The following is a 144,179-nucleotide window of genomic DNA, read 5'->3' on the forward strand; positions in this document are numbered from 1 at the left end:
ACCAAGTTTTTGTCACTTCTTAATTGTGGCACCATGGCTCAGGTGTTAGTGCTGCTTTAAGATATGTTGAGGTATGTGCTGCTGACAGATAATGCTCTACTCAATCTTCTGATGTGCACTGCCAGCAGCTGGGAATCATAGAAACCCTACAGTACCGAAAGAGGCCATTCGGCCCATCTCACCCAGGCCCTACCCCCATATCCCTACATATTTTACCCACTAATCCCTTTTATCCCACTAATCCATTTTAGCATGGCCAATCAACCTAACCTGCACATCTTTGAAGGGGACCCTTCTTCAGGGTAGGTTCATAAAATGCTGCCATCTTTTCCAGGAACTCATCCAGCTCCTTTTGAAAGACAGTAAGGAATAAAATTTGCCAAAATCTCATGAAAATAAACATTTCCTTACATCGACCTCACTCTGCTTAAGAATTGATTTTTGAATGTTTCCTGTGCTTACTATCCTTTCCATCTTAAATGGATATCCAACTGGACAGGTCCAGTCTTTTTCAAAGAAAAATTACCCAATGCTGTCAGTCCATGACTTGTCATTGTAGATGTAATGGTTCAAATTACATTGCCAAATCCAGTTCTGATAACTCCAGCTCTCCTGCTGGATTAAGAAAATTGCATTTAGTTGTTTGATCACCAGAAGTCAATTTGCAGATATCAGTCCCCTGAATTGAAACTGAAATATAGCATTTTGTTTTATCCTGCAATTTTTGACACACCTAAGGCATGGGAGGACAGAACAAAAGCATAATTCTGTTTATTCTTTGTAAGATGGATAGTGAATGGCACCAGGACATTCTATTGTTGAAATCACAACTGAACCTAAAGTGTTCACTTTATCCTGGCCCAATTTTTACCTTCCTGTTCTCACATCCAGCAAGGATGATTGTAGCACCCATGATGGCTGTCACATGGAGTTGGAAATAGTAAAAGCATTTGTGCCATTTCATTAATTCAGGTGTGGAGAACATAACATTACAACCTAAAATTAAAAGTTTTGACTTTACCAATCATGACATTCAATGACTTTTAAGGGGGTCTTGACAAATACATGAATAGGAATGGAATAGAGGGATATTGTCCTTGGAAGGGTAGGGGGTTTTGGTTCAGTTGGCCAGTATGGTCGATGCAGGCTTGGAGGGCTGAAGGCTTGTTCTTGTGCTGTAATTTTTTTTTGTTCTTTGATAGGCTGGTTGATAATTAGCTGGGTTGGATTTGTCCTGCTTTTTATGGACATGACATTACCTGGACAATTTTTCATACTGCTGGTTTGATGTCAGTGTTGTAGCTGTCTGGAACTGCCTGGCTAGAAGGCACAGCTAGTTCTGGAGCACAAGCCTTTGGTATTATTGCTGGAATGTTTGTGAGGGCCCATATCCTTTGTAGTATCCAGTGACTTTAGCCATTCTTTGATATCATGTGGGCAAATTGAATTGGCTGAAGGCTGGCATCTGTGTTGCTGGGGCTTCAGTGGAGGGAAGTTACCGAAAAATCCACAGGACTCTGCTGATGAACTTTTAATACCAATAATACAACATTTGTTAAACAAGAAAAATGAACTATATCACACCAAACAAAAGAATTGGGAAAAAATCATTACAAATACCAGAATATGATTCAAATATTCACTACTCCCTTGCACAGCAATATCTCTACAGACACAAATTCAATAAAGTACAACAAGTTACAAAATCTATCTTGTATGCTCATATTCAGGGTAAGTATGAAAACGTGGGAATTAACCAGTGAAATGTGGTCAGACACACCACACTCTAAAGTAAATGACAAATGTGACCAAAGCAGATTCCATGGATTTCTGAACAAACCACCCAGATGCTTGTCACATCTTGAGCCAATTGGTCTCCCTGAAAATGCCTTTCTCATGAGAGTTTCCAATCTCTACATTTGAAGAACTCACCTTGGAATTCTCTCCAAACATTTCTTCCATTCTGACTACTTCGACATGGATCCACCTCCAGAGTTTCACTCTCTAAGACTCCTTTTCCCTGGAAATCCAGTACACTTAGGCTTGTCCTTCCAAGCACGCTTTCAATCTTCAGTTGTGCTGCTGCAAAATACCCACAGTAAGTAGTCACCAACCTTTGGCTACTTCCTCAGATCATCTGGGCTTCTCTTGAGCCCATTTTGCTTCAAGTTTGCTCCCCACAGCTGTTTCTTTAATTTAGAACCTTTCTCTATGCTCCTTTCATTTACCTTGACTCAGTGGCATCTACCTTTGATCCCTGTCTTTGTCCATGCCTGGGACTTACTTCTAGGACCTCCTTTCTGTCCCACGGCCTGATTTGGGACCACCTCCTTCCATACAATCCCTATAGTGCAGAAAGAGGCCATTGAGCCTGCATGAAAAGCAATTCAACTCAGGCCTTATCACCGAAACCCCACGTATTTATTCTGCTAATCTCCCTGACATTAAGGGGCAATTTACCATGGCCAATCAACCTAACCCGCACATCTTTGGGTTGTGGGAGGAAACCGGAGCCCCCGGAGGAAACCCATGGAGACATGAGGAGAACATGCAAACTCCACACAGACAGTCATCCAAGTTTGGAATTGACCCTGGATTCCTGGTGCTGTGGGGTAACAGTGCTAACCACTGTGCCGCCCCTTGCTTTGGTCTACCTGTCCCCCTCCCTTTGTCCTGCTCCCTGGGCACCTTCTCTTGAATGATGCTCTGGTTTCAGGTCACTTGACCTGCAATTATGCACTTTTTCACTTCTCTTCTTTCTGCCCAATGCTCAGGGCCAATTTCTGAAGAACAACAAAAACTCTAGCTGCACATGAGCAGCTATTTCTTGGCTGGCACATGCGCAGAAGGCTGGAGAGGAGCTGGGAACTGAAGTTTCTTATCTCTGAGGTAGCTATTTGTTTCTTTAAAGTACTCCTTTGGATATGGTCCCGGGATATCTTTAGGAGAGGTAAGGCATCCTTTGGGATTGTTAAAATCAAAAACGATTGTGTCAGGGAACTGTCAAAGAACTAAAGGCTGCTAGGTGAATTGGCATGGAGGTAAGAGTGGTGGGTGGAAGGGCCTGGGTTGGCTTAAATTGGCACTAAGTATGCATTGAGGTTATAAGGAGCAATGGGGCTGTGAATAGGCTGGCATGGGCTGCGTGTGTGTGCACACACGTGCGCACAGAGACAGGCCTCCATCCAGACTTTGCATTTGTCCGGGCCAATTGACCCGACTTCCTCTAACCCAGCCTATTCCCCCGGAATGAAAATCCCTACTGAAGGCAGGCATTTTTAAAGGTTGGGGACAGAGAGTGGGGAATTCCACTGTCTGTGTGCACCTGACCCAGGAGTGAAAATCTGTGCCTGTGTTCATCCACATGTCAACAGTGACTGCACTTCTGCGAAGGATGATCTCAGTTATTTTTAAAGTGCAAGAAGGTTAGTTTAAACTTAATCTAGCAAACGATCTGGCAAGCTGTCTAGATTGATACATCACTTACTGGAATCTGTCTTTTGAGTGCTCATGCAACAAAAAAATAAATGGGAGAGTGAAGGAATATGGCTGCAAGAATGAGATGTCCTTGTAGGATCTAAAACTATTTTGTGTCTTCATAAAAACTCTATGTTAACACAAAGAGGAAATAAATAAGCAGATGAATTCCCTCCCCTTTACAATGTATATCCAGGTGGGAGAAGGAATGTGGCAGAACAGAGTATGGCTGCTGTACTGCTATATCTCCGGTATGGTTCTCTCCCCATCTCACCCATCCACAGTAGAAGAAGACAATGAGAAAGCATCAAAGTCACCAATTGTGAAACAGACATTCACCGCCACTAGCATTGGGACTGCCATTAGATTGCCACTATCACTGTTACCATGACTACTAACAGCATCACACCCCACAGCAGCTGCATTTCCTCCAAGTTAATAAGTGGTTCTGACTTTCAAATATATACATTTTGATAAGGTCGATACTTATTGCAGCTGAACATTGATACAATCCATTAAGTTGAAAGCCTTCATTTATTTTAGCAGTTCGCTTGTACAGTTATGAAGTACCACTCAGCTGAATCTTCTTTCATGTAGAGCCACCAGTGCAATTCTCGCATAGTCAGCAATCTACTTCCTAGTGTTCTTGGAAATTATGCCACAAACTGTATCACACGAGCAAAAAGCTTTCATCTCCACTGACAGTCCCCACCACTGGTAAAGGTGGATATTTGGATTACTTTGATTGTGGATTCGGAAGAGGCCATAACTGAGAATGAAATCTGTGCTTGAGGTGAAAGAGAGAGCAATTTTAGTAGGAAAAGGTCTTTGAGTTTCTCTTAGTGATTGATCAACTCTGCTGCTCCCTTCTCACCATGTCCTTCAAAATAATTTTCCCACCCATCTTCTCACTATCTTTCCTTCTCTATCCATTTCATGATGTTCACTCTCATTTCCCATTTTCTTCCCGTACCTTCAATGAGTTATTCTCCCAAAAACAATTGTATCTAGATATTACTGCTGGGACATTATTGAAATCTTGATTGAATGTCAGTCTGGGTTACTGAAGGTTACAAAGAAAGCTGCTTAAAACCTGATTTTACTGATTTCAGTTATTATGCTAAATACATTTTGAACTCTGAAACAGAGAGTAAGAATAACAATAATCCTGACAATTAGCTTTGAACTTCTATAAGGAGCACTTAACTGGGAGATTAAAGTCTCTGTTAAAGTACCAATTTTGCTGAAGAAAAGAGAGCAGCCGAGTAAGGAATGCCAAATTTACAAAGTAGCACTGGAGGCCCTACCATAGGAATCAGGCTGAATAGAGAGACACTGCACATGATACTAATCACCACTCGTCAAAGTACATGTTGGAAAAAGATTTGAAGGAGGTGGGAAGACATTGAGAAAAATATTTTAAACTGCAGAGAATCTGTTGGAAGTGGAGCACCAATTGTGCTCTACATGGGAGGCATCTAATGTACGTATGCAAAACTGTCCCTTCTACTGATAGAATAGAACCATAGAAAAGTTACAGTGCAGAAAGAGGTCATTCAGCCTACCATGTCTGCGTTGGCTAAAAATGAGAAAAAAAGAAACCAGCCATTCATTGTAATCCCACACACCACCCTCTGGGTGAAAATGTTTTCTTCATGTCCCCTTTAATCCTTCTACCAATCACCTTAAATCTATGCCCCTGGTAACTGAGCTAGGAGAATCAAATCTTTCCTGTCTATCTTGTCTAGGTCCCTCATTTTTATACACCTCAATTAGGTCACCGCTTAGTCTCCTCTGTTATAAGGAAAACAACCTGAGTCTATCCCATCTCTCCGCGTAACTGAAATTTGCATACCCTGGCAAGTGTTTGTAAATTTCTTCTGCATTCTGTCCAGACCAATGACATCCTTTGTATAATGTGGTGACCAGAACTGCGTACAAAACTCCAGCTGTGGCCTAACCAGCATTTTATACAGTTCCATCATTACGTCCTTGTTTTTGTATTCAATACCCCACCCAATAAAGAAATGTATCCCATACACTTTCTTTTTTAAAATATACGTTTATTAGAGTTGTTTTCCCAATTTTACAAAATGCAACAAACCCTCAAAATGTAAGTACAGCATGATCATTTTTCCACATACAAGTACAGAAAAAGACAGGAGGCCACCAACGTGGTTGGTTCTGATTGCTCATTATAATCGGTGCTTCCAATCACATGGAATGAAGGAACATTTCAGAGGATGGAGAAAAGAGGATAAAGCCATGAAAATGTAGCAAAATGGCGCATACCCTCACTTGCAGGATAATAAAGTGCTACATAGCTTATGGAAAACCTTGCAGGAACAAGTCAGAAATTGCAGAACCTATATATTTGAGATAGGGGCCCCATATTTTTTGAAATGTATCTGATTTAGCACAGAGTATACAGGTTAGGAATTAAATTCAGATACATTCCGTGATTTTACACCAATTCTGAACTGAGGGAGACTTGTCGCTAATTCAAGAGTAAAGAGTATTTTTCCGTGCTGCAAATGTTGGGATATTATACAGCCTTTTTTTCATTGGTGTCAATTATCTTTCTATCTGGGAACCCCAGAATTAAAAATAAAGGATCAAATTCGAAGGCTGTATCAAATATCTTCTCGGGCTTTTTAGAGATGCCAAACCAGTAGGACTTAATTTTGACACAGGACCAGAAACAGTGTGGGTAGTTTCCCATGACCACTTTGCATTTCTGGCACAGTGGGGATATGGTAGGGTCAAATCTGTGTCTTAAGCTTGGAGTAATATGCAGACGATGAACTATTTTAAGCTGAGTCTTTGTTCTATTGGAGACTGAGATATTATTGGCGTTTTCCTATATTTGTCTCAAGTCTCTTCATCAATCTTCATTGCAGTTTTGGGGAAAAGACTGCAGTGTTTGTAGCATGTTCTCGCAGGATCTAGGGCATGATGTGTCATAACATTTACTAATTAATTGCTTGGGTTCCGCAGATATCCGCAGGATTTGTTCCCACTAGGGAGATACTAGCATCAAGAAGCATAGATATGTTGTTAAGGATAAAGTCTCTAAGTTACAGATATCTATCGAAGGAGTATCTTGGGATATCAAATTGTTGACATAGTTGCTCGAAAGATAATAGGGAGGCAGGATAAAGTCTCAAGTTACAGGTATCTATAGAAGGAGTACCTCGGAATATCTATCAACTGCTGACTTAAAAATATTCAATGACCCTGTCTCCACTGCTCTCTGGGGGATAGGGTTCCAAAGACCCAGGCGACCCTGTCAGTAAAAAAAAAATGTCTCCTTCTCTTCCATCTTATATGGACATCTCTTAATTTTAAACTGTGTTCCCTCGATATAAGGGGCGATCTTACAAAACAATTCTAAGGGCTGAACAAGCATGAAAACGGGAGAGTTTCAGACGTGTTTTTTCGGTGAGAGAAAAATCAAATCTTATGACAGTTGGGGGGGGTGGGGGGGGGGGAAATGAGGTGAAGTGTGATTCTTGCCAGTAGGGGGAGTGGACAGTATATTGATGCTGAGAAGCTGGCTGCTGATTTCTAGAGAGTGCTAATGTGCATGCGCCCTGATTCCCTTCCCGGCGCAAGTTTGATTACGCCAGCTTAACAGGGCCGGTAATATTGTGAGAGGCAAGAAACCGGGCATGAACCCAATTTTCGCCTCTCTTGCGATCTTACAGGCTTGCCATGCCAATCGACCAGGATACCCCAGATTGCATCTGTCCCTTTGTAACTCTCTTCATTTGAATAATATGCTGTTGCGTTTTTCTTCTCCCTGCCAAAGTGGACATGTTCACATTTTCCCATATTATACACCAGCTGCCAAATTTTGCCCACTCACTTAACCTTTGCAGACTCCTGTCCACTTCACAAATTATTTTCCTATCTAGCTTTGTGTCATGAGCAAATTTAGCAACCGTGCATTTGGTCCCTTCATTCAAGTCATTGATTGATATAGATTGGAATTAGTTGGGACTGCAGCAGTAGTTCCTGTGGCACCCCAATCATCACATCTTACCAATTTGAAAATGACCTATTTATTACTACTTTCTTTATCCTGTTAGCCAACCAATCCTCTACCCATTCTAATATGTCACCCCTAAAGCATGAGCTCTTATTTTGGGTCATAACCCTTGATGTGGCACCTTGCCGGTTGCCTAAGTACAGCACATCCAAGGTTCTCTTTTATCCAAGTTGTTTGTTGACTCTTAGAATGAGATATTAAACTGAATATCTGTTCATTCTAATTGACGTGAAAGGTTCCATAGCACTCTTTCAAAGAAAAACAGGCCAATATTTGGCCCTCAGTTTATATAAAACAGTTTATCTGGTAATTATTGCATTGCTGTTTGTGGGAGCTGGCAGTGCACTTATAAGGGGCGATTCTCCTGAAAGTGCTGAACTGGCGAGAAAACTGGTGTAAATCACGACTGTTTTTTCAGTTCAACCTCAGACCAAAATCTCCACACTCTGTGCAATACAGAGGTCACAATCGTGAATCTCGTTAAAAGCTGGGGTGGGGGGGCCTATTGGCAGTGGAGTCTGACAATTCTGGAACTCTGTGCATGTGCAGTGGCCCCGATCTGTCAGATTGCAGTTTGTTGGCCAGCTCAATCGCTGGCCAGCCTGGGACCTCCTCAGTGCTGTCCCTCCAGTCCCCCCCCCACGGCCCGATCAAGCATTCCCACGCCAGCCCCGCCCCGCCCCCCTGCCAATAGACCATCCTCGAGAGGCAGACTCCTCCCCCAGCCTGCCCCAATCGCTGGCCTCCCTCCAGCCCCGACCGATCCGAATGCAGAGTAGCAGCGGGACCCCCCACTCCCACCGATCGCCCTCTTAGCCCTGCTCAAAGGCTCACCCCTTGGCACTGCCCGATGGTCAGTGCTAAGGTACCCCTGGGCATGGGCACTTTGCCCCTTGGGCAGTATCGGGGGCACAGGCTGGCACTGCCAGGGTGCACATGCCCAGGGGGCACCATCCCCCTCAGCCCGACCTGCTGGGGGGCCCCGATTGCCCTATCTTCACTCCGGCGGGGTCTCCCACTAGTTCCCCGCAAGTGGGGAGCTACTCTAAACCCCGCCGGAGTTAAATACTCCCGGTGGAGTGGGAGATTTTATCGGGCCCAGAGAATTCCGTGCCGGGCCCGATAATGAGATTTAAAATACATTTTTTTAAAAATTTAAATTAATTATCTCTCTTCCTGCCGGTCTCCAGCATGGTCCTGACTGCGCCTGTTCTCTGGCTCTGGGAGGCGCGTATGTGTCGGGAACGCATATGCGAATCCTGCGCAATGGCTGACACATGATTCTCCCATCCCGATGTGCCAAAAAATGTGCGTGTCGGGATGGGAGAATCGCCCCCCGTAGTCTGCCATGTTTCTACATTAAACGTGATTAGAATTCAAAAGTACCTTTGGGATGTCTTGAGGTTGTGAAGGACACTATAGAAATTCAAGTCTTTTTGTGTTCTTTATCTAATCAAAATCTGTGAACGAATTGTACAGTCACAATTAAATAAAGCTATTACTACAGCTGTAAGTCTTTAATTTGTAGCATGGGGTGTACTCCTGAAGCTGTGCAGCTTTATCCCATTGCCACTTTATACACATTTTTAATATCACATCTCTTCTTACACGACTTCTTAACCTCATCACCAGCAGCACAATTAAGGACTGTAACAATCTCTCACAAACCTTAATCTCTATGCACTAAGGACTCATTTAAGGAAAATCTGTTGAACTTTTATAATTCATGTCAACTGAACTCAGTGTGCACCTTCTGTGAAAATCCTCTAGTGGAAGACTATGGAAGGAAACCTTACCAAGTAAAGCCTGACTGTCACTGGCAAAGACTGCTGGAAGTTGATTTCTGCTGGTCCATAAGCTCACTTTGTTGTACTGCAAGAAGGGCTACATGTCATCCAGAGTGGAGAGTTGGACTTGCACAATGAGAGAAGAAGAGACATCTTCCACCCACATTGGAAGGGGGATGAGGGGGAAGATAACCTGCATCTTTACACAATAGAGTCATGAACCAGACATTTGGCAGTTAAACTCCAGGTGCATTATCACTTGGTCAGCTGTGCTTCTTCAAGAGAAGTGATGAACTACTGGGGATTCTTCAAGTGTTTTGCCACAAGTGCGGCAACAATCTGTATTTATATAACATCTTTAATGTAATAAAATGCCCCAAGGCACTTTTCCTGTCATGGAATAAAATTAGACACCTAGACAGTGGGCTGATGAATGGCAGATGGAGTTTAATTTAGACAAATGCGAGGTGATGCATTTTGGTAGATTGAACCAGGGCAGGACTTAATCAGTTAATGGTAGGGCGTTGGGGAGAGTTACAGAACAAAGAGATCTAGGGGTACATGTTCATAGCTCCCTGAAAGTGGAGTCACACGTGGACAGAGTGGTGAGGAAGGCATTCGGCATGCTTGGTTTCATCATTCATAACATTGAATACAGGAGTTGGAATGTCTTGTTGGAGTTGTACAAGACATTGGTAAGGCCACACTTGGAATACTGTGTGCAATTCTGGTCACCCTATTATAGAAAGGATATTATTAAAATAGAAAGAGTGCAGAAAAGATTTACTAGGATGCTACCAGGACTTGATGGATTGAGTTATAAGGAGAGGCTGGATAGACCTGGGACTTTTTTCTCTGGAGCGTAGGAGGCTGAGGGGTGATCTTATAGAGGCCTGTAAAATAATGAGGGGCACAGATCAGCGAGATAGTCAATATATTTTCCCAAAGCTAGGGGAGTCTAAAACTAGAGGCCATAGGTTTAAGGTGAGAGAGACAAAAGTGTCCAGAGGGATAATTATTTCACACACAGGGAGGTGAGTGTCTGGAACAAGCTGCCAGAGGTAGTAGTAAAGCCGGGTAGAATTTTGTCTTTAAAAAAGCATTTAGATAGTTACATGGGTATGATTGGTATAGAGGGATATGGGCCAAATGCGGGCAATTGGGATTAGCTTAGGGGTTTAAAAATAAAATAGGTGGCATGGACAAGTTGGGCTGAAGGGCCTGTTTCCATGCTGTAAACCTCTATGACATGGATTTTCTGGACACCCTTGGCCCAAAACTGGAAAATCATAGAAAGATCATAGATCATAGAAACCCTACAGTACAGAAAGAGGCAATTCGGCCCATCGAGTCTGCACCAACAACAATCCCACCCAGGCCCTACCCCCATATCCCTACATATTTCCCCACTAATCCCTCTAACCTACACATCTCAGGACACTAAGGGCAATTTTTAGCATGGCCAATCAACCTAACCTGCACATCTTTGGACTGTGGGAGGAAACCGGAACACCCGGAGGAAACCCACGCAGACACGAGGAGAATGTGCAAACTCCACACAGACAGTGACCCAAGCCGGGAATTGAACCCAGGTCCCTGGAGCTGTGAAGCAGCAGTGCTAACCACTGTGCTACCGTGCCGCCCCGCCCGAGGTCAACGGACCTCTGCATGGTCTGCCCCCCCCCCCGCAACCACCCCCCACCCCCAAAGTCTCATAAGGAGATGGCCAAAAGCTTAGCCAGTGAGTCAAGTTTCGAGGAGCATCTTAAAGAAGAAAACAATGACATACAGAGGTGGAAAAATTTGGAGAGGGAATTTCAAAGCTTAGAGGCAGCTGAAGGCATGACCGCCAATGGTGGAATGATCAAAAAATTGGGCCTGCTGAAGCAGCCAGAGCTGGTTGAACACAGAGATATCGGGGAGTTTTGTGTGATATATCATATGTGCAGTATGCAGTTATGGCCAGCAACTGCTAATGCTGATGTTTGCTGCAAACATGGATGATTGCCAGCCATGTTCTATTGATGAAAAAATATTAGCAAATGTAGACCTCAATTGGCTTTACACAAAATAAAATGGGTTAAATACCCTAGTTCATTAGTGAAAAAACAAAGAATTGTGAGCAGAAGATAAAAGTCCTGAAATACAATATCTGAGTTAGGCCTTGTGGCATCCATAACTAAACTAGCACTTGTGAAGAATTAGATGCAAAGGATTTGGATGTTGCTCGTTACACTGTTGCTACCCATGAGGGTTATTTGATTGAGAGCTAACAGGTTTGAAAGCGTACAATGGGGCAAATGACTTTGCAGCTCCATGGAGTGCCTGAAAATAGCAAGAGTGTCACAACTCAGATTGGCTGGATGCATTGCCTGGTGAATAGCATAAGCCAAGAGTTTGCATGTCATTTGTAGAATAGAAGACTTTTCCTTCTGTCTCTTCAGTCCAAACAATGGATGGTACAAATGGACACCTGGGCCAGTTGGCAGCTTGGTGTACAATATTTACTGCCTCCATATCCATTTCACAGTTTTCTAAAAACTAGATTAACCATCTTTTTCAGAGAATTGAAAAATAGATGTAAGTGAAGAACCAGGGTCTGAAGTGAAGGACACTACTAAAAAGAAAAATGATGGAGAGAAGATGAAGTAAATCAAGCAATACTGGTGTATTGATGCCAGGGCCTGTAAGAAAAATGAGGGAGCGCCACAATTTTGGGGTGCTTGGAGTTGGTGACGAGTGAAGATGAAGGCAGAGGAGCAAAGTGTTATAGGGAGGTACGTTTGGAGCTTAAATGGAGGAAGGAAAGACCGAAAAATAAGGAGCAAATCAATAACAGGAAAAAGAACGGTCATGAGACAAAGAGAATGTTGGACAATGAAGACGAAAAGAGTCAAATCAATTTTTTTTTCTGCTAATTGCTTGATTTACCTGCGATTTTGGCATTTCCTCTCGACCAAATATTATGATACATGTTATTAGATACATGTTGAGGTATGTTGATGCTAATAATTTGCGCAGTTTTCATTAAAAGCTTGTGCAGTGTGATATGTACTTTCAGTTGTTTGCACAGTGTGATATGGCCTATCAATATTTTTGCACATTGAGGTAAGTTGGGACAATTGGACATGCACTAACCTTTGCCCATGGTTTAACAGGACCTTCCATTCTCTGGCTCTAATCAATGTTTGTTGCTAAAACACCTTACTAGGTCAAGTCATGCAGGATCGCTTTGAATTTTGATCAAGCTGTAGCCACTCAGAGCTGCAGCCTGTTCCTATATTCATGAGTAAAAGTATCCCACAAATGCTCATTAAAATAAAATCTTAAAAATAATTTGGATTCATTTTGAAGATGTTAGATTTGATAATTGCAAGATGATTTGACATGTCTCCAAAATATAAGATCCTATACTGGGACTCGTATCAGAAGCTGATTGAGAATACAAAGTATTTATCTCTGCAAAGGCGACTCTTCAGTATATAATCACCTTCAGTTCTCAGTCAGCCCTCCTATCTGTGAATCCTAAAGTTGGACAATCATGCAATTGACCAGAACATGGACTCAATCAGTTGGAGATTGCAAAATTGTTTTTTTCTTAAAAACATCAAAGTCTCTCCACTTTAACCTTCCTTCAGCTGAGGAAATGGATAATGCAGATAGTGGGTTCAGAAATGAATTAACTGCTAACTACTTTTTGATGCACGTTTAGACTACTTGTGCTGTATAACCATTAAATGTTTCTTTTTTCATCCATGTGCATACCAGAATAATTTTGTTGTTCAGAACAGTAAGCATAAAGTATTTTTGTGTGAAGAATTGGTCTGATCTTGATGCTTGCACGTTGTGTAGCAAAATTTATTCAGATCTAACCACATGTCATAGAACAGAGGCTGAATTTTTGACTTAAAAAAACCTAAAACTAAACGAGTTTATGTAAGAATTTGGAAACATAGGTAACTGAACCTCCCAGTATCTCTCATATCTTCCTCCCATCTCAGTCCTCCTCTAAAATGCCCACGTTCTTTCACCTCATTTTCACAAAAATATAGGGATCAATACCGACAAGGCAACAAGGGTTAGAGAATCAGAGCTAGTATTGTAACTGTCTCCAGCTTGTAGTTCCTTTCAATGTGGCACCTTTCCTGGGATCATAGAATTAACCTAAAATGTTTACTTTCCCCATTTTTTCTCCCTTTGACTTTTGGGGGTGAATTTAGTGCTAGGGGGCCAAAAGCAGGGTGCCACACCCACTGTGGCAGGCAGGGCGACCCAAAGCCTCATGTTGTCAGTGATAGCAAATGAATTGGCTGATGAATGCTGCTTGCCCCAAGAGATGCTGGCCAATCGGAGGGCTGCAGCTCAGCAACTTTAGCTACACCACTCAGAGTGGCAGCTATTGCTGGACCTGGAGAAGGAGGGTGCGCCAATAGATGGACACACGCAACCTGGCGAGTGGGGCATGGTGCACTGGAGCCAATCAAGCAGGTCTGGCAATCTGGGTTGGGGAAGGGGAGGGGGTGGTTGTTGAGGCTGAGTGGAGCCTTTGCCACTGGGGGCCCCCTCTATTTACCAAAGAATTCCCATAAAAGAAAGTCCTTCTCAACCCCTCTGAAGGCTGCCAGTCATAGAATCCCTACAGTGCAGGAGGAGGCCATTCGACCCATCGAGTCTGCACTGACAACAATCACACCCAGGCCCTATCCTTGTAACCCATGTAATCCCTCTGACAGTAAGAGGCAATCCCACCCAGACCTGTTTCCCATAACCCCATCCGTCCTCCCACATAGGGGAGAGGTACCCTGCCACTGGTTAAATGCCAGTGGAAACAATTAGAGTTCTTAATTATCAACTTAAGTGGTTTAATTGAGGCTGAAGGGGCTGCAGGCCGCATTCCCTGTTGCTGGAAAATGACGTAGCAGCAGAAAGGTGATAGGCACTCCACCTAATATGTCCCCAAAAGGTTCATAACATCCAGCCCATACAGCTGGATTTACTCTGCAGGCTTCTGAACCCTGTTGTTTGGCCCAACTGAGAGTCAGAGGCCCACACGGGGTGGAATTCTAACCATGACTCACCATTCCCAATGGGTGTCACTTCTGCTCTGTTGCTTTTTGTTGGTTCTCATGTGATTACAATTGAAATTTAAAATGCCAGTGGTCTGTAGGGGAGACATACAATCATGTGGTGGGAGAAGCTTCTCATTGATGAAACCTGCCATCAGCTAAATATGGAAGCCACCATTCTCCTGCACCTTGTTCCACAGATTTTGACAAGGAACATTGCCAACCTCAAACACAACTGCACAAATTGGACTGTTGCATGCCTCATTTAAACAAATGTACACTGGGTGCCATGAGATTCTTGCATGTTATTTTACACTAATGAGTATTCATCGCTTACAAATGTGGGAACCCAGCTGGTGCGAGACTGACATGCTACAAACACACCGCTGACGTAATCTCTGCAACTCAACTTGCTGCTGGGAAATTGAGATTTCAGAGCTCCCATCTAATTCAGCCACCCTGCAAACCACATTTCCTGCTCTTGGCGGCATCATTAAATTCCACTCCCCTACTGTATGGAAAACAGTTACTCATTGTGATTTTCCCTAATGACCAGAGGGCAGGCCTGCCATCCAACTAAGGATGGCAAGTGGTCTCAAAGCTGGAGTGCTAATCCAAGGTCATCCAGCTTGTAAACAGCAGTAGGCTGCAGTGGAAGATAGTTTAGGGGGAGGGTACTTCAACATGGAGGCACCCTCCAATCTTTCTAAAGTTTAGATTGAAAAAAAGGTTTTTGTAGCCAGGGCACCACTGTGGTGGATGGAAGCTATCTGCAGCACCCAGGCAGGTAGGGAAGGCCTCTAAGGCTAACTGAAGAACAGTATCTCCAGCCACTCCCAAGGCCTCACCAGTCTGCTGCCTTGAGGCCCCCTCCAAGGAGTTAAACAGTTAAACTGGCTGCAGGAACTTGGGGACCACTTGGGATATTCCCTAATTACCTTCATTATCTACCTGCTGCATGCACTTTCACTGGTTTATCAATCTGGAGATGAACTGGACATCTATGAAGCACAGAACATTCATAAACTGTGGTGCTGGGCAACTAATGACTGAATTGCCACACATATGGCTGCTGCTTGAAAGGAACCTTTGGAATATAAAATTGAGTGCCCTGTGATTTCCCCTTGCCCTCCAAAATCAAGAAGCTATCAATGCATTGCTCTCCTTTCAAGTTTGTATTGGAGTGCCTGGATTGACAGATATGGTGAACTGGCTATCTGTAGATGTATATTGGCTGGTGCTAGAATGATAATCAGCATGACACCTCTTGGTTTCTTCCCTTTTCCCTTTCCCAGATTGCAGAAATGAAGATTTCAATCCTTGGTCAATTTTCCAGCTCTCCTTTAATTTCAGATGGACCAAATGCAGGTGAAATAATTTGAAGGTAAGTGTTAGGGGAAATTAGCCACCTTGTTTTTACTTCCCTCTGGGCCTTTATTCAACCTATAGCAAGGAAAATCTGTTTCCACATGTGGCATACAGACTCCCAGAACAAAGGAATACAACAATTATACCTTAGATTCAGTTACAAGTGATTTATATACACCAATCAAAATTGTACACTTATTCAAAGGAAATCAATATCCAATCCCAACTACTAGTTCTAATTACTTTATTTATTTCCCACAGTAGTGTTCAACCAATTACAGCAACTCTACGCTTGCCTAATTACAAGCTCCAATCATCAACAAGGCACACATAGCTATACTATCAGTAAACACATGTCTATGGTCCTTGACCGTTTGGCACCTTGATTAGTGACTTATTGCTTCTATCAAAACCCATTGCAGTCCTAAGCTGTTTTCTGTAGTTACAGCCTCTTGTGGTCCATTAAAGCTCTCTTTGTCCATTGTCTTTGCAGTTGTATCTTGTATCTCTAGCAGTTTCTCAGGAACTTTACTGCAGTAAATTATTTTCAACCCCTTCAGTAAGTGAATTTTTGAATTCAGGCTTTTCCAAAATTGTCAGTGGCAGAACTCAGGTTTTCTGATGCTACTAGCAATCTGCAAAACTACCAGACTATCAAAAGGATATAAAGACACTGGAGAGAGTGCAGAGAAGATTTACAAGGATGATAGCAGAAATGCACTGAATATCCATATCAGGAAAGGATGAACAAGCTGGGACTCCATTCTCCATTCTCTTGAAAAAGGCTGAGTGGTGACCTTTAAAGATCTTTAAAATTATGAAAGGTTTGAATAGAGTGGATACAGAAGAATGTTTCCCCTCGTGAGGCAGCCGGGTGGCTTCACATCGCCAGGGATCCATGTTCAATTCTAGCCTTGGGTCACTGTCTATGTGGAGTTTGCACATTCTCCCCATGACTGCATGGGTTTCCTCTGGGTGCTCCTGTTTCCTCCCACAGTCCAAAAATGTGCGGTTTAGATTGATTGGCCATATTAAAATTGCTCTTTAGTGTCATGGGGATTAGCAGGGTCAATATGTGGGATTATGGGGATAGGGCCTGGGTGGGATTGTTGTCGGTGCAGGCTTGATGTGCCTTTTGGCCTCCTTCTGCACTGTAGGGATTCTATGATCCTCTGATAACTAGTGGCCAACTATATAAGATCTCACCAAGAAATTCAATAAGGAATTCAAAAGAAACTTCTTTATCCAATGAATACTGAGAATATGTAACCATGCACCACATGGAATGGTTGAAATGAATAGTATAGATGTATTTAGGCAGCAGCTAGACAAACATATAAAGAAAAAGGGAATAGAGGGTTATGATTGATTTAGATTAGGAAAGTGGGAGGACACTCAAAAAAGCTAGCATGCACTGAATGGCCTATTCTGTGCAGTATATTCTGTCATCCTTCGCATTGCATTGCATTTTAGAGGCAAATTCCAGTGCATTGGAAGAGGGAAATTAAAATGTTGCACAATGCACACTCATTGGACCAGAATTTTGACTTGGACTCAATGGGTTTACAGCAGTCACTATGGGATCCAGTATTTGGAAAGTGTGTAGGTGGGTAGGAAGTGCTGGATAAAAAGAACTATAGATTTCGTGACTGGCCAGGGAATACCTGAAAATGGGTACTAAAACCTAGGCTCATCACAATCATTTGGATGAGGTAATAAAGGTCATGCATAGAACTGCATCCCATTATTGGTTAGTGTTCTAGTGGAGGGTTGGTAGTTGAGGAAGGAAAGCACAAAGAAAAGCAAGACTCAGGGATTGTATATGGCCAAACCTCATAAATCACAATGGCCTATCTGTATTTTCTTTCCAGATTTTTATAATGAATATTTATTAAGTAAGAAATGGAGCATGTGCTCAAAGAAATTAAGATAAACCAAATCACTTCACTGCAATTTATTCCTCTATTATTTTTCAATCATTATCTGTAAAATATATTTACTGGCTGTGAAATTCCTCTGAGCTAGTCCAGAACTGCCATTATAATTTCATTGGCAGTGTATTAGATCTGTGGGACTTGGTTACATTTATGCCCTGGACATATTCGAACAATGAGGAGTCTGTGATACATGAAACACCACTTGATCAGGACCAGCTCCAAGAAATTTCCAGGCCATTGTTTCTCACATCTTTGTGACTCGTGACAGATTTCCATTTGAGATGTAATTGAATATGGTGTTATTGCTCATGAGAAGTTTTAATTCAATCAAATTTAATTAATAGTTTTCAAGCGGCTGTAATGTTTTGACAGCTGTACATTGTAATAATTAAAGTCCTGGCTGTTGGTTAGATAGTGTTACTGGTCAGAAAAAAGAAAGGGCTTAATTAAACAAAGAAGGTACATATTGTAATTCATAAAGCAGCTGGTCACGAAGGCTCAAATTATAATCCAGCTATGGGTCTGATTTGTATTTTACTGCTAAGAGGCACTTTTGGGAGAAATCTGTTATATTGCAGGCTGACCTGAGTCCAACCATCCATTAGAGCACAGAAATGGACCATTTAGCTCAACTGGTCTGTGCAAGTGTTTGTAGTTCACATGACCCTCCTCCATTCTTTTTCAACTAATCCTATCTCTTCATTTCCTGCTCATCTGCCGATTTAGTTTCTCTGAAACACATGTATGCTATTTAACTATTTCATGTTGCAGAGAGTTTCACATTCTTAGCAATCCTTTTTAATGAATTCCTGATTGGATTTTAGTGACTATCATATTTATGGTCCTTTATTCCAAATCTTTCACTGTAACAGTTGCTGTCCTTGATCCTGACTGAAGATCCATGATCCAAAGATAATTAACTATTCAATTCGATGACAGCAGTGTGAATTTGTACTTCAACCTTTGCAGAGACTCTGTAACCAATCATTTTGAATTCAGAAGAGTAGTGGAATGGGGAGGGTAGCACCCATTTTATTGTGTATTTAAAAAGATACAGTTCCTAGAATTCAAGCAATTTCCCTGGAAGGACACATTTCCCATGGCTCGAGCCAAGATTTGGAGATTTCCAAGTGTGCCCAGCAGCACTGTTAACTTTTCTAGATACAGAAGTTCAACATAACAGCAACTCTAGACTTCTCATTCTTGCTTATTTTGGTATTTCATTTCTATGGTTTTCTCCCAGCTTCACGTTATTGACATTTATTTCTGGTGCAGTAGTAGTTCCAATTTTTCCAGTAAGACTTCAAATCATGACCTTCTGACACAAGAATGCCACCGCTGAGGCCAGTTGACAATTGAGACAGAACTCTAGACCATCAGTGAGCCCCAGACAACCAGTTTGCAGCAACTTTCATCCCTTGATCTTGCTGTGGAAAACAGCATGGTTATATCTACTCTGCAGGCGTAAGTTAATGCTTTCAGGAAGACATTGGTGAAGAATTATGCATGGCCTGAGGGGCAGTTGTAGGTGCATTTGAATGAGATGTTGTGTGGGAACAAATGGGAAAGCTTAAGAGCTCCTTCAGTGAGCTCCTACACTAGAGCACACGTGGCCAGAAGCAACTGGGTGGGAAGGATTGCTGATTTACCAGCCTTCAGCTGGAGTAAGAACATACGGTTTAGTAGCAGGGATAGACCATTCAGCCCTTAGAACTTGCTCTGCAATTTACTAAGATCATGGCTGATATGGTTGTGGTCTCAACTGCACTTTGCTGTCAGCCTCTCATAACTCTTGATTCCATTGTCTCGCAAAATCTGTCTAACTTTCCCTTAAATGAATTCAATGATCCAGCCTCCACTGCTTTCTGGGGAAGAGAACTAGTGACCCCTTGAGAGAAAATATTCTCCTTATGTTGTATTAAACGATAGACATTTCATTTTTAAACTGTGTCCCCTGGTTCTAGCCGCTCTCACAAGTGGAAGCATCTTCATGATATCTACCCTGTCAAATCCCCTTGGGATCTTATATTTCATTAAGATCACTTTTCATTCTTCTAAACTCCAATGGGTTGAGGAAAAACCTATTCAACCTTTCTTTATAAGATAAGCCCCACATCCCAGGAATGAGTCAAGTTAACCTTCTCTGAACTGCTAATACAATTATAACTTTTCTCGAAATAAGGAGACCAAAATTATAGAGTATTCCAGGTGTGGTCTCACCAAGATTGGGTACAAATGCAGTAAAATGTCCCCATTTTTACATTCTATTCCGCTTGCAATAAATGCTAACATTCCATTTGCCTTCTTAGTCACTTGCTGTACCTGCATACTAACATTTTTTGATCATGTATTGGGACACTCAAATTCCTCTGTACCAGAGTTTTGCAATTTCTGTCCATTTGAATAGTATACTGCTTTTATATTCTTTCTGCCAAAGTGGACATTTTCCCACATGATACTCCATCTGCTAAATTTTGGTCTACTCTCTTAGCCTGTCTATCCCTTTGCAGACTCACTACCACTTCCTGACAACTTAATTTGGTCCCTGAATTCATATCATTGATATAGATTGTAAATAGTTGAGGCCCCCACACCCTGTGACACTTGTTGCATCTTGCCAACTTGAAAAAGACCCATTTATTCCTACTCTCTGCTGCCTGATAGCTAACCATGTTATAATGTAACCAATGAGAACATTGGAATCTGTTATAACTTAACCATGCTGTGAGGGTCAGCTGACCAGCTTACCCGGTAGACAATGTAACCAATGGCAAAATGATGTGGTGGTCAGCTGATCCGGTATAAATAGAAAGCAGATGGAGATTGTGGGAAGCTTGTATGGCCTGGGGTGTGGCCAGAGTACTGGTGTAATGAAGTTTCTTTATTAACCCCTTTTCTTTGATTTATTATTTCAAGTTAGTTCTTTTATTTCTTGCAACAGCAGTATCCTTACTGCCGGATGAACAAACCAACCCTTTATTCATGCTAATACATTATCCCTTGCACCATGCAATCATTACTTGTGTAATAACCTTTGATGTAGCACCTTATTAAATGCCTTCCTGAAATGCAGGTATACCCCCACATCTGCAGGTTCCCCTTTGTCCAACCTGCTTGATACTTCCTCAAAAAACTCAATTAGTTAAACACAATTTCCATTTCACAAACCCATATTGACTCTGCCTGATCAAGTTAGTTTAATTCAATTTTCTTTTCACAAATACACGTCTGCCTGATCAAATTAAGGATTTTTATGTTTCCTGCTTTAACATCCTTAATAATAACTCCTAGCAATTTCCCTCTGACAAAAGTTGGGCAAACTGGCCTGTAGTTTCCTACTTTCTGTCTCCTTCCTTTCTTGAATAAAGGTGTTACATTAGCTATTTTCCAATCCTTTGTCACCTTTCAGAATCTTAGGAAGTTTGGAAGACTATAAACACCGCAACTACCATCTCTGCTTATTTTAAGACCCTTGAATGCAGATCAACTAGTCCTGGGAACTTCTCAGCCTTTAGGTCTAATAGTTTCCCAAACACCATTTCCCTGGTGATGATGATTATTTTAAGTTCTTCCCTCCAATTGACCTCTGGATTTTCAAGTATCATTGGGAAGTTTTCTAAGTCTTCTACAGTGAAGCCAGACACAAAAATACCTGGACCAACATTAGAATTACTTAATCAGCTCCTATCTAAATATTTATAAAAACTCTTAGTATTGCTTTTATATTTATTAACTAGCTTTCTCTCATGAATGAACATAAATGATGGTGCTGTCTGTTTTTTTCTGACTTGCCACCTTAGCTGCTTGTACAGATTACAGAAAGAAGACGAGGGAATTCAGACCAAACAAAATCCCGAATTAGTAGATTCCCCTTCTTTCCTCTGCTCCATGAAGTTCTCTGAGGAGTCTGTCCGTAAACAAGGAGCATTACAGAAATGTTAATGGTTATTTTAGCTAGATAAGCAATGGAAAGCTTATTCCTGCCTTGTACGGGTCAGCTACAAGATATTAACTAGTTAAATCTAGTAGAGCCTCTGTGCAGTCTCTGGAATCTCTTATCCCTAGACTGCCTTAGTGACGTGGTGACACCCAAGGTGCAGGCAGATAGATGGGTGACCGCTAGAAGGGGCAGGCGGTCAATGTAAGAATCCCCTGTGAGTCGTCCCCCTCCCTAACAAGTATACCGTTTTGGATTCTGTTGGGGGGAATGGCCTATCAGGGGATAACAGCAGCAGCAGCCAGAGCGGTGGAACCATGGTTGGCTCTGTTGTTAAGAGGGACAGAGAGCACTAGAGCAATAGTTATAGGGGACTATATAGTTAGGGGTGCAGACAGGCGCTTCTGTGGATGTGAAAAAGACTCCAGGATGGTATGTTGCCTCCTTGGTGCCAGGGTCCAGGATGTCTCTGAACAGGTAAAAGGCATTCTGAAGGGAGAGGGTGAACAGCCAGAGGTCGTGGTACATACTGGTACTAATGACATAGGTAGGAAGAGTGACAAGGTCCTGCAGCAGCAGTTTAGAGAGTTAGATAGAAAGTTTAAAAAGCAGGACCTTTGGGGTTGTAATCTCAGGATTACTCCCTGTGCCACATGCCAGTGAGGCTAGAAATAGGAAAATACTACAGCTCAACGAGTGGCTAAACATCTGGTGTAGGAGGGAGGGTTTCAGATATCTGGAACATTGGGATCTCTTCCAGGACCTGTACAAGAAGGATGGGTTGCATCTAAACTGGAGGGACATAAATATTCTGGCTGGGAGGTTTGCTAGTGTCACAGGGGAGGAATTAAACTAATTTGGCAGGGGGGGGTGGGAACCAAAGCAGAGGTGAATTAACAGAAGGGGAACTAGAGAGTAGGGCCGGTAAGACTCGGAGGAAGAGCAGGCAGGGTGTGGTTGCTGATCAAAGAGGGTCTGGTGGACTGAAGCGCATTTGTTTCAATGTGAGAAGTATAAAGGTAAGGCAGATGAACTTAGAGCTTGGATTAGTACTTGGAACTATGATGTTGCCATTGCAGAGATTTTTGATTAAGGGAAGAACAGGATTGGTAGCTTAACGTTCCAGGATACAGATGTTTCAGGTGGGATGGAGGGGGATGTAAAAGAGGTGGGGATGTTGCACTACTGGTTAAGGAGAATATGATGTGGAGAATATCACAGCTGTACTGCAGGAGGATACCTCAGAAGGCTCATACAGTGAGGCAATATGAGTAGAGCTCAGGAATAGGAAGGGTGTAGTCACAATGTTGGGTGTTTACTATAGGCCTCCCAACAGCCAGCGGGAGATAGAGGAACACACATGTAGGCAGATTTTGGCAAGGTATAAAAGTAAAAGGGTTGTTGTGTGGGGCAATTTTAACTTTCTCTATATTGACTGGGACTCACTTAGTGCTAGGGGCATGGACGGGGCAGAGTTTGTAAGGAGCATCCAGGAGGGCTTCTTAAAACAGTATGTAGATAGTCCAACTAGGGAAGGGGCCGGACTGGACCAGGTATTGGGGAATGAGACCGGCCAGGTGGTCGACGTTTTAGTAGGGGAGCAGTTCGGGAACAGTGACCACAATTCAGTAAGCTTTAAGGTACTGATGGATAAAGATAAGTGTGGTCCTCGGGTGAAGGTGCTAAATTGGGAGAAGGCTAACTACAACCATATTAGGCAGGAACTGAAGAATGTAGATTGGCCAGGTGTTTGAGGGCAAATCAACATTTGGCATGTGGGAGGCTTTCAAGTGTAATTTGATAGGAATTCAGGACCGGCATGTTCCTGTAAGGATGAAGGATAAGTATGGCATGTTTCAGGAAGCTTGGATAATGAGAGATATTGTGAGCCTAGTCAAAAAGAAAAAGGAAGCATTTGTCAAGGCTAGGAGGCTGGGAACACATGAAGCAAGTGTGGAATACAAGGAAAGTAGAAAGAAACTTAAGCAAGGAGTCAGGGGTGCTGAAAGGAATCACGAAAAGTCATTGGCCGGCAGGATTAAGGAAAATCCCAAGGCTTTTTATACATATAGAAAGAGCAAGAGGGTAGCCAGGGAGAGGGTTGGCCCACTCAAGGACAAGCCAGGGAGCGGGTTGGCCCACTCAAGGACAAGGGAGGGAATCTATGCGTGGAGCTGAAGGAAATAGGCGAGGTATTAAATGAGTACTTTGCATCAGTATTCACCAAAGAGAAGGACTTGGTGGATGATGAGATGGGGAAGGGTGTGTAGATAGTTTGGGTCATGTTGAGATCAAAAAGGAGGTATTGGGGGTCTTGAAAAACATTAAGGAAGACGAGTCCCCAGGGCCTGATGGGATATGCCCCTGAATACTGAGAGAGGCAAGGGAGGAAATTGTTGGGGCCTTGAGAGAAATCTTTGTATCCTCACTGGCTATAGGGGAGGTCCCAGAAGATTGGAAAATGTTGTTCCTTTGTTTAAGAAGGGTAGCAAGGATAATCCAGGTTTATTACAGGCCGGTGAGCCTTATGTTAGTGGTAGGGAAATTATTGGAGAGGATTCTTTGAGACAGGATTTACTCCCATGTGGAAATAAGTGGACGTATTAGCGAGAGGCAACATGGTTTTGTGAAGGGAAGGCCGTGTCTCACTAACTTGATTGAGTTTTTCGGGGAAGTGATAATGATGATAAGGGTAGAACAGTGGATGTTGTCTACATGGACTTCAGTAAGGCCTTTGACAAGGTTCCTCATGGCAGACTGATACAGAAAGTGAAGTCGCATGGGATAAGAGGTGAGCTGGCAAGGTGGGTACAGAACTGGCTCGCTCATAGAAAGAGTTTTAACAACACCAGGTTAAAGTCCAACAGGTTTATTTGGTAGCAAATACCATTAGCTTTCGGAGCGCTGCTCCTTCGTCAGAAGGCATCTGACGAAGGAGCAGCGCTCCGAAAGCTAATGGTATTTGCTACTAAATAAACCTGTTGGACTTTAACCTGGTGTTGTTAAAACTCTTACTGTGTTCACCCCAATCCAACGTCGGCATCTCCACATCATCGCTCATAGAAGACAGGGTAGCAGTGGAAGGGTGTGTTTCTGAATGGAGGGTTGTAACTAGTGGCATTCCTCAGGGAAAATTGCTGGGACCTTTGCTGTTTGTAATATGTATAAATGATTTGGAGGAAAATGTAACTGGTTTGGTTAGTAAGTTTGTGGATGACAAAGGTTGGTGGAATTGCAGATAGCAGTGAGGACTATCAGAGGATACAGCAGGATATAGATCGGTTGGAGACTTGGGTGGAGAGATGGCAGATGGAGTTTAATCCAGACATATGTGAGATGCATTTTGGAAGGTGTAATACAGATCGGAAATATACAGTAAATGGCAGAACCTTTTAAGAGTATTGATAGGCAGAGGGATCTGGGTGTACAGGTACACAGGTCACTGAAAGTGGCAACGCAGGTAGAGAAGGTAGTCAAGAAGGCACATGGCATGCTTGCCTTCATTGGCTGGGGCATTGAGTTTAAAAATTGGTAAGTTATGTTGCAACTTTAGAGAACCTTGGTTAGCCAGCACTTGGAATATAGCACTTGTCGCCGCACTACCAGAAGGATGTGGAGGCTTTGGAGAGGGTACAGAAAAGATTTACCAGGATGTTGCCTGGTATGGAGGGCATTAGCTATGAGGAAAGGTTGGAGAAACTTGGTTTGTTCTCACTGGAACGACAGAGGTTGAGGGACGACCTGATAGAAGTCTACAAGATTATTAGGGGCATGGACAGAGTGGATAGTCAGAAGCTTTTTCCCAGGATGGAAGAGTCAATTACGAGGGGCATAGGTTTAAGATGCGAGGGGCAAGGTTTAAAGGAGATGTACGAGGCAAGCTTTTTACACAGAGGGTGGTGGGTGCCTGGAACTCGCTGCCGGGGGAGGTAGTGGAAGCAGATATGATAGTGACTTTTAAGGGGCGTCTTGACAAATATATGAATAGGATGGGAATGGAGAGATGTGGTCCCCGGAAGGGTAAAGAGTTTTAGTTCTGACGGGCAGCATAGTCGGGGCAGGCTTGGATGGCCAAAGGACCTGTTCCTGTGCTGTAATTTTCTTTGTTCACTTTGCCTTTTGTTCTTTTGTCATCCTGCACCTAGGCAATTGAGATGTGTCCATACTAGGAGTTAGTGTGCACCCTGATTTGTGGTGTTAGGCCCTCTATCTGTGTGGATCTCTCACAAGTTTGATTTGGATATTGTTGAATATGGTGGTGGTGTTTTGTCAATTAACCAAAAGAAGATTGCTTCTAGCTACAGCATCTTCAGAACAAAATGGGCAACTGTATCTCCCTTTGAATTTTTCCCTTTTTCTTCTCATGAAGGCACTGACTGCGATACAATTGTATGGTTACCATGTCCAATAGTCATCCTTCATATGTGAGTCTTAATAATGGGTATGGAAAGCCTAATCAACCAAGCATCCCCACTGAACTCAATCCTGCCTTCACCAATATTCACATAAGTTTACTTTTATGATTAATAGTAACAATTAATAGTGCGACTTCTCTCCCTTTGCTGTTTAGCACATGTGGCTCTGAAGCCAGATAAACCACCATTGGTGACTTAACTGAGATAAACTCAGTTTATCTGTGAACTGTGAAATAGGTGTAGGGCTAAGAAGGATCTCTGCCAACAGTATTTCAATGACAGCTATTTTGCTAATGTGTATTTTCATACCCAAAATAGACCTTTGAAAAGGATAAATTCCAGTGATGAGAGAATTAGTTTAAGCATGATTCTGTCTTCCAATTTTGTTCTCATTCCACAAACCTTTGTCCATTCCTACTTTGCAGAGAGAGTGTAAGAAAGAAATAATAATGGATACTGTCTCATGTACTACAGGAGAGAGTATGTCGGTGCTGTTCTCTTATTACCTGTAATACAACTAATTTAATGATTAGTCTTACATGATAACTAAATTAGATGCTGCTAGACTGCCTGACATCAGAAGATGTAATTTTCTCAAATAATTGCTGGCAATTTTTAAAGGATATTTCCCCTAGAACATTTTCAGCCTTTAAGAGTTTAATTATGCGCAGGTTATTTAATTATTGAGGAACTAAGAAAAATATCAATGCTTTTACAGTTTGTAATTATGCAGGACACAAATGCAGATGATGGTGTGCAATTTTAATACAACTTTTCTGAGATTTCCAAACCAGAGTCTCAAGAGACAAAAATTTGCACTTGTTACAGTGCTTTTCATGAGTTCAGGAAAGCTCAAATGCTTTATAGCCAGTCAAGTATTTTTGAAGTCTCTTGTCACTTTTGTAGTGTAGAAAAGATGGCAACCAATTGTACACAAACCCACAAAGAGAAAGAGCCAGATGATCTGTTTTAGTGATGCTGGTTGAGGGATAAATGCTGACCAGGACACTGGGGAGAAATTCCCTTCTTATCTTTGAAATAGTGCCAGATGACATCTGTTTAATTTCTCATCCAAAATACAGCAGCTCTGACTTGTGGTCCTCCCTTAGCTCTGTACTGGAGTATCTGTGTAGATTTTGTACATAAGTACTTTTAAGGAGAGTCGTCAAAAAAAGAGAGAGAAGTTTAGAGAGGGAATTCCCCAAGCAGCTGAACCTAATGGTGCAGCAATGTAAAGCAGTGCTTTAAATACATCAGAATTGGAATAATATAGACATCTTGGAAGCTTGTAGTACTAGAGAAGATTACAGAGGTAGCGAGGAATGGCTCAAGACCACGGAAGAAAGATTTGCAAACAAGGATGAGAACTTTAAAATCAAGGTATTGTTGGAGGAGGAGTCAATGTAGATCAACAAGCAGGGTTGTGATGCAAGTTAGCACATGGACACCAGATTTTAGGATGAGCACAGGTTTACAAAGTCTCTGAGGAGAAGACCAACCAGGAGAGCAACAGGATAAATTCTATGATATGGAATAGAGGGGTGGTTCTGTTCAGATACGTCTTTGAGTTTTAAATCAAACGTTATGCAGATACAGCCCTCACTGTTATCAGATCACGATATGTAATCTCCTGACCTGACCTGAATCTTCAATTGATTCTGTTACTGTAGTTACTTTGCTTTGGGCCTAGGCTGACAGCATTTTCCCTTGCGTGACCTGCTTCATGCTGAGGTTCCGTACCTTTCTGTTATATTTTACTCAGCAGAGTTCCATATACTTAACTTTCCTCTGCTTGCAAGTAAAACTTTAAAGCAACATATTATGGATCAATTTATTGAAGTTGAGTGCAACACTCCAAAGGTACTTTTTTTTTACCTAGCAACGTGTGACTGGCTGAGAGATTGCAGTGGTTGTCATGGCAACAAAAGCAGCGCCACTGGCACCATCACCTTTCAGAATCCCTCCATTGGCTTTTTATAATTAGGCTGCTTGTCCAGACATCAACTCCTGGATGAGCTCAGATTTCTTCCAATTAAGCATTGCCACTGATTCCATCCACTCCCTAAATGCTCTCTTCGGCTGAATTAGACTGATCGCAACCCTTGTGCCCTATTTGACCTACTTGACCCTAAATTGCCTCTGTCACTTCCATTTCTATAACTTCATCCATCTTCATCAAGGCGCTGGCCCATCTGTTGTTGAAATCCTCAACCGTGTTTTTGATGCCCCCTATTCATAAGTTCTCATCTTGCATTGCCTATAAAAGACCAGATGAATGTTTAACAAGCTCACATCAGCCTTTGCCAGATCAATTTAAAGTCAATATATGCTGTTTTGTTTTGTGGAGTTCTTGTAATTTTTTCTGAGTTCAACATGTGCACAGATCCTTGAGGTGGCAGGATATATGGGAGAGTAGTTAGTAAAGCATATGGATCGTAGGCTTCATAGATAGAGGTATTGAGCATAAAAGCAGGGCAGGGAAGTTATACTGAACCTTTATGAAGCTCTGGTTAGACCACAATTAGAGAATTGCATCCAGTTTTGGTCACCACAATTTAGCAAAGATATGAGGGTCCTTAAGAGGATGCAGAGAATATTCACTAGAATGGTTTCAGGGATCAGAGATTTTGATTACCAGGTTAGGTTGGAGAAGCTGGTGTTGCGATTGAAGGAGATTTGATAGTGTAGTGTACAAAATTACAACAGGTTTAGATAATGTAGACAAAGAAAAGCTGCTCCATTAGTTGATGATACAAGGGCTAGGAGACACAGATTGAAAGTTTTGAGCAAGGGATGTATGTAGGGGGGATATGAGTAAATGAGTTTTTGCACAGCGAGTGGTAATGAGCTGGAACTTGCTGTCTACCAGGGTGGTGGAAGTAGAAACAATTAATGATTTCAAAAGGAAATTGGATAGGTACTTGAAGGAAATAAATCTGAGGGCAATGGGAATAAAATAGGAATAAATTGGATTGCTCCAGAGAGCCGCATGGACTTGATGTGCCACATGGCATCCTTCTGTGGTGTAATGATTTCATGAACTATTACAAAATTATTTCACCTCAATTTCTGCCAGGGAGATAGAACACATATTCATGACATTGAATGATGAGATATATTATGAGATATGTACATTTAAACCGAGGCATAGAATATAAGAGCAGGAAGATTATGATGGAGCTGTATAAAATGCTGGTTCAGCCACAGTTAGAGTACTGTGTACAGTTCTGGTCACCACACTATATGAAGGATGTGATTGCACTAGAGAGGGTGCAGAGGAGATTCACCAGGATATTGCCTGGCTGGAGCTTTTCAGCTATGAAGAGAGGCTAGTTAAGCTGGGGTTGTATTCCTCAGAGCAGAAAAGGCTACGGAGAAACTTGATCGAGGTGTACAAAATTGTGAGGGGCATAGACAGGGTAGATAGGAAGGAACTTTTCCTCTTAGTTGGGAGGACCAGGGGGCATTGAGCGGATGTAGATTTAGGGACAGGAGATTTAATGGGGATTTGAGGAGAAACGTTTTTACCCAGAGGATGTTGGGAATCTGGAACTCAGTGCTTGAAAGGGTGGTAGAGACCGGAACTCTCACAACAATTAAGAAGCATTTAAATAAGCACTTGAAACTCCACAGCATACAAGGCTACAGACGACGTGCTGGAAAATGGGATTAGAATAGATAGGGGCTTAATGGGCTGGTGCAGACATGATGAGCCAAATGCCTCTTTCTGTGCTGTAAAATGAATGACTCTAAAATTAAAAAGGGGATGTATTGAATAAACAAATCAAAGTCAAAAGAATATTAAGCCACCGGTCCAAATGGATTGCATCCACAAATTTTGCAAGAATCTAGGGAAGAGATAGTGGAGGCATTACTACACATATTAATAATTCATAGAGAAAGGTGTAGTTCTACAGAACTGGTGAGTAGCTACTGTGATTCCTATATTTAGGATTTCAAAACATGTCTGGGAAATGATGAGCTGGTCAGCTTTACATGGGTGGTCAGAAAAATAATGGAATCTCTACTAAAGAAGAAAATAGAAAAAGTTTGAGAAAAGAAAAGCAATAATGAGTTGCCAGCAGAGATTTGAAAACCTGATTGAATGTTTTGAAGAGATAGCAAAGAGAGTAGACAATGGTAGTGTAATAGATATAATTTATCTGGAATTTCAAAGGGCCTTTGCTAAGGCGGCCCTAATGAATAAGGTCAGAGGATGTAGAGTCAAGGAACAAGTCGCAGAATGGACTACTTGCTGATTTCAAGACAGAATACAGAAAGTGGGAGTAAAAAGCAGTTGTTCAGAATGGCAAGACTTGAGAAGTGATGTTCTCGAAGGATCAATACTGTGACCACTGCTGTTCACAATTTACATCAATGATTAAGACTTTGGATTAAAAACTCAAGTTTTAAATTTGAAGATGACACCAAACTCGGTTGTGAGGGGTGGAATGGGTGGCAGGTGGATGGAGAGGGGGGGGGGGGGGCGCGTGTGAGGTGAGGTCTGCCAGTCCTGAAGTATTGAGGAGATTTCAATAAATTATAGGAGAACACTGATAAACTTGAAAAGTGGAGAAACAATTGCCGAATGAAGCTCAACACAGACAAATGTGAGGGAGTACACTTTGGTAGGAAGAATAGGAGGGTCACATATTACTTGAAAGTTGCTTCAGGTGCCTGGATCAATATGGGAGCACTCTGCAGTATAACCCTGTTAGAGTTTCAATACAGTTTAAAATGAGAAGGAAGAGAAATAGAATGTCACCATGTACCTGCAGGGCGATATTCTATTTGAAGTTTCCTCCACATAAGGGGCTAGATTTTCCTGGGACCAAAGAGGTGTCCTGAATATGCATTTGCTGGAAATGAGACTAGCACAGGGATATTCCTGAAATCAGAACCTAAAGCTTTGACAAAGGATCATCTGAACTCAAAATGTCAGCTCTTTTCTCTCCATACTGATGCTGTCAAACCTGCTGAGATTTTCCAGCATTTTCTCTTTTGGTTTCAGATTCCAGCATCTGCAATAATTTGCTTTTATACTTAGCACATGTCTGCTTGAAGGGAATGACTGATTCCTTTTACCATGGTGCTGTTGGTGATTTTACACCAGTGATTTCAATTGGAAAGTAATCACAAGTAGTTCCAATAAGTTGCCTCTGGGGTAGAATTTTGCCTACAGTCTTCAGGAAAAGAAAAGCATTCTATGTGGAACCTTCAAGAGGAGAATTGTGATAAGTATCCTGATTCCTAGCAAAAGTTGTATTGCATGAAAAAGGGAAAGAACAAAGTATGGGGTCCTGAACTATACCTTTGCTTAGTTCTTCGAGTTTCCGACAATAAATTTTGTGTATGATACGGCACGGTAGCACAGTGGTTAGCACTGCTGCTTTACAGCTCCAGGGACCTGGGTTCGATTCATGGCTTAGGTCACTGTCTGTATGGAGTTTGCACATTCTCCTCGTGTCTGCGTGGGTTTGCTCCGGGTGCTCCGGTTTCCTCCCACAGTCCAGAGATGTGCGGGTTAGGTTGATTGGCCATGCGAAAATTGCCCCTCGTGTCCTGAGATGCGTAGGTTAGAGGGATTAGTGGGTAAATGTGTAGGAATATGGGGATAGGGCCTGGGTGGGATTGTGGTCGGTGCAGACTCGATGGGCCGAACGGCCTCTTTCTGTACTGTAGGGTTTCTATGATAATCCGAGCACTATTTTCAGTGCAGGTGTTCATTATTTCATGGCTCAATGGATAATTCTAAATCCCTATGTGGCTTTGTTGGAAAGATTATGCATTAAAGAGAATCTTGGTTTGTATAAGGGGAGAAGCATGGAGTTAAAAGAAAACGCATTGAGAAAAATGCAAATAATGAAAACCGAATTCTCCCATGGTATTTCTGAAAGTGGTAATATTCAGAACAAATGGGTTTAATAGGCATTGAGCTGGCTATGTACAACTGAGAAAGAACTGGTTCCTTCATAAAATGAACAAAAGATTTGCGAGGCTTTCAAAGGCTCCCTGTATAAAAGAGAGACCTTGAAGGACCTGAAGCCTTACGACTTAGAACTAAATAGCATTTTACTTTATTCAGAGAATGCTAAGCTGTTCCTTTCTCCTACAGTCTCGAATCTTTTAAAACACAAGCTTGACTTTGTCCACCCACCACTTATTGACTGATTTTGTTTCTTCTCCTGCTGTTTCTAAGCTTGATGGTGTTCTACGAAATGTGCTTGGACCCTTCACTCTCCTTAAGGTAAACTAATAGCATATGGAAGTGATTGAAAATTAACTCCACTCCATCGGGTTCTTGCATCTTGCTCATTACTTTAACATGCAGCTGAAGGCAATGAATAAGCCTAATCCTGGATTATCTATCTAGATGTGGAGATGCCGGCGTTGGACTGGGGTAAACACAGTAAGAAGTTTAACAACACCAGGTTAAAGTCCAACAGGTTTATTTGGTAGCAAAAGCCACACAAGCTTTCGAAGCTCTAAGCCCCTTCTTCAGGTGAGTGGGAATTCTGTTCACAAACAGAACTTATAAAGACACAGACTCAATTTACATGAATAATGGTTGGAATGCGAATACTTACAACTAATCCAGTCTTTAAGAAACAAAACAATGGGAGTGGAGAGAGCATCAAGACAGGCTAAAAAGATGTGTATTGTCTCCAGACAAGACAGGCCTTAATGCGCACAAGGAATTTGGATGTGGTTGCGGTGACAGAGACTTGGTTGAAAGAGGGACAGGACTGGCAGCTGAATATTCCAGGGTACAAGTGTTTTAGGCGAGACAGAGGAGGGGCCAAAAGAGGTGGGGGAGTAGCGGTATTGGTTGGAGAGCATATTACAGCGGTACAGAGGGAGGACAACTCGGAGGAGTCGTGTAGCGAGTCACTCTGGGTGGAGCTTAGAAACAGGAAAGGCGCAGTCACTATGTTGGGGGTGTACTACAGGCCCCCCAACAGCCCAAGGGAAGTGGAAGAATGGATATGTCAGGAGATACTGGATAGGTGCAGGAAATATAGGGTTGTTGTAGTGGGAGACTTCAATTTCCCTGGTATAGACTGGAAATCGCTGAGGGCACGGACTCTGGATGGGGAGGAATTTGTAAAATGTGTACAGGAGGGTTCGTTGGAACAATATGTGGACAGCCCAACTAGAGAGGGGGCTATACTGGACCTGATACTGGGGAATGAGCCCGGTCAGGTCTTCAAAGTTTTGGTTGGGGAACATGTGGCAAATAGTGACCACAATTCTGTTAGCTTTAGGATAGTGATGGAAAAGGATGAGTGGTGTCCCAAGGGTAAGGTGTTGGATTGGGGGAAGGCTAACTTTATTGGGATCAGGCAGAAATTGGCAGCTCTTGATTGGGAGAGGCTGTTTGAGGGTAAATCCACATCTGGTATGTGGCAGTCTTTTAAGGAACGGTTGTTAGGGCAAAGGACAAGCATGTGCCTGTAAAAAAGAAGGATAGGAAGGGTAGGATTAGAGAACCGTGGATAACCAGGGAAATTGAGGGACTGGTCAAAAGGAAAAGAGAGGCGTATGTTAGGTCCAATCAGCTAAAAACGGAGGGAGCTCTGGAGGAGTACAATGAAAGTAAGAAAATACTCAAACGGGGAATTAGAAGAGCAAAAAGGGGTCACGAAATGTTCTTGGCAGACAGGATTAAGGAGAATCCCAAGGCATTTTATTCATACGTTAGGAACAAAAGGGTTGTTAGGGAAAAAATCGGACCTCTCAGGGACAAAAGTGGGGAATTATGCTTGGAGCCCAAAGAGGTAGGGGAGATCCTAAATGAATACTTTGCGTCGGTATTCACAAAGGAGAGGGATGTGTTGACTGGGAGTGTCTCGGAGGGGAGTGTTGAACCGTTGGAGAAAATCTCCATTACAAAGGAGGAAGTGTTAGGTTTGTTAGAGAATATAAAGACTGACAAATCCCCAGAGCCTGATGGAATCTATCCAAGGCTGCTCAGGGAGACGAGAGGTGAAATCGTTGGGCCTCTGACGCAAATCTTTGTCTCGTCACTGGACACAGGTGAGGTCCCAGAGGATTGGAGGATAGCCAATGTGGTCCCGTTATTTAAGAAGGGTAGGAAGGATAACCCGGGTAATTATAGGCCGGTGAGCTTGACGTCCGTGGTGGGGAAGTTGTTGGAGAAGATTCTTAAAGATAGGATGTATGCGCATTTAGAAAGGAATAAACTCATTAACGATAGTCAACATGGTTTTGTGAGAGGGAGGTCATGCCTCACTAACCTGGTGGTGTTTTTTGAAGAAGTGACCAAAATGGTTGACGAAGGAAGGGCCGTGGATGTTGTCTATATGGACTTTAGTAAAGCGTTTGACAAAGTCCCTCATGGTAGGCTAGTGAAAAAGGTTGGATCCCATGGGATAAAGGGGGAGGTGGCTAGATGGGTGGAGAACAGGCTTGGTCATAGAAGACAGAGGGTGGTAGTGGAAGGGTCTTTTTCCGGCTGGAGGCCTGTGACTAGTGGTGTACCGCAGGGCTCTGTATTGGGACCTCTGCTGTTTGTGATTTATATAAATGATCTGGAAGAAGGAGTAACTGGGGTGATCAGTAAGTTTGCGGACGACACAAAACTGGCAGGACTTGCAGATAGTGAGGAACATTGTCAGAGGCTACAGAAGGATATAGATAGGCTGGAAATTTGGGCAAGGAAATGGCAGATGGAGTTCAATCCTGATAAATGCGAAGTGATGCATTTTGGTGGGAATAATGTAGGAAGGAGCTACACGATAAATGGAAGAACCATAAAGGGTGTAGAGACGCAGAGGGACCTGGGTGTGCAAGTCCACAGATCTTTGAAGGTGACGTCACAGGTGGAGAAGGTGGTGAAGAAGGCATATGGCATGCTTGCCTTTATAGGACGGGGCATAGAGTATAAAAGTTGGGGTCTGATGTTGCAGATGTATAGAACGTTGGTTCGGCCGCATTTGGAATACTGCGTCCAGTTCTGGTCGCCACACTACCAGAAGGACGTGGAGGCTTTGGAGAGAGTACAGAGGAGGTTTACCAGGATGTTGCCTGGTATGGAGGGGCTTGGTTATGAGGAGAGATTGGGGAAACTGGGGTTGTTCTCCTTGGAAAGACGGAGGATGAGGGGAGACTTAATAGAGGTGTATAAAATTATGAAAGGCATAGATAGGGTGAACGGTGGGAAGCTTTTCCCCGGGTCGGTGGTGACGTTCACGAGGGGTCATAGGTTCAAGGTGAAGGGGGGGAGGTTTAACACAGATATCAGAAGGACATATTTCACACAGAGGGTCGTGGGGGCCTGGAATGTGTTGCCGGGCAGGGTGGTGGAGGCGGACACACTGGGAACATTTAAGACTTATCTAGACAGCTATATGAACGGAGTGGGAATGGAGGGATACAAAAGAGTAGTCTAGTTTGGACCAGGGAGCGGCGCGGGCTAATTGTTCCTTGTTTCTCGTTTCATGGCTTCATTCTATGATCATCTTGCTGGTGCCAGTACAGAGCGAGACTGAGGATAGTTGGGAACCTGTCTCGGGGGCAGGGAATTCATATGGTGTTCGTGGAAGTGGAAATGACTAGGGTTGGGAAGCATTTTCCGATCAGGGCCATTGTGATCTCCTGGACTCGTTTCGATCGCCTCAGGGGGTAGGAGAGGAATTTCCCAGATTTTTTTCCCCATATTGGCCCTGGGGTTTTTCACTCTGGGTTTTCGCCTCTCCCTGGAGATCACATGGTCGGGAATGGGGGGGTGGGGGTGAGTTAATAGATTGTAATGAACAAAGCATCGTAGCTGTGAGGGACAGCTCGGTGGATAGGATATTGGTATGTAGATAGGCTGGAAAATTGGGCGGGGATCCTGGATTCAGGATTCAATCCTGGACCGGGGAGCGGCGCGGGCTTGGAGGGCCGAAGGGCCTGTTCCTGTGCTGTATTGTTCTTTGTTCTTTGTTCTTACTGTGTTTATCTATCTAGAGCAGTGAAGTAGAACAGGGTACAAGATATCTGGAATTTTTTCTCCCCAAAATGTTATTGGGTGGGAAAATCAGAGCTTTCAAGCCTGGAATCAATATAGGTAGAGTAAGGGTATTCAGAGATATGGACTTAGGTGGGCAAATTAAGTTGAGTTACCAATATTGATTTAATTTTTGGCCCTGGTTGCTGGATGGAAAACTCTTATGAGCAGTCAACTTAGGATCAGGTGAGTATTTTTTTTAATTTGTTGAAGGGATGTGGGCATTGCTGGCTTGGTCAACATTTATTGCCCACCCCTATTTGCCCTTGAACTGAGTGACTTGCTAGCCAATTCAGAGGGAAGTTAAGAGTCAACCACATTGCTGTGGTTCTGGATTCACATGTAGGCCAGACCAGGTAAGGACGGCAGATTTCCTTCCCTGAAGGACATTAATGAAACAGATGGGTTTTTACAACAATCGGCAATGGTTTCATTAGTTATCATTAGACTTTCAATTCCAGATTTTTATGGAATTCAAACTTCACCATTTTCCTTGGTGGGATTTGGGCGGCACAGTGACACAGTGGTTAGCACTGCTGCCTCACAGCGCCAGGACCTGGGTTCAATTCTGGCTTAGGTCACTGTCTGTGTGGAGTTTGCATGTTCTCCCTGTGTCTGCGTGGGTTTCCTCCGGGTGCTCTGGTTTCCTCCCATAGTCTGAAAGACGTGCTGGTTGGGTGCATTGACCCGAACAGGCACCGGAATGTGATGACTAGGGGAATTTCACAGTAACTCTATTGCAATGTTAACATAAGCCATACTTGTGACTAATAAATCAATTTTTAAACTTTATTTGAACCCAGGTCCTCAGAGCATTACCCTGGGTCTCTGGGTTACTAGTCCAGTGACAATACCACTACGACACCATCTCTATACATCATTTGGAAGATGTGAATCAATATAATAGATTGCCAAGAATGTCAATGAACAGCTGCAGAGCACTCTGAAGGGGATGGTGTACTGCCAGAACTCTTAGTACATATCAGTATGAATTACAAAGTTATTAGGTTTCAGAACATTCAAGGTTTCTCAAGGCGGATTTTAGGGAACTAAGAAGGAAGGAGACAAGAAAAACATCAAAGTTTGTAACATCCAATTAATCCAAGCGCCACAAAATCATGCAGGGGGAGGGCTTTAGATTCCTGGGGCAATAGAAACAGTTCTGTGGGAGGTGGGGCCAATACAGGCTATATATGTAGTACTTATATATGTATAAGCATAAGTATATATATATATATATATATACTTATATCTGTAGTACGGCAGAAGAAATAGCAAATGCATTAGTTGTAATTTATCAAAATTCACTGGATTCTGGGGAGGTGCCAGCTGATTGGAAAACAGCTAATGTAACGCCACTGTTTAAAAAAGGAGGTAGACAAAAGGCAGGTAACTACAGGCCGGTTAGCTTAACATCCGTAGTTGGGAAAATGCTGGAATCTATCATTAAGGAAGAAATAGCAGGACACCTGGAAAAGAATGGTTTAATCAAGCAGACGCAGCATGGATTCATGAAGGGAAAGTCATGTTTGACTAATTTACTGGAATTTTTTGAGGATACAACGAGTGCGGTTGACAGAGGGGAACCGGTGGATGTGGTGTATTTAGATTTCCAGAAGGCATTCGATAAGGTGCCTCACAAAAGGTTGCTGCATAAGATAAAGGTACATGGAGTTGGGGGTAAAGTGTTAGCGTGGATTGAGGATTGGCTATCTAACAGAAAGCGGAGAGTCGGAATAAATGGGTGCTTTTCCGGTTGGCAATCAGTGACTAGTGGCATGCCGCAGGGATCGGTGCTGGGCCTCAACTATTTACCATATACATAGACGATCTGGAGGAGGGGAAATGTAGGGTAACAAAGTTTGCGGATGACACAAAGATGAGTGGGAAAGCAAATTGCGTGGAGGACACAGAGTCTGCAGAGAGATTTGGATAGGCAAAGTGAGTGGGCAAGGATCTGGCAGATGGAGTATAACGTTGGTAAGTGTGAGGTTATCCACTTTGGAAGGAATAATAGTAAAATGGACTATTATTTAAACGGTGAAAAATTACAACATGCTACTGTGCAGAGGGACCTGGGGGTCCTTGTGCATGAATCACAAAAACTCAGTTTGCAGGTGCAGCAGGTAACCAAGAAGGCAAATGGAATGTTGGCCTTTATCGCGAGAGGGATGGAGTATAAAAGCAGGGAGGTCATGCTGCAACTGTACAGGGTACTGGTGAGGCTGCATCTAGTGTACTGTGTACAATTTTGGTCCCCTTATTGAAGAAAGGATATATTAGCTTTGGAGGGGGTACAGAGAGGGTTCACCAGGTTGATTCCAGAGATGAGGGGGTTAGCTTATGAGGAGAGATTGAGTAGACTCGGCCTTTACTCATTGGAGTTTAGAAGGTTGAGGGGAGATCTTATAGAGACATATAAGATAATGAAGGGGCTAGACAGGGTAGAAGCAGCGAGGTTATTTCCATTACAATGGAAACAAGAACTAGGGGGCATAGCCTCAAAATACGGGGGAGTCAATTTAGAACAGAGTTGAGGAGGAACTTCTTCTCCCAGAGGGTAGTGAATCTTTGGAATTCTCTGCCCAATGAAGCAGTAGAGGCTACCTCGTTAAATATGTTTAAGTCACAGATAGATTTTTTAACCATTAAGGGAATTAAGGGTTATGGGGAGCAGGCGGGTAAGTGGAACTGAACCCACTATCAGATCAGCCATGATCTTATTGAATGGCGGAGCAGGCTTGAGGGGCTAGATGGCCTACTCCTGCTCCTATTTCTTATGTTCTTATGTTCTTATATACTTCAACATAGCCAAGTCCAATATGTTGTCCCGCTTGAGACTGAAAGAAAAATAGAAATGCATACCTACGTTAACTGGGCTACCCTGTAAAAGTATTATTTTTATTTTTTTAAATGGGCAAGACTTTACCCTGACTAGCCGTGACTCATATCAGAGCAATTTCTAGCCGTCAAACAAATGAACAGATTCTTTCTATTTTAAGAAAAGGTGCTAAAGCCTCTTCCTGGAGTTGCACAAAGCTTCCTAGCATCTCTAGAAAAGAATTCTGGCCACCAGAAATGCTGGGTGGGATTTTCCGGCCGCACGCATCCCAAAATAGGAAAATCCCACCCGAGGTCAACAGACTTTTGCATTGTCTGCACACCCCCCCCCCCCCCCCCCCGATTCTCATGGCGGGTGGGACAGAAAAATTCCCCCCCCCCCACTGTGTCTCCAAGGATAAAGGTAGCTATTTATGACTCCTCATAACCAATGTGGTTTTAATGGCCTCAATATTACCTGTCCCAAAGCACAATAGGTTTCAATCAGGGACCTCATTAGTCAACCTGAAACCACACTGTCACATGACCGAAGCTTGAGTTGTCTGAATTCCTTTCATTAATAAGTTGTTGGACCCTATCTTCAGTCACTGTTTGACCTCTGAAGAGAACAGGATGCCAGACAGCAGCCTGTGTCTGTCTACCACCTTACCATTGAACAGGTAGCAGCAGTAGGAGCTTTGTCCGGGTGCAATTGTCTGACCCCCACTGTAAACTACTGGAACATTGGAGCTGGTGCCTTCAAGACTAATTTAACACTACGTGCCTTCACCCCTCCTGGAAGTCCTGACTTCTGGAATAATAGATCAGTCAACCAACTTATCCTCTGAAGAAACATCAGTGTCTGTGTATAAGTTTGTGTGAAATAAACCATGCTCTGCGAGTTATTCATCGAGGATTGAAACACTCCAAATTTAAAGGTTGGGGAAAATATGCCACCACTTATAAAGGCAGAAATCAAGCCTTATTGTTTACGGATGGGTAGTGAGAGAAGAATGAATGAATCCCCTCCTGTCTGTAACAATATCTTCATGAGATGGTTTAAGGGTGCTGTTGAGGAATGTTCAAACCAATTTGGCAAGGGAATAGGAACCAGGATGTAGCATTAGGAACCAGAAACAAGATGCAAGAGGATTAGGAGAGACAGAAGGCACCAGAGTACGAAATAATAATATATTAGTTGTGCTCAGAATAAAAGAGAATGCAATAAGGTGAAAGAGTTTATCTTAGTTCATAAAAGGGCAGGATTGGGTATTAAATATTCTAGAATAAGAGGAATTGCAATTGAGTCTAAATTAGGTTTACAGTGCATGTATGTAAATAACAAGGTGTGATGAGTAGGGTTGGTGAGCTACAGGTACAGATACTGGGAGTATGATGCTGAGTTGATTCTGGCTCCAGAAAGGGCAGGACTGGGTATTAAGTATTCCTCCTTACAAGGGCTGTGATTCTCCTGAATTGGGACTAAGTGCCCTCGGTGTTGCAGCATCTGATAGATGCTAATTTATGCTTGCCGAACAACCTGCCAGGCAGCCCTGCTGTTCCAAGACTAGGCTGCCATTTATAAATGGTGACCCGATCTCCACACTTGAAAACAGGTCCCCCCCCCCACAAAAAGATAAATGTGGCCCCCTTACTGACCAGGGGAGCACCTCCAACCCATCACCAAAGAGGGGCATACACCCCCCCCACACCACATAGGCATGAGGGTAACATACCCCCTTCCAATCAGTCCCCCTCTCCCATTCAGCCCCCCCTCCCCTCTCAGACCCCTCACTAAGCTTCAGCCTTCTTCCCCCTCAGACCCTCACTCAGTCCCCCCTTGATATTGTGACCGAAAGGGTTCGGGTGCCAGAATTGCGTGCATTGAAAGGCCAAATAGTCTTTTCTCCTTGTCTTTTCATTCATTCTGACCTGTTGCATTCTGGTCCTTTGAACTCCAGTACAAATTGAACTGGAACTGGAATTGCAAATGAAAAGCTCATTTTAAATTAACCACTCGGTGAACTCAATTTGAACAGATGGGGATTAAGTTTAAGAATATCTGTTTCAGTTTTATTTTAATCCACTCCAAGTGATAATGGGACTTTCTTCCACTCTCCCCACACCACTAGTAACACGCTTCTGTGTGCACAACAACACTGCAACCATGGAAACTGCATCCACCATCTATACACAAGCCAATTACACTTATTATTCCTAATGTGTTCTCCAGCAATACTTGAGCAACCTTTTGGTTTTTTTTAAAGAGTGCCTGCCTGTTGTGGTGTAATTAAGAGACAATCTTGAATTCAGGAAGCAAATGAATTTTACCTCATTTTTTATTTGTTCCCATCTCTCGTCTTGCTTTTAAACATTCTACTCGTAATTTGCTACTATGTGCAAAGAGGTTTTTTTTGAGAGCGTTCATAAGCTTGAGGCAAAACTAGTCCATTTATTTAATCATCTCCCAAATAATAAAATGTTCTGTTTGATTTTATAAGCAGAAACATGGTGCATGACATGCTTATCTTTACCTTCCTTTCTAAGATTGTTTTTTTTAAGGAAGTTACCTTGAAAGCATCCAGCTATACTCAAACAATATGTTTAACCAGTCACTTTTTGCATTTTACTATTCATGATTGGAGAGTGGTGGAGTTTCACAATTCCGGTGCCTTCAAGGGGTTTGATCCATTTATTGTGTATATCAGATGGCAGCAATTCTGTCAGTATTTGGTCTAGTTCAGTACAACGCCCTGGAGAAACTCGCAAGGCCACAGTGAGAAGAGAACTTATTTTCCCATCATACCACAGTCACCTAGAAAAATAATGCCTAGACTTCCCCTTATGTTACACTCAGTGAGTGCCTCACTTGTGCCTCCATCTCTTAAGCAACTATTCTTCCATGATGAGCGTCCAATGCCAGGCTCAGTACAGGTTGGGAGATGACTTACATTATGTTACTGAGGCTGACTGCAAAATCAGGGAGATCAGCACATAAATGATAAGTTGCCAATTTATGCTTCATCACATATTGATCAAAATATCTGACTTCCTCTGACTTGTCCCACTTTGGTGGTACAAATCTACTTACTTTGTTCGCACATGAAATTTAGTCATGTAGCCTGCTATCAGAAAGTTAGCAGCTTAATTTTATTTATTTAAATTATACTCTTAAATGTGATTTAAAGTTAAAAGGGAGCAGATGGAATGAATGACACATTGATATCACTGGACTATTGTGCACCCTGCCTATAAGTAGTGAAATATCTTGTAAAATGCCTCAGCATATGACACACTATTGAAGATTGTGGTTATTTTGTAACTTAGGAACAACTTTCATCATTTCAATTACCACATTAAAAAAAAGTATGTATTTTTTAACTCTCTTGTGCTATTTTTACATTGTCAGTAAAGAATTACAACGACACAGTCAAGTGGAGGCCCACAGCTTATAGGTGGTATTTTCCTTGGTTTCTTTTGGAATGAGTCATGTATCTCCATTGCACTTGGAAGTGCGGTAAAGGTAAGTTGTTTTAAGTTGTCTCCAGTAACTGTTTCCTGACCCTGAGGGAATTATGTACTCAGGTACATGTTAGGTGGGTAGAGTTTGTGTTCATTTACTGTTGAGTGATGATGGCAGGAATATTATAGATGTCCAGCATGGTAATATTTAGGAGAACCAGGAAGCTCCCTTCATATTAACTTCAGCCACTAATTGCAGTTATATAATGCCTTTACTATAGTGAAATATCCCAATGTTCTTCACAGAAACATTATTCAACAAAATTTGGCACCATCTCAAAGACATTGGAATCTGAGGTCTCGAAAACAGTACCATAACCAATACACTACCTCACCAACAGCTATTCCAGAAACTTTTAAGTGCCCTGCTGGTATTCAAGATCCAATAGTTGCAGCTGCACAGTACTTCGCAAACTACAGTGAACCCAGAGTTTTTGGCCATCTGATACAGGTTCAAAGCAGAGCTTTGGGCTTTCCCTTGGGAAATCATAATTGATGTTTTAGAGACCTCAGATTCCAATGTCCTCAAGCCTTCCCTCTCTTGATTCACCATGCTGGGAAATCAGCTGGTTAATATTCTATATCAGGACTTCAAAAACCCCATTGCAGTCCTGCAAGCTGCTTCCATGAATAGCTCGCAAGATACTGAGGCAGTGCTGAGCCTGGTGTGGTAGTCTGCCACCCTAATTAAATGCAAAGGATGTTTCCACTAGTAGGAAAAAGTAGAACCAGAGGGCACAACCTCAGGCTAAAGGGATGATCCTTTAAAACAGAGATGAAGAAGAATTTCTTCAGCCAGAGAATGGTGAATCTGTGGAACTCTTTGCCACAGAAGGCCGTGGAGGCCAGGTCATTGAGCATCTTTAAGACAGATAGATAGGTTCTTGATTAATAAGGGGATCAGGGGTTATGGGAAAAAGGCAGAAGAATGGGGATGAGAAAACTATCAGCCATGATTGAATGGCGGAGCAGACTCGATGGGCTGAGTGGCCTAATTCTGCTCCTATGTCTTATGGTCTTAAAGCTGGAAAGAGACAGGGTTACCTCAACCACTGCAGGAGCAGGTCTTATGCAAACAGTTACATGGTTACCTTATTACCTAGCAGGAGGAGGTGATGAACCATCAACTTTCCAATTTGCATTCATGTCACATAGCCAACTACCTCACTACCTTTTGCCACCAAGATAATTTCTAAAAATATTAGGGAGTATCATATATGTCCTGTACAGTCACAAGAAGGAAGCACTGATAACACACAAAGCACAGTGACAATAATAAACTGGTTATTAGCTCCACTGAAGATGGGTGGAAATAATGGAGGGAATTCTCCCAAAACGTTTCTAAGTGCTGAACTTGCGGAAAACTGATGTAAATCATGATTGTTTTTTTAGTGAGAGTTCAGACTCGAATCTCCCCACTCTGTGCAATGCAGAGATCACAACCCTGAATATCATTAAAAGCTCAGGGGGGTGGGGCCTATTCACGCCAGAGTCTGACAGTTCTGGAACACTGCACATGCGCAGTGGCCCCTGATCTGTCAGTCTCTGGTTTGCTGGCCAGCTCGGTCATTAGCCAGCCCGGGACCCTCGCAGTGCTGCCATCCACGACCTGATTGCGGCCCCCATGACCATTCCCGGGCCAGGCCCGAACCCCACCCCCTGTCTAGAAGTGCCCCGATCTCCAGTTCTCCCCACTCCGGCAGACCCCCTCCCCCACCCCCACCCCAGGAGACAGACCCACCCCCACATAGGAGGCAGACCCCCCCCACCCCTCCCCGGCAGACCCTCCCCAGTCCACCCTCGATCGCTGGCCTCCCTCCAGTCCTGACCGGATCCCAAGGCAGAGCGGCAGTGGGACCCCCCGCCCCCACTGATCACCTCTAAGCCCTGCCCCCTAGGCCCCATCCCTTTGACACTGCTCCCTAGGGCCCACCCCCTTGGCACTGCCCAATGGCTTTTCGGCAGTGCCAAGGTGCCCCCTGGACATGGGCACTTTGCCCCTTGGGAAGTGCCGAGGGCACCACCCCACCTGAACCCCTGGGAGCCCGGATTGCCCTCCTTCACTCCAGCGGGGTCATGTGCAAAGGGATCACATGTTGTGAGGGTTGGTCCTCGATGTCTGTGGGAGGGGAGGTGTGAAGGGGGAGACTGTATATGCCCCGGGGGGGGGGGGGGTGTTCTGTGAGGAGAGCTGCTTTTCTGGTGTTTTTTCTGTGCCTGCGCAGTTTGTGGCTCCGATCTGAGCTGCAGGGCTGTTTGGTGAATTAAGCCCCGCCCACTGCCTCTTGTGGCTAGAAATGGTCCAGCCCACTTTTTCAAAGACTGAGTGCATAAGATTGGGTGTGAAAACTCGCCCAAAAAATAGATCAGCAACTCTCCCGCTTTCACGCTAGCTGGACACTTAGAAAAAATCTCGTAAACTTGCACTCATTTTGTTGACAGTCTACCAATCAGAGGCAAAACATTAGCCGCGATTCTCCCATCCCAGGGAAGAGAGAGAGTCATGTCAATCAGCCATCAGGGCCGGGGGGTGATGAGGGGTCATGTGCAAGGGGATCACATGTTGTGAGGGTTGGTCCTCGATGTCCGTGGGAGGGGAGGTGTGAAGGGGGAGACTGTATATGCCCAGGGGGGTGTTCTGTGGGGGTGGGGGTGGGGTTCGGGCCTGGCCCGGGAATGGTCATGGGGGCCGCAATCGGGTCGTGGGCGGCAGCACTGCGAGGGTCCCGGGCTGGCTAATGACCGAGCTGGCCAGCAAACCAGAGACTGACAGATCAGGGGCCACTGCGCATGTGCAGTGTTCCAGAACTGTCAGACTCCGGCGTGAATAGGCCCCACCCCCCTGAGCTTTTAATGATATTCAGGGTTGTGATCTCTGCATTGCACAGAGTGTGGGAGATTCGAGTCTGAACTCCCACTAAAAAAACAATCATGAGTTACACCAGTTTTCCGCAAGTTCAGCACTAGTTCCCAGAAAGTGGGGAGCTACTCTAAATCGTGCCAGAGTGAAATTCTATTGGCAGGGTGGGAAATGCTATTGGGCCTGGAAAATTCAGTCCCAAGCCTTATAATCATATTCAAATAACATTAAATAATATTAAAATTATTTACTTGCTGTTCCTGCCGGTTTCCAGTGTAGTCCAGACTGTGCCGGATGTCTGTTGCTGGGAGATGCACGCACATCGGGAATGCATGCACGATTCCCTGGCCCGACCCGCCCGGCCCAGTAAATAATTGGCGGTTCTCCTGGCCCGACCCGCCAATTATTTACTGGGCCGGGATGGGAGAATCGCGGCTAATGTTTTGCCTCTGATTGGTAGACTGTCAACAAAATGAGTGCAAGTTTACGAGATTTTTTTCTAAGTGTCCAGCTAGCGTGAAAGCGGGAGAGTTGCTGATCCATTTTTTGGGCGAGTTTTCACACCCAATCTTATGCACTCAGTCTTTGAAAAAGTGGGCTGGACCATTTCTAGCCACAAGAGGCAGTGGGCGGGGCTTAATTCACCAAACAGCCCTGCAGCTCAGATCGGAGCCACAAACTGCGCAGGCACAGAAAAAACACCAGAAAAGCAGCTCTCCTCACAGAACACCCCCCCCCCCCCCGGGGCATATACAGTCTCCCCCTTCACACCTCCCCTCCCACAGACATCGAGGACCAACCCTCACAACATGTGATCCCTTTGCACATGACCCCTCATCACCCCCCGGCCCTGATGGCTGACTGACATGACTCTCTCTCTCTTCCCTGCACCTGATCATCACAGAGGCACAGATGCCACCCCCTCTCCCCCGCCCCACTCCATCAGCACACCTGCAAGTGCTGACTTGCCCCTCCATGGTAACAAGGCAAACTGCACTAAACTCACTGGAATGCTCTAATGGGCACGTGACTCGCCCAAACTGCCTGCAGCTGATCTGCTTTAACAAGCGGCAGCTCCATAAAAACCCCAAGGATGGACAGACAGGCAGGCAGTGCTGGAAAAAATGGCCTCCCGGAAGACAGCTCCCCGGTTTTCTGATGCTGATCTGACCAGGTTGCTGGAGGCGATGGAGGCAAGGTGGGACACCCCCTTCTCCCCAGCAGGACGCCGTCCCAGGGGAAGTGATGGAACTGCAGCCCGGGAGGTGGTAGCAGCATGTGTTAATGCCACGCTACTGGCCAGGAGAATGGGGAAACGGTGCCGCAAAAAACTGAATGACCCAATCCGGGCAGCAAGGGTGAATGTTTAACCTCATCCAGAATCCTCCCCCAGATCCCCCCACCCCCAGCACCCTGCATGCTTTCGGCCCCGATCCCCAAGCACCTCCTTCCTCCCCGCTATAGTATCAAAACGTTTGCCCTCTGAGGGCCACCCCCTCCCGAATACCCTGCAGGATTCGTGCCATCAGATTTTACATGGCTCCTTCTGTCCCTACAGGAGAAGAATGTCCATAATCGTCGAAAGATGGCAAAGACTGAGGGTGGTGTGCCTGAGATCCGGGTCCTCACCCACTTTGAGGAACAGGCACTGGAGCTTGCAGGAGAGGAGGAGATGCAGATCATTAGTGACAGCATGGTTGGGCTGGAGCATTGAAGTGAGTACCTGCCAATCCTCCACTTGTTGGAGATATCTCAAGTAAGTTGCATGCAGCCCAGATTCCTCTCCCTCCCTTGCACTTAACCTTGTGTCCTGTGTTATAGGAAGGGACCCGATGCACCAGAGCCAGCTGGCATTGCAGCCCCCACTGCTGCTCCCACCCATCCTGCCCCTGACAGCTCGGAAGACTCCTCAGAGGAAGGCGATGAAGGGACCTCCGAGGCCGGCACCAGTTTTGCATCAGCTTCCACCGCGCAATTCACCATCCCAGAGACTCTCACATCAGTGGGTCAAGTTAGTGGTGAGGCTTCTGGGTCATTCTCTGGTGAGCACGACACATCTGATAACATTCATCGGGTGGAGGAGGGGAGGTCCGAGGTCTCTGGCATGTGGGGGCCTGCCGAAGGTGAGGACTCAGCTGGCCCCAGGCTACATGCTGGGCCTCTGATCGCTTCTCCCTCAGCTGCTGGGGATGCAGGAACAGAGCCGGAGAATGCAGGAGGGGCTGACAACCACACTGGACAGACTGTGAAGCTTTTGGGAGGAGTCCCAAAGCTTTCAGGTGGACCAGCTATTCCCTGTCTTGCATGGTTCCCAGGCCAACACTGCAAGGGTGGCGTCTGCGATGGAAAGCCTGGGGCAGGAAACCCTCACCATGAGTGACAGGGTCCAAGTGATGGCAGAGTCACAGCAGAGGGACTGAACAGGCTTCTCGAGAGTCTGCGTCCCATGGCTGAGAGGCTCGAGAGCTTGCAGGAGACCCAGCAGGACAGTGCCGAGACATAGCGGGCTCTAGCAGCAGCCTTTGAGAACGCGACCCAATCACAGAGGGCCCTTTTACCATTTTGATTCTAAGTGCTGAATCTGGGAGTGATTCAGATCCGACTTGTAACCCTGTTCTCTGGCGCCCCCATACACACTCAGCCTGAATAAAGAGTCGCGAATCTGAATCGCGCTGCTGCTCCGATTGGAGCTTTGAACTGTGCATGCGCAGTGAAAAAAAAATTGAAAAACGCTCCCTTGTCACATCTGCAAAAAGCAGATAAAGCGGCCTGGGAGCGATGGTCACCACAGATATCGCCCCACCCTCACAACATAACTGTCCCCCTTATCCACCACCCCCATGCTACCCAAACCGATTGCGACTGCCTGCCTCCCTTCCCCACCACCGATCGCCCGCAGAGTGGTAGCCGACCCCTCCTGCTCCTGCCCCTCCCACCCCCCCGCCACTAGAGAACGGTCTGGCCTCCCCCCCCCCCCCCCCCTCCCCCCAATCAGAGAATGATCTGGCCTCCCTTCTCCCCCGCCTCCCCCAACCAAAGAATGATCGCCTCCCCCACCCCCCCGCAGAGAATGATCTGGTTTCCCTCCTCCTCCCTCCCCCCGACCAGAAAACAATCAGGCCTCCCTCCCCCGCACCACCGATCTGAGCCAGAGAGCCGCCGGAAGCTCTGAACTTACCTCTTCAGAAGCTGAAGCGCCCAAAACAGACTTTTGCCGAGCATGTCTGTTTTCCGCCGAATCTGGACGGGCGAACGCGATGGTAAAGGGATAAGTGCCGGTAAGTTTGGCATTTAAATTGACATCACGCCTGTTTCAGGCACGGTGCCGATCGCAGCCATTTACGGGCCTTGGTAAAGTGGGAATCTGCACGGGCGCAGATCGCGCTATTTGCTTCACGCCCGACTTTACCAAGTTTTCGCGTCCGAAAACAGGTGCAAAGCAATGGTAAAATCAGGCCCAGAGGGTCATGGCTGAGTGGCTGCAGAGTTTGGCCTAGTTTCGGAGGGCACTTGCTGCTGCCATTGAGAGATGGCCCCTGACTCAGAGGGCCATCGCAGAGGGCTTGGCCACCATAGCAAGAATGCAGGTGGTCCTCCAGGACTGGCAGGGCCAGGTGACATCGGAGCTTTCTGGAGCTCACTGCAGAAGCACCGCCATCCCATGGAGTGATCCAGGAGCCCACAGGAACTCCGAGGGAGGAGGAAAGGTTCGAGGCTGTGTCCAACCAGGAGACTGCGGCTGTGGCTACACCTTCTGACTCCCTCCTTCCTGACACTGGGGCAACTCAGAGGCAGCAAGTTACAGAGGGTGTCTTAGATACGTCCTGACACCTGGAAGCTGGCCAGGGCCCTCAATGTCCAGGCCCTCCAGAGGACGATCGCCACGCGCATCACAGGCCATGAGGTGCGATAGGCACCTGGCCACCTCCACCTCCGATGTGTACATTCTGGGGAGACACCGAGATGTAGACGGAGGCCACGTAAAGTTAAGTTGTGGCACTAAGATGGCACAGGTGAAGGGCAACACTCGATAGATAGCATATTTAGGCACTTTAAAGCCTCACGTTCACATTTTTTTACAATCACTTATTTTTAAGGCGCTTTTATTGGCACCAATAAATGTTATTTCACCCCACAACTGTGCCTAATCTGTCTCTGATTAGCCTCTAATGAATGTATGCACCCTGACAGTCGCCGCAGGGACCCTGCACGTTGATATCAGTGGGGGAATGCCCCTCAACTCACTGCTACTGAGAAAATCAAGGCGCTCAAATAAATCACTGGCTACTGCAGGTGGCATGCATTGGCTGCAACTTACAACGTCTACGAGAGATTCCCACCCCACCCGCCCTGGAGCCCTGCATGGGGATTTAGTGCTCCCTTATCCACCATCCAGATGTGGGCTCAGGTGCCAGCGTGCATGCTGAGCTCAGGTGAGATTCAGACTAGTTTGCACCAGGGCGGCATCATAATGGTGCTTAGCAAGTCGTCACCACCCTCTTGCCTGCCAAAAAACACGCTAACACAGAGTACCCAGGCCCACCACTCTGGTGTGACAATGTTGCAGGAGATTGTAGGACTCCGTGTGCGTGGGGGGTGGCAGGGGCAGGGGGTTGGAACCCACATGTGGCAACACAGGTCCCTAGTGACCAAAGCATGTGGTGATCAGGGCCTCCCTTGCCGCCCTCCAGTGCCTGAGTGGTGTTGCTCATCGTCCTCCTCTTCCTGCTCCTGCTGTGTGGCCTCTTCCTCCAAAAGGTTTCCTTACTGCTGTGCCAGGTTGTGTAGGGCACAGCTCACGACCACAATGTGGGACGATAGCAGGGGGTTATATTGGAGGGCCCCCACAGAGCGGTCGAGGCACCTGAACTGCATTTTGAGGAGCCCTATGACAGGTCCACTATTGAACAGGTGGCAACGTGGGCCTCAGGCCTCTGTGCAGACGTCATCAGCCAAGTCCGAAGCGGGAACCCCATTTCCCCCACGAGCCATCCCTGCACCATGGGCTCCTCCTCCATAGAAAGCTGTCATGCACGCTGCCAGGGTGTCTGGCGCAGGCGTTCATGATGTTCAGCTGATGGTCACATGCCAACTGCACATTTATTGAATGGAAGTCCTTTCTGTTCATGAATCTTCCTGGATTCTTCTCCGGGACTTTGAGAGCGATGTGGGTCCAGTCTTTCGCCCCCTGCACATTTGGCATCCCCACGATGGCTGCAAATCCTGCAGCCCGGGCTTGCTGCTGGGCCTGGTCCAGGTTAAATTTAATATACTGGCCAGCCTGGGTATGCAGGGCATCCGTGACCTCCTTGACACACTTGTGGACGGATGATTGGGAAATGCCACAAAGGTCTCCACTGGCGGTCTGGAAGGAACCAGTGGCATAAAAGTTTAAGGCGGCTGTCAGTTTCACAGCCACCGGGAGTGCCTGCCCTCCGTGCCCCGAGGTGCCAGGTTCTATAACAAATGGCACAGATGTTGCAATGTCTCCTTTCAGTGCCAGAGCTGTCGGTGGCACACAATGTCCGACAGTTGCTCACAGAACATTTGAATACGGAACTGCTGGGGTCTCCGCTCCCTCTTCTCCTGCTCCCCCCATCAGGGTGCATGGTGGCCACGTTTTGCCTCCAGGGGCCGCCTCCCTCTATTCCCACGAGTGGTAAGTGCTGCCTGCAATTCTTCCTCCTGCTCCTCCTCCTCAACTCCAGCAGCAACCAAAAGAACAGCAAGATCAGTTGGTTGCACTGCAAAAGCCATCTCATCAATCTGAAGGAGGGTGGGTGGAATTTGGGAAGGGGAGAGGCAGATGGAGAGGTTAAAGAATGCTGCTTATCCCCAGCCCAGCAGCACTCATTCCCCATTCATACCCCACAGCCCCCCAGCAACAGACATTCCCCATTCACCCCCCACAGACTCCAAGCAACACACACTCCCCATAACCCCTCCACAGATCCCCATAAAACACACTCCCCATACCTCCTACAGACCCCTAGCAGCACACAGTCCCCATACCCCCCCACAGTTCCCTACTCCATACCCTCCCCACAGCCCCCCAACAACACACAATCCCCATAACCCCCCCCACAGACCCCCAGCAACCCACATTCCCCATACCTCCTACAGACCCCCAGCAGCACACTCTCCCCATACCCTCCCCACAGCTCACTAGAAACACATACTCTTCATACCTCCCCACAGCTCCCTTGCAACACATGCTCCCCATATCCCTCCCACAGACTCCCAGCAACACACACTCCCCATACCCTCCCCACAGCTCCCTAGAAACACATACTCTTCATACCCTCCCCACAGCTCCCTTGCAACACATACTCCCCATATCCCTCCCACAGACTCCCAGCAACACACACTCCCCATACCCTCCCCACAGCTCCCTAGAAACACATACTCTTCATACCCTCCCCACAGCCCCCTTGCAACACATACTCCCCATATCCCTCCCACAGACTCCCAGCAACACACACTCCCCATACCCTCCCCACAGCTCCCTAGAAACACATACTCTTCATACCCTCCCCATAGCTCCCTTGCAACACATACTCCCCATATCCCTCCCACAGACTCCCAGCAACACACACTCCCCATACCCTCCCCACAGCTCCCTAGCAACACATACTCCCCATACCCCCCCACAGATTCCCAGCAGCACATACTCCCTTTACCCCCCCCCCCAACAGACTCCCAGCAACACACACTCCTCATTCCCCCCACAGTCCCCCAGAATGGCAACACAGACCCCTCACAAACACACACCCAGAACCTATGCAGTAGTGGCCACAGACGATGCTTGAAAAATCCTGAGGCTATAGCACTGCCACTTCAGAGAGTTAGCAAACGCCACTAGCTTTCGGAGCGCTGCTCCTTCATCAGGTGGAGTAGGAGATCTGCTCACAATCAGGGCATACAGAAACACAAACTCAATTTACATTATAATGATTGGAATGCGAGTCTTTACAGCTAATCAAGTCTTAAAGGTACAGACAATGTGAGTGGAGAGAGCATTAAGCACAGGTTAAAAAGATGTGTATTGTCTCCAGACAGGACAGCTAGTGAGATTTTGCAAGTCCAGGCAAAGTTGTGGGGGTTACAGATAGTGTGACATGAACCCAAGATCCCGGTTGAGGCCGTCCTCATGTGTGCGGAACTTGGCTATCAGTCTCTGCTCAGCGACTCTGTGCTGTCATGTGTCGTGAAGGCTGCCTTGGAGAACGCTTACGCGAAGATCAGAGGCCGAATGCCCGTGACTGCTGAAGTGCTACCCAACAGGAAGAGAACAGTCTTGCCTGGTGATTGTCGAGCGGTGTTCATTCATCCGTTGTCATAGCGTCTGCATGGTTTCCCCAATGTACCATGCCTCGGGACATCCTGAACAATTTTTGCCCCACCACCAAAATAGACCCCATCAGTCTCGCAGCAGACACAGAGGAATTCATCAGGCGAATGAGGTCGCGGGAGTTCTTCCACAAACCCCAAGAGGCCAACAGTGAACACAATGAGACAGCCAATGAACCGGAACAGCCGAAAGAGAGATCCACAGTGCATCCGAAGAGGAAAGAGTCGAATTGGACTCCTCCGGAAGGCCGCTGCCCTCGACTTGATATGTATGCCCAAGCCATCAGGAGGTGCGTCAACACCAAATTCATCAGCCGCACTCACAAGACAGCCCCGAACATCACCCAAGCATAACGCAACGCCATCTGCGCTCTCAAGACCAACCACAACATTGTCATCAAACCAGCAAAGGAGGGGCCATCATCATATTGAACAGAACGGATTATGCAAAGAAGTGTACTGACAACTGAACAACGAGGAACACTACAGACAGTTACCCTCAGATCTGACCAAAGAACACACCCGCCAACTCAACACTCTGATCAAGACCTTTGATCTGGACCTTCAGAACACCCTCCGTGCTCTCATCCCACGTACTCCCCGCGTTGGAGATCTCTACTGCCTCCCGAAGATACACAAGGCAAACACACCCAGCTGTCCCATTGTATCGGGCAATGGGACCCTGTGCGAGAACCTCTCTGGCTATGTCGAGGGCATCCTGAAACCCATTGTACAAAGAACCCCCAGCTTTTGTCGCGACACGACGGACTTCCTATAGAAACTCAGCACACATGGAGCAGTTGAACCAGGAGCACTCCTCGTCACAATGGATGTCTCGGCACTCTACACCAGCATCCCCCGCGATGATGGCATTGCTGCAACTGCCTCAGTACTCAACGCCGACAAATGCCAGTTTCCAGATGCAATTTTACAACTCATCCGCTTCATCCTGGACCACAATGTCTTCACTTCCAACAACCAGTTCTTCATCCACACACACGGAACAGCCATGGGGACCAAATTTGCGGCTCAATATGCCAACATCTTCATGCATAGGTTCAAACAAGACTTCTTCACCGCACAGGACCTTCAACCGATGCTATACACTAGATACATTGATGACATTTTCTTCCTTTGGACTCATGGTGAACAATCACTGAAACAACTCTATGATGACATCAACAAGTTCCATCACACCATCAGACTCACCATGGACTACTCTCCGGAATCGGTTGCATTCTTGGACACACGCATCTCCATTAAGGACGGTCACCTCAGCACCTCACTGTACCGCAAGCCCACGGATAACCTCACGATGCTCCACTTCTCCAGCTTCCACCCTAAACACGTTAAAGAAGCCATCCCCTACGGACAAGCCCTCCGTATACACAGGATCTGCTCGGATGAGGAGGATCGCAACAGACACCTCCAGACGCTGAAAGATGCCCTCAGAAGAACAGGATATGGCGCTCGACTCATTGATCAACAGTTCCAACGCGCCACAGCGAAGAACCGCACCAACCTCCTCAGAAGACAAACACGGGACACAGTGGACAGAGTACCCTTCGTCGTCCAGTACTTCCCCGGAGTGGAGAAGCTACGACATCTCCTCTGGAGCCTTCAACATGTCATTGATGAAGACGAACATCTCACCAAGGCCATCCCCACACCCCCACTTCTTGCCTTCAAACAACCGCACAACCTCAAACAGACCATTGTCCGCAGCAAACTACCCAGCCTTCATGAGAACAGTGACCACGACACCACACAACCCTGCCACAGAAACCTCTGCAAGACGTGCTAGATCATCGACACGGATGCCATCATCTCACGTGAGAACACCATCCATCAGGTACACGGTACATACTCTTGCAACTCGGCCAACATTGTCTACCTGATACGCTGCAGGAAAGGATATCCCGAGGCATGGTACATTGGGGAAACCATGCAGACGCTATGACAACGGTTGAATGAACACCGCTTGACAATCACCAGGCAAGACTGTTCTCTTCCTGTTGGGGAGCACTTCAGCGGTCACGGGCATTCGGCCTCTGATCTTCGGGTAAGCGTTCTCCAAGGCGGCCTTCACGACACACGGCTGCGCAGAGTCGCAAAGCAGAGACTGATAGCCAGGTTCTGCACACATGAGGACGGCCTCAACCGGGATCTTGGGTTCATGTCACACTATCTGTAACCCCCACAACTTGCCTGGACTTGCAAAATCTCACTAGCTGTCCTGTCTGGAGACAATACACATCTTTTTAACCTGTGCTTAATGCTCTCTCCACTCACATTGTCTGTACCTTTAAGACTTGATTAGCTGTAAAGACTCGCATTCCAATCATTATTCTGTAAATTGAGTTTGTGTTTCTGTATGCCCTGATTGTGAGCAGATCTCCCACTCCACCTGACGAAGGAGCAGCACGCTCCAAAAGCTAGTGGCGTTTGCTACCAAATAAACCTGTTGGACTTTAACCTGGTGTTGTTAGACTTCTTACTGTGTTTACCCCAGTCCAACGCCGGCATCTCCACATCATGGCTTCAGAGAGTTTCCAGCCCATCGCCCACCAGCAACAGTGCTTGCTGCTGCTACCACTCGGACCCAGAGTCAGTGCTTTGACCCAGGTCTGTCCTGAGAGGCTGAACTCGGACCCGGACCCCCGCCCCACATACTCGCAGCCTCCCCGACACGAAACGCAATATGGCTGCCGTGAAACACCCCCAGCACCGAGCAGTTTGAAAGCAGAGACTCACTTCCTTGTTCACCCTTTCTGCTCAAGCACCTGAATATGACTTTTATACTTGAGGTGTTTTCCTGATCGATCCAGCTGCAGTGAATGAGGTGATTAAGGAGGAGGTGAGCTGGGACGATTGGGAGTGAAGCTCACTAATTACATTGTAATGAATGCAAAAAAATGCAAATTGACATTTCACCCGTTTCGTGCTGATTTTATTTTCTTGGTAAAATGGGAATCTGCATGAAAATGGGGACCACTCCTGCTAGTCGCATCACGCCCGATTTTACAACGTTTTCCACCGCAAAATAGGCACGATGAGGTCGTAAAATTCCCCCCTATATCGCAATAGCCAATGGAAAGATTTCAATAAAATGTGGTACAAGGTAAGGAATGGCCCAAGGAAGAACTGATTTATTTTTAGGCAAAGATATGGATTTGGATCTTGGAATTTTTCAAAAGGATCTGTTAATATTAGGAGATGGGGAAATTCACTTTTTAAAAAGACTGTTGTAGGTTGTTTGACTTGGAATATTGCTGATTGTTTTAGAATGCTGCAGATTATCTCAGCTGCTGTAGTGGAATTTGTTACAGTAGTCAAAATATGAGCAGAGTTTTTAGAGCAGGCTGTTGGATGTACATTACTTCTCAGTGAGATGGAAGCTCAAAATAAAAATATTTATTTTTTCAGCTTTGTAGTATGGGGCATCATCCAAGAAGGAAAAAATCTCAAGGAAGAGCTGTGTAATTGTAACAATGAGATAACACACACGGCGGAGATATGCACTCTATTGAGTGGCTCTCTTGTTAATTCTGTCGCAAGAGATGATTAGGTGGTGTGATCTGGCAGCTGAGGTGAAGTAAAGGATCGTGATGTCAAATGATGAGTTAGTTCTTTGGGAATAGAAAACAAATTCTGCAGCTCCTTGCACCAAGTGGGAAATCTGTGCTGTATATGACTTTGCTCGGATTGTAAGATTGTGGAATTTACCATCATATATATTCTATATTTACTAATGCTTGTGCTGGGGATTTTAATGTTGAATTGAAATATTTGTCTTTTAGATTGTAAAATTTGTCTATCGTGCTGCCTTGGACTCACTCTCGATGTCCTCCTCAGCAACCCCTGATCCACCGCTTTCTTCTGCTGCGTTTATTTTTATTCATTCATGGGACATGGGCGTTGCTGGCTGGCCAGCATTTATTGCCCATCCCTTGTTGTCCTTGGAGGGCAGTTGAGAGTCAGCCACATTGTTGTGGCTGTGGAGTCACATGTAGGCCAGAGCAGGTAAGGATAGCAGATTCCCTTCCTTAAAGGACATTAGTGAACCAGATGGGTATTTCCAACAATTGACAATGGCTTCACGGTCAGCAGTAGATACTTAATTCCAGAATTTTTTTATTGAATTCAAATTCCACCAACTGGCATAGTGGGATTATGGTGAACCATTGTTCGTTCCCACCAGGTAGTACTGAGCCAGGGTCTGGCCAGTACTATGAGTCTGTATATATGTTGCTGTTGGGGTTAGGGTTGGGTTGTTCTACATGTTACTGTTGGCGTTAGGGTTGGGCTGTTCTACCTGTATTATAGTTATTATGGTACATCCCAGTCGGGCTCCGCCTCCTGGGAGAGGTATAAAGGTCACTGCTCTGTCTGGGACCCCTCAGTCTGGGATCATGTATTATATCTGGTAGCTCTATTGTAGTAGTTAATAAAAGCCTTTATTTCCTCGAGCATCTCATGCCTCGTGAGTTATATCATGCATCAATTTTATTAACTACTAATTGAACTCTCGTCGTTGAAAAAAAAAACGATACAGAGAGCATGGAGCAAATGTTAAAACCCGAACGTCTTACGCTGGACCCACGTGCTGCGGGCGCCTCCAACACCTTCGACCACTGGTTGAAATGTTTTCAGGACTACCTCGAAGCCTCTGCAGCGGTCACCACGGACGACGACAGACTCCGGGTCCTCCACGCGAGGGTAAGCGACGCTGTATATCTAGTGATCCGTGTGGCCACCGACTACAAAGGGGCCCTCGAGCTTCTTAAGAAGCGCTACATTAAACCGCCAAACGAGATGCATGCTCGATATCTCTTAGCCACTCGACGACGGCAGCCCGGCGAAACGACGGAACAGTATGCGTGCGAGCTCCTACAGCTAGCCAGGGGCTGTAACTGCAAAGCAGTGTCGGCAGACCAGAACATGAACGACCTCGCTCGAGATGTGTTTGTGGCGGGAATCGGATCACCTTATATCCGACTTCGGCTGTTGGAGCAAGGTAATCTCGATCTCACTAAATCTATAGAGCTAGCGGATACGCTAGAAACGGCTTCCAAAAGCCTGGCAATGTATCCCGAAGACCACGTGGAGACAGCGTGGCAGGAGCAGTCACAGACCCCACTTCGTCCAGCGGGTCCGAAAAGCTGCGTGATGGCGTGCCCACCCTCGGGCCTGACGATGGCAGCAGCTCCGGGCGGCCCGCGGTGTTACTTCTGTGGGGGAGTGAAGCACAATCGGCAGCGATGTCCCGCTAAAGCGGTGTTGTGCTCCGCATGCGGCAAGAAGGGGCATTATTCGAAGGTACATTATTCGAAGGTATGTCGATCCAAACTTACTTCAAGGAACAGCAGTGCGGCCTGCGACTCCCTGGAGCCAGGTTCTTCGTCGTCGGCATCGTCAAGGGTTTCTTCCACGTGCGAGGCCAGGACATCGCCATTCCAGACGACGGAGTCGCAAGAGACGCGCGACCACCAGGGGTCGCTGATTTTGGCGCCATCGCCCACGTGCGACCTATGGGAGCAGCCATTTTGGTCGGCACCGACCGCGAATGACCAGCAGGGGTCGTCATCATCGATCTCAGCTGCCTGCAGTGGCGCTCACGAACCAACGGTGGCGTCGATCATCCTGGACCAGGCAAAGCCTCACAGACCCGACAAGTCCATGATGGACATACAGGTAAACAAACGCACGATTTATTGTCTGTTTGACAGCGGGAGCACTGAGAGCTTTATCCACCCAGACGCCGTGAAGCGGTGTGGCCTCCAGATCCAGCCTGTCAAGCAGACAATTTCGGTGGCATCAAGGTCCCGGTCTGTCACTGTGCTAGGGAGTTGCATGGTAAATTTAAAGGTGCAGGGCACAGTTTACGAGAGCTTCAAGCTCCTGGTGTTACCGTACCTTTGCGCACCAATACTCCTCGGACTAAATTTCATGGTCCACTTGAAGAGTGTAACCCTACAGTACGGTGGGCCACTCCCTCCGCTTTCAGTGGGAGAACAGCAGCCTCCAAATTGCCCAACGCACTCCACTTGTAGCCTCTCGACGCTTAAGATTACCACACCCTCCCTATTCCAGAATCCCGTGCCAGGCTGCAAGCCCATTGTGACTAAGAGTAGGCGTTACAGCGCTGAGGATCGGATCTTCATTCGATCCGAGGTTCAGCGGCTCCTCAAGGAAGGGATCATACAATCTAGCGCTAGTCCTTGGAGAGCGCAGGTCGTGGTGGTCAAGAGTGGGAACAAACCCCGGATGGTCATTGACTATAGTCAGACCATTAATAGATACACGCAGCTGGATGCGTATCCCCTCCTGCGCATTTCTGACATGGTCAACCAGATTGCGCAGTACCGGGTGTTCTCCACCATCGACCTAAAGTCTGCCTACCACCTGCTCCCCATTCGCCCAGAGGACCGACAATACACGGCTTTTGAGGCGGATGGTCGCTTGTACCAATTTCTAAGGGTTCCCTTTGGTGTCACCAATGGGGTCTCGGTCTTCCAGCGTGCTATGGACCGAATGGTGGACCATAACGGACTGCGGGCTACCTTCCCGTACCTGGATAACGTCACCATCTGCGGCCATGACCAGCAGGACCACGATACCAATCTCCTTAGATTCCTACGTACTGCATCTCGCCTGAATCTGACCTACAACAGGGAGAAGTGTGTATTTCGCATGCGCCGCCTAGCTATCCTTGGATACGTGGTGGAAAACGGGGTCATTGGCCCTGATCCAGACCGTATGCGTCCCCTCCTCGAACTTCCCCTGCCCACTAGCGCAAAAGCACTGAGAAGATGCTTAGGCTTCTTCTCTTATTACGCACAGTGGGTTCCCAATTACGTGGACAAAGCCCGTCCGCTCATCAAGTCTACCTCTTTTCCCCTAGCACCAGAGGCTCGTTTGGCCTTTGAAAAACTAAAAGCCGACATCGCAAAAGCCACGATGCACGCTGTTGATGAGTCCATCCCCTTCCAGGTGGAGAGTGATGCATCTGATTTCGCCTTGGCCGCTACACTTAACCAGGCAGGCAGGCCCGTCACCTTTTTTTCTCACACCCTCCAAGGCCCCGAAATTCGACATTCAGCGGTGGAAAAGGAGGCCCAGGCCATTGTGGAGGCCGTCCGGCATTGGCGCCATTACTTGGCGGGAAAACGGTTCACCCTGATCACGGACCAGCGGTCCGTGGCGTTCATGTTCAATAACACGTTACGGGGCAAGATCAAGAACGATAAGATCTTGAGGTGGAGAATCGAACTCTCCACCTATAATTACGACATCATGTATCGTCCAGGGAAACTCAACGAGCCCTCGGATGCCCTGTCGCGTGGAACATGCGCCAGTATGCAGGAGGACCGTTTGCAGGCTCTCCACATTGATCTCTGCCATCCAGGGGTCACTCGGCTCTACCACTTCGTAAAAGCCCGGAATCTACCCTACTCGGTGGAGGATGTCAGGTCCATAACTAGAAGCTGCCGGGTATGCGCGGAATGCAAACCGCACTTTTACCGACCTGACAGGGCACAACTCGTTAAGGCCACTCGTCCCTTCGAAAGACTGAGTGTGGACTTTAAGGGCCCCCTTCCCTCGACAGATCGGAATGTGTACTTCCTCAACATCATTGATGAGTACTCACGATTCCCTTTTGTCATTCCCTGCTCTGATACCACCGCTGCCACGGTTATCAAGGCATTTCGTGATCTTTTCACCCTGTTCGGGTACCCCTGCTACATCCACAGCGATAGGGGCTCGTCGTTCATGAGCGATGACTTGAGGCAATACCTGCTCTCATACGGGATTGCCTCTAGTAGAACCACGAGCTACAACCCTAGGGGTAACGGACAGGTGGAACGTGAGAATGCTAGTCTGGAAGGCTGTCTTACTGGCATTGAAGTCAAAAAACCTTCCAGTCTCCCGTTGGCAAGAGGTACTCCCTGATGCGCTCCACTCCATACGCTCCCGCCTGTGTACGGCAACCAACGCTACTCCCCATGAGAGGCTGTTTTCATTCCCTCGGAAGTCTTCCTCTGGGACCTCATTACCGTCTTGGTTGACGTACTCAGGACCTGTCCTCCTGCGGTGACATGTTAGGGCCCGCAAGTCCGACCCTTTGGTTGAACAGGTCCATCTCCTCCACGCCAACCCTCAGTATGCCTATGTGGCATACCCTGACGGGTGAGAGGACACGGTCTCGATTCGAGACCTGGCGCCAGCAGGGGGCTTGGAAACCCCTGTCGCTCCCATACCTCCTGTTAGAGACCCCCCAACTACTGTTTCCCCTCCTGACACGGCGCGGGCAGCATCGGGACCATCACTTAACCCTTTTACTCCCGTGTACAGCTTGCCTGAGTCCAGGAGATGGTCGCCACTTCAAGGCGTGTCCGAGCTCAACGAATTGTCACCACCTCGGGGTCAACCGGCCCGTGAGACATTGGAGGAGCAGTTGGACACCGCCTTGGGGAGAACGCCACTGCGAGTGCCTACTCTGGTGTCATCGCCGGTGTTGAGGAGGTCACAACGACGGTGCGGTCCCCCTGACCGTCTGAACTTATAGACTGATGAACAATTGTTCTGTTTTTTTTTGTACCCCGCCGGCCTTTGTCTTCAAAGGAGGGGTGAATGTGGTCAACCATCGTTGGTTCCCACCAGGTAGTACTGAGCCAGGGTCTGGCCAGTACTATGAGTCTGTATATATGTTGCTGTTGGGGTTAGGGTTGGGTTGTTCTACATGTTACTATTGGGGTTAGGGTTGGGCTGTTCTACCTGTATTATAGTTATTATGGTACATCCCAGTCGGGCTCCGCCTCCTGGGAGAGGTATAAAGGTCACTGCTCTGTCTGGGACCCCTCAGTCTCGGATCGTGTATTATATATGGTAGCTCTATTGTAGTAGTCAATAAAAGCCTTTATTTCCTCGAGCATCTCTAGCCTCGTGAGTTATATCACGCATCAGGGATTCGAACCCTGGTCCCCACAACATTAGCTGAGTTTCTAAATTAATAGTTTGGCGATAATACCACAAGGCCATTGCCTCCAAATTGGGAGTGGGAACACCCTATTTGAGAGCTTACTCTGCAACATGCTGCTGACTAATATCAGTCTGGATACCAGGAGTAACCAATGGAGTCTCCAGGAGTTATTGCAATGGAGAGGGATAGGGCCGTACGGCAGGGCAAGGTTTACAATTGGGGAAGAGGTAATTATGATGCGATTAGGCAAGAATTAGGGGGCATAAGATGGGAACAGAAACTGTCAGGGAAAGGCACTAATGAAAAGTGGAACTTTTTCAAGGAACAAATACTGGGTGTCCTTGATAGGTATGTCCCTTTCAGGCAGGGAGGAAATGGCCGAGTGAGGGAACCATGGTTCACGAAAGAGGTGGAATGTCTTGTGAAAAGGAAGAGGGAAGCTTATGTAGGGATGAGGAAACAAGGTTCAGATGGCTCGATTGAGGGTTACAAGTTAGCAAGGAACGAGCTGAAAAAGGGGCTTAGGAGAGCTAGGAGGGGACATGAGAAGTCCTTGGTGGGTCGGATCAAGGAAAACCCCAAGGCTTTTTACTCTCATGTGAGGAATAAAAGAATGACCAGGGTGAGGTTAGGGCCGGTCAAGGACAGTAGTGGGAACTTGTGTATGGAGTCAGTAGAGATAGGAGAGGTGATGAATGAATACTTTTCTTCAGTGTTCACCAAGGAGAGGGGCCATGTTTTTGAGAAGAGAAGATGTTACAGGCTAATAGGCTGGAGGAAGTAGATGTTCGGAGGGAGGATGTCCTGGCAGTTTTGAATAAACTGAAGGTCGATAAGTCCCCTGGGCCTGATGAAATGTATCCTAGGATTCTTTGGGAGGCAAGGGATGAGATTGCAGAGCCTTTGGCTTTGATCTTTGGGTCCTCGCTGTCCACGGGGATGGTGCCAGAGGACTGGAGAGTGGTGAATGTTGTTCCTCTGTTTAAGAAAGGGAATAGAAATGACCCTGGTAATTATAGACCGGTTAGTCTTACTTCGGTGGTTGGTAAATTGATGGAAAAGGTCCTTAGGGATGGGATTTACGACCATTTAGAAAGATGCAGATTAATCCGGGATAGTCAGCACGGATTCGTGAAGGGCAAGTCGTGCCTCACAAATTTGATTGAATTTTTTGAGGAGATAACTAAGTGTGTTGATGAAGGTAGGGCAGTTGATGTCATATACATGGATTTTAGTAAGGCGTTTGATAAGGTCCCCCATGGTCGGCTTATGATGAAAGTAAGGAGGTGAGGGATAGAGGGAAAGTTGGCCGATTGGATAGGTAACTGGCTATCTGATCGAAGACAGAGGGTGGTGGTGGATGGAAAATTTTCAGACTGGAGGCAGGTTGCTAGCGGAGTGCCACAGGGATCAGTGCTTGGTCCTCTGCTCTTTGTGATTTTTATTAATGACTTAGAGGAGGGGGCTGAAGGGTGGATCAGTAAATTTGCTGATGACACCAAGATTGGTGGAGTAGTGGATGAGGCGGAGGGCTGTTGTAGGCTGCAAAGAGACATAGATCGGATGCAAAGCTGGGCTGAAAAATGGCAAATGGAGTTTAACCCTGATAAATGTGAGGTGATTCATTTTGGTAGGACTAATTTAAATGTGGATTACAGGGTCAAAGGTAGCGTTCTGAAGACTGTGGAGGAACAGAGAGATCTTGGGGTCCATATCCACAGATCTCCAAAGCTTGCCACTCAAGTGGATAGAGCTGTGAAGAAGGCCTATAGTGTGTTAGCTTTTATTAACAGGGGGTTGGAGTTTAAGAGCCGTGGGGTTATGCTGCAACTGTACAGGACCTTGGTGAGACCACATTTGGAATATTGTGTGCAGTTCTGGTCACCTCACTATAAGAAGGATGTGGAAGCGCTGGAAAGAGTGCAGAGGAAATTTACCAGGATGCTGCCTGGTTTGGAGGGGAGGTCTTATGAGGAAAGGTTGAGGGAGCTAGGGCTGTTCTCTCTGGAGCGGAGGAGGCTGAGGGGAGACTTAATAGAGGTTTATAAAATGATGAAGGGGTTAGATAGAGTGAACGTTCAAAGACTATTTCCTCGGGTAGATGGAGCTATTACAAGGGGGCATAACTATGGTGGGAGATACAGGAAGGATATCAGAGGTAGGTTATTTACGCAGAGAGTGGTTGGGGTGTGGAATGGACTGCCTGCAGTGATAGTGGAGTCAGACACTTTAGGAACATTTAAGCGGTTATTGGATAGGCACATGGAGCACACCAGGATGATAGGGAGTGGGATAGCTTGATCTTGGTTTCGGATAAAGCTCGGCCCGAAGGGCCTGTTCTGTGCTGTACTGTTCTAACCATTTGGCCCCTCGAGTCTGCTCCACAGTTCAACCAGATCATGGCTGATCTTCTACCTCACCGCTATTTGTAATTTGGTAGATTACAGCCTATCCAAAGAAGTACTTTCATTTCTGTACTGAGTATCTTGTCTACGAGGAATATCTCATTAAAATGCACGGAATTTCGCTGAAGTGCGAGGTAGCCAAACTGCAATAGTACACTGACGTGAAGTATATTTTGACATCATCCCTATGGGGGAAAGCTACTTGTACTCTTAGCAGTGTCTTTTTCATTCTTTGCTAATGCAGCAAGTCTTAGCTGTTAGGTTTTTGGTCACAGATTGACTACATATCACAGGCGGCATTCCACTAACAAGAAAAAACAATAGAGAAGATCTATTGTATACTTTAATCTGAGTGAGGAAGAGAAGATTTTCTGAAATTCATTGTTCAATAATCCCTACAGGAAGTATATTTTTCTTGGATCTTAGACGAAGATAGAATTGGGTACAGGCTGAAGCTACAACTAGTTAGTAAAGCCACTGCATCAACGGTGCCCAAGGTGTCACAGATATTTCCCATTAGTAGTAAAGATATTAAAGCAAAGGTTAGTGAAGAAAAGGGATCAACAATCTCTGTGTTATAACAGTGTAGGGATAGTTGCCTATTAGCATCACTGACTCTCTGTAACAATTTAATGATTATTGTTTCTTATGGTGTGATAATTCACAGGGATAGAGGGAGAGAAAGTGAACTCACCATCCCTGTAAATAGTATATTTATTAAATCAATGGAACAAGATCAGTAAATCATGAATAAGCTTGCAGATATTGGCCTCCCTGTCGATTCTGTGACTAATTTTGCAGTGGAATGGATTAACTAAATGGTGCTCCATAATCAGGAATTGTAGGTAAACTCATACATTGGCAAATCAGTTCTGGGCAACCTTACTTATTTTATTCGCTTAGCTCTAAAGGGTTAAGTCATTTTCAATTGAACCTATAAACAAAACAAAAAAGGCTACTTGAGCACAGTCTCCAGAAGAGGATCCTTCAGTTCTGTGATGGTCTCATGTATGTCCATGCATTTTCTCATTCAGTGGATAAAAACGGGCCTACTTCAGCACATTGAGCTTTTCTTTGTTTGTCTAACCTAGTTACTAATTGTAACGTTCTGCATCTCTGCATATGTTACCATCCATTAATTTACTTTCCAAAATGAACAAAGACAAAATCCATAAGGACTTGTGATCAACAAAATTTCTAAATGAATAATCCACTGCCAAGCTGAGGTACCAGGGTTATGGCATAAATACAAATGAAATCCAGTCATCAGTAGAAAACATATCAGCTCCATGAAGACTCAAGATATTTTCATCATTACTTTGTATGACAGGGCTGCACTTATGTTTTGAGTCGTATCGTGAAACTCATCAGGACCGTGGAATGGAATTGCTTTCCTCCTTTCGCATCCCACATTATCACCAAGTAGATCTAAGGCAGGTACAGAACAGGACAGGTATTGACAGGAATTTTACCACCTCTGGGGTGGGCGATTCCGGGGCGGGCGAGGTTCACAGAACGGAATTCTCCTTTGTCCTTGGGCGGGATTTTACGAGCTAATGTGACATTTTTATTTTCTACACCTGCTACTACTGTCATGGTCATTCAAAGAGGCAGCCTTCATCCCACCAATTTATTCCAGATTCCAGAAAAGAGCAGCATTCTTCTCCCCGAGAGATTCCAGGTCTTGTGAAATGGGAAATATTAACGAGGTCCTTTTGCTTTGTTAACCCTTGCAAAACCCCCTTATTTTCGTTTATATTCTTTAACCTATTATATAAGTAAGAATCTGATTTTCTAACTAAATTATCCCGTGGCCTAGTTGGGAAATTACGCTGTTGGTTTGTGTTAATCCATACATAAAAAACGAAAAAAATTGGAGCAGGAGTACGTCATTTGGCCCTTTGAACCTATTTTTCGATTTAAGATGATCATGCCTGATCCTCTATCTCAATACCATACTACCACGCTCTCTCCATACCCATGATGTCTTTAGAGTCTAGAAATCTATCTATTTCCTTAAGTATATTTAGTGGCTTGACCTCTGCAGTCTTCTGTGATAGGGAAGTCCACAGATTCACCACCCTTTGAGTGAAGATGTTTCTCCTCATCTCAGTCTTAAATGACCTAACCCACATCCTGAGACTGTGACCCCTTGCTCTTGACGTTCAAACCAAAAGAAACATCATCTCTGCCTCCATTCTGTCCAGCCCTGTCAGAATTTTAGATATTTCAATGAGATGTCTCCTCATTCTTCTAAATTCCAGTGCATACAGGCCTAGTGAACCAATCTCTCCTTGTATGACAATCCTACCATCCCCAGAATCCATTGCTGCACCCCTTATACAGCAATTATATCCTTTCTCAGGTAAGGAGACCAAAACTGCACACGATACTCCAGATTTGTTCTCACAAAGACTCTGTACAGCTGCAGTAAGACATGCTTGCATGTCTTGCAATGAAGGCCAACATATCATTTGCCTTCTTAACTTCTTACTACACCTGCCTGCTTACTTTCAGTGACTGGTGTACGAGGACACCCAGTCCCTTTGTGTATCCACATTTCCCAATCTATTCCTATATAAATTAAACTCTGCCATTCTGTTTTTCCTATCAAAGTGGATAACTTCCTAATCATCCAAATTATTCTGCATCTGCCATGTATTTGCCCACTCACAAAATTTCATTCTCACCAAGCTTTGTGTTGCCAGTAAACTTGGAAGTATAATATTTGGTTTCCTCATCCAAATCATTGATGTATTTTGGGAATAGCTGAGGCCCAAGCATTGATTCCTGTGATACCCCACCAGTCACTGTCTACCACTCTAAAAAAAGATCCACATAACCCTACTTTTTGTTTCCTGCCTGCTAACCAATTCGCAGTCCATGCCAATATATTACCCCAATCCCATGTGCTTTCATTTTGCACACTAACCTCTGGTATTGGATTTAAAGCTTTCTGAAATTCCAAATACACCACACCTACTGCTTCTTCCTTATCAATTTTGCCAACTACATCCTCAAAGAACTCCAGTAATCATAGAAATCATCATAGAAACCCTACAGTGCAGAAGGAGGCCATTCGGCCCATCGACTCTGCACCGACTACAATCCCACCCAGGCCCTACCCCCATATCCCTACATATTTACCCGCTGATCCCTCTAACCTACACATCTTAGGACACTAAGGGGCAATTTTAGCATGGCCAATCAACCTAACTCGCACATCTTTGGACTGTGGGAGGAAACCGGAGCACCCGGAGGAAACCCACGCAGACACGAGGAGAATGTGCAAACTCCACACAGACAGTGACCCAAGCCAGGAATCGAACCCAGGTCCCTGGAGCTGTGAAGCAGCAGTGCTAACCACTGTGCTACCGTGCCGTGAGTAGGTTTGTCAAATATGATTTCCTTCTTATAGGCAGAATACTTTGTGCAGTTCTGGTCACCACACTATAGGAAGGATGTGATTGCAGGTGATTGAAAAGGTGCAGAGGAGATACACCAGGATGTTGTCTGGGCTAAAGTGTTTAAGCTATGAAGAGAGGCTGGTTCGGCTGGGGTTGTTAACTTAGAGCAGAGAAGGCTCGGGGGGGACCTGATTGAAAATTATGAGAGACAAAGTTGAGCTAGATAGTATTCTTTTTCCCATAGTGGAGGGGTCAATAACCAGGGGGCATAGATTTAAGTTAATAGGCAGGAGATTTAGAGGGAATTTAAGGAAATACTTTTTCACCCAGAGGTTTGTAGGAATCTGGAACTCACTACCTGAAAGGGTGGTAGAGGCAGGAACCCCCAAACATTTAAGAAGCATTTAGATGATCATTTGAAATGCCATGATGTACAAGTGCTGAAAAATGGGACTAAAATAGATAAGTGCTTGATGGACGGCACAGACATGGTGGGCTGAAGGGCCTCTTCCTGTGCTGCTGCCCCCGCCCCTGCCCCCTCCCCCCCTCCTGCTACAATTCCTGTGGTGGGCAGGACGGGGAAACTCCCCCAATGACTCTCTAAATTCATGTTGACTTTGTCTAATCCCGTTGTCTAATCTACGTGTGCTATTATCCCAAGCTTTATGCAATAGGCATGATGTGGAGATGCCGGCGTTGGACTAGGGTGGGCACAGTAAGAAGTCTCACAACACCAGGTTAAAGTCCAACAGGGAATCATGAGCTTTTGGAGCACTGCTCCTTCCTCAGATGAGTGGAGAGATAGTTTCACGAACACGGCACATATAGACCCACCATTGCAAAACAATGGTTGGAATGTGAGTCTTTTCAGGGAATCAAGTCTTTACAGGTACAGACGGTGCGAATGGAGAGAGGGATAATCACAGGTTAAAGAGGTTTGAATTGTCTCAGACCAGGACGGTTAGTAAGATTTTGCAAGCCCAGGCCAAATGCTGATACACAACAACACAGAATCGCCAAGCAGAAACTGATAGCCAAGTTCCACACGCATGAGGACGGCCTCAACCAGGATCTTGGGTTCATGTCACACTACATGTAATCCTCCCCACCATACTGCCTGGACTTGCAAAAAGAGAGTGCTGGAGAAATTAATGGGACTGAAAGATGATAAATTCGATGGGCCGAATGGCCTCCTTCTGGACTGTAGGGTTTCTATGATTTCTATGATGAAATTATTCCCCTTACTTTTAATTTCTCTAGTTTAGAGAATGTTAAGGAAAGTAGAAATACTCAACAGGACCTATTTATCAAGGCTGATGTTCTTCTTTCTGAGGAAAGGTAGAAAATGAAATGACCATCTCCTTCTCCTCTTCACAGAACTTCCTCAGTCACCAAACTCCAATTTAAACCCTCTAATGCAGCCCAAAGCAGCACTGCAATGCAGCCATCAGCTATCCAGTGCAGACAAGTGTGATTCCAGACTTGCTACTTAGTCTGTGCTCAGGAGGGTGATCTCGGTTGAAGTAGCTGTTTATGGGATACAATTGGCTCTAACAGACCCAGATTAGAGAGCAAGAAACTAGCAGTGTTCCTTAATGCTGCACCCTGTTGGAAAAGGGGGCTACTGAGGAAGGTGGATGAGGGTAGGATTGAGTTTGGTTGTGATGCACCATACAGTTGATGGATTGCCAAGTCATCAGCTCAAGGCTTCCACAAAGATATGAAACTCTACTTTAGCAGGAGCCAGTTCATTGGAGTGAAAATTAGATAAAAATACAAGGGAGCACCATGAAACTGAAGATTAATAGATATCATAGATCATGGTGTATAAGTTGTCCCACCATATAAAATTACATCTTTGGTCCCAAAAATAATGTTTATTGCATATTGGGGAGGCGATGGCCTAGTGGTATTATCGTTAGACTCTTAATCCAGAAACTCAGCTAATATTCTCGGCACAGCAGATGGTGGAATTTGAATTCAATAAAAAAAATCTGAAATTAAGAATCTACTGATGACCATGAAACCATTGTCAATTGTCAGAAAAACCCATCTGGTTCACTAATGTCCTTTAGGGAAGGAAATCTGCCATCCTTACCCGGTCTGGCCTACATGTGACTCCAAAGCCACAGCAATGTGGTTGACTCTCAACTGCCCTCGAAGGGCGACTCGGGATGGGCAATAAATGCTGGCCAGCCAGCGATGCCCATGACCCACAAATGAATAAAAAGAAACTCATGGCATATAAGTCAAACCCCTCTTTTCAGCCATGACATATTTTACTTGTATTAAATGCCAGTCTCAATTTTAACCCAACAAATGAATGTTTTACTTATTGGTACCTTTTAACAGGGTGCAAGGGGTCAAGCAGGCAGTCCAGTCTATGTTGCAGAGCTACATGGGAATTTAAGACACCTGCTTAGAACAGGTCAGGTGGCAAACGACAAGGATGGCAACCATTAACATTAGCAGGTAAGTCAATGCGCATGTTTGGACCGATTTTTTTTCAAGCCTTCCAAATATCAACTTATATGCTGACATTCACGGTAAGGTTTATAATGGACTGTGCATTTTGTCTGATCAGTTGAGACAGTGTTGCTTGTGTGCAGTTGTCTCTCAGGTTTTTGTTGGAGATTAGGGTGCGAGATAATACTTGTAAGAAAGCTACCTCTGTACTAGAACAGCAGAGGATTGCCAAGTCAAATTGCCACCAGCCATGTTTTAATTGATGTCACTCTTTCACATGGCAGCAAGATGTCACCACGGGTCAGGGGTCATGACTAATGGCTTGGATTTTGGTTTAAATAAGGTTTAACTTCGGGAAGTTATATAAAAATCTAGAGTTTCTGGGGCAAACAATGGGAGCAAAATAACAAAATCCGTATCATTTAAATCCAAATACCTGACCTTGGTGTCCATCACACAATTTCAAAATATTGCTTTTGGTAATTGAATCGTTGGTAATATTCTGTGCCATTTGGATTGGGCAGATTGCTGAAGTTATCCATATAAACCTGCTTCTGAAAGGCTGATCAGCTTTTGCATTTGAGCTCTTGACAAATTGAAATAACTTTTTAGCCTCCAATTGCTCTATCATTTCAGGCTTACAATGAAGACAAATTCCTTACACACTAGTTGAGAAGAAAAAAGCACCAACAGGAAGATGTGTGTTCTCTAGCCAAATATATTTCCTGCTGATTACATAAGAACATAGAACTCGGAGCAGGAGTTGGCCATCTGGCCCCTTGAGCCTGCTCCGCCATTCAATAAGATCATGGCTAATCTTTTTGTGGACTCCGCTCCACTTACCCACCCGCTCACCATAACCCTTAATTCCTTTACTGTTCAAAAATTTATCTATCATTGCCTTAAAAACATTCAATGAGGTAGCCTCAACTGCTTCACTGGGCAGGGAATTCCACAGATTCACAACCCTTTGTGTGAAGAAGTTCCTCCTCAACTCAGTCCTAAAACTGCTTCCCCTTATTTTGAGGCTATGCCCTCTGGTTCTAGTTTCACCCACCAGTGGAAACAACTGCCCTGCTTCTATCTTATCTATTCCCTTCATAAATCTTATATGTTTCTATTAGATCTCCCCTCATTCTTCTGAATTCCAATGAGTATAGCCCCAGTCTACTCAGTCTGTCCTCATAAGCCAACCCTCTCAACTCCGGAATCAACCTAGTGAATCTCCTCTGCATCCCCTCCAGTGCCAGTATATTCTTTCTTAAGTAAGGAGACCAAAACTGTACACAGTACTCCAGGTGTGGCCTCACCAGCACGTTATACAGCTGCAACATAATCTCACTGTTTTTAAATTCCATCCCTCTAGCAATGAAGGACAAAATTCCATTTGCCTTCTTAATTACCTGCTGCACCTGCAGACCAACTCCTTGAGATTCCTGCACAAGGACACCCAGGTCCCGCTGCACAACAGCATGCTGCAATTTTTTACCATTTAAATGATAGTCCATTTTGCTGTTATTCCTACCAAAATGGATGACTTCACATTTACCAACATTGTACTCCATCTGCCAGACCCTCGCCCACTCACTTAGATTATCTGTATCCCTTTGCAGACTTTCGGCGTCCTCTACACACTTTGCTCTGACACCCATCTTAGTGTCATCTGCGAATTCTGACACACTACACTTGGTCCCCAACTCCAAATCATCTATGTAAATTGTAAACAATTGCGGTCCAACACTGATCCCTGAGGCACACCACTAGTCACTGACCGCCAACCAGAAAAACACCCATTTACCCCCACTCTTTGTTTTCTGTTAGTTAACCAATCCTCTATCCATGCTAATACATTACCCGTAACACTGTGCTCCTTTATCTTATGTAGCAGTCTTTGGTGTGGCACCTTGTCAAATGCCTTCTGGAAATCCAGATACACCACATCCACAGGTTCCCTATTGTCCACTGCACATGTAATGTTCTCAAAGAATTCCACCAAATTAGTCAAACATGACCTGCCCTTCATGAACCCATGCTGCATCTTACCAATGGGACAATTTATATCCAGATGTCTCGCTATTTCTTCCTTGATGATAGATTCAAGCATTTTCCCTACTACAGAAGTTAAGCTAACCGGCCTATAGTTAACTGTCTTTGGTCTACCTCCTTTTTTAAACAGCGGCGTCACATTTGCTGTTTTCCAATCTGCGGGAACCACCCCAGAATCCAGCGAATTTTGGTAAATTACCACTAGCGCATTTGCTATTTCTCCCGCCATCTCTTTTAGTACCCTGGGATGCATTCCATCAGGACCAGGAGACTTGTCTACCTTTAGCCCCATTAACTTGCCCAATGCTACCTCTTTCGTGATAATGATAGTTTCTAGAATTTGGATTGTTATCTCCAAATTTTAATAAGGAATATTTTTCATTATTTATATATATATATGATATGTATGGATTGTTCATTCGTTATCTTCAATTCCTATGTAGAGGATCAGATTTTGGCTCTGTGGTGCTGCCAAATTCCATTGTGAATGGTAGTGGAAAATTAAACAATGAAGTGGAGGATTGGTAGGCGACACCCCCATTCTCAAGAATGGGGGAGCCCAGCATGTCAGTGCAAAACAGAAGGCTGATGTTCTGAGTGCATGATTCATTTCTGCCTTCTCTTGAGGTCCCAGACATCACAGATGTCAGTGTTCAGTCAATTCATTTCAGATCGCTTGATATTAATAAATGGCTGAAGATACAACGAAGGCTATGGTCCCTGACAATGTCCCAGTTATAGTACTAAAGGCTTGTGCTTCATTCCCCTTGCCAATTTGTTCCAGTACAACTACAGTACTGGCATCCACCCTACAATGTGGAAAATGACCTAGGTATGCCCTATCCACAAAAGTCAGGAGAAGTGCAATCTCGCTAATAACCGCCCCATTAGTCTTGATCATCAGCAAAGTGCTGGAAAATGTCATTGAAACTGCCATCAAGCGGTCCTTGCACAGCAATAACTTGCTCTTGTTGAGTTCGGCCAGGACCACACTGCTCCAGACCTCATTGCAGCCTTGATCCAAACATGTATAAAAGAGTTGAATTCAAGAGGTGAATGAGTCGAGAGTGATTTTCCTTGACATTCCTTGTCAGGAGTAAAAGAATGACTAGGGTAAGATTAGGGCCAGTCAAGGACAGGAGTGGGAAGTTGTGTGTGGAGTCTGAAGAGATAGGAGAGGCACTAAATGAATATTTTTCATCGGTATTCACACTGGAGAGGGACAGTGTTGCTGAGATGCAAGCTGTTGGACTGGATGGTATTGATGTTCATAAGGAGGAGGTGTTAGCAATTCTGGAAAGGGTAAAAATAGTTAAGTCCCCTGGGCCGGATGGGATTTATCCTAGGATTCTCTGGGAGGCTGGAGAGGAGATTGCAGAGCCTTTGGCTTTGATCTTTGGGTCGTCATTGTCTACAGGAACAGTGCCAGAAGACTGGAGGATAGCAAATGTTGTCCCCTTGTTCAAGAAGGGGAGTAGGGACAACCCTGGTAATTATAGACCGGTGACCTTACTTCTGTTGTGGGCAAAGTATTGGAAAGGATTATAAGAGATAGGATTTATAATCACCTAGAAAGGAATAATTTGATTAGGGATAGTCAGCACGGTTTTGTGAAGGGTAGGTCGTGCCTCACAAACCTTACTGAGTTCTTTGAGAAGGTGACCAAAGAGGTGGATGAGGTTAAAGCGGTTGATGTGGTGTATATGGATTTCAGCAAAGCGTTTGATAAGGTTCCCCATGGTAAGCTTTTGCAGAAAATACGGACACATAGGATTGAGGGTGATTTAGTGGTTTGGATCAGGAATTGGCTAGCTGTAAGAAAACAAAGGGTGGTGGTTGATGGGAAATATTCATCCTGGAGTTCAGTTACTAGTGGTGTACCGCAAGGATCTGTTTTGGGGCCACTGCTGTTTGTCATTTTTATTAATGACTTGGATGAGGGCGTGGAAGGATGGATTAGTAAATTTGTGGATGACACTAAAGTCGGTGGAATTGTAGACAGTGCAGAGGGAAGTGGCAGGTTACAGAGGGACATAGATAAGCTGCAGAGCTGGGCTGAGAGGTGGCAAATGGAGTTTAATGCGGAAAAGTGTGAGGTGATTCGCTTTGGAAGGAGTAACAGGAATACAGAGTACTGGGCTAATGGTAAGATACTTGGTAGTGTGGATGAACAGAGGGATCTGGGTGTCCATGTGCATAGATCCCTGAAAGTTGGCACCCAGGTTGATAGGGTTGTTAAGAAGGCGGATGGTGTGTTAGCTTTTATTGGTAGAGGGATTGAGTTTCGGAGCCAGGAGGTCATGCTGCAACTGTACAAAACTCTGGTGTGGCTGCATTTGGAGTATTGCGTACAGTTCTGGTCGCCGTATTATAGGCAAGATGTGGAAGTGTTGGAAAGGGTGCAGAGGAGATTTACCAGGATGTTGCCTGGTATGGTGGGAAAATCGTATGAGGAAAGGCTGAGGGGCTTGAGGTTGTTTTCGTTAGAGAGAAGAAGGTTAAGAGGTGACTTAATAGAGGCATGCAAGATGCTCAGAGGATTAGATAGGGTGGATAGTGCGAGCCTTTTTCCTCGGATGGTGTTGGCTAGCACGAGGGGACATAGCTTTAAATTGAGGGGTGAGAGATATAGGACAGATGTTAGAGGTAGGTTCTTTACTCAGAGAGTAGCAAGGGTGTGGAATGCCCTGCCTGCAGCAGTGGTGGACTCGTCAACATTGAGAGCGTTCAAGTGGTTATTGGATAAACACATGGATGATATTGGAATAGTGTAGATTAGAGGGGCTTTAGATTGGTACCACTGGTCGGCGCAACATCGAGGGCCGAAGGGCCTGTACTGCGCTGTAATGTTGTATGTTGTATGTTCTATGTTCAAGGCAGCATGGAACCAAGTGTGGCATCAAGGAGCCCTCGCAAAACTGAAGTCAATTGAATGAAATTGGAGGAAAACTCCTTATTGCTTGGAGTTACACCTAATATAAATGGAGGTGATTGTGATGGCCAAATGTCTCAGTCCCAGGACTTCGCTACAAACATTCTTCACGCCCAACATCTACTTCATCAATTACCTTCTCTCCATCATAATGTCAGAAGTGGGGATGTTCGCTGATGATTGAAGATTTAGTACCATCCGCAATTCCTTAGATAGTGAAGCAATGCATGTTCACCTGCAGCAAGATCTGGACAAGATTCAGGCTTGGGCTGATAAGTGGCAAGTAACATTCACGCCCCACTAGTGCCAGACAATGACCATCTCCAGCAAGACAGAATTTCCAATCGACATTCAGAGGCATTATCATCACTGAACTTCTTATTAACAACACCCTGGGGCTTACCATTGAACAAAAACTTAACTGGTTCACCCATATAAAAGAGCAGATCAGAGACTTGGAATTCTGCTGTGAGCAACACATTACCTGACTCCAAGGTGTGCTACAAGGCACAAGTCAGGAGTGTGATGGAATACCCTCAACTTGCCTGATAAGTGTAGCGCTAACGACGCTCAAGAAGCTCTAAACTATCCAGGAAAAAGCAATCCACCAGCTCATCACCCAATTCACCACCTTAAACATTCACTCGTTCCACCACTACGACAAAGAGGTAGCAGTTTGCACCATCCAAAGGATGTGCTCCAGCAACTTTGTAAGCCTCCTTCGACAGCACCTTACCAGCCTGCGACCTCTACCATGTAGGAGAACAAGGGCAGCAGACACTTGTGAACACCATGTTCTCCTCCAAGTCACGCACCATCCTGTAAAGAACTATACTGCCATTCCTTCACTGACGCTGGGCCAAAATCCTGGAAATTCTAACAGCACTATAGGTGTACCTACATCAGATGTACTGCAGCTGTTCAAAAAGGTGGAGGCACGGTGGCTCAGTGGTTAGCACTGCTGCCTCTCAGCGCCAGGGACCCGGGTTCAATTTCGGCCTCGGGTCATTGTCTGTGTGGAGTTTGTACATTCCCCCCGTGTCTGCATGGGTTTCCTCCAGGTGCTCCGGTTTCCTCCCACAGTCCAAAGATGTGCGGATTAGGTTGATTGGCCATGGTAAATTGACCCTAGTGTCAGGGGATTAGCAGGGTGAATATGGGGGATTACGAGAATATGGCTTGGGTGGGATTGTGGTCGATGCAGACTCGATGGGCCAAATGACTTCCTTCTGCACTGTAGAGATTCTATTCTTGCCACACCCTTCTCCAGGGTAATTAGAGATAGAAAACAAATGCTGGACTTGCCTGTGACATTCACATCCATGAATGAGTAAAAATAAGACTAATATCCATGAACTGACTCTTTGGGTCCAAGCTGAAGAAGAGTGTGAAAAACAGCAATCTGACTGAAAACACCAAACTCTGAATCTACCATGCCTTCAGCACACTGTTCTACAGTGGTAAGACCCCTGGACAATATATGCTAGGTAACACATAGAAGATAGGAGCAGGAGGAAGCCATTTGGTCCTTCGAGCCTGCTCCGCCATTCATTACAATCATGGCTGATCATTCAACTCAATAGCCTAATCCTGCTTTCTCCCCATAATCTTTGATCCCAGCTGCCTCTTGAATATATTCAATATTTTGGCATCAACTACCTCCTGTGGTAATGAATTCCACAGGCTCACCACTCTTTCGGTGAAGAAATGTCTCCTCACCTCCATCCTAAATGGTCTACCCTGAATCCTCAGACTGTGACCCCTGGTTCTGGACTCCCCCACCATAGGGAATATCCTCCCTACACCTACCCTGTCTAGTCCTGTTAGAATTTTATAAGTCTATCAGATTCCCCCTCATTCGTCTGAACTCCAGCGAAAACAGTCCTAACCTAGTCAATCGCTCCTCATTCATCAGTCCTGCCATCCCTGGAATCAGCCTGGTAAATCTTCGCTGCACTCCCTCGAGAGCAAGGACATCCTTCCTCAGAAAAGGAGACCAAAACTGCGCACAATATTCTAGGTGTGGCCTCACCAAGGTAAGACAAACTGTTCCCCAGTTTCCAACTGTTTTGCGCATATTTTTATCTCTTGGCAGGACAAAATCACCAACTGAGACGTCCTGGAGTGTGCTAATTCCATCAGCATACACTTTTTGCTAAGCCACCAACATCTGCGCTGCCTCAGTCATGTTTACCTGATGGATGATGGCCATTGTCCCAAGATATTCTGTATAATGAACCGGTCAGTTGGTTATATATTACAATTCATGTACACGGGGATGGTGCGGGAAGATGGCATTCAGGTGGAAGATAAACCATGATCTAGTTAAATGTTGGAGCAGGTTCGAAGGGCTGAACAGCCTAATCCTGTTTCTATATTCATAGCAGCGTACTCAGACAAAAGTTGATATTAAGCCAGAAAGCAGACTCTGGCTAAAATGAACAAAGCTCTTAAGCAGCATGTAAGAGGAGAGAGAGAGGTGGAGGCGAAGAGGTTTGAGAAAGGATTTGCAGAGCTTGGGACCTAGACTGCTGAAGGAATGACCACCAATAATGGAGTGAAGGAAGTAGAGGATCTTGTGGTTCAAGCCATTACCTGTAAAATTACTCAAGGGAGGCAGAACACCTCACATACTTTCTATTCCATTGTTCAACTGGAGATGTTGCTGAGAGATGTGACAATATGCTGAATAAATATAAGTCTTGCCTCCTTTACAAGTATTGTTGTGATATTTTAGGGGGTGTTTTCCCGTCCCACCTGCCGCGGGAATCGTAGCAGACAGGGGCAGACCGTGCAAAGTTCCGTTGACCTTGGGCAGGATTTTCCAGTTTAAGGGCAAGCGCAGCTGGAAAATCCCACCCGTTGTGTCTGCTACTGGAAAACTTGCATTTCAGGAACAGGTTCTACAGAGCCTCGGACTACATGCGGAGGGCTTCATGTCCAGGGTTCTTAGAACTGTGGTTTTAACTCTGTGCCTGTTCAACCTTCTTTACTGCCTGAGGGATGTATGGGTCACTGGTCTGAAAACAACATTAGCCGGAGTGGATGAGCCAAATACTCAGCCGGGAAACCACAGCAATGACAGCAGCTGCTGATACATTTTACCACCAGTAGCTCTGCTGCCATCTTAATCTTGTTCTTTATGAATGCAGCATTAGCACTCAGCTTGCCCTCTATCTCCTCAGGTTGTTCTGGTGATGCTATAAAGAGAATATAACATACATTGCTGCAATGAAACATTCATAGTTACATCTTTTACCGGAGCTGGGGATATACAAGTTCACCTCAGTAATAGCAATTACTCCTAAATTGACCTCAGAGAATGTGCCAATTTACTGAGATTGGACTTTGCGCCCTTAAGAATATTGAAAAGGTTAAACCTTAGCTACATAATAATGTATTTCAAGTTCAATGTATCAGGTTTTTGGCATAAAACAGTGTTATCCTGAGTTACCGTGAAGTCTGCCAAAAATTTCAAGAGCTTTTAAACACTGCTTCATAAAACACTAAATGTTGTTCTGGTTAGGTGCTTCTGCACAAATAAAGCACCCTGCTGAACAAAGCACAGTGGATAACATACATGTTCTCAGTGCAACATCTACCTGATGACCTGGTGGGTAAATGCACTCGCAAAGTGGTATTGATATATATAATCCATCAATTCTCTAATCTGAGCTCTTCAACTGGGAGTGCAATTATGGGACAACATTTGATCTTAATATCTCTAGGCTAGGGAGGAGCCATGGCTCCAGCTCATTATCCAATGATTGCAGGTGGAAAGCAAATATGGACAACATCCTTTAAGTGATTTATGAGAAATCTCATAGTGTACCAAACTGGAGGAACGTAGATCAGAAACTCATCATTGGTACTGTGAGAAGCCAACCATTTTATTTTTTATAATTTTTATAACATTTTCCACAATGTATTTGTACTAACATTTTCTCATGGAATAAATCATGCTGTTCCAGGTTTTACTTGTGTTGGGGCATGTTATAATGTTACAACATACTGAGACTTACTGCGTACATTCATAGCTTGTGATCAGCTAACCTTGGCAGAGGCCACTAACTCATGGACAGTGCATGATCAGAGGTCAGAACCAACTAGTGTCAGCCCCCTTTGCAAATGTGTTTAATTGACCAATGAATGTAAATAGGCATTCTCGAGAGTAATGTATAATTATGACTGTGTAAAAGAGAAGAGAAAAAGGAGATTGGTAACATCATGTAAGACAGTGAAGGAACTTGTAAAAAAACTCGTACGCTTGTACCAGACCATGAGGTGTCGGCGAATTCTTGTACCTAACAATTCATTTTTTTATGTATGGAAAATGGGTGCAGCAACATTCAATTAAACAGGACAGAGGCAAGGTGTTGGGACTACTGCACAGTTGGTCAGACTTTTTTTAAGGTAGCCTGATGGACACCTGATATGAACACAGTCCCAGTTTCATAATATTGAAGTGAGGCTTCAATGCTTATTTCTGATTTAATTTGGAATTTTTTCTTACAGGCTTTAAAGCTTGAACTTTGCAATCTACAACCAGTATTGCTGGGTCCAGTTGTTTAAGCAGCAATTCTTAAAGGAACATACAAACAGAAAATGCTGGATAAACTCAGCAGGTCAGGCAGTATCTGTGGAGAGAGAACCAGAGTAAACATTTTCAGTCCATATGACCCTTCTACCTTGTTAAAGGGACTGTTAGTGGTCGCTTATAAAAATGCTCCAAAAGTTTGTATGTTGATTTTTATTTTGAGCTGGACAATGCAGGAATGCTCCTTCTGGCTCTGTACAACAACCAGACTACTACTCGTCCCATCCTTGCCATCTCCACCCCTGCCAAGTTCCTGATCAGGTGCTGCCAAACCCTGATATAAGTTTCATTCGTCATACTCCAGACTTCACACTATATATACCAATAATCTTTTAAACAGACAGATATAAAAATAACAAAAGTTACTGACACTGGGAAGTGGGTTATTATACCTCCCTACCCATCACGGAAGTAAAGTGGCATTAAACAGTGGCCTTGAAAAGGCAGGCCAGGTTAAAGACATCACTTGTAGCTCAATCTTAACAATTACGCATCAGGTCTTGCTACTTGTATGAATAATGTTACAGGTCAGCAGATTTCTATCTGTCTGCCTGCCTGTCCATCTTTCATTCATTAAACTCTTGTATCTACATGCATTTTGAGTCTACAAAACTTCACTTTTTAGTAATACTCCTGTCATGTCTTTGTGTCAACTTCACTGCAATTTAAAATTCCTACATTCACACTTAAATGGCATTTAAATTTAAATGTCTACATATATTCATCACGTAGTAATTAAATAATTTGGCCACATGGTGGCACTATATTATCTTATCCCCAAAATCTGTAGAATGCGATCTTTCAATTATTCAGGTGCCTTTTTATTGTTTATATTTGAGATAGATAACCGTGCAATGATTTAATAGCTATTGTAGTTTTTATTTTGTGCTATTTAAACTTCAGAAAATGTATCAAGCTGAGAGGAATTGATTCTAAATGTTAGCTTACTTTTCAAAAAAAGTTTAATTTGAAGCCAGTTTATATGTGGAATTTTGACCGGGGCCTTGAGGGTGACGTGGGTGCAGTCTTTCGCCCACTGCACATTTGGCATCCCCGCAATGGCTGCGAATCCTGCAGCCCGGGCTTGCTGCTGTGCCTGGTCCAGGTCAAGTTTGATATGCTGGCCAGCCCAGGCATACAGGGCATCTGTGACCTCCCACACACTTGTGGACGGATGCTTGTGAGATGCCACAAAGGTCTCCACTGGCAGTCTGGATGGACCTGGTGGCGTAAATGTTTACGGCAGCTGTCAGTTTCACAGCCACTGGGAGTGGGTGCCCCCCTGTGCCCCGAGGTGCCAGTTCCTGCAATGAATGGCACAGGTGTTGCACTATCTGCTTTCAGAGCTGGAGCCTTTGGCGGCACGCAATGTCCGACAGCTGCTCAAAAAACATCTGTGTGCAGAACTGCCGGAGTCTCCGCTCCTTCCTTCTCCTGCCCCCCCCCCCCCCCCCCCCCCTCCCCCGGTGTCCAACTCCCTCTCCTACTGCAAGTGGTAACCCCTGGGCCTCCTGTGCCCGCAATTCATCCTCCTGCTCCTCCTCCTCACCTCCAGCAACAGCCAAAAGAACAGCAAGGCCAATTGCATCGCAAAAGCCACCTCGACAATCTGGATGGAGAGATATTGGTAGAAGGGGAGAGACAGATGGAGAGGTTGAAGAAAGCTGCTCACCCCCTCCAACACACACTCCCCACCAAACCCCCCACAGCCCCCCAGCAACACTCACTGTCCATAACCCCCCCCCCCACGGGTCCCAGAATAGTGACACAGCTCCCCCATCTCCCCCACTCACAGGCAGAGACCCAGAATCCGTGCAGTAGTGCCCACAGACAGTGAGTGTTGCTTTAAGTGCCCTGAGACTGCATCACTGTCAGTTTGTCTCTTTAACTATGTTGCTTCACTCTAATTGTGGAGATGGAGACCTCCGTATAGACAGGATCTGCTCGGATGAGGAGGATCGCAACAGACACCTCCAGACACTGAAAGATGCCCTCATAAGAACAGGATATGGCGCTCGACTCATCGATCGACAGTTCCGACGTGCCACAGCGAAAAACCACACTCATCACCTCAGAAGACAAACACGGGTCACGGTGGACAGAGTACCCTTCGTCGTCCAGTACTTCCCCGGAGCAGAGAAGCTACGGCATCTCCTCCGGAGCCTTCAACATGTCATTGATGAAGATGAACATCTCGCCAAGGCCATCCCCACACCCCCACGTCTCGCCTTCAAACAACCGCACAACCTCAAACAGACCATTGTCCACAGCAAACTACCCAGCCTTCAGGTGTACAGTGACGACGACACCACACAACCCTGCCACAGCAACCTCTGCAAGACGTGCCGGTTCATCGACACAGATGCCATCATCTCACGTGAGAACACCATCCACCAGGTACACGGTACATACTCTTGCAACTCGGCCAACATTGTCTACCTGATGCGCTGCAGGAAAGGATGTCCCGAGGCATGGTACATTGGGGAAACCATGCAGACGCTACGACAACGGATGAATGAACAACGCTCGTCAATCACGAGGCAAGAGTGTTCTCTTCCTGTTGGGGAGCACTTCAGCAGTCACGGGCATTCGGCCTCTGATCTTCGCGTAAGCGTTCTCCAAGGCGGCCTTCACAACACACGACAGCGCAGAGTCGCTGAGCAGAAACTGATAGCCAAGTTCCGCACACATGAGGACGGCCTCAACCGGGATCTTGGGTTCATGTCACACTATCTGTAATCCCCACAGCTTGTCTGGACTTGCAGAATCTCACTGGCTGTCCTGTCTGGAGACAATACACATCTCTTTAACCTGTGCTTAATGCTCCCTCCATTCACATTGTTTGTACCTTTAAGACTTGATTATCTGTAAAGACTGCATTCCGATCATTATTCTGTAAATTGAATTTGTGTCTCTGTATGCCCTGTTTGTGAGCATTTCTCCACTCTACCTGACGAAGGGGCAGCGCTCCGAAAGCTAGTGGCATTTGCTACCAAATAAACCTGTTGGACTTTAACCTGGTGTTGTGAAACTTCTTACTGGCTTCACTCTAAAGGCAGCCTTCCCAATCAAGTCCTAGTTTTCTTTGAATCTTTTTCCTAGTCTCTAATTCTACCCAGCTTCCCCCATCTAATTGTATTCTGTCTTCCTCCTCCTTTCCCTCTGGCCTTCAGTTCTAAGGTTCCCCCCCAGCTCAGCTCTAATTATATTGACTTTTCTAACCCTGTTGAATCTGAAGATTATACTTGGTATTGACTTGCCTTGTACAACAGCCCAAGAGATCAACGTATAATATTTTAAAAATCTTATGTAGAGTGCTACACCCTTACTTCCGATCACCCTTGATACTGCACTTCAGTTGTTACGATTTGGTTATCGTAATTTACCATATTAGCATGATCATTACAGGATAACTGCTATAATTTTATATAGATGCACATATCTGGTAGGACAAAAGGTTCAGCAACAGACATAGAGAAGGGAAGATTGACAGAGAGTGTGAACAAGATAGAAAGCAAAAATGAGAGAGATAATGGGGGAGCCCATCACATCAGTGCAAATAGTGCAACCAGTGCAACCATCTTCAGTCAGAAATGTGAGTCGATGATCCATCCCAGCCTTGATCTGTGGTCCTCAGCATCACAGATGCCAATCTTCAGGCAATTCAATTCATTCCACATGGTATCAACAAGACTTGTGTTCCAAAGCAACCCCCCGTGCCCCATCAAGATGTTCCAGTTTGGCTACAACACTGGCATCTAGCATGCAAGGTGGAAAATTACCCCTGTATGCCTATCCACACAAAGCAGGAAATCCAACCCAGCCAATTATTGCTCTGCATCACGAGTTTGCTCTCAATCGTCAGCAATGTGATGGAAGGTGTTGTCTACGGTGGTATCAAGTGGCACTTGCTCAGCAATAACCTGCTCATTGCTGCCAAGACTGGATTCTGCCAGGCCACTCAGATCCTGACCTCATTACAACCTTGGTGTAAACATGGACAAAAGAGCTGAACTGATGAGGTGAGGTGAGAATGACTGCCCTTGACCTCAAGGCAACATTTGACTGAGCATGACGTCAAGGAACCCTAGCAAAACTGAAGTCAATGGAAATCAGAAGGAAAACCCCCCACTGGTAACAGTAATACTTAGCATAAGAAAATGGTTCTGGTTGTGGAGGTCAACCATCTCAGTCCCCGGACATGGCTGCAGAAGGTATTCAGGCCAACCGGGTCGTGTCCTAGACCTAACCACCTTCATCTATTTCATCAATTGCCTCATCATCACAAGGTCAAAAGTCGGGATGTTCACTGATGACTGCACAATGTTCAGCCCCATTTGTGACACCTCATATACTGAGGCACTTCAAGTCCATTTGCAGCAAGACCTGGACAACATTCAGGACTGAGCTGATAAGTAGCAAGTAACATTCGTATTACACAAGTACTGGTCAATTATCATTTCCTACAAGAGAGAATGTAACCATCTCACTTTGACATTCAGTGGCATTATCATCACCGAATGCCCCATGGTAAAATTCTGAAGGTTACCATTGACCGGAAACTGACTGGACTAGCCATATAAATACTGTGGCTACAAGAGCATGTCAAAGGCTAGAAATTCTGCAGAGGGTAACTCACTTCCTGACTCCCTAAAGCCTATCCACCATCTACAGATGGACAGTGCGATAGAATATTCTTCTCTTGCCTAGATAAGTGCAGCTCCAAAGAAGCTTAACACCATTTAGGACAAAGCAGTTTGCTTGATTAGCACCCCATCCCCCAATTTGAACATTCATTCCCTTCCCTGTTGAAGCACAGTACTAGTTGGTACGTCTAGTAACTAGACGTACTGTGTACTGTCTACAAGATGCAGTTCAGCAATTCGAAAAGGCAGCTCACCACATTTTTATACAGATAAATTAGGGATGGGTAATAAATGCAGGCCTTGTTGGTGACGCACACATCTCATGAAAGAATTAAAAAAAAGTCAAAGAGAGAGAGAAAAAAATAACAGGGTGGAAGAACTTTGTTTAAAATGGCAATTTCGTTTTGTCCTGAAAAATTGAATCTAAATCCTGCAGTTGCATTAACAGGACTTGCTGTTTCATTCTATCGCTCAGAAGACCTAAATTTAGCTAGTAAACATCTATAATAGCACTCAGCAGTACCTGGAATGTGGAGAAAAATAAAGCTAATTTTGATAATGGAGTTTCTAATAAGACCTTGATGAGCAGAATAATCAGACTTTCTTGGTTTTGTTAATGCAGTCTATTTTCATTAAGCTTCCAAGCCCAATCTGTGATGCAGAGTGCATACATCTGTTCTTGTACAATTTACTCACTAGGTCGACACATTCAGCACACAATACAAACTGAAGCTCATTGACATTTGAAGCTTCTTTTTTTCTGAGAAGTGCTAAATGGATTTGTTATTTATAGGAGTTACTAGTAATCTAAAGATTGAAAAAAATTGAAGCTCCTGTCACTCAAGCTTTACATTGACCTCGTTCTATAAATCCATTGTCATTGTTATCTGCTTTCTGACCTCGGATGTCAACTTTTTTTCCCTTCCTGTAAACAAATATTACATATTTACTGCAATGGTAAACATCCCATTACCAACTAAAACAAATTCAGCTGATGAAATTCTTGTGTTTAGCCTCAAGTGTCACAGTTAAAAGTATGTTGTCTTGACTGTAACACTACATTCTGCACTCTCTCCTTTCCTTCTCCCTTATGTACTCTATGCTTTGTATAGCACACAAGAAACAATGTTTTTCACTGTACACCAATATATGTGACAATAAATCAAATCAAAGCACTCTTAGATTCAAGCAAAGAAGATTGAGTGTGCCATCCACATGGATACTTCAGTGCTGTACTGAGTGAAAGGCTTTGTTTTAATTGGATGAGATATTAAACCGAGTCATAGTCTACCCTTTCAGGTGGATGTAAGAGACTTACAACTGAACAATGTTAACCTCTGTGAGCAATGGTAATTAGTCTTTAATAGATCTCCAATATACCATACATTTATAAATAATTGATAATCTAGAACCAAACTTCCCTCAGTATCAACAATTAGCATGGATTAGCAGAATGGGCCATTTCCCCACAGAAAGCTAACTTTGCAGCCTTTGAGGGACAGGGTCAATTAAGAGTTGGGAAGTCCTTTTTCTTCCCCTATTAGGAAAGCATCATTGTTCCACTGGAGCAAGCTGAGAGGGAGTGATTGGAGGCAGCAGTGCTGGTGAGAGATTAATTGAATTGTTTATTTATTTAATTAGTCAACTAGTGTGTGTTTTTTTTTGGCCTTTACTTTTGCAGTAGAATTTTAAGTTTAAAGTGAAAACTGGAAGTGGGCTGCTAAGGAGTCTTGGAAGGGTTTTTTAAGCGCGTGAGGTATAAAAGGTAGGCTGCAGTATACAGCAGGCAGCGTCGGGAGCGGGCAGTGGAGTGAGTGGGAAGCAGAGTGTGAGCTATAAGGCTTTGGCTCACAGGGCTTAGGCAGAAAGGGCGAGCAGAGGTGAGTTTAAATTCATTTCTGCACTTTCTACCTGGTACTGGCAAGGTATCGAGAGGGGATGGGTGTGCAGGCAGTGCTATGTTCCTCTTGCACTATGTTTGAGGTGAGGGACGACGACAGTGTCCCTGCTGATTACATCTGTGGGAAGTGCACCCATCTGCAGCTCCTCCAAAACTGTGTTAGGGAACTGGAGCTGGAGTTGGATGAACTTAGGATCATTAGGGACGCAGAGGTGGCCATAGACAGAAGCTTTAGGAATACAGTTACTCCGAGGAATGAAAACAGATGGGTGACGGTGAGAGGGGCTGGGAGGAAGCAGTCCGTGCAGGGATCCCTGGTGGTCGTTCCCCTTAGCAACAAGTATTCCGCTTTGGATACGGTTGAGGGGGATGACATACCAGTGGTGAGCCGCAGTGAGAGGATCTCCAGCACTGTGTCCGTCTCTGTGGCTCGGGAGGGTAAGGGGCAGAGCGGGAGGGCAATAGTTATTGGGGACTCATTAGTTAGAGGGATAGATAGGAGGTTCTGTGGCAGCAAAAGAGACTCACGGATGGTATGTTGCCTACCGGATGCCAAGGTCCGTGACGTCTCAGACCGTGTTTTCCGGATTCTGAAGGGGGAGGGGAAACAGTCACAAGTTGTGGTACACATTGGTACCAGTGACACAGGTAAGCGAAGGGACGGGGATTTAAAGCAGGAATTTCTGGAGCTGGGCTGGAAGCTGAGAGCCAAGACAAAACATGTGGTCATCTCTGGTACGTTGCCGGTGCTACGTGATAGCGAGTTGAGGAACAGGGAGAGAGTGCAGTTAAACATGTGGTTGCAGGGATGGTGTAGGAGGGAGGGTTTCAGATACGTGGATAATTGGAACACATTCTGGGGAAGGTGGGACCTGTACAAACAGGACGGGGTGCACCTGAACCAGAGGGGCACCAATATCCTAGGAGGGTACCGGTAGACAGGAAGGTGGGTTGAAGTGTGTCTACTTCAATGCAAGGAGCATCCGGAACAAGGTAGATGAACTTGGGGCGTGGATTGGTACTTGGGACTACGATGTTGTGGCCATTACGGAGACGTGGGTAGAACAAGGACAGGAATGGTTGTTGGACGTTCCGGGGTATAGATGTTTCAGTAAGTGTAGGGAAGCTGGTAAAAGAGGTGGAGGAGTGGCATTGTTAATCAAGGATAGTTTGACGGCTGCGGAAAGGCACTTCGAGGGGGATCTGCACACTGAGGTAATATGGGCTGAGGTTAGAAATAGGAAAGGAGCGGTCACGTTGTTAGGAGTTTACTATAGGCCCCCAAATAGTAATAGAGATGTGGAGGAAGAAATTGCTAAGCAGATTATGGATATGTGTGGGGGTCACAGGGTAGTTGTCATGGGGGACTTTAACTTTCCAAATATTGATTGGAGGCTTTGTAGGTCAAATAGTTCGGATGGGGCAGTTTTTGTGCAGTGTGTGCAGGAGGGTTTCCTGACACAATATGTGGATAGGCCGACAAGAGGTGAGGCCACATTGGATTTGGTACTGGGAAATGAACCGGGCCAAGTGTTAGATTTGGTTGTGGGAGAGCACTTTGGAGATAGTGACCACAATTCGGTGTCTTTTGTTATTGCAATGGAGAGGGATAGGGCCGTACGGCAGGGCAAGGTTTACAATTGGGGGAGAGGTAATTATGATGTGATTAGGCAAGAATTAGGGGGCATAAGTTGGGAACAGAAACTGTCAGAGAAAGGAACTAATGAAAAGTGGAACTTTTTCAAGCAACAAATACTGGATGTCCTTGATAGGTATGTTCCTGTCAGGCAGGGAGGAAATGGCCGAGTGAGGGAACCATGGTTCACGAAAGAGGTGGAATGTCTTGTGAAAAGGAAGAGGGAAGCTTATGTAGGGATGAGGAAACAAGGTTCAGATGGCTCGATTGAGGGTTACAAGTTAGCAAGGAATGAGCTGAAAAAGGGGCTTAGGAGAGCTAGGAGGGGACACGAGAAGTCCTTGGTGGGTCGGATCAAGGAAAACCCCAAGGCTTTTTACTCTTATGTGAGGAATAAAAGAATGACCAGGGTGAGGTTAGGGCCGGTCAAGGACAGTCGTGGGAACTTGTGTATGGAGTCAGTAGAGATAGGCGAGGTGATGAATGAATACTTTTCTTCAGTGTTCACCAAGGAGAGGGGCCATGTTTTTGAGGAAGAGAAGGTGTTACAGGCTAATAGGCTGGAGGAAATAGATGTTCGGAGGGAGGATGTCCTGGCAGTTTTGAATAAACTGAAGGTCGATAAGTCCCCTGGGCCTGATGAAATGTATCCTAGGATTCTTTGGGAGGCAAGGGATGAGATTGCAGAGCCTTTGGCTTTGATCTTTGGGTCCTCGCTGTCCACGGGGATGGTGCCAGAAGACTGGAGAATGGCGAATGTTGTTCCTCTGTTTAAGAAAGGGAATAGAAATGACCCTGGTAATTATAGACCGGTTAGTCTCACTTCGGTGGTTGGTAAATTGATGGAAAAGGTCCTTAGAGATGGGATTTACGACCATTTAGAAAGATGCGGATTAATCCGGGATAGTCAGCACGGATTCGTGAAGGGCAAGTCGTGCCTCACAAATTTGATAGAATTATTTGAGGAGGTAACTAAGTGTGTTGATGAAGGTAGGGCAGTTGATGTCATATACATGGATTTTAGTAAAGTGTTTGATAAGGTCCCCCATGGTCGGCTTATGATGAAAGTGAGGAGGTGTGGGATAGAGGGAAAGTTGGCCGATTGGATAAGTAACTGGCTGTCTGATCGAAGACAGAGGGTGGTGGTGGATGGAAAATTTTCAGATTGGAGGCAGGTTGCTAGCGGAGTGCCACAGGGATCAGTGCTTGGTCCTCTGTTCTTTGTGATTTTTATTAATGACTTAGAGGAGGGGGTTGAAGGGTGGATCAGTAAATTTGCTGATGACACCAAGATTGGTGGAGTAGTGGATGAGGTGGAGGGCTGTTGTAGGCTGCAAAGAGACATAGATAGGATGCAAAGCTGGGCTGAAAAATGGCAAATGGAGTTTAACCCTGATAAATGTGAGGTGATTCATTTTGGTAGGACTAATTTAAATGTGGATTACAGGGTCAAAGGTAGGGTTCTGAAGACTGTGGAGGAACAGAGAGATCTTGGGGTTCATATCCACAGATCTCTAAAGGTTGCCAGTCAAGTGGATAGAGCTGTGAAGAAGGCCTATAGTGTGTTAGCTTTTATTAACAGAGGGTTGGAGTTTAAGAGCCGTGGGGTTATGCTGCAACTGTACAGGACCTTGGTGAGACCACATTTGGAATATTGTGTGCAGTTCTGGTCACCTCACTATAAGAAGGATGTGGAAGCGCTGGAAAGAGTGCAGAGGAGATTTACCAGGATGCTGCCTGGTTTGGAGGGTAGGTCTTATGAGGTAAGGTTGAGGGAGCTAGGGCTGTTCTCTCTGGAGCGGAGGAGGCTGAGGGGAGATTTGATAGAGGTTTATAAAATGATGAAGGAGATAGATAGAGTGAACGTTCAAAGACTATTTCCTCGGGTGGATGGAGCTATTACAAGGGGGCATAACTATAGGGTTCATGGTGGGAGATACAGGAAGGATATCAGAGGTAGGTTCTTTACGCAGAGAGTGGTCGGGGTGTGGAATGGACTGCCTGCAGTGATAGTGGAGTCAGACACTTTAGGAACATTTAAGCGGTTATTGGATAGGCACATGGAGCACACCAGGATGATAGGGAGTGGGATAGCTTGATCTTGGTTTCAGATAAAGCTCAGCACAACATCGTGGGCCGAAGGGCCTGTTCTGTGCTGTACTGTTCTATGTTCACCATTTATGTAAACACTTTTTTTTAAGAGTGTATATTTGCGCCTTGTCTGATAAGCCACTTCTGTTGCTATAAATTAGACTATCACCTAACTTATCATGAGCAATGCCACTAGAAATCCACATGTACATACATCAATTCATCAGATGAGGAAACATCAAAGGGCTATGGGGAAAGGATAGCAAAGTGGGACTAATCCTCCAACATTTCTCCTCTATTATGGTTAGCTCTGGCTATTTTTTGGGCCTATTTAATGACTTCCATGACTTAATTCTAACCCAAGAAGCATAGTTTTAATGCATGTTTCAAAATAGTTTCACTACAGTCATGGGTGTTCGGGTGGCATGGTGGCACAATAATTAGCACTGCTGCCTTATAGTGCCAGGGACCCAGTTTCAATTCCCTGCTTGGGTCACTGGCTGGGCGGAGTCTTCATGTTCTCCCCGTGTCTGCGTGGGTTTCCTCCGGGTGATCCGGTTTCCTCCCACAGTCCGAAAGATGTGCTGGTTAGATGCATTGGCCATGCTAAATTCTCCCTCAGTGTACCCGAACAAGCGCTGGAGTGTGGCAACAAGGGGATTTTCACAGTAACTTAATTGCAGAGTTAATGTAAGCCTACTTGTGACTAATAAATAAACTTTAAAAAAAATGTTTTTGAGACTGCAGAAGATGGGGGAGCAGCCAAGAATATTTGAGTGAACATGAGTAGCTGGGACAAGATGAGGAAAGTACAGGATGATATAATTGCAGGATGGCCTTCTGCTGAAGTCTCCAGCCTCACAAATGCCAGCCAATTCAATTCTCTCCTTTGGACACTGTAAAGACTATAGGCCGTAACAATATCCTATTGAATACTTGAGCTCCAGGATCAGCTATGTCCTTAGCCAAGCTGCTCCAATATATCTACAACACTGGTATATCTACCTGACGATATGGAACTTTATTTTCCAAAACTATACTTTATTCATCAATAAAAGTACATAACATGACCAAAGTTGACAATACATAAGGTACAAACCAAATCAGTTTCTTCCAATACTGTATGATAATCACCTCATTTACAGTTGCAGTTAATAGTTACCAGATCAAATATCACTCCTAATATTGAGCCCGAGTTGTACTTTGGCTGAAAGGCCTTAGACAGTGACCTTTCCCCAATGCAACATTGCGTTGGCTGTCCAAGCTTTCGTGCGCTCCTCAGCACATAGTCCTGGATCTTGGAATGTGCCAGCCTTTAACACTCGGCCGTGGTCCACTCAATTGAAATTAAAATTAAAAATCAAATTGCACAGGAACAGAGCAAGCTCCAGGCAGTCCAAAGAGCATCTTTGCCAGGTATACCCTGTAAAAGCAGGACAATCCAATCCAGTTAGTTACTCTCCCATTGACTTCCTCTCAAACATCAGCAAAAATAGAAGGTTTCATCGACAATGCTTTTAAGCAACACTTACACCGCAATAACTGTTTTTCATGACACTTGTTGAGACAACACCTGATCTCTGAAGCTTCCGTCATGAGGGCCCATTCATGCTCATCCTCTTCCAAATGGATCTGCCTGCTGCTCATTTTTGCCAAACAGGTGAGGCCTCAAGCAATTTGTGACCATTATTTTGCTTACTCGGTGCGAGTGAAGCCTATTACCCTCTTGTCCTGCCTCACTCTGTGCTTATGCTTGATGCAACACAGCACACTGATTTTAGGGGCAATTGACCCTGCCCTCCCCCTCTTTTGAATATTTGTTTGATGCCCTTCTTTGCAATTCCCTTTATCTCTTATGCTTTTAGTCATATTCTGCAGGATATTGCCTCTAAGCTTGGCCTTATTTTGCTTTGCATTCTCCGCTGCTCTTCAAATTTGGGTTCACACTTGTATTTACTTATTATAGACTAGTAACCCATAGTTACCAACTGGGCTACTTATTTGATTATCAAACACGTGTCATCATTGTGGCTAATCTACATTGATTAAAGTTGTTTGGAAGTGACATGCAAATTAATCAGTTCTAATTAATTCACTTTTGAGAATCAGAACAGATGAGAAAACATTAAATGGCTATGGGGAAAGGACAATGGCAAACTAAGCCTCCTTAAAATTCAGATTCTATCAGAACCATTTTGATTCACTATGATTTTAATACACACATGGAACACTGAGCATGGATACATCGATTGTGCTGGCATAACCAGCACAGAAGACTACATGGAACACACAGAATTTGATAGCCAACTTGACTTTACTTGAGACAGTGGATGCAAATTAAAAGGACATTACTTGATGTCCGGGCAATATCTATCCTTCATTGGTGTCTGTTTCCAGCTATCTCTGGATATATTTAATTATCGTAAAGGCATTTCAGTAATACTCAATTTAGTCTGTTCACTCAATTCTGAATGGGAATCGTGAACCTCACACAGTCATCCTAATTAGCACTTGTTGTCGGATAATATTGACATAATATATGATAGAATGGAAAGGTGGAATCCTCTGAGTCATGGTGCTTTTCTCTGAGAAGTATGGGTGAGAAGTTTGAGGACCTCTGCAACATTGGATCCATTGAGCGGGATATAGTCCACACGTTTAGAAATCATCAAGATCAATATTCTACGGTAACATTACGTAAAGACAGTTGTAATGATTGAAAAACTATCTGAATGGTTTAAAAGCCAAAACTTGGACAGTTGAGTTGAAATATAAAATTATTTCTTTTATTCAAGGTTCCTCTGCCTTCCAACATTTTACTTGTGTTCCTATTTATAGGAAGAGAATCGTCTCAGTGTCTTCCTCAGCCAGAACAGGGATCAAACCCTCTGCTGTTGGCTTTAATCTGAGCAACCTGCTAACTGCTTAGCCAACTGAACTATCCAGCCATCCAGTTCTTCCATATACAAAGATTAAACAAATGAGTAATAGTGCCACTAAGTAAATTCTTCTACAGACATAAAGCGAGCTTCCAGATTTGTATCAGACATTCAGCTCTATAACTTTGCTATCCTTGATTTAATTTAGTATTTCACAGTATTATCTGGGCATCAGCCAGAATTTTACCGCCCCACCCGCCACAGGAATCGGAGCAGGCGAGGGGTGGACCATGGAAAGGTCCGTTGACCTTGGGCAGGATTTTACGGTTGCAGGACGAGTCTTAGATAAAGCATAACCTGCTTTAGCTCAAAAATACTAAAGCCATTGTATTATTTCTCAGACAACAAGGAACTGAATGGGAAAGAATAGGAAAGGGATGTAAGTACATGGCTGAATAAATCATTAAAATAACATTATGAATCAGCAAAGTAGTTAAAAATACGAACAAAGTACTGGGATTTATTTGTAGGGAGAAATTTGTGCAAGTAGCACAGTTTCCCATGATGCTACATAGACTTGCATCTATTCACTGGGGGAGGGCAGTGAGCCATTACCTATGTGGCCCATGGAATTCAAAAGTAGCACAGTAGTATTAATCTTGTATGGGACTCTGATCAGGTTGCTCTGAATATTCTGAACCACTGTGGTTCCTGTACTATAAAAAGGACATGGAAGCACTGGAGAAAGGGAAAACTTATAGAAGACATATACTTTCTGCAAGAGGTGAATGTGAGAGAGTTCAAAACTTGGGACCACAAATTCAAGGTAATTATTAAAAAATACATTAGGAAAATAAAGACAGTTCCTTTACTCAGAGTGATTAGAATGTGGGACTCATTACCACAGGTTGAGGCAAATAGCTTAGATGCTTTCAAAGGGAAACTAGACATGAGAAAAAGAGGAATATAAAATATACTGAAAAGTTGGTAAATTGGTGAGAGAATTGTATGCAATGCTAACACAAACTAATTAGTCTGAATGGCATGCTTCTGTGCTGTATATGTTTGTAATTCGATATAATACAAATCATAAGACAGTCACAACACAACATCAAACACATAACTCTGAATACATGTAGAGCACAAAGTATATTACATAGAATTCAAAAAATAGGACACAGATTGGAAACACAGAACTAATATGGGATAGACAATAATGAACACACAACATGAATTACAGAGATTGGATCAAACATAGGCCACACTGCATGCAACTCATGAGTGTTGGAGCACACGGTCTGGATAACGCAGTGTTAAACCCATAATATAGGACACTAATTGAACACAGTCTTATCCTTACCTTTTAGATATCTCTGCAATATTAGTGAATAGTACTGCCTCCCTCGTGTTCCATGAAGATTCCTATTTGTGACTGTTTGACTTGAATGTTTTATTTTATAAGCATTAAAATACAGCAGTAGGTCATAGATTGCTTTTGTAGATTTTCTCTCTCTGGCAGTGCCTCCTTGCTGGAATGTTGCGTTCCTCCAATATCTGGCCCAAGTGACTATTATTTATCCTTCAGGCCCAATTTGTTTCACTCATTAGCACAGTGCTAAAGTCAGTTCCAACATTCACTACCAACTCCCACAGTCTATTGCTTGATATCAGCTAACTGAGCACAGAGAAACAGTGCTTCACCTCGTAGCATATTTAACACCTATGTCATTGGGGGTCTAATTTTTAAAATTTGCAATATCCCTTTTGTTGAATTATGTGTCCCTAGCACTTGCACCATAAAGAGATTAGGATAAATCTGCTCTCTATCCTCTGGCAATACTATTCTAAGATGGTCAGTCGGAGTTGAGAGCAAGAGCAGTCTGGAATGACCCTCCTGTGGAATCTCCTTTCTTATGCGAAAGAGCCTAGTTGTCACTTAGCATCACCCTACGGTGGTTCATGTGAAATCAGGTTGCTGGACTCAAACTCTATACCAACTGTTCTTTGGCACAGGGCATTGCCATTGCAACATGTGTGCCACTGTGCAAACCCTAATAATTACTGCGGTAATTGTGCTGCAATAGACACTCATGAGCTGCAGACTGGATTCCCAATATTCCTTTGATATTTTAATAAGATACTTAAATCAAAATATCAAAGGAGTAATTGGCATATAAACTGTAGTAATACTATAAAAGGAGTGTAATAGTGTGCATCACAGTCTGAAATGAACAATGAATAGCAGAAGAATTCACTTCTCTAATTATACTCACTGCATCCTTTTTCTAAAAAGGGCAGTCATCATTCCAAAGAGCTTTCGGAAAATACGACTTTTGATGAAGGCTTGATTTTAATTCCATGGTTAGTGTGTCACGATCAGGTGTGCTAAGTAAATATGGTTAGAGTTTGGCTGCTGTCTCAATGTTGCAGGAAGACTTGTACAAGTGAAACTGAGCGAACTTTCTGGTTACAACTCTCTCATTCCCCCCAGTGCAATGCTGACTGGCTCTCTTTCCTGTCCATTAAAATCTAAGCTAGGAGTCATCATTTCACCCCAATCTGCGATAATAGAATATCAAACATTTTTTCAGATCATAAAATAGTTATTAAACCCAATAAACCTGTCCCCTTCTACCTCACCCCAATGTGTTCACCCTAATTGTGAGTCCTGGTTCAGTTTTTAAAAATTTATTCGTGGGACATGGGCATTGCTGGCTGGCGAGCATTTATTGCCCATCCCTAGATTCCTTTGAGAAGGTGGTGGTGAGCTGCCTTCTTGAATCGCTGCAGTCCATGTTCTGTGGGTTGGCCCACAATGCCGTTGGGGAGGGAATTCCAGGATTTTGACCCAGTGACTGTGAAGGAATGGCGATATATTTCCAAGTCAGGATGGTGAGTGGCTTGGAGGGGAACTTGCAAGTGGTGGTGTTCCCAGGTATCTACTGCCCTTGTCCTTCTAGATGGAAGTGATTGTGGGTTTGGAAGGTATGTTTGAGGATCTTTGGTGAATTGCTGCAGTGTATCTTGTAGATAGTACACACTGCTGCTACGGAGCGTTAGTGATGGAGGGAGTGGATGTTTGTGGATGTGGTGTCAATCAAGCGGGCTGCTTTGTCCTGGATGGTGTCAGGCTTCTTGAGTGTTGTTGGATCTACACCCATCCAGGCAAGTGGGGAGTATTCCATCACACTCCTGACTTGTACCTTGTAGATGGTGTACAGGCTTTGGGGAGTTAGGTGGTGAGTTGCTCGCCGCAGTGTTTCTAACTTCTGATCTGCTCTTGTAGCCACTGTGTTTATGTGGCGAGTCCAGTTGAGTTTCTGGTTAATTGTAACCCCAAGGATGTTGACAGTGGGGGATTCAGTGATGGTAACACCATTGAATGTCAAGGGGCGGTGATTAGATTGTCTCTTATTGGTGATAGTCATTGCCTGGCAGTTGCATCACTCTTGCCTGAGTTAGAATGTTGAATCCCACTCTAAAGATTTAAGCATATAGGAAATCGAATATTGAATTATATTGCAAAATCAGAAATGAACAGGCCCATTTTTTTCTCTGCCAAGAAGTTTAGAATGTCTGGGGTAGTATTCTCAGTCTAGTGGACGTGACCTTTGGGTGGGAGGGGAGCATAATATCGAGAAGGATGGCAACCCCGTTTCCAAATGTGTTCCTGCCTCTTCCCTCTTTTCCCAAGGGAAGCAGAATGAACTAGATAATAAAGCAATTACCAGCCATTTTTCCAGGGCAATGGAATTTTACAGCATTTGAATTTGTCGGAAAAGGCAAGTTAAAGTCATTGAGGCTTGGAACTGACATGCATTCAGTACTATAAAGCAGGAAAGTGGCAAGGCTGCAATCAGCCATGGCAGATGCTTATCATTACAGTTCAGTCAGATTGCAGCTACTGATAGTGTTGGGAAGAAGGGAATTGTTAATGTTTCCTGCAGCTTAATCTGCCAACTCGATGAGGTTGTATACAGATCCTTCTGTGTTTGAGACGGACGCAGATTTCATCTATTCTGAAGAGAGGTGGGCCACTGAGGAGGAGTGAGGCTCACCTCAGCAGCCACAGATTGGAGCAGAAGCAGCAGCTGCAGCAAGATGGCACCCATGTGCAGCTGGACAGCACAGAAGGGTACACCGAAGGCTGAGAGCTAGAAAAAGGTTCTATCCTCAACATGGTGCCTTGAGACAAAGTGTCAGCTTTCTGGATCTTTCAGAGAAGCAGAGCCTGTGAAGGCTGTGGCTCTCATAACTGGTGGCCTCAGTACACTAAGTCCTCACATAAAGTTCTAGTTGCGTGCCTGAAAATCTTGACTTTAAGTGAATCACTTTTTCCCATTAAAACCAATGTAAAAACTGTAGTTAGGTTCAATTGAACCTTTGTCATCAGAAAAAAATTAAATCTTTTAAGCTGAAATACTTTACAGTGCTAAATTCCTATATTGGTAAATGAAAATCTTTGAATAAAATAAACTTAAAAATAAACTACGGTAACTTTCCACTTTCAGTCCCTTTGGTGTAACCCTGTGTGCTGTCCAGCTGCACATGGGTGCCATGCTTGCTGCAGCTGCAGCTTCTGCTCCAGTCTGTGGCTGCTGAGGTGAGCCTCACTCCTCCTCAGTGGCCCACGTCATTTCAGAATAGATGAAATTTGCATCTGTCTCAAATACAGAAGGATCTGTATACAACCTCATTGAGTTGGCAGATTAAGTTGCAGAAAACATTAACAATTCCCTTCTTCCCAATACTATCAGTAGCAGCAATCCTGATCACCAGGCATCCAGATCTCTTGACTCTGCTGGCCATTGTGGATGCTTCCTCTTGTTTACTGTCCAGTTCATTGCTCTTCTGCTCCCTAATCCATCCTTTTGCTGCTGATCTACCGACATGTGGCTTCTGCCACTCCTTAACCTACCCTCTCATCGATTTTTGCTCTCGCCGAACCTCCTGCTCCCTGAATCTCCCACTCACCATTTCCCTTTCTGTTATGTATTGTAAAGCAATACATCTCTGTGTGATTAGTCACATGATGTGCTGTGACGTCGCCAGAGGCATTAGAGGGTTTTTATCTCTCTTCCACGTTGGACTTCAAACTGGTAACGGCTCTTAAATAAACTCACATGGTGGAACCTCTTTGTCTTTTGTCTTGTTGGTAATACCAGTCAAAACATCCCATATATAACACTTTCCTAAACCCTTGCTGTGAGCAAGAGCTTTAGAGTTCAGCAGTGAGAGGCAGGAACAGCAGTTACAACCTGCAGGAGGTAAGTTCTCTTCAAGTGGGTTTATGATCAGTTTCACCCCATTTTGATTAGAAATTTCCTTTGCCTCCCCTGTCTAAAGCCATTGGGAGCAGCTACCATATCCGCAGTGTGGGAAAAGTTGGTAAGTGAGGCCACTGGCACTGATTTTACATGGTGGAGAAGGGTTGTTACATGGTGGAGAAGGGTTGTGTTCCGTTTCGGTCTCCTAAAACCATTCAATCCAATGTTGAGTAAGTTGGCTCATTGTCAGGATCAGGGATCTGTTACCAGGAGATTTCTGATGGAAAAGAGGTGACCACAAAGCCATTTAAAGAGAAGTTGCCTCCTGTAAGCTGAAGCTGCTCTTCCCACCTCTTGCTGCTCACCTCCAGGGCTCTTGCTCACAGCGAGGGTTCAGAAGAGGAGCCTTGAGGGGAGATGAGTCAAGGAGCTGGGGAGGCTGCTCCAAAATGGCGCTGATCGAGCCACAAAGCCCTAATTCAGACTGATGGGGAACAATGTTAAAACAAATCTTGTGACACTAAAAGAGATTACAGGCCCTATTAACTTACTGATGTTGAATTGAAACAGTGTTAAGTAGGAACTTACTGTACTTTGTGCCTTTTGGAGAAGCAGCAGAAAGGGGAGGGCGGGGGGAGGGTGCAACTTCTTATGTGGCCCTCAAGGCTCTGAAAGACCAGCCATGGTGAATTTGTAAAGAGAAAGTGATTTCATTCCTTCATGCAGAAATATGCGATCACCACAAAAAATCTGGCAAATGTGTGCAAGGTTTCTAGGCAACTGCCAGGACACATTCCTCCTAAGGTAGTCTCAGGTGCTTCAGCTCTTCAGGCTGCAAGAACTCCTGTGGAATTCTTGAGTCGGTTGGTATGTGATCTCAGACTTTTGTATCTCTTTTCCAATGGAAGAAGGTGGAAGAGAGAATGTTGGGGTGCATGGGGTCCTTAATTATGCTGACTGCTTTGCTGAGACAGCGGGAAGTATAGACAGAGTCAATGGATGGGAGGCTGATTTGCGTGGTGGATTGGGCTACGTTCACAACCCTTTGTAGTTTCTTGTGGTCATGGTCAGAGCAGGAGCCATACCAAGCTGCAATACATCCGAAAAGGATGCTTTCTATGGTGCATCTGTAAATGTTAGTGAGAGTCGTAGTGGACAGGCTGAATTTCCTATCCCCTCCTGAGAATGTAGGTGTTGGTGGGCTTTCTTAACTATAGCGTGGTGTGGAAAGACCAGGACAGATTGTTGGTGATCTGGATGCCTAAAAACTTGAAGCTCTCGACCCTTTCCACTTCATCCCTGTTGATGTAGACAGGGACATGTCCTCCACTATGCTTCCTGAAGTCAATGACTCTCCTTTCGTTGAGGGAGAGATTATTGTCATCGCATCATTTCACCAGATTCTCTATTTCTTTCTTGTACTCCGTCTCATCATTGTTTGAGCTACAAGCCACTACAGTGCTGTCCTCAGCAAACTTGTAAATCGAGTTGGACGGTCGGGACTGATCATTCCTGGGGCTGATGATGTACTCTTGGCCCCATGGTGCCCTCTAGTTGTAGATGGCTTCAAGTACATTAGTGGACACCCATCTGCGAAGAAAGCCACTGTAGAGGGGCCAGACAGTCGGGCCAGATGACCTCCCCTCAATCACTCATTGCCTGGACCTGTTAATGGCTACCTTGGTCAGGCCCAGGAACAGGCTTGCAAGGATGTATCTCTCCTTCCTCGTGCCCTCCTTTACAACAGGTGCCCAAAACTTGCCAAATGGGGGCTGAAGTGCAACCAAAATTTGAGAGCAGCCCCTTCAAATAATTAAAAAGTGGCTGCAAACTCTGGCAATCTACGTAGACCTCATACACAGACTCCTTAAGGCTGCAGAAAACACAGGTGGTTTGGAGGTCTGTGAGTTACCTTAGCCTCCTATTACACAGGATTGCTGCAAGCAGCACCCTCTGTGCTAAGCCCCTGATGGAAAACAGGAGGACTTCCACACACACAGCGCCATCCCCTGAGGATCTCCACCACTGCCGGATGGCAGGACAGAATGCCATGGCATGTCTGGAAGGTTGACAAGGGTGGGTTGCTTTTTGATCCTTCGATGTCGGCTCTCCCTATCATTGTGAAGCAGAATTCACCAAGCGTTGGATAGTTCAGCCACTAATAGGGAACGTGAGCTGGGATTAGACAGTCGTGAGAAAGGTTAGTTTTGCCCTACTGATAAAGTGTTGTTGCAATAGTAATCCTGCTCAGTACGAGAGGAACCGCAGGTTCGGACATTTGGTGTACGTACTTGGCTGAGGAGTCAATGGTGCGAAGCTACCATCCATGGGATTATGACTGAACGCCTCTAAGTCAGAATCCAGCCTAAACTGCAGAACTGAACCGTGACCTGTTAAGTATGGATTCATTACCAAACTCAGGGAACAGTGCAAAGAAAAGCTTTGAAGCTGATCCTTAATTTCAGGGAATGACTTTGAGGAAACAATGCAGAAAATTGAACTTTTCAACCTCCCAGCTTTACAACCTTTGAGAACTCGACATTCTTTCAATGCTGGTATTTGATGCACCTCCATCTTTGGGACTATGCTCACAGCTTTTTGAGGCCCTAAGCTCTGGAATTCATTCCCTAAATCTTTCCATCCCTCGACATCCCTCTCCACCTTAAAGATGGCCCTTAAAACTCACTTTTTTGACCAATCTGTCCTAGCATTCCCTTATGTTTCTTGGTATCAAATTCCATCTGATAATGCTGCTGTAAAGTGCTTTGAGACATTATACCATTTAAGAGGTGCTACATAAATGCAAGTTGTTGTGATTCATACTTGATGTGAAGTGATCGAGGGAGAGCCTGCAGAGGTACATATAATAGCAAATGATGTGAAAAAGGAAGATCTGGAGTACTGTATCAAGGTATGTTAAAACGGTAGGATAACAGGATTCAAACTGATGTCTGGAAGTAGTTTCTGCAAAGTGTGATCAACACATGAAATGGTTTCAGGTTCGAGTTCCTGCAGGCTCAGACCAACTTATATAATTTCAGGCAATGGAGTGCAGCGGCAAATTCGCATGACAACCATAAGATTGGTCCCTCCGTCTATTCACCCATCCCAACAATGCAGTTTAACTTCAAGCTGAGAAGAGCTTCTCTCCTTATGTGAGTTTTTTCCATTTTACTTGAAGTAGACAGGGGCATTCTAATGTGCTGACTGGCATATAGCTCGGCACAACATCGTGGGCCGAAGGGCCTGTTCTGTGCTGTACTGTTCTATGTTCTATGTATTTGAAATAATGGGTTTTACACAGACCTCCAACAGGGAGACTCTTCTATTTACAATCCAACTTTTGTTGCAGCAAGCTATCAAACTGCAGAGTTGGTGTTTGTCCATTGGAGGATCTATTCCTCTCCCTCACCACTGTCTGTGGCTGAATCGGTCTGTTTATAACCTTATCTTTTCAACTGACCCTTAACCGAGCTTCTGACCCCATATCCGCTCCATAATCCAGACTGCCTACTTTCACCTGCTTAATATCACTCTGAAGAAGAGTCACATTGTACTCGAAATGTTAACTCTGTTTCTCTCTCCACAGAAATATAAATGCAAGTTGTTGTTGTAATGGGTAACACGGCGTGGTACTGAGTTACATAGACCATAATATCTCTGACTCGGTCCCAAGCTGTGGTGAGTTAGTTGTTCTCAGCCAGGACTGCTGTCAGAATGACACAATTGGCTCAGTGACCTTGGTTACAGAAAGGTAACATTTGCTTGATCGCTAAGCAACGACATCTGCTGAAGTGTTTGTCTCGTGGGTTTTGGGTCCAGACTGCACTGTTTGACCGTGATAATAAAAAAATGCAGGACACACTCAGCAAATTAACCAGTAACCGAGGTGAGATTAATTACGGATTAGCCTTAGGTTCTGTTATTTTGGTACAAGGACTGATAGGCAACCTAATCAGGGGTCTATAAAATTGTGAAGGGATTTGATAGTGTCGGCATAGAAATAACAGGCCCGATTGTCCCATCGCAACCCGCAACTTTTCTGGCGGGTCTGGTCGGGAGAATTGCGTGTCGGCTATTTCGCGGGATTCGCGCATGTATTGGGAACACATGCACGTCACCCAGAGCCGGAGAACAGTCGCAGTCGAGACCACGCTGGAAATCGACAGGAAGAGAGGTAAGTCATTTGAATGTTTTTAAAATGTATTTTAAATATATTTTGCATGTGATTATCGGGCCCGGCACGGAACTTGCCTGGCCCAGTAGCATCTCCCACCCCGCCAGGAGTATTTCACTCCGGTGGGTTTAGAGTAGCTCCCACGTTCGGGGAACTAGTGGGAGAAGGGGGGGCGGGGCAATCGGGGCCCCCCAGGGGGTCAGGCGACGGGGGGTGGTGCCCCCAGGCATGGGCACCCTGGCAGTGCCAGCCTGTGCCCCCGACACTGCCCAAGGGGCAAAGTGCCCATGCCCAGGGGGCACCTTGGCACTGCCCACCAGGCATCGGGCAGTGCCAAGGGGGCCGGATCTATTGTAGGCAGGGCGTAGGGACGACAGTGGGGGTGGGGCGATGGAGGGAGGGCAGCAATTGGGGGGGGTGCCCTGCCTCTTGGGGTGGGGGGGGCGGCTTGCTTCTTGGGGGGGGGTCTCCCAGGGGAGGGTCTGCCGGCATCCCAGGGGAGGGTCTGCCGGAATGAGGGGGGTGGGGGGATTGCCACTGCTGTGGGGGAGGGCTGGAAATCGGGGTGCTTCACGGTGGGGGGGGGGGGGGGGGGGGGGGCGGTCAGGGCTAGCCCAGGAATTGTTGTGGGGGCCGCTATCGGGCCGTGGGGGGGAGCTGGATGGGCAGCACTGCGGGGGTTCAGGGCTGGCCAGTGATTGAGCTGGCCAGCAAACAGGGAGGCTGACAGATTGGGGCCACTGCGCATGCGCAGAGTTCCAGAACTGTCAGACTCCGGTGCGGATCCCCCCCCCCGGATTTTGAATGAGATTCCCGATTGTGACCTCTGCAGTGCACAGAGTGCAGAGATTCAGGTTTGAAGCTGCACTGAAAAAAACAGTCATGATCTAGTCGAGTTTTCCTACCAATTCAGCACTTTTGGGAGAATTGCCCCCCAACGTTTCTGCTCATGGGAAGTTGAGGTCATAAGTTAGTCATTAATAATGGTTAGCATTGCTGCTTCACAGCACCAGGGACCTGGTTTCGATTTTGACCTTGGGTGACTGATTGTGTGGCGTTTTCATGTTCTCCCTGTGTCAGCATTGGTTTCCTCTCGGTGCTCCGGTTTTCTCCCACAGTCCAAAGATGTGCAGGTTAGGTGGATTGGCCATGGTAAATGTGCAGGGTTACGGAGATCGGATCGGTTGAAGTGGTTGGCCTGGGCCTGGTGGGCCTTCCAGAGAGTCGGTGCAGACTTAGTGGGCTGAATGACCTCCTCCTGCACTGTAGGGATTCTATGAAGATTCTGTAAAGCTAATTATGGAATTAGGAGAAACTTCCTTAAAGTGTTGAGGATATAGAATTTTCTAGCACAAGGTGTAGTTGAGGTGAATAGCATAGATGCATTTATGATAAAAAGAGTTAAGAACATGCTGAAGAAAAAGGATAGAAGGGTAAGCTGATAGATTTAGATGAAGTTGGGTGGGAGAAGGTTCATGTGGAGCATATAAAGGCACAGACCTGTTGGGCTGAATCATCTGCTTCTGCGCTATAAACGCAATGTGATTCTATGAAATGGAGATAAAAGTAATGTATTAAATCTATCACCTGCCGTTAGATCCGAAAGATTTTACAGATCAACAACTTAGAAAGAAGGATGTCTGGTAAACTGGAGGAGTCTCTATGGCCCAAGGATGGATGGAAAAGGCAGGAAGATACCAGAGATGCCAAAGACCCCACCAGTCATATACTAATAAAGGTTCCTTGTTCTGAGCAATGGCCTACTATAAACCTATCTATGGGAAGAATTTTACATTCCTGCCAACAGGTTTATAGGAGAGGGAGTTGGGGGGTGGGCGGGCGGGCGGGCGGGCGGGGGGGGGGGGGGGTGTCAGGGTGGTGGCAGTTAAATATCTTGGTTTGCCTTTCCATTGGGTTCTTGCCTACCTCGACCTCTCAACCATTTTATGTTGGGACGGGTGAGGCCTAACACTGCACTACTGCACCCATTCCAACATTACCAACGCCTACACTCTGGTTAAAATACAAACTGTGATTAAGGTTTGCTGTTGTTTGAATCAATGTAAAGGTAGGAAAGCTGTAAGGTGCCCAATAACAAGATCAGATGCTGTTCCTCAATTGCCACTTCCTGCATTTAATCATCTCAACCAATCACACCACTGATTTGTTTATTTTCACTTCCATTTTTGGGTTCCTTCCTAAAAATAATTTGTTTGTAACACAGATGCAATGGGTCGAATGGCCTCCTTCTATATGGGAAGAACCTATCTATGGGAAGAATTTTACAATCCTGCCAACATGTTTATAGAAGAGGGAGTGGGGGGACGACGGGGCGGGGGGGTCGGGGGCTGTGGGCTGGTGGTGGTCGGGGTGGTGGCAGTTAAATATCTTGGTTGGCCTTTCCACTGGGTTGCTGCCCACCTCAATCTCTCAACCATTTTATGTTGGGACGGGTGAAGCCTAGGCTAGTCCGCCTACCCATCCTTGCCCCAATTGAAGCCTTAAGTGGCCAATTATCAACTACATAACACCGTTTCCCACCTAGCTTCAATCTTCAGGCTGGCAGGAGAAGTTCAGTGACAGGGGTAGGTCCGAAGTAACCTTATTCAGGCCTTGTGTGGGGTTGGGGGTAGGGGTGTGGTTGGGCACCTCTATCCACAGTGTCCTTTTAACATCAGGTGTCTCGCCCATAAGGACTGGCCCCTTCAGGTCCTCCCCTTCCCCACATCCTGATCTCTCCATCGCCCATGCCTCTGGGCCTCACCTCCTGGCCCCACCCTGAGACCTCCAATCAGACTGGCCAGCAATTCTCTGAGGCAAGACATCCTCCAGAGTCAGGGCAGAAGTTCCGCCTCCAGCCAATTGATACTTGATGGAGTGGTGATGTGCTCTCCGCTGACTCCTTGGATGGTAGGAAGGCAAACCAATCATTCTAAAAATCCTGGCCTATGGTTCTATTGACATTTGGTACTGATGTAAACCTATCACATTAATCTTACATTGACTTTTCCATTGACACTGTCTGACCTGTTGGGTGTTTTTAGCATTTTTGTTTTTATTTCAACATTTTAGTACCTGCTGTATTTTGCTTCTTGGGCTCGATGTGATGCTCTCATGGATGATGACCCTGCCAACACTTCTGGTGTCTTGAGCCAGACCTGAAGAGTGGCCAATTTGCTGAGATACTGCAGGGCAACTAGCACCTATGGTAGTGTATCCTGGCAAGAGTGATGGGAGAGGGGGTGTGAACTGCAGAACTAATTGAAAAAAACTCCTCTCTCGTTTGGCCTAATTGTAGTATTAGACAGAACAGAAATTGTCAAATGTAGTTTTATTCCTACAATAAAAGGTTTTTAATTAGATTCATTAACGGAGCACGCTTACGCTACATTTTCTTCTTTTGAAATGCTATAGTTCTCTAGATGGTCTACAGGTTCAGCTGGGAGTGAAGTGGCTGCATGGACGCCGTGTACTATTCAAATGTTAATCTTTGTTTCATTATCAAAGGTACTTCGAGACTAATAGAGGAAGGCAGGCCTCCGTCCATCCCATCCCTTATTTTGTATGCTGCTAATAGATTTTTCCTTTCAGTTTGAAATTCATTAAAGCTGATCCAATAGCTTTTCATTAGTTGATAATGTAAGACAGAGGTCAAATGTACAATACAAGGCTATCAAGGTAATGAATTCAAAGAATGGATGTGACCTTGGCTTTGATTTTGACAAGAGTAACTATTGTTCCACAGAAAAACATCCACTTCCTTGTTTTCATTTTCCTTCCCATTAGTGTTTGTTTAGTTGAGATGGATTGGGAAACAGTGACTCTGCCTTGGGTCTATCATACATCTGTGTGGATAAGAGAGAGGGAGGGTGGTGTTTGCACCAGATTGGTAGGGCAGGTGCTTGTGGTGGGAAATCCCTTCAGTACATGGCTGGCTGGCTTGCACCGCTGTGCTTTTCCATCCTTCCTTCCACCACATTTTCAGGCAAAAGGAGCCTTCTCCTTCCTATGAGATTTTCCATGCTTCCCTCCTCCTCTATTTTGCTGTAATCATTTACTGCACCCATCTTTTGTTTCTACACTACTTCCATTATTATCTCCTTTATCTTTGTCTCATTATCTCGCTTGTCATTTAAACACTCCTGCCCTCCACTCTATCAACAATGGTCTCTTTTCTTTCTGTGTTCCTTTCCCTGCTTCTGTATTTGGTTAAAAGCTGATATTCTCTAACATCTTCCATTTTCTGATGAAAGGTTATTGACCTGAAATGTTAACTCTCTTTTTCTCTGCACGATACAGCCAGGCCTACTGAGTGTTCCCAGCATTTTCTGTTTTTATTTCAGATTTTTACCTTCTGTAGTATTTAGCTGCCCTTGTGTGTGGATAAGGAAATTGGTTTTAACATCAAGTTCCAAATTGAAATGTACTTCCATTTGGATCACAGAAGGAATTAAATACTCTTGAAGTCAGTTGAATTCAAATATGGATCTTCCTGTACTGGTTACATCTTTGATTGTGAACAGGAAGCAATAACTGCGTATAGACACAGAGGCCCTGATATTTAGAGGGAGGTGGAAATGGTGTGGGCTAGGCTGAAAATGAGTGAACCATCACAACCAGGGTGTGGTGGACCTCAGTTGTGCCTTTGTCCTACATGGACCACCGTTGTGTGTTTGTCATACCTGGACACATCCCCTTCCAGTTTGGTTCCTCCCCTCGGCACCTAGTATAAAGGTGGCTGTCTCCTCCCCCTTGTTCAGTCCAGGTTGGTTATTTGTTGGGATCTGCTCCTGATTCTGTTGTGAATAAAAGCCTACACTTGTATTGGCACACCGGTAGTCTTTCGCCTTATTGATAGCGCATCAATTTTATTCACAACAGTTGACCAGCATGGAGCAGTTTCTAAAACCCGACAAGTTAGCATTAGACCCTCAAGAGGTAGGAGCCTCTGATAAATTTGATCATTGGTTGGACTGCTTCGAAGCATTCGTCGACACCGCTACGGCCATCGACACCGACGATGCTAAACTCCACGTGCTCCGCGCCCGGGTAAGCGAAGCTGTCTATGGAATCTTCCGGGACGCTGCTACATACGCGGACGCTATCGAACTCCTAAAAGGGCAGTTCCGAAAGAGCCCTAACATGGTTTACGCCAGATATCTCCTAACTACCCGCAAGCAGCAGCCAGGAGAATCGTGCGCCCAATTTCTGCGCGCCCTGCGGGTCCTAGCTCAAGCTTGTGACTGTAAGGCTGTTACAGCAGCTCAGAACACGGAGGACCTGATCCGCGACGCCTACATTGCGGGCATTGAGTCTACTTACATCCGGCAGCGCCTGCTGGAACAAGATGACCTAGATCTCCGAAGAACAGCCACGATGGCTAAAACGTTAGAAGTGGCCTCTCACAATCTCGGGTCTTACCTTGCATCCCGTTCTACCGATGGCTCCACCACAACGGCTGTTCCGGCGGGGCCCAAATGTTACTTTTGCGGCCTACCCAAGCACCCTCGGCGTCGCTGCCCGGCGAAGGACCCGATTTGCTCTGGATGCGGTAAACTAGGCCACTTCGCTAAAGTCTGCCGGGCAAAGCCGCTTCCGAAGCCTCATGACGCCATGTGTGTTCCGCGGGCGCAGCCATCTTTAATGCAGGCGGCGGCTGCGCGCGAATCGCCATCTTTTATGCGGTCACCGGAAGCGCGGGAATCGCCATCTTTGAGACTGGCATCAAGACGCAGGAAGCTTTATCCGTGACGTCATCAGACGGGGACGAAGATGGATTCTTCTTTGATTCGACGGTGGCATCGATTTGCCTGGACCAGTCGCAGCCTCATCAACTCTCCAAGTCAATAATGGAGATCAAGGTAAATGGTCATGCAGAAAACTGCCTGTTCGACTGTGGCAGCACAGAAAGTTTTATACACCCTCGCACAGTGCGTCAATATGCCCTTCCTGTGCGACCCTGGAGCCAGACCATCTCCATGGCCTCGAATTCCCACTCAGTGGAGGTCCTCGGGTGCTTGGTGATGCTGACGGTACAGGGCACAGTCTACGAGCATTTTCGGCTCCTCGTGCTGCCGCGACTCTGCGCAGCTGTACTGCTGGGGTTAGATTTCCTCAGCCATCATAGGAGCGTCACCCTGCAGTATGATGGCCCTTATCCCCCGCTCTCCGTCTGCCAGGCGCCGTCATGGCAGCGCCCCTCGCGCACCACCTGCAGTCTCTCGACCCTCAAGATCACCCCCCCCCCCTTATTTGATAACCTCACCCCGGATTGTAGGCCCATAGCCACCAAGAGTAGGCGCTATAGTGCGGATGACTGGGCCTTCATTCGGTCCGAGGTACAACGTCTGCTCCGGGAAGGGATTATTCAGGCCAGCACCAGCCCCTGGAGGGCGCAAGTGGTCATAGTTAAATCGGGGGAGAAACACCGCATGGTGATTGACCACAGCCAGACCATAAACAGGTATACCCAACTAGATGCGTATCCTCTTCCCCGTATTGCGGACATAGTCAACCGCATCGCACACTATAGGGTTTTCTCGACGATCGATTTGAAATCGGCTTACCACCAGCTCCCTATCCGCTCGGAGGATCGCCCATATACTGCCTTTGAGGCGGATGGCCGCCTCTACCAGTTCCTCCGAGTCCCCTTTGGTGTCACCAATGGGGTCTCAGTCTTCCAGCGGGCTATGGATCAAATGGTAGACCAGCACGGGCTACGAGCCACTTTCCCGTATCTGGATAACGTCTCCATCTGCGGACATGACCTGCAGGACCATGATGCCAACCTACAAAAATTCCTTCGTACGGCCACTCTCCTGAACCTCGCATATAATGAGGCGAAGTGTGTTTTCCGGACACGCCGCCTCGCCATCCTTGGGTACGTGATAGAAAATGGTGTCCTTGGTCCCGACCCAGCCCGTATGCGTCCCCTTATGCAGCTTCCCCTTCCTACTACCCTCAAAGCACTGAGGAGATGCCTGGGCTTCTTCACCTATTATGCCCAGTGGGTTCCCCGTTACGCGGATAAAGCCCGTCCGCTCCTAAAATCGACCTCTTTTCCCCTGGCGGAGGAGGCCCGTCGGGCCTTCGACGACATCAAAGCGGACATCGCGAAGGCCGCGATGCATGCTGTGGACGAATCCATCCCATTCCAAGTGGAAAGTGATGCGTCTGACTTTGCCCTAGCCGCCACCCTTAACCAGAGGGGCCGTCCGGTGGCCTTCTTTTCCCGGACCTTACAAGGCCCTGAGATTCGACACTCCTCGGTCGAGAAGGAGGCCCAGGCCATCGTGGAAGCCGTCCGGCACTGGCGCCATTACCTTGTGGGTCAACAATTCACCTTAATTACGGACCAGCGGTCAGTTGCCTTCCTGTTTAACACCAGGCAAAAGGGCAAGATTAAGAATGACAAGATCTTGCGGTGGAGGATTGAGCTCTCCACCTACAGATATGACATCATGTACCGGCCCGGGAAGCTCAATGAGCCCCCAGATGCCCTGTCCCGTGGATCATGTGCCTGCGCCCAACTAGACCAGCTACAGTCCCTCCATAACGACCTCTGTCACCCGGGTGTCACCAGATTTTTCCATTTTGTCAAGTCCCGTAACCTGCCCTACTCCCTCGAGGAAGTCCGGACGATTACCAGGCAATGCAGGGTCTGCGCTGAGTGCAAACCGCAGTTCTACCGGCCAGGTAGGGCGCACCTTGTAAAGGCCACTCGCGCGTTTGAGCGCCTTAGCATTGATTTTAAAGGCCCCCTCCCCTCCTCTAACCGCAATGTTTATTTCCTGAATATAATTGATGAATACTCATGTTTCCCTTTTGCCTTCCCCTGCTCGGACATGACCACGGCTACAGTGATTTGGACCCTGAACAAGCTCTTCACCCTGTTCGGCTTCCCAGCCTATGTCCATAGCGATTGTGGGTCCTCTTTCATGAGTGACGAGTTGAGGCAGTACCTGCTTGCCAAAGGCGTTGCCTCCAGCCGCACCACTAGCTATAACCCCAGGGGCAATGGTCAAGTAGAGCGGGAGAACGCAACCGTCTGGAAGGCCGTTCTATTAGCGTTACGGTCTAGGGGCCTTCCAGTCAGCCGTTGGCAAGACGTCCTTCCGGACGCATTACATTCCATTAGGTCACTCTTGTGTACAGCGACCAATACGACCCCTCACGAGCGGATGTTTTTGTTTCCCAGGAAGTCCTCCTCCGGTACTTCGCTCCCGGATTGGCTGATGTCCCCGGGGCCCGTCCTGCTTCGGAAGTATGTCCGGACCCATAAGGCAGATCCCTTGGTCGAGGAGGTCCAATTGCTCCACGCTAATCCTCAATATGCTTACGTAGCGTACCCTGATGGACGGGAGGACACGGTTTCTGTCCGTGACTTGGCACCCGCGGGTGCTCCTGAGGTCACCACGTCCTTCCGCCCCACGGTCCCTGGTATTGTCCACTCAGAGACTGCTACGCCTCTTCCTCCCTCAGTCCCTGTCCCCATTGTAGTGCGCCCAGAGCCTGTTGCGGCCCCCCACCCCCCAGCTCCGGTTCCCACTGTTCCCCATACGCCACCAGGGCCACTGCTCACTCCTCTTGCCCCTGTGTACAGCTCGCTTGAGTCGCCGGAGCCGTCGCCACGCAGTACCCAACGACTGGACGGGACGACGGATCGGTCCGCTTCACACCACCTAGCGCCTTCTCTCGACGCTCACTGTATGGAGCCTGGGCCGACACCGCTCCCTGCTCGGACGACTCTGCGACCTGCACTACGACGATCGTGACGGCGAATCAAGCCACCGGTTCGTCTGGACTTGTGATATTGTTTCCGCTTCACCCCCGTGTTGTTTTTTTAAAGGAAGGGGTGAATGTGGTGGACCTCAGTTGTGCCTTTGTCCTATATGGACCACCGTTGTGTGTTTGTCATACCTGGACACATCCCCTTCCAGTTTGGTTCCTCCCCTTGGCACCTAGTATAAAGGTGGCTGTCTCCTCCCCCTTGTTCAGTCCAGGTTGGTTATTTGTTGGGATCTGCTCCTGATTCTGTTGTGAATAAAAGCCTACACTTGTATTGGCACACCGGTAATCTTTCGCCTTATTGATAGCGCATCACAGGGATGTGAAAGTCCCACTGATCTTAACAGCAAAATTTCATTAATATTTTGTAACTCAACCTCTTGTCCAGCAACAAACAATCAAATGGAGAGCTTGACAAGCAAACAAAAGGGAGATATTTGCAGGAGGCCACCTTTATGTAACGCCCTACCCCCAACGATGAAATGCCCTGCCCCCAATGATGTCACAATCCTCCCAACCCCATCCACCATCTCCCCACAGAATGCAAAGGCGCAAGCCTCAAAAATGTGCAAATTGATCACTGCTTAACTGCTTTAGTGCTTTTTAACTTATACAAACATGTCTGTAATTGCTGAATTGTAATCCAAACTTACCTCTTGTCAGAATGATGGTAAAGATAGTCAATACTGTGTGTCTTGAGGCAAGCAAACATGAAACTTGCCAATGAGCAACAAGATGGAAAAATCAGCTGATGACATGACTACAGCACAGATCAGTGCAGGACAGAATGATCCAGTCCAGTGCAGGAGCAAATACTCCAATCAACTAGATCCATACGCTGCCATTCTGTATATTTCAGATTCAATTAAATTAATTTCCTTACATCCTCTCACAAAATCAAAGAAGTTATTGCCATAACTTCATGTGAGTGGAGTGTCCAGTGAGTCCAAGTCCAATATCAGTGGCTTTGTCTGGCAGGATTCCATTCTTTGTCCTAGAAGAGACTTTCAAAAGACCAGTCTTGCAAGCAATGGGGGATGGTGGTTAGAACTATTTGCGTGTGACCAACAATCATTATGTCAAGCCAGCAAATGTTTCCTTTTTTAAAATAGAAAATATGGAATAAGGACAGATTTTTAAGATTTTCTTGCTTCATCCTTTGTTGGCATGGCAACTTAGATAGCTTTTCTTCGACATGTTTTCTCACAAAATCATGAATTACATCATTGTAGGTAAATCTCGTGAAGATGCATTTTCAATCAGCAATATTGCTAATCTTGTCAAATGTTCCAGACTCATCTTACTTTGTAAATAATTTATCACTTTTCAACGGAAAGGTTGCCTGAAAACCATCACATACAAGTCTGTACAAATAAGCTGGTGATCTCAAAGCACAGAGCTCATCATTAACAATAAAATGAATGAATTGTTTCACTTCTCTTCAAAAAAAATCTGTCCTCTTGGTGGAATTCGCTCAATTTCTTACTGCAGTATCTTTTAGCACTCTCATCCAAACTTCTGTTGGAAAGCACGCAAAATAAATCAACAGATTTCTTAAGAGATTCTTCAGAGTTTTCTTTAGGCAGGCTGGTTAGTCCCTTATTGTCCAAAGATGTGTAGATTAGGTTGATTAGCCATGGTAGATGCACAGGATTACAGGGATAGGGCGGTGGGTGGACCTGGGTAAGGTGCTCTTTCAGACAATCGGTGCAGACTCGATGGGCCAAATGACATGCTTCTGCACTATAGGGATTCTATAGTTTTATTCACTTCTACCCTGCAATTGCACCATAGTTGTCACAAATATCATTGACAGTCTCAACGATGATCTTCTCTTTCCCTTTAAAATGTCTTTACTTTCATCAAAACATAACCCCCTGCATCTTGTACACTTTTTATCATCAGAGGGACCTGTAAGTTTTATTAATGCTTCCACTGAGCTATAGCCTTTTGGACTTCCACGATAAAACTTCTAAATGCTGATGGCTTTAATTCTTTGAAATAAATGGTTCCACAAAATAGTAAAAACAGCAATATCGTACTTTTCAAACTTCTCTGCTAAAGATTTTGCTTCAGCTTTCACACGTTTTTTCTGAATTTGATGCAACTACATCTGATAAGGTTTTCTTTATATCAACAAAGTTCAGTTTCAAGGCCAAACAGCCTTTGCATGAGTGGACTACCTGGTGTCCTAAATTCATCTGACTGTCAAGTGTTTTCCATGTGCTTGCACCAAGCATAGTTGCAACATATTCCATCGATGCGTGGCGACCGAAAAAAAGGCATACAAGTTTTGAACAAAGTTTTTAAAAAATGTATGGTTTCCTCACAGGATTCAGCTGCAGTATTGCAGATTAAATTCAAGGAGTGACTGGAACATGGGATGAATAATGCACAGGGGTTGCATTGTTCAGTCTTACTTGTGGACCTGAATATTTTACTGCCATATTTGCAGCATTATCAAAGCTTTGTTCACAACAATCTTTGATGTCCGAACCTAAATTTGCAATGATTTACAAAATAGTTGTTTTCAGACACCCAGAAATATGGGATTGTAGGTGGACAAAATGGAGAGTGGAGAAATCACTGGTCATATATCTTAAAATTAAGACTAATTGATCCACATCACTCACATCCGGTGTTGAATCAACTATTATGGAATAATATTTGGCATCTTTTACTTCATTAGTAAGACCATAAGACATAGGAGCAGAATTAGGCCACTCGGCCCATTGAGTCTACTCTGCCATTCAATCATGGCTGATATTTTTCTCATTCCCATTCTCCTACCTTTTCCCCATAACCCCTGATCCCCTTATTAATCAAGAACCTATCTATCTCTGTCTTAAAGACACTCAATGACCCGGCCTCCACAGCCTTGTGCAGCAAAGAGATCCACAGATTCACCACTCTCTGGCTGAAGAAATTCCTCCTCATCTCTGTTTTAAAGGATCGTCCCTTTAGCCTGAGGTTCTGCCCTCTGGTTCCAGTTTTTCCTACTAGTGGAAACATCCTCTTCACGTCCTCTCTATCCAGGCCTTGCAGTGTCCTGTAATTTTCAATAAGCTCATCCTTCTAAACTTCAACGAGTACAGATCCAGAGTCCTCAACCATCCTTGTATGACAAGCTGTTCATTCCAGGGATCATTCTTGTGAACCTCCGCTGGTCCCTTTCCAAGGCCAGCACATCCTTCCTTAGATATGGGGCTCAAAACTGCTCACAATACTCCAAATGGGGTCTGACCACAGCCATATACAGCCTCAGAAGTACATCCCTGCTCTTGTATTCCAGCCCTCTTGACATGAATGCTAACATTGCATTTACCTCCCTAACTGCTGACTAAACCTGCACGTTAACCTTAAGAGAATATTGAACAATGACTCCCAAGTCACTTTGTGTTTCTGATTTCTGAAACATTTTCCCATTTAGAAAATAGACTATGCCTCCATTCCTCCTTCCAAAGTGCATAACCTCACACTTTTCAACATTGTATTCCATCTGCCACTTCTTTGCCCACTCTCCTAACCTGTCCAAGTCCTTCTGCAGCCCCCCTGCTTCCTCAATATTACCTGTCCCTCTACATATCTTTGTATCATCTGCAAACTTAGCAACAGTGCCTTCAATTCCTTCCTCCAAATCGTTAATGTATATTGTGAAATGTTGTGTTCCCAATACTGACCCCTGAGGCACACCACTAATCACCGGCTGCCATCCTTAAAAAAGACCCCTTTAATCCCACTCTCTGCCTTCTGCCAGTCAGCCAATCCTTTATCCATGCCAGGATCTTACCCTTAACACCATGGGCACTTAACTTATTTAACAACCTCCTATACAGCACCTTGTCAAAAGCCTTTTGGAAATCTAAATAAATCACGTCCACTGGTTCTCCTTTATCTAACTTCCTTGTTACCTCCTCAATGAACTCTAACAGATTTGTCAGACATGACCTCCCCTTGGCAAAGCCGTGCTGACTCAGTCCTACTTTATCATGCACTTCCAAGTACTCTGTGATCTCATCTTTAATAATGGACTCTGAAATCTTGCCAATGACCGAAGTCAGGCTAACCGGCCTATAATTTCCCATCTGCTGCCTCCCACCCTTCTTAACCAGCGGTGTTATATTAGTTACTTTCCAGTCCTCTGGTACCCTTCCTGCCTCCAGTGATTTCTGAAAGATCACCACCAATGCCTCCACAATTCCCTCAGCTATCTCTTTTAGAACCTTGGGGTGTAGTCCATCCGGTCCAGGTGATTTATCCATCTTCAAACCTTTCAGTTTCCTCAGAACCTTCCCCTTAGTGATGGCCATTACACTCACCTGTGTCCCCTGACTCTCCTGGAGCTCTGGCATCCCACTGGTGTCTTCCACCATGAAGATTGATGCAAAGTAACTCTTCAGTTCTTCTACCATTTATTTGTTTCCTATTATTACTTCTCCAGCCTCATTTTCCAGTGGTCCAATTGTGAATTAGTTTCTAAGCCACTCTGCCATTAAAGTGACAAAGTCATTATAAGTTTTGTGCGTTAAAAAGTTGATCATCCCTGAGCCACAATATTGATAACTTTTCGAATGTTCTTTGAGAAGCTCATCAAATTCACTGAGATATTCAAGGCTGGCTAAAAAATTACCTCTTTGAGTTGGCATTGAATAATTATCACATCCTTTTACAGGTAGTCCCAAAGAAGACAGCAGTTTGACTATGGCAACAACATGTCTCAGCATTTTCCTTGAATAAAAATACTTCTTTTCCAACTGCACCAATAACGCAGAATCAATTCTTCCAGATAATTTGCATCTTTGAACGATTGCACACATAGCTTTACTATAAGCTTTGGTACTTACATAGAAACTAGAAGCAGGAGTAGGCCATTCAGCCCTTCGAGCCTGCTGTGCCATTCATTTTGATCAACAAGACACATCTTTATAAGCTCTGTTTGTGAACAGAATTCCCACTAACCTGAAGAAGGGGCTTAGAGCTCCGAAAGCTTGTGTGGCTTTTGCTACCAAATAAACCTGTTGGACTTTAACCTGGTGTTGTTAAACTTCTTACTGTGTTTACCCCAGTCCAATGCCGGCATCTCCACATCATGACTAGCTTTCGGAACAGGCTGTCCCTTTGTCAGGTGGAGTGGAGAAATGCTCACAAACAGGGCATACAGAGACACAAACTCAATTTACAGAATAATGATTGGAATGCAGTCTTTACAGATAATCAAGTCTTAAAGGTACAAACAATGTGAATGGAGGGAGCATTAAGCACAGGTTAAAGAGATGTGTATTGTCTCCAGACAGGACAGCCAGTGAGATTCTGCAAGTCCAGACAAGCTCTGGGGGTTACAGATAGTGTGACATGAACCCAAGATCCCGGTTGAGGCCGTCCTCATGTGTGCGGAACTTGGCTATCAGTTTCTGCTCAACAACTCTGCGCTGTCGTGTGTTGTGAAGGCCGCCTTGGAGAACGCTTACGCGAAGATCAGAGGCCGAATGCCCGTGACTGCTGAAGTGCTCCCCAACAGGAAGAGAACAGTCTTGCCTGCTAATTGTTGAGCGGTGTTCATTCATCCGTTGTCGTAGCGTCTGCATGGTGGAAGAGAGAATGTCCGGGGTGCGTGGGGTCCTTAATTATGCTGGCTGCTTTGCCAAGGCAGTGGGAAATGTAGACAGAGTCAATGGATGGGAGGCTGGTTTGCGTGATGGATTGGGCTGCTTTCACGACCTTTTGTAGTTCCTTGCGGTCTTGGGCAGAGCAGGAGCCATACCAAGCTGTGATACAACCAGAAAGAATGCTTTCTATGGTACATCTGTAAAAGTTGGTGAGAGTCATAGCTGACATGCCAAATTTCCTTAGTCTTCTGAGAAAGTAGAGGCATTGGTGAGCTTTCTTAACTATAGTGTCGGCATGGGAGGACCAGGACAGGTTGTTGGTGATCTGGACACCTAAAAACTTGAAGCTCTCGGCCCTTTCTACTTCATCCCCGTTGATGTAGACAGGGGCATGTTCTCCTTTACGCTCCCTGAAGTCAGTGACAAGCTCCTTTGTTTTATTGCCATTGAAGGAGAGGTTATTGTTGCCGCACCAGATATTGTTGCTGCACACAGACGTTGGGGGGTTTTCAATCCCCCAATGTCTGTGGGGGGTTGAGGCCAGTGATCTCAATGCTGGGAGGTCTTTTTAGCGATCTCTCCGAGATGTGCACATGCGCGGGGTCCTGCTCATCGCGCAATTTCAGCCTCTTCAGCGGGAATAGGCCTCATCCCTGGTTTTTAATGATAATCATGCTTGTGGCCTCTGCAGTGCACAGAGTGTGGGAGATTCATTTTGGGAAACATGCTGAAAAAAACCAGTGTGATTTACTCCAGTTTTCACCCGAATTTGACACTTAGATTTTTTTTGGGAGAATTCCGGCCATTATTTCTAATGTAATAACACTCCAGTGTACACTCAGATTCTGCTGTGTATGCTTTCTGATACAAATGTTTATCTCTGCATCTTTCATTGTAACTCTGCCAACTTTCCTGAACTAAAAGTATCCACTTCATCCTCCAGCTGTTCTTGTTCTTTTTCAATGATTGTGTAAATCTGTGGGCACATCTGACCACTGGAGATTGGAGACATTCTCACTGCTTCCTGGGGGGGGGGGTCCTATCTCACTTTCACCACAGGCACAGTCCTGTTCTTCCCTCGCTAGCTTGGTACAGAAGGGATGGGGACTCAAGTATCTGGAATGCCCTACCAGGTCTTAGTGCATTACTTCTGATTGTGGGCGTGTTTGTCCTGTGGACAGTCAGAAGGATTGAGCGTCATTGCAATGAGCTGTTTAGGAGCATGCATGCCTATGGCAGCACCTGAGCCCTCCCTAGTAAGTGTTTAACAAGCAGGATGTCCTGAAATTGCTAGAACACTGGCAACATGAAATGACTGCCACAAATACACTGCACATGTCCCATCTGCTGCTGCATCCTACAGCCCAAACTCTTGACTGACCTCATCCCTGTGCACTTGCACACTTACACTGCCTGGTGCCCCTATGAATGTCACTTTGTAGTGAATAGATGGTGCCACTTAAACTGGCAGAGCATAGCAGATTGCTCATCCCTTTCTGCACTACTGGGCAGTTATTTTGTGGGTCACACTGGCACTAACCTCTGCTACAACTTTTGCTGTGGGGAAGGGTCTCCTGTTGCCATCCCTAGGAAACAGCACTTCCTGCCTTTTCTGGACATCTCCAGGGAGGCTTCATTGAATTGTGGGGCCACACATTATTTGGTCTGTAATATCCTGTTCTCGGCTGAATCTGGAGCTCCTGATCCAGAAGCCCTATAAATATTGTGCTGGACCTTTGACACCATGAAATAATGGTTTCTTGGTGACTTCCTGCCTCTCTGCCATCAGATTCAGTGAGCTCCTCATGAATGCATATGTTATGCTCTGAACAGCACAATGTCTCACATGGTTAGCCATCTCACCAACCCCCCACCCAGCGTAATCACTCTCACTTCTATGTCTACCAATGAACTTAGACTCCAAAATGGAAGATTCCAGCCATTGAGAGGAACATGAAAATCCATCTTAAAATTAATTAAACTGAATGGAACATTAAGATAGGAGAGATGATTGGCTGTAGGTGCAGAGTGAAGCTGTGCAATCACGCATTGGACTAGGTTGCAATGATCCACCTTCTCCCAGCTTTAGTAAACTGCCAATGTCCAGACTCCTGCACAATTGCTGCAGGTGCTGAAAAAAATAGAACTGGAATCCAGTCAGTCAGTTCAAAATTAGGAATTAAACAAACAGCTTTATTTGAAAGATAAATGTTCACTTTAAACTAGTTTATCATTCCATGACCTGTAATAGGTTAGACTGACAGCAAATCCATTGTCTAACTCATTCTCCTGACTTGAGATTGTGCCTCCAGCTATCAGCTTCTTGATCGGACGTCATTAAGGGACAGAAGAACAATAACGTCAGTGATATAATGGAAAACAATCAAGCTGTCAGAGGATCCCATTCATTGCCAGTTACCCTGTCAAAGAGCAGGGTTTGCCAAACATCTGTAATAGGATACTCATGTCATCAAAATAATTAGAAGGAAAATTAATGACAGAATTTCTTCAAATGAATTCAATTTGTCTGTTGTTGACTTGTGCCTGGGGTGTGGTTATATAAGCGACATCTATTCTTTGCCAATTGGGAATTTTTTGTGCACGAAGGAAGACTATGACTGCTAACAGGCAATTTAACCACTGGAGGCATCGTGCCAAGTTTGTTCCTGTCCTCAATCAACATCAGAATATATGCAGGCTTCTGGCATGGATGACATGTTCGAGGAACACTAAAGTAGAGAATTCCCTCTATTGCATTTTGGTGTGGAAAGGATACCAAAGATGCTTTGCAAATAGGTGCACAGAAACAAGCATTTTGAGCCAGGGAGGGAGAGATGAAAAGGTGCTTGATCAAGGAAATGGATCATGAAAAAGTTTGTACAAGGGGTGTGATAGAAAGATGCAGAGGTTGAGAGAAGAAATTCCAGTGAAAAATTTATAATGTGAGTGATATTGGCTCAGCTCCATAGAGTTTTTCAAATCTGGACTTATGTCTTTGTAATGCCAAACTTTGTAAAATGAAAATTAAATCCGACCTGAAACTTCCCACTCAATTGAGCTTTGTTTGCTGGTGAGAGTCCATGGGAACTGAGATTGTACCTTCACTTGGAGGTCCAATATTTTTCCAGAGAAATCAAAAACATTCTAAGACTGTGTCTCTTCATGGTTTCATCAAGAACATGGAACAGACAAGATCTTTACAAGAATCATTTACAATATCTGTTCCCATAGAGACCAAAAGAACCCTCACTCCTTTGTGCTCGTCCCTAGTAACACAATAGTAACCAAGCAATCAGCTCTCACAATAAGCACTGAATCCCAGAAGCAGGAGAAGAACATTTTTAGTCTCTTATTGTAGAAAACCTTGTTTCAGGATTAACGACAATACAGTAATCTCTTGAACAGGTTTTATATTAGCTTCGGTCTTCAAAACGGATCAGGAAGTCTATGGGGAAAAATGCATCATTGTTCAAGGGACAAAACTGTCTTGCTAATTTGGATACTCACAGCATTTGTTTTAACAATTCTCTCCCATATGTAATGAAAAGGAGGACTTGTATTTATATAGCATCTTATCATATCCTCAGCCCAAGTCTGGTTATCATCCAGTTTTGCTAGGGCTCCTCAACAGATCACCTGAGGACACCTGCCAGAGTCCTCACAGTCAACAGGGCATAGCATTCAGCAGGCTGCCTTCACCTCAGCTGTGGAAGTTGGCTGCCTCCAGGTTTAATAATACGAAAAGAAAGATAAAGAAATTTTGAAGACACAAATGGGTGTACAACCATTGTATGTAGTTTTGGCACTTGTGAATATATGTTCAGTTGCACAATTTGAAATTTTTCTGGATTCCATTCTGCTGTTAGTTGTTTCAAGCTTTTAAGGGTATGGAATTTGTGCCCCCATCAGAGTCTGATAAGGAAGTCCTCCGAACATCTCAGTGTATTAGAGTCAATGTATTACTCTTGAAATACAGTCTCTGTAATATAAACAAACCAACAGTCACTTTCTGCACAGCAAACCCATAAGCAATGAATAAATAACCAGCTAGTCTATTTTTATACACTGTTGTGTGAGGAGTACTGGAGGAGAAGTTCCTGCCTATAAAGTGCCATATAAAAGTTTGAACCTTTGGCACTCCAGCACTCCCTCAGTTTGACACTGAAGTGTCAGTCAGACTGCGTGCTTAATTCTGTCGCTGAGCTTGAACCCAATGACCTACTGATTTAAAAGTGTGAGTACAACCAACAAATGCAAGCTACACCTCCCAAACTAAATGTGAGTAGAGTCATAGAATCACTTACAGTGCAGAAAGAGGCCATTCGGCCCATTGAGTCTGCACCAACCCTCAGACAAAGCATCTTATCTGGCTCACTCCCTACCCTAACCCCACACATTTACCTCACTAATCCCCTAACCTACACATATTGGAACACTGGGACAATTTAATATGGTAAGAAGTCTCACAACACCAGGTTAAAGTCCAACAGGTTTATTTGGTAGCAAATACCATAAGCTTTCGGAGCGTGCTGCTCCTTCGTCAGATGGAGTGGTCTCTGTTCTCCAACAGTGCACAGACACAGAAATCAAGTTACAGAATACTAATTAGAATGCAAATCTCTACAGCCAGCCAGGTCTTAAAAGGTACAGATAATGTGGTTGGAGGGAACATTAAACACAGGTTAAAGAGATGTGTATTGTCCCCAGACAGAACAGCTGGTGAGATTATGCAAGACCAGGGGCAAGCTGTGGGGGTTACTGATAATGTGACATAAATCCAACATCCCGGTTTAGGCCGTCCTCATGTGTGCGGAACTTGGCTATCGGTTTCTGCTCAGCGACTCTGCGCTGTCGTGTGTCGTGAAGGCTGCCTTGGAGAACTTGGTAATAACCTAGTCCAATTTAATATGGCCAGTGCACCTAACCTGCAAATCTTTGGAGTGTGGGAGGAAACCAGAGCACCCGGAGGAAACCCACGCAGACACAGAGAGAACGTGCAAACTCCCCACAGACAGTCACCCAAGGCTGGAATCGAACCGGGTCCCTACCGCTGTGAAGCAGCAGTGCTAACCACTGTGCCACCGTGCCGTCCCAAAGGACAGTAATGTGAGTGCATAAGCCAATCTACAAATCAATAATTTCCCTCATTCGGTAATGTGGTCCTGGTAATAACCTAGTCCAATTGTGAATGGACTATTGTAAAGTTACTAGGACTAGACTGAAGAAGAATTTCTATGTTTCAATTGATATATTTGGGTTTTCTCTGAGCTTTCTTAGTTCCTTAGTCCAAAGATGTGCGGGTTAGGTTGATTGGCCATGCTAAAAAAATTGCCCCTTAGTGTCCTGAGATGCGTAGGCTAGAGGGATTAGCGGGTAAATATGTAGGGATGTGGGGGAAGGGCCTGGGTGGGAGTGTGGTCGGTGCAGACTCGATGGGCCAAGTGGCCTCTTTCTGCACTGTAGGGTTTCTATGATTCTATGATTCTATGATTCTATGTGTTCATGCTTGAATTGCCATGTCCATCCACTCCAGTCTAGTGCAGTGAAGAAAGATAGGGTACATTAAATAATACTTGGTGTGGGGTTATGTGGGATTAGTGGTTTCAAATTGCCTTGTGGCCTTTAAGGAGGTTATGAACTATGGGCAGAATCTTCTGCTCTGAAGTCGAAGTGCTGTGGCCAGTGAGAAGTGAGAATGATTTCTGCTGGGCCGGAGTGATGGGGTGGGGGTGGTGGGGGGAGAGGGGGTGGGGGGTGTGATCTTGTGTCAATCAGCTCTTATGCATCCATGTGGAGAATGGCGAATCTCATGGTGAGCAGACAGGTAGTCACCCTCCCCCCTGTCTCATGGGGTCAAAGGTCCAGCCGGCACATTTAAAGGGCACTGGACGCTCATTCACTCACTGCATACCTGGTGGTTTTGATTACCAGTCCAGGGTGTGCCAGAGAAGAAAACAATGTGCGGCCCCACAGTTCAGCGATGCTTCCCTGCAGACTCTCCTTATCCCAGATAAGGTGGGATGTTTTATTTTCCTGGAATATCAGCAGGCGGCCCTTCTATCTGACCATGGCAGCCTAGAGAGAGGTTATTACCTTTGGGTGCAGCGCAGAGACACCCAGCAGTGTCACAAGAGGTTTAATGATTTGCTGTGCTCCACCAGAGTAAGTGCACTACCCACTCACTGTAAACCAACTCATAAAGGCATCAGGAAGTTTGAGCATGCAAGCACACAAAGATGTCACGTGGGCATTTGGGTTCTGGCATTCACCAGCAGATGGGACACATGTACCAGCCACTGCATGCTCTCAGTCTCATATCAGTTGCAGGACAAACATTTCTTAATCACTTCTTAAGGATGGTTCAGTGCTTGCTACAGGCATGTATTCTCCTGAACTATAACCAGTGTGATGACAATCTATTGACCAGAAACTGAACTGGACCAGCCATACAAATACTGTCTCTACAAGAATAGGTCAGAGGCTAGGAATCCTGTGATGTGAAACTTATCTACTGACTCTCCAAAACCTGTCCACAATCTACAAGACATAGGTCAGGAGTGTACTGGTATACTCTCCACTTGCCTGGATGAGTGCAGCTCCAACAACACTCAAGAAGCTCAACATCCAGGACGAAGCAACCCACTTGATTGCTACCCCTTCAATTCCTCCACCATTAATAAACAGTGGCAGTGTGTGTACCATCTACAAGATGCACGGTAGGAACTCACCAAGGCTCCTTAGGCAGCAACTTCCAAACCCACAACCACTACCATCTAGAAGGACAAGGGCAGCAGACACATGGAAACACCACCGCCTGGAGGTTCCCCTCCAAGTCACTCACCATCCTGACTTGGAAATATATCGCTGTTCCTTCACTGTCACTGGGTCAAAATCCTGGAGCAGCCTTTCTAACAGCATCATGGATGTACCTAAACTGCATGGCCTGCAATGGTTCAAGAAGACAGCTCAGCACCACCTTCTCCAGGGCAATTAGAAATTGGCAATGAATGCTGACATAGCCTGTGAAGCCGACATTCTTTGAATGAAAAAATAAAGGCAGTCCTTCTGTCTTTTTGCAAGACAAGAATGCCCACGACAAGTGTGAGCGCTCTCAGGTCAGAGGATATCAAGTCTTCATGTATTTTGATGAGTTGGGGAGGAGCTAATCGGGGAAGAGCAGGGCCGTGCCTGTGCTGAGGGTGAGATAGGACATCTCCAGGAAGCCAGTGAGGATGCCTCCAGTCTGCAGTTGCCAGCTGCATCCACTGAATGAGAGATGTATGTAATTAAGGGACCTGTTTAGTAAATCACTAAATCTTTATTTTCTCAAATCCAGATATCAGCAAGAAATGTGGAAGGACAGCCACAGTAAGAGTTTTAACAACACCAGGTTAAAGTCCAACAGGTTTATTTGGTAGCAAATGCCATTAGCTTTCGGAGCGCTGCTCCTTCGTCAGATGGAATGGATATCTGACGAAGGAGCAGCGCTCTGAAAGCTAATGGCATTTGCTACCAAATAAACCTGTTGGACTTTAACCTGGTGTTGTTAAAACTCTTACTGTGTTTACCCCAGTCCAACGCCGGCATCTCCACATCAAGGACAGCCATCCAGACCAGTGCCAACTCCAAAGCCAGCCCCATCCTCAAACCCACTTTTACGGAGGATATCTCAGAATCCTCAGAGAATGCACCGTCACTGTATTCACCTGCACCCACCACCAGCGCAGGTACTCTCACCTGGGTGAATCCAATTTTTAGAATAGGCTCAGTGTCGCAATCTGGTGAACACATTTGTGACACGTGTCTGTAGTTGATGCGGGAAGTGACAGGCAAGGTCTCTGACACTTGGAGGGCCACTAGAGACCAGGTCCCAGCTGAAACCCATCCAGATGCAGCCTTTGGACTCAGCCCTAAGACCTGTGGGAGATGTGGAGCCAGGCAGGAAACATGAGTCAGAGGTGCCAGAAACCATTCACAGGCTGGACTGAAGGCTGGATATTCCATCTATGTTCTGTCTGCTGAGATGGCTGCAGCATGCAAGCATTTGGCCATCTCCATGGAATGGATGGTGGCCACCTTCCAGACCTAGGTCCAGCGGAATGCACAGTGGCTGCCAGATTAGTATTCGGACCTGCGCTCTGTTACTCAAGGCAGTGGTGCAGTGCAGCAGTAGCTAGGTGTCAGGTGGTTTGGGAATCTCAACCTCCCTCCAGGTGCCCTTTCTTCTCGCAGTTAGTAAGTGCGATTCCTCAAAGCGGTAGGAGGGTATTTTCCATTGCATGGAGTTCTTGGCCAGTCTCTTCCCCCATCTTCCCCAGACATTCTCTCATCCATTTACTTGCAGTTCCTCCACTCTCTTCACTCTCTCTGCCCCTCTGCTAAGCCTTTGCATGCCTACCTTGTTCACCCTTCACTTCACCCTACCACCCATTTATAGCCTTCACCCGTCCATGCCCAGCCTTTCTTCCACTCTAACCCCCATTCCACTCTATGCCTGTCTCCCATTTCCAGCCCTGGCACAGCTTTTGCTACCACAACCCAATATAAGTGAGAGTATGAGTGATGCCCAAAAGGGCATGGGAGAAATGAAGTTCACCAGCTACATGCTACTTATGTACACTTGTAAAGGTGACTTGCGGGAGAACTTAATTCCGACTAGCTGGATTTTTAATGAGCAGGCATGACATGTTACTGCATGCAAAAACACTTCCCAACATTGTTCATCCAGAATCTCAACCCATCTTTCCCCATCTTTAAAGCGGCCAGAACAAAATTCTGAAAGTTCCTCCAGATGTTGGGAAACTGAATTTTTGCCTCACAAAATTAGCTTCTCCAGCCTGCCGCACTTCCCACTGCTGGGACCAGAAGATTCCGCCCTATATTTCCTACACATGCTGTTGCCATGCTGTGATACCAACTTTCTTTAAGGGGGCATCAATCACTTGCCAGTGAACCCAGCAGACGTCTGGCTGGAATCAGAGCCACAAAAGTGCTAATCACATTAACCACTAAAACTGTGCAGGCCAACTGACCTGGGCAGATGATCTGGAACCAGAAGCTGCTACAGGTTATCACAAAGTCTCCTCAGATGTGCCTTCCTACAATCTCCAGGGCCTAAAAAAAATATGTCTGCCTTGACACAGGCCGGTCTCGGAAATCAATTACTTAGAGGACAATGAGTCCAGCCAAGGTTGTACAGTTAAAAGTTTATTTATTAATGTCACAAGTAGGCTTACATTAACACTGCAATGAATTTATTGTGAAAATCCCCTAGTCTCCACACTTCGGCGCCTGTTTGGACACACTGAGGGAGAATTTAGCATGGCTAATGCACCTAACCAAAACGTCTTTCGGACTGTGGGAGGAAACCCACAGGGACACGGGGAGAACATGCAGACTCTGCACAGATAATGACCCAAGTCGGGAATTGAACTGGGTCCCTGGTGCTGTGAGGCAGCAGTGCTAACCACTGTGCCACCATGCCGCCTGGGTAAGAATTCCTTTAAATGAAGCTCTTCTTACTCACTTATATGACTATTTCTTGCACAGTGTCCAATAGGGGGTTACTGAAGAGAGTTTGGGTGGATTATGTTACTACATATCATGGGCATGATTTTCCCCCCAAAAAACTAAGTGCCCAACGGGTGGGAATACGGGAGCTTTTCCTGCCCATTTTTTGGGTGAGCTGAGTAAAATAAATTTCCAGCACCCTGTGCATCATAATCTGTCACGTGATTCAGGCCGGTGGGGGGAGGATGGTGGTGCGGGGGTGGGGGGGGGGGGGGGGGGCTGGGGGGCAGAGAGGTTGGCAGCAGAGCGCTGAGGTGGCCAGTGCGCATGCACCGATCCCCCAGTTTACCGAGAGATTGGTGCACATCCTCCCTGCATGGACATCTCAGGCCTCTAATCCCCCCCACCCACCCCCCACCCAGACATCTCTGGCCTCTCACCCTGCATCCCTTCATTTCCCTCACACTGCGCTGGCATAAAGGCCACCCTGTTCTCCCATGCAGCGCTGGGCTGCCAGCTACCCCCCCCTCCCCTCGAACATTCTCCCTTGCAGAGTGAGGCCCATCAGCATTGCACCTCCCCTCCCCCGACATAATCCCTTGTTATTAACCCAATTAGCACCTTGCAGATGCCTCGCCCTCTATTGAAACCAACCAGCCTGTACATTATTCTCCCTCAAATTGACCTAACAGGCCCATCCATGAGTGGCCCAACTGACTGCTGCTGTACTCCTTTAACAAGGCAGAGCTCTATATATACAATGTGAAACCATCCCCAGACACCCCATGGCCTTCCACCAAGTGAATCCCCAGTGCATGCCTCCAACCCCTGTGGCACCCCCAATCAGTACCCCAGAGTGTCCAGGCACTGTCCTGATACAGGCCACCCGCGCTGCCCCACTGCCAAAACACCCTACACCCTGTGCCCTTCCATATATCAGGCTTTCAATCCCCCCTTATGTCCCCACAGGATAAGACTGCCCATAATAGGTGGGAGAGAGAGAAGACTGGCAGTGATGTACCCGAGCTTTGCCTACGCACTGATTTTGAGCAGCGGGCCATGGAGCTGGTGAGGGAAGCAGAGGAGAGGATGGTGACTGACAGCCAGGTCAGCATCCGGCATGCAAGTGAGCATCAGCTGAACCCTAGTCCCAAGGACTTATTAGAAGTAAATGGCATGCTGCGCGGACACTTGTCCCTCCCTTCCACTAACTTGTGCCCTTTCTTACAGGGGATGACCCTGATGCACCAGACCCTTCTGGGGTCATCGCCCACACCTTCCCCGCTCCTCCTGCTAGGATGCCCCAGGACAGCTCAGATGACACCTCAGAGGGAAGCCCTGAGGAATCCTCTGAGGATAGCACCAGTGATTCGACACAGGCATCCACCACACAATCCGCCAACACAGATACTAGCACCACAGCGGGACATGTTAGTGGTGAGGCGTCTGGGTCACTTACTGGTGTGCACTTCTCAGAGCCATTGATGTACATTGGGTGGAAGCGGGAACACCCGAGGGCTAGTTTTTGCGGAAGTCTGCTGGAGGCGAGGATTCAGCTGGCCCCAATCAGGGTGCCGGGTCTCTGGGATTGGTCATCCCAAAGCTGCTGGAGATGCACAGCAGACTTGGATAATGGTGGAGGGGCTGCCAGCAACCACGCTGCAACTGCAATGCTGTTTTGAGGAGTTTAACAGAGCTCTGTCGCAGGTGGTGGTGCCGGCACAGCGTGGTACCCAGGCCAACATTGCAAGGGTGGTGTCCGCAGTGGAAAGTCCGGCTCAGAAATTTGTCCCCATGGGTGACAGGGTGCAGGCCATCCTGGCAACATAGCGGGCCAAGGCGGAGACACAGGGACCACGGCCAAGGGTGTCACTGGCACTCTGGAGGCACATTAGTCCATGGCCACGGGTATTAGAGGCATTTTGGAGACTCAGCTGGTCATGGCTGGGACTCTCGCTGGCATTCTGGAGACACAGCAGGCCGTGGCTGTGAGCCTCAACAACTTAGCCCGAGCTCCCGGGGTTACTGCTGAGGGGCTCCAGAGCCTGGCTTGCTCACAGAATGCTGTAACGGAGGGGCTTCAGAGCTTGGCCCAGTCTCAGAGGACGAGGGCTGAGGGATCAAACACCATGGGGCAGACACGTCTGGGCCTCCAGGCCAGGTGACACCAAAACTTGTGGAGCTCAGCGCAGCTGCCCTGGTGTCCCATGGTGTGTCCTCGGGGCTTACTGGCACCCCGAGGAAGTGCTGGAGCCCATGCTGGCCCTTCCACCGGGGAGACTGCAGATGTCCCCAGACCTTCGGAATCCCTCCTTCCTCACACCAGGGCATCTCAAGGGCAACGGGCTGAATAGGGTGGCATAGATTTATCTGTGTCATCCACAAGTTGGCTGGGGCCCTCCAGCTCTCACCCCACAAGGGGATGCCCGCCAAAGGCATCACAGGCCACGGGGCAGGATCACAGCTGGGCGCCTCCACCTCCGACGTACATCCTAGGGTATCACCTAGACGTGGGCGGCACGGTGGCACAGTGGTTAGCACTGCTGCCTGACAGCTCCAGGGATCCGGGTTCAAATCTGGCCTCGGGTCACTGTCTGTGTAGAGTCTGCATATTCTCCCCGTGTCTGAGTGGGTTTCCTGCAGGATAGGCTGATTGGCTATGCTAATTTGCCCCTTACTGTCAGGTGGGTTAGCAGGGTAAATACGTAGGGTTACAGGGATAGGGCCTGGGTGGGATTGTTGTTGGTACAGACTTGATGGGCCAAATGGCCTCCTTCTGCACTGTAGGGATTCTCTGATTCTATGTATAGGGGCATAGGGTCACTAAGAGAGCAACACTAGTTAGGGTTAAGTTGTTTGTATACATCAAAATCACCATTAAATGCTTATTGCACCCCCCATACCGGTGAGTAATCTGTCTCTGATCGGCCTTTTGGCTAAGATCAAGTGTAGTAGGATTGGATGCTGCACTTGGTTGAGGTCATTGGGTTATATTGAAGCTTCATATGTTTCATATGAAGCAATTTTTAAAAGCGGCATCTCGGCCTTTTGGCTAAGATGCAAATGAGCTCAAGTCTTGGAGGAGGTGTTGCTTTGCTCCTCCAATCAGCTTGGCTCATGTAGATCGGGCCCAGGACAGGGTGGTTTGGTCGCCTGCCCTGTCTTGTCAGCCTGGATCGGAAATGTCTCAACTTGTTGAGACTCTGAATTGGATTTGATTTGATTGAATTGGAAAAGTATAAAAAAAAAATCTGTCTCTGATTCTCCCCCATCACAGGGCTGACTTCACCCTGACCCCATGCATCAGGCGCAGAGCGTGGTGATGCACGATATCGACCCCTTGGCCTAAACTAACCATCCGCCTGCCCTAGTTTCCCCGGCATTCACCGGACCCTGTGTCAAACACCATTCCCCTGGCATCTACTACCCACCCCACCACTCCCCAACGCCCCCAACCCCCGGCCCATTGGCTCACTGGCTTGTGGCAAAACGCTTACTCATTCGTGGGCCAAGGAGCCAGTGGGCAGTCAAAGAACAGGTAGGAGTCAGACTTGTATGGCACCAGGGGCAGCATCCCAGTGTGCCTTGTAGCGAGTCCTCATCACCCTCCAGTCTTGACCAAAGACTCGCTGGCACGGCCAACCCAGGACCCCCATCATGTTGTGATGCAACTCGGACCCATGGGAGTGGATGGAGTGCAAGAGGGTGGGGGAGGGGACGGGTAATTGCGGGTGGGGGTTGAGGGACTGGTGGTAGCACCCGCTGCACTGCACCACAGCTACTAAGTAAACCTGGCTGCGATGAGTGCCTCCCATGCCGCTCTGCTCTACCGGACCCTTGTCATTGCCACCTGTCCTCCATCCTCTGGTTCCTCATCGGCCTCATCCTCCACATCCTGCAGGTGGCGCTCCTCCTCCTCCAAGTGGTCTCCCCACTGCTGTGCCAGGTTGTGGAACACACAGCGCACAGCATACAACGATGGTGTGCAAGGCCTGCAGAGGGCTGTATTGGAGCGGTCCAGGCAGCAGAACTGCATTTTTAGGAGCCCAATGTACTGCTCCATAGTGGACCAGGTGACAGTGAGGGTCTCACTATAATAGGTCTCCCGCCTTGGTCTGGGGCCTCTGCTTTGGCGTCATCAGCCATAGCAGGCATCCCCTGTCTCCCTCGAGTGGAATCCCTTCCTATTAATGAAGAGCTGTCCCTCACCTCACAGGCATGGCAGGGCTATGTGCATGCCATCCATAGCATCCTGCACATGGGGCATGCCAGACAGTGGGTGAAGCCAGTAACCCAGGCTTCCTGTTGGGCCTGTGTAAGGTCAAAGTGTATGTACTGGCCTGCCTGGGCGTACAGGCAATCTGTTACCTAGCGGATGCACTTGTACTCCGATGCCTGAGAAATGCCACAGATGTCCCCACTGGATGCCTGGAAGGAGCCGTGGCATAGAAGTTCAGGGCTGCCGTTGCTTTAACTTCCACTGTGGGTCCTCTTGTCCTTTGAGGTGGCAGGTCTCTGAGGACCTGACACAGGTGCTGCACCGTCTCCTTGCTTAGCCGGAGCCGACTTCAGCACATGTTTTCCGACATGCCCTCGAAAGACCTCTTTGTCCCGTATACCCTGGGTCGCCTCTTCTTCCTTCCCCTGTATTGCAGAGTCCATGCAGTGTGACGGGCTGTGTTAATACCTGGTGAGTTCAACTACCTTGTTTGGAGCAGGGAGCCCTCGAGCAACACATGGCGCCCCCACCCCACCCCCCACTCTCCCAACCCCCGAAACCCCAGCACTTAATGGACTCCCCTAACTCACCCCACAGCCAGGACAATGGAACATCCCTGGGTACAGCAGCCCCCCCCCCCCCACCGAAATGCAGAGCCCTAAAGCACAATATTGACCCCCCCCCACAAAACCCCAGCACCATGTGAGTCATCCACCTCCCCCAGCAACTTTGCAGCCCCAGGCTCCACCTCCCCTGCACTCCGGGGGGCTGCAGTTCCAGGAAACTTATCTCCGCGCTCCTTTCACTGCTGCCGCGCCAGACCCCGACTTTTATGGGGCAGCTGTAGATGAGGCCGTGTGACGTCGTGCTGGAGAGAAGGAAACATACGCAAGGGGTGAATGCGCCGTCCCAAACTCGCGAATGAAATGGTAAAGGATTTAAAAATATTTAAGTTGATGTCACGCCCATTTTCAGCGTGAATCCAAATCATCCGCTGGAAGACATGGCCTGGAAAATGCGCGGAGGCCGGCCGCCCAGCGTGAATCCCGTTTTTGGCCTCCCGCTCACATTTCCCGCTCGCTATGCTACTCGAGCAGCGCAGAGGGACAGGAAAATCGCACCCAACATCCCTATGCTCACTACAGCAAGGACAAGCTCAGCTCCTACTTCTGTGTGGTTGAAGAAAATTGAATTGCAGAAACATTTTGAAAAGTTCCAAGTGATCAGCACCTTAACTGACTGACTGTCCATTCATGACTCACCCTATCATTGCAACTCTTCTGTCTTTATTATCTTTATTTGTCTGAGCACTGCAGCGATACAGGATAATCAAGCCTGCCCTTCAAACTGTGCAGACTATCTCCCTGAGGAGACTCAGTCATGGTAGACGGGCTTTGACTCTGCTACAGCGAAGCTACACTAATAAAAGACACAGAAAGGGGAAAGTGTGTTAAATGGTGAACATGTATCTGAGTGGCATTTAGCTTTATTAACTTTTAGCTGACACAGAGAAAACAGTTAGAGGCATGGAGAACAATATGGCTGAGAGATCGCCATTTCAGATACCAACAACACAAGGTTTAAAATGTTTGGACGTTCCACAAATCTTTCTTTGTTCTGATTGACAGATCATTAACTGATGTGCTTAAAACTTCAAATTGATCACATTTTGTGCATCTCAGTCTTCTTAAAGAAAGACTTGAACTTATGCAGCAACTTTTGCAACATCCCAGTGTCTTGCAGCCATTGAAGTACTTTTGACATTACTGTACTGTTGCAGTAAACTTGGCGGCCAAGTTTCACTTGTCAGGCTCCCAGAAACAGTAATGCAATGATAGTTAGATAATCTGTTTACTGTGATATTGATTGTAGGATAAATATTGATCAGGATTCCAGGGATAGCTGCTCTGCACGTCTTTGAAATAGTGCCCTCCTGAAAGAGCAAATGCAGCCTCAGTTTAACGCATCAATTAAGCAAAAGACCACACTTTCAACAATGCAGCACTTCCTACATGCTTGACTGGAGCATCAGCTTGAGCTTTGTGCTTATAGCCTTAGACTTGAACTAACCACTTTTTAATACAGAGGTGAGATTGCTAGCAACTAAGCCATGGCTGACACCTCAAAGTATCCCATTCTTCTCGTTCTACTCAGTGATTTTCCCATCTCTCCTGCTGGGTAACGAAGGAGTTCCACAGGTGCTGGAAGTCTTCAACTACTTCTTTGAATGAGTGTTGGCAGGCTTTTTGATCTGTGAGAGGCATCACAGCCATGTCTATTTCTGTTGCCCTTTTCAAGAATTGGTCGCTGGTTAGTAATCAAAAGGAGGAATCCTGATTATTTTCCCTAGATTCTCTACCCCAGCTGACTCACCTGCTGTGTATTTCGCGCAAGTTCTGTTTTTATTTCAGGATGCAGTAATTGTATTTCTTCCCTTTCACCTCTTTTCACTTGGTTTATATCATGGTAGTTAAGTTATTGACGTTTTACTAGAGACATGGACTGATACTTCAGGAGAACATGGATTCATACAATCATAGAATGATCACAGCACTGAAGGAGGCCATTTGGCCCGTGGTGTCCATACATGTCTCTGCAAAAACAAAAAAGCTAATCCCGTGGGCTCTTTCCCTGTAGCCCTGCAAATTCTTTTCTCTTTAGGTATTTATCCAATTCCCATTTAAAAGCCAGGATTGAAGCTGCCTCACATGCTTTCAAGCAGTGCATTCTAGACCCTAGCCACTCACTGCATAAAACCCTTTTTCCTCATGTTACGTTGGTTCTTTTCCAATTCATCTTATATCTATTTCCTCTGTTTCTCAACCCTTCTGCCAATGGGAAGTCAGCCCATCCTTTATGATCTTCAACATGTCTATCAAATCTCCTGTCAATCTCCTCTTCTCAGGGGAAGCCACAGCTTTGTCCAAACCATGATCTCTACCACCTAGAAGGACAAAGGCAATAGATGCATGGGAACACCAGCACCTACAGGTTGCCCTCCAAGCAACACACCATCCTGATTTGGAACTATAGCACTGTTCCTTCACTGTTGCTGGGTCAAAATCTTGGAACTCTCCTAACAGCACTATGGGTGTACCTACACCAGATGGATTGCAGTGGTTCAAGAAGGCGGCTCAGCACCACCTTTTCAAGGGCAATTAGGGATAGGCAATAAGTACTGTCCTAACCATGAATGAATGAGAAAAAAACAACCTTCGTCTTTTCCAAATTATCAACAGAATTGAAATCTCTCATCCCCGGAACTATTCTCGTACGTTTGTCAGTACGTGTGAAACCACACTTGAGTTCCATCCACCAGGACAAGTAGAATTCAGTTTTAAAGATCTGAAAATAAATAATATCAGCAAAATGGCCATGAATCTGTCAGATTGTCAGAAAAACCCAACATGTTAAATAATGGGCACAATTCTCTGTCCAGAAGACCAAGCGCGGTAGCTGTCAGGCAGAGAAGTTGGTGTGATTCCCGCCAGTCAGCGGGTTGTTGCAGCAGATATTCTGCTTTCAGCTCATTATACATAAACAAGCAGCTTGATGAATCTTATGGCAGGCATCCTGGGATCTGTCTGCCCCGCCGTTACCTCCTGGGGTTGAAGGTCTGGCCACCATGTTTAAATGGCACTCTCACACACACACACACACACACATATTCACTCTCTGCAATCCAAAGTGACAAAGAAAATGGCCTCCAGACGAATCAAACCCTCTGCTTCCATGTTCAGCAACAGGAGCCTGGAAAGATTCCTCAGGCATTCCAGGACAGGCCTGAGGTCCTCTAATCTCGGGATGGGAGCGGGATGTCCACCAACCTTATCACATTGGCTTAGGTGGATGTTGCCTTGGAGGTCAACACCTGTGGACCTCAGAAGAGGACGACCATGCAGTGCAGGAAGAGGATAATGATTTCATCCACTCCACCAGGATAAGTTAACCCTCTCAACTCACATTCACAAAGGCCATCAGGCATTCGCAAGGTTACAGACCATGGGAATCTCACACACTTCCAGCAAAAGGGACATCACCATTGATTCTGCTACAAACACTTCAACATCATTATGTCATGTAATATCCTGCACAAATCGTGTCTTCCACTTTTACTGGGGATAACTCAGCGCACACAGCAGGCATGCATGCTTATCAACAGCTCTTGCACTTGTGCTGCTCACAGTCTTTTAATCTATTTTCATGCAGGAGGAGTTAGAGTTGAAGCCACGCACCTGGTTCGAGGAGCAGGTGGCAGAGCTGCCTCTTGAGGAAACAAACCGTTCCTGTGCTTGAATGAAGAGGCTGAGGAAACTGCTGAGGAAGACCCTTCACTGTGTCCACTTGCACCCTCCACCAGCGCATAGACACTCAACTGGGTGGGATCTAGTTCTAGAGCAGGCTTGGGGTCACTACGTAGTGAGCACAGCAAAGAAATGGCTCCACAGAAGGCACAGGCAGTGACACACTTGTAGGACTGTTGGAGGCCCGGCCCTTGCTGAATCAGAATCCAATTCCTCTGGAATTGGCCCTTGGGTAAATGTTGGTGCTTCAAAGACAGGCAGGGTAACAGCAGGCAGGCTTGTCAACAGATCAGGTTAGAATGATGGATGGAGGAGTTCAGCCTGATGTTGTGCTCCTGCATGCAAACACATCGATGTTGCCATTGGAAGGATGGCATCCTTCATGGAGAGCCTGGTCCAGCAGTTTCTGCCAGATGTGTGCTCGAACCTGCACATTATTGCAGTAGCCATGAGTGGAATCCATCAGTTGCTAGGCGAGAGAGGGGCGGGGTACCTCGACCTTCCTCTCAGTGCTCCTTCTCCTCAAGAAGTCAAGGCATAGCCTTGGATAACTGCAGGGAGGAGGAACATCAGCGAGACACCCAGGGACTTCCACACAGGACACTCCAAGGATGTCAAATCATTCCATATCCCCTGTCTCTGACTTCATCCATTCCAGCTGGCCAGGCCAAGGAGGATGCTGTACTTTTATTGCACAACATAAACCGAAGCAAAAACCACAAGCCTGTGGTGAACACAAACAGGTCCCTGAGCAGAAAACCCCTCCAGATCCACCAGTGGCAACTCAGACAACAGGGCATAGAAATCATCAGGCTGCCTCCACCTCTGCTACAGATGTCAGGATGCCTCTCGACCTAGTGGGAGGGTTAGGAAAATTAAGTACTGAAGGCATAAAGGTGTCCAATTCCATGATCAAGAAGACCCTGGGTCCAATTCCATCTTCAAAGGTTGGGCATTTACCAGTAATTCTACCACTGCAGGGGCAACTTCTGTTGTGATGATGAAATTGAATTGTACTATCCCTGTCTCTGGAAGAGGGGATACCTACATGGTACAGTCAGGTACTGGCCTTGACTTCTTCAATAGGCAACACTCACTTTTCCTGTTCCTCAAATATTGCCTTGGTTGTAGCCTTTGACAATGCCTGCAATAATCCATTGTCTGGCATCTGCACATCTCTGGAATATGTTCTCTAACACTCTTGAGGCCATCACTGCCTTTCCTTGACTGCCTGGTGGTATTATTAAAGCTCCAGTATCGTAATGGGAGCTTTAACACCTGGTTTACACAAACACTCTCCATTGAGGACTGATCACACGAGTTTCCATAGCTGGAAAACACTGTTGCCTGCCCCCTGCCCCCCAGCATCAGGGACCCAGGCCAGATTCCTGGCTTGGGTCACTGTCTGTGCGGACTCCGCACCTTCTCCCTGTGTCTGTGTGGGTTTCCTGCGGATGTTCCGGTTTCCTCCCACAGTCCCAAAAAGGTGCTGGTTAGGTGCATTGGCCATGCTAAATTCTCCCTCAGTGTACCCGAACAGGCGCCGGAGTGTGGCGACTAGGGGATTTTCTCAGTGGTTTCATTGCAGTGTTAATGTAAGCCTACTTGTAACACTAATAAATAAACTAAACTAAAGCTATTTCAATGGCTATTTTAAAATTGGAATTGGGTTCTGCCAACTGCCTTTTTTGGGTGGTTAGGTTATGCCTGGATGGTCCAAACTCAAAACATTGGCTCTATTCTCTCTCCACAGACGCTGCCAGACCTGCTGATATTTTCCAGCAATTTCTGTTTTAGATTTTAACCTCTCGCTGCTCAGTTCCCTGGGGTAAGGGGAGTTTGTGCTCCATGGAGCCTGTGGGGAGATCTATTGACAATCCTCTGTGTCCTTTATGGACATCATAACAATATCCCATCGCAAGAATTAATAAGAACAAAAACCCAGCCAACTGGGTAACACAGTAGGACACCCTGTAGTGAAACCTATTTGTTTGTAACCCCTGTAGATGATGCAAGGTAAATTGACCTAATGAGGCAAATTACTTTTCATTTCCACCTGCAAAAAAATCCAAAGCGCAGATGGGAGCACACAAATATTTTTTTACATATGCAAATGAGGTGTTTTTCACAGTGGTCGATCATAATGGCTTTACCATTCGAATGGGAGTGATTATCCAGGATGTAAATTACCATGCAATGATTCCAGCAAAGGTACATGTTAAAGTAAAATCAGCAAGGCAAACGCATGAATAACTCAGATTCAGTTTGCACAGTAATTATGCTTCAAACATGTCATGCAGGCTCAACTCTTAAATTAACTTCATTGCAATGTTAACGTAAGCCTACTTGTGACTTAATAAATAATAAACTAAACTAAATTACAGCCTGTTTGCAAACACAAATGGAGGAGGTAGCATTTTCTCTTCTGTCTCTAGTCATTCTTATTAAAATGAAATTCATGGTCCCAGATTCATTTGTTTGATTGAAGATGGTGCTGGAGCGAGGCGACTTCTTGCAAGCTGTGCCCAACATTCTGTCTAATTCTATCTTTTACTCTCATTCTATGCTTCTAAACTTTATTCTAACTCTTTTAAACTCTCTAATAATGCATTAAGTTGATCTTTCTCTGCATCCTAGCTATGACTGTAACATTACATTCTCCACACTCTCCTTTCCCTTCTCTATGTACGATATGCTTTGTCTGTATAGTGCACAACAAACAATACTTTTCACTGTATACTAATACATGTGACAATAATAAATCAAATCATATCAAATCATTACCTGCCCAGTGCTTTTGCTTAGCAGGGAATGGTAGATATGTGATAACTGCCCTCAGCACCAGTGGAGATGGCAGAAATGTTTCACAGTAAGAAGTTTAACAACACCAGGTTAAAGTCCAACAGGTTTATTTGGTAGCAAAAGCCAAATGTTTCAGCCAGAGCTTCTGGTTGCAGTATGCTGGTAAAGTGGGACTGCCCAGCTAAACATGCAGACAAGATAATTCAATAACAACAACTTGCATTTATATAGCATTATTAACATGCCCTAGAATGCTCCAAAGTGCAAACTTTTACACCAAGCCAATTAGGAAGTATCAAGATAGGAGGTCATAAAGGCTTGGTCAAAAAAATACATTTTAAGGGCTGCCTTAAAAAATGAGGAGATGTAGAGAGATTTAGGGAGGAAATTCCAGGCTCATAAGGCTAGGTAGTTAAAGATATGACCGCCAGCAAAAGTCAGTGTTTCATAAGATATTATGAATAAATGGTTTGTTGTGGAACTGGAGGACAACTGGCACCACTTGGGTACCTTACCCCAGGGAGAAAGTATAGAAATAGAACTTGCAGGTCTTCCCTTCTGACTGTTTTCTTTCTCTTTAATTTGATATGGTTTAATAAAAAGTGTAGACCCATTTCAACCTCTCAATCTATTGCATTCAATTTCCAATTTTGCAATTGTCCCTTTCTTGGTAGATCACCCACCATCTTTGATACTTGTCCCGTCACCCTTCCTTTTCCTGGAGCTTTTCTATTTTTGTTTGTTCATGTCTTTGTTCTTGATCTGCTCTCTCTACCCCTCATTACTCTGTTGATCATTCAAAAGATTTTCACCAGAACTCTTACCCAAATTCACCTTCCTGCTGCCTTCCCCGCACGACCAAACATCAAAACTTGATGAGTGAATGGATTTTATAGCTCTTCTAATCAGCCTGTGCCCTCTCTTTATCTAATTTTATACATCCAGTGGACACAATGTCAGGTTTCACTTTTGAAACTATCAAAAGAATGATTCCAATAATTCAAAGCCAGCAAGCTCCCAGTTTCAATCCCTGGTCTGTGCTGAGTTAGCTGATCTCAGCCAGAACTACAATCGGCCTCAGCATCAGAAACATATTGATTGGCGAGGACTTCTAGTTCTCCCTTCTGGCAGTAGGTAGGAGCTTCACTGTCATATGGCACAATGCACCCCCTCACCCCTGACCTGTTACTGCCCCACCCCCTTCACTGTGGTCAAACCTCTTACCCATCTGACTTGCCTAGGCTGATTGTCAAGTATGAACAGTTAAGTGAGGCATGGGACACATTTTTGGACATGTATTCCAGCATTGGATCAGCATACACTGGTAAAGGGGACAGGAGAAAAGTCACAGGGATATATTTTAAAAGGTTTTTTTCCTCTCACTGTACGACTTTGGGTTTATTATTGCATGGAGCAAGATCTGATTGCAATCTTGATTGTAATGTCATTCTGTGATTAAGTTTCTCCTGTTCACTCTTAGGTTGCAAGTCAATTTATTTTGATGAAAAGAAAATGAAGGAAATCTGTCTAGGAGATCAAAGTGGAGAATTAGCAACAGGAACACAAGAGAAAGAATATAGGAAACCAGCTCAACTGATCCATTTGAAACCATTTTCAACTAGAAACTGGTACATTGGGGCTTGCAGCATAGATCCAGGCCCTTTGCAGTGAAAATGACAATGAAATCTTCTCAGTCAAGGGGCAGTAGGATTGGGATTTATCTGTTTGCTTCTCCTTTAAGCCACCAATCATAAACAACATTAGGAAATGCCATAGGGAAGACTATGGGGGGATTAACTATCCCCGTTTACCGGTAGTGGGAATCCCGACGGCCTGCTGAATAGGGCTTTGGGGACAAAACGAGATTGCTACTGGGTGTTAGAATGTTTCCGATTCACCTGGCTAGCCCCACTGGCCCCGTTTAGGTTCCTGACCAGGGCAGGTGGGGACCTGATGATTATGCAAAAGTTTTGATTTAAATGTCATTAGCGGGCTTGAAGCCCAATTCAATGCCCTCCCACCATTCACCCACCTCCTCAGCAGGAACTGTGCCAGGCATGGTCATGACTAGCGTGATCTTAGCATGTTGGATTCCGATGGGGGTCAAGGTAGTAAGTGCAATGCCCATGTGCTTTTGAAGTTACCTGCGTCTGTGAACCAGTGCAGCTAAGTACTCTCAGTTCTTATTTTGTGTAAGCATTGTGGTTAGGAAGGATTGGGGTAATTCAGGTGCATTCAACCATGAAGGGAAAGATAAACACTGCATACTGTGCAAAAACCATTAAGCTGTCAATCAGTGTCTTGTTAGATTGCACTATGAAATTGAATGAAAGCATACAAGTTTTTCAAAGCAAAGCAAGGGACTTCAAAGGATTTCCAAACATTTGTGCTTTCTAGGAAGGCTCTGAGACTAGGAATAATTGCAATGTTTAAAGAATGGGTCTCAGTGAGCAGCTGTAGAGAAGGGATCTCCCAGTGAAAGAGACTTCTCCTGCCAGTCAGAGGATTTGAAAGGGGCCTTCCCACATCTGCAGCTTCTGATGCAGAGAAAGGGGAATCTCTTCTGCAGAATGGTGTACTGCAGTGATTTGGAAGATTGCCTGGTGTACAGGGGGCATGGAGATTAAAGTGATCAGCCCACTTCAAAGTTTTCACAGTCCATTCTCTAGGACCAAGGTCAACCCCTTGTTCCCAGTCCGAGCAGTCTCTATGCCTGCTATCCTCTTCCTCCCCCTCCCCCACCAGGAGTAGTTCACTCCAGCAGAGTTTACAACAGCTCCCCACTAGCAGGGCTGGCAGCCCGACCCCACTGGAGTAAAGGGAGGCCATGTAGGCCCCCTCAGGAAGTCAGGGGTAAGGTTGCCCCCTGGTATTGCCAGCCTGGTACCCCCCTCGGGGCCAAGTGACAATGCCGCAGGGGCACTTTGGCACTGCCCGCTGGGCATCGGACAGTGCTAAGAGAGTGGGGGCAGAAGGGGCAGGGGCTATTAGTGGGGGCAGGGCCTGTATGGGACAATCGGTAGGGCTGGGGGCTCCCGCTGCCACTCTGCAGTTGGGATCGGTGGATCGCGGGCAGAGGGAGGGAACTGGGTGATCGGGGGCTGGCCATCCGGGTTGTGGGGCGGGGGAGATAGTTGGGGCTGCGTTGAGGGGGTCAGGACTGCCGGGGGGGCCAGGTTGGGGAAATCGGGGATGGGGGGAGACATTGGGGCTGGTCCGGGAGTCCAGCGACTGAGGGTAATGGAGTCAGTAAGCCAGAGATGCGGAATCGCGGGGCTGGCCTGTGATCGGGAGGCTGGCAGTATGGGGCTACCACAATCTCGGCGCTGACAGATCGGCTCATGTGCAGTGGCCCAGTCAGTGCTATACTGCTGGCCTTTCCAGTGGGAATAGGCCCAGTCCCCGGATTTTCAGTGTGAATCTCTCTGAGGCACTCTGCAGTGCTCAGAGTGTGGGAGATTCATTTTGAAAATCTTGCTAAATAAAGCAGCGTGGGATTTCACATGAATTCGACACTTAGAATTCTTTTGTTTTTGAATTATGCTCCTAGTTCTAGTCTTTCCCTCAAGAGGAAACATCCTTGGACTCCAATCCACTGGTGAAGGTAATTTTCTTTCAGCCCTCAGTTTGGGAAGGATGTCTGCAGTGTAAAAGACAATCCCACAAGGAGTCTGCAAAGAATTACAGTTAGGACAATTCCAGGAAAGCTGTCAGTCCTGGTGCTGAGACTATGTCCTGCAGATGTCCTGCACACCACATAGTCACCATATATGTCACAAGGGAAAGTGCCACCAGCCTGAACTCAGAGTACACAGGAACACACAGCCAGAGATACCGGAGAGCTAGTATTCAGGAGCGAAGGGGAGAGATATTGAGATCAAATATATGAGGAATAATGCTAATTACTCTACATTGTTCATGCACTGAGCTGAAATGAGCTTTTTCACTGAAAAAGGAAATAACTGTGACATCTGTAGTCTCAATTTCTTTTTAATATTTCTCTTAATATTCTTTGAAGGAAATCGGTGTAGATTATAGTCTTTGCCGTATTCTTCCAAGGCAGAATGTGGCTGAGAATAAATATCCACATATAGGAATAAAGCGAGCATTTCTTCAAATTAGAAATTATTCGAGTGAAATTAGAAATTCACTATTAGAAAAGCTTAACTAGTAAACAGCACTGCAAATTATCCAAAAGGGACAAAAAGCAACAAGGGTTTGCTGATAAACCTTACAGGATTGCTAAGGGTTGAGTTTGAATTCAGCGTTTCATACTCAGGCTTGCACAGATAATGACATTGATAGCCTTTTATGAAATATACTTTTAAAATTATTTTTTTCCAAACGATTGCAGCCCTTTTCATGAAGTGCATTCTGCCCTACCCTACCCTCCCCTCCCACGTTACACTTGTTGATGAGGTCCCACTCCACGGCAGCTGTAGTCATGGCAACATCAGAAACCAGAGATAAACAGGTGCCACATGATCAGGTGTACCGAATGGAATTGTCTGCACTCACAATGCTGCGTTTTCGAATGTGACATTCTATACAGTGTTCATATTCCCTGCATTAACTTGAGACAGTATTGTGAGGGATAATGCTGACACCTTCCCCCTTTGCTTGAAGGTTATGGGAAGGATGTAATATGGTGGGGAGCATGTTTCATGCCTCCTTCTTGCTCTAACATGTCCCCGCACCCCCATTACCTCAAACCATTTTGACCTGCCTAACTTCAGGCACGTGAAAGATACACAGTCCAAAAGAGCAGGGCCTCACTTAAATGGCAGTGGCTGCTCTTGATGACAACTTCAGCCTTTTAACCTGGATCAATGTACTGCAGTCCACTGGCAAAATGTTAGCGGGAGTTGGCATACAGGCCACAAGGATATTTTAGCCTTGTCTGCCTGGACCTCCACACTCTGCCAATCGATAATAACTCCACTATTATTTAAAATCCATAGTTATTTTGCTGAAAACTGTGGGTTGCTCCCCACTGGTAATCTGACCACTCCACTGTCTCCATCCCCACCCCACCGACCCAACCTGACTTCCCCGACCCAGTCCCATATGCCCAACCTCACCCCATCCCACCTCAGCTGCAGGCTCAACCCAACCTGACCCTCTCTTGCAGACCCGAACCATCCATGCTCCCCCCCACCCCCATCCCCAGGCCTGTCCTCCCCTCCACCCCAAGACACAAACCTGAGGTTCCATCCCTGCCACCCCCGAGATCTGATCTCCCCAAGGTCTGACACCACCGCCCCCCCACCCCTCCCCCCGCCCCCCTTCCACTGTCTTGACTCACTTCCTCCATTGAGGTCTGACCGACTTCCAGCCCACCCCCGGGATCCGAATCACTCTCCCAAGGCCTGCCCCCTCTCTATGGTCTGACCCCGCTCGATGTCCACGCACCTGGGACTTCTGACTCCCCCCCCCATCTCTCAATCCTATCCACTTACCTTATACACCTTCTCCCTGGCTGTCAGTTTCAATGGTTTACAGTAGCCAGCACAGTAAAAAGAGGGGATGTGTTCTTCATTTTGATAGAGTTGGACTTTGATGTTGGACCTTGAGAATGGCTGCACTACCTGGATCTTGCATGGTCTGAATCAGGAGGTCGGATGAAAGTAACTAATTGGACACAGAGTAGCAATCAGATGCTTATTAGCACTCTGAGGAAGTTACGGCTGTATCATAATGTAACCAAAAGTTAAGACACATGATTGGTGTCACTCAAGTCCTTGCCCAAATATTTATATGAGCCCAGAGTGCACAAAGTATGGCTGTGGCCTGTATAAGCCCATGTGCATGGAAGATCTGGCCCATAAATCTCAGTTGGGTGATTTAGATTTGTGCCAATATCTTATTGGCTGGATTCGATACCACAGATCACCATCAACGTTTTGGATATTGGTTACAGACACTTCTGAAAAAATGATATTTGGAGAGACAGATTTTTGTTCTCTCAGTGAATCAAGAGATACAGCAAGTGGATGAGAAAGTGGAATTAAGGTCACTTACATTGAATGGTAGAGCAGGTTTGATGGCCGTATGGTCTACTAGTGCTCCTGTTGGAACTGAGAGATGTGGCGGGGGAGGGGGGGTGGGGGGTGGTTCTCCGGCCTCCCAGCTGCATGTTTCTTGGTGGTGGGATGTGGCGCGCTGGTGGCGGGATTCTCTGGTCCCGCCACTGTCAATGGGAATTCCCATTGATGACACATCACGCCTCCACAAAACTCACGGGATAGGGTGCGCTGCCTGTGGGACCAGAGAATCCTGCCAGTGTGAGCGGTCAGAGAATTCCTCCCGATAAAATATAACAAAAAAATCCTGTAAATACTCAGCATTGTATTCTGCAGTGATTGTAAATCATAGACTAGAATCCCTACAGGACAGAAGTAGGCCAATCGGCCCATCGAGCCAGCACCAACAACAATCCCACCCAGGCCCTATCCCCCCATAACCCTACTAATCCCCCTGACACTAAGGGGCAATTTAGCAAAGGTAGGACTGATCAATTATTTAGGATAACGTGCAATTCAGAAGAGCGTAATAAGATTATTTTCATCATCAATAACTGCTGGATAGCCAATCAGAGATTGGATTTTGTTCAACTATTTACTAATGTGCTATAATCTATTTCCTAAAATTTGATTGGTTGGGAGGCGTAAATTACTAAAACTGAGGTTTGACTGTGGTGAAAATGAGATGTGTAACAAAGATAGCTCCCACGGGGGAGAAGGTTGTTAAGTTGGAAGGAACAATTGATTAAATTTGACATCCCGCCTGGTTATTGCACTTCTGAACTGTGACTTGCTTGAGGCTGCAAACCTCAGTCTGTTTTAGAAGCAGCCCGTTTATGATGGGTTCAGATTGAACCTCAGCACCCAAGCTCTGCAATTTCAAATCGACAGCAG

Source organism: Mustelus asterias, chromosome 26 (genome assembly GCF_964213995.1).
Source record: "Mustelus asterias chromosome 26, sMusAst1.hap1.1, whole genome shotgun sequence".
NCBI classification, from domain to species: Eukaryota; Metazoa; Chordata; class Chondrichthyes; order Carcharhiniformes; family Triakidae; genus Mustelus; species Mustelus asterias.